Source organism: Tachysurus fulvidraco, chromosome 9, assembly GCF_022655615.1.
Source record: "Tachysurus fulvidraco isolate hzauxx_2018 chromosome 9, HZAU_PFXX_2.0, whole genome shotgun sequence".
NCBI lineage: Eukaryota > Metazoa > Chordata > Actinopteri > Siluriformes > Bagridae > Tachysurus > Tachysurus fulvidraco.
Window position 1 is genome coordinate 10,342,472 of NC_062526.1, and position 142,355 is coordinate 10,484,826.

Below are 142,355 nucleotides of genomic sequence, written 5' to 3' on the forward strand. Positions count from 1 at the left end.
GTCATCACAGCTTTTCTATCTCCTCTGTCAGTGATCACAGGCCTGCATTTTCAGTATAGTCTTTTCAAAGTATTTGTTTTTGTTTGTTTATATAAGGAAATCTACTTGTTAACTTAGAAATAATGCAATGATTTAGAGCTGATACAATTTTGAATCATTTGACAATTACATGATATTACACAGTCTTTTGTTGTTCTGTTGTATACTACATATTACATCCATAACCAAAGCATACTGGAGAAAGCTGTCCATATGTAAATCATATTTATGGCCCTCATTTCCCTAAAAGAAAAAAAACCCTCTCATAGCAGAGCGCTCAACAGATGGTAAAGAGAGGGTCTCTTTCAACACTTTTGGCAAGTGGAGCCCAGTGCAGAACTCCACATTTCATGAATTGGCTGTGTGCACATAAACACACCATTTTCTCAAGCTGCACTACATCAGGGGTTACATTACACTACACGTCTTTGAGCATCCATTTTCAGGGTTCAGTGTAAAATAGATTTCAATGAGAAAGAGAAGGTCAGGAGAGGAGGTGCAGAGGCAAGATGAGAGGTAGTGGAATAGGGAGCAGGGTGGGAAACCAACAGGAGGGGAAAGAAAGGAGGTGTACTTAGGGTAGAGGGATTTTCCATTTGAAAAAAAAAAAAAAAACTGGGGCCATTGGTTATTGAGTTGCATGAGAAGGATCCCCGTTTTCTTTTTTTGTTCTCCCCATTTGCCCCTCCTCCTCTACTCTCTCTAACCTTCTACCTCGCTCGTCTTCCTCTCTCATTACCATAGCAGCTGCAGAGCTGTGTATGTGTGAGCATGCATGCATGTGTGTGTGTGTGTGTGTGTGTGTGTGTGTGTGTGTGTGTGTGTGTGTGTGTGTGTGTGTGTGTGTGTGTGTGTGTGTGTGCGTATGTGTTCATGGGCGGGGGGCAGGGTAGGGCAGTGTGACTTGGGCAGGGGCTCCCGTCAATGGTGGGACGTCTGTAACTTGAATAGGGGAGCAGAGAGCCGAGCTGGCCGAACAAAAGCGAGAGAGAGGAGGAGAGTGAACAAGTGAATGGGGCGGCTTGTCACCAGGAGCTAGAGCACGCAAAATGGAGTGAAATAGTAAAAGAAAGGAAGCAAAAAAAGGGAGCAGAGGGCATGTGAGGATTGGCCTGGCCACCTGTCTCTCACTCCCTCTGTCTCTTGGCCCTTCTGTCAATGCAGGGACCAAAGGTTAGAGTTATGAGAGAGAGATTTGTGTAAAAGAAAATTTTTGAAATGTGCTGTATGTTGGTGGTGATATGAGGGATGCAGGTTGTAGACAAAAGCTCTTTGTTGGTACTTGAAAAAACACCTATAGTAAAAACACAGCAAAAGTATTCCAGAGTATCATCAGACCGATGTAATTTGCAGTCTGATCCCAGATAAAAGGTTTATTTGTGATTGATACATGGTAGATACTTGCGCAATATGGTTATCTGATCTCTCTTGCTAGATCCTTTCTGCACTTCTCAGACAAATGTGTGTTGAGGTATGCCAAAATCCCTCTCTACAATTCAGCTGTCATTATGTCTGAAAATATAACCTGGTGTGTGCTTGATAGTCAGCCATTTAAAACTACCTTTTACTTGCCTTGTGTACTTTATTTGTTTGCTCATTTATCTTCGAAAACTGCTTTATCTTGAGCAGGGATGTAGTGGGTACAGAGCAATCCTGGCAACACCGAAGGCAAGGTGGGAGAATTCACTCGGCATGGGACACTGGTTCAACGGAGGACACCATTCATGCACACATTCACATCTAGTGTAACCATTCCACCTACCTGCATGGTTTTTGGAAAGTAGCAAAAAAAAAGTTATTCCATATACCAGACTCTATAAACTAGGTGGCATCTAAATCATAAAATTGCATAATCCCAGCACGAAATTTGAATTTGTCTTGGATACATTAAAGTAATCATTTTCAGTAATCAGCAACTATTTTTTTATTCTCTCCATTTATGTCTAATTGTGCTTTTGACTAAACACACAAAACAGGACAATCATTTTACAGCTATATGATCCCTGAGCTCAGGTTACTATCTGTCTGGACTTGTTTCTCTCTTTGTCTGCTTAGGTTTCTTCTTTGGTTTCTATCTCAAAACATGCTGCTGGGTGAAGTGGCTACACTAATTTGTGCCTAGGTGTGAATGAGTGTTTGAATGTGTGCATACACTGGCATCACATCCAAGGTGTATTTCCACCTTGCACCCAGTGGTATCAGGACCACATGTACCCATGTGAGCCTTACAAGAAAAACACTTACTGAAGATGAATGAATGGCTTTTTACAGTCATATCAACCACACCAGGCTATGTTAAGAACAGTCAGTATAGAAGTTCAGATTATTATTGACTGTCATGGTCAGGGGCTTACATATTGAAATATCACAAAAGACATTTTGTAGGACATTAGAATACAGAATTGATCCTACGGTAGACTGGAGTCTATCACTATGCCCATGACACAGCACTCTTTTTTTTCCCCTTCTTTCAAGCTTCTGTATACTGTATATCAGACTTTGACATCCTCTCCTGAAATCCTTTTGCAAATAACTTGGTTACATTTTTTTTTATAAATATATGCATCTATAGGCTACAATTGGAGCCTTATATTACTCATTGTTTTTTTTTCTATTACCTCTTGACTTCCTGAACAAGATATTGTTTGTTACTTAGGTTTCAAATCTTTTTTTCTTGCCATTTAGATTAATTAATCTTGTCATTCAGGATATAGACCCTTGCATATCCCTTGGCTGCTTTGTATCATTGTGCGTTCAGCGTTTTACATATTTACTAATACCATGAGAATTAACAAGAGTATTAAGTATTAGTGTGATATATGACTAAATATAATTGAGATGCATGACTTCTTACTGTTATACACATTCATATCATAACCAGTTGCCTGGAGAGTGTTGTGTACAGGGAAACGAGTAAATGTCTATCATTAGACACACTAATGCTATGTGTTCCAGACTGTAGACTGTTCAGTACAGTATATACTGGTGAGCTAAAAGAGCTATCAAGTTAGTAACCTGAACATTCTAAGCTGAACAAATCAAGGTTAACTAAAACCATTAATACCCCATAACATATGTATATTTTATCTCATCCAGGCAAAAATCCTGACACACAATGACCAACATAACCCACTTTTAAAAAAGCAGAATTTAATATTTTAAAAAGGCTTTTGTACAAAGATACAAATACAACATGTAATATCTTTCAAAATATGTCCACTTACACCATTTAAAACATTAAGAACAAACCTTCTAAACAGATAGAAAACAACAAAAACATATCAACAATTCACAAAAGCATAACAAGAGATCAGTGGTTTGGTCTCTTTTTCTGAACTTCTCTTTGCAGAAAATAAGAATTCCAAAAAAGTTGGTCCAATAATATCACAGTCATTTGACATTTATCTCAACCAAGGATGGTATTTTTTACTCTCATGTCATAAATGTTATGGCATTATCAAGTAAAGACTTGTGCATTGTGTAACATTGCGCTACACTGATTTTACCATGTAACGCCCCCCTTAAAAAGAGGAGGACGGGACTTCTGTGAAGAAGTGCTCCAAGAATTACTGAACACTTTACCTGAATGTTCTTCCATGAAAAAAAAATCAACATCAAATTGAGTGTTGAAATTGCTCAGATATTTAAACAATGTCACGGTTCTGTGACATGTTTCATATTGTGCAAGAAGGAACACCAAGTAAAGTGCTTTACAAAGTTCTAAATTCAACATCTACAGACATTTAAATGTCTTTGCCAAAAGTGAGAGAAGACTAATCTATCGTGGAGCTTCCATACAATATGATTTTTTTTTTCCATTTAGAAAAATAGTATCTTTCAAAGTTGGTTGTGACACCAACTGTTCATAAAACAGCCATCAGTGCAATAGTTTAAAACATTCTCAAGTATAAATGATGCATATTTCTATTCTGGCTTTGAATGATACTTAATCAGTGTTTTCTCACAACCCTTTAAACAGTTTTCCAGCATTGGCAGTGAAATTGGGCAAAAGACAGGCCTTCAATATGCAGTGCATTGTATAGACATGCATAATACAACATGATTCTGTGAATCTGCTCAACTTCTTAAGGTTGAAGCTAATAAGTTACATTGAGTGAGCAGCCAAACATTTAAAATGAATACAGGTTAAAACAATAATGGTGACAGGCTTGGCCCAGAAAACATCTAGACGTTCCTCATTTCACAATTAGGTAGCTTAAGCCTAAATCTCCCATTGGTGTGAATTTAAATTTGATATAATTGTATTTATTTTGTATGAAATATAGGAGTGTCCAAAAATGTTAAATATATCAGAAACGTATATTGTTTTATAAGCTGAAGCTTCCATTGCCCTTTAAAAACATGGAACAAATGCATATTTCGCTGGAGATCCTGAACTTTTTACTGTGTGAACACCTTCACACCAATTTTGAGGTAAGAATCCTGACAAAGTCATAAACCTTTATGCATCAAATCAACTAATAACCATTCCTGCCATTAAAAAAAAAGGAAAGAACCTGTTTAAAATGTAGATCTCAATCCAGCTATGTCATTGTATCTCAGTGTCAGCAATCTGTGAGTAGAATATAATCAGAAGGTAATCTATAATCATGCACTGTTTAAATGTATAATATAAACTGTATTCATTGTTCACAAACCACATCTTTGACATTGTACCAACCCGACACCGTCTGCATTTTGGACTTGAATCCGTGCCACACCACATCACCAATAATCAGTCTTTGACTTTGGCACAAAAAGTTGTCAAATGCGATAGGCTTATGGCAGTTTCACAATCCTGGTCCTGGTGTTTTCAGGAACTGCACGTTTTGGTGTTTATCCACACCCGACTCAGCTCACCAGCTATTGAAAGCCTTAATGAAGTTAAAATGAGTGCAGCAGAGCAGAGAGAACACAAAAATATGCAGGGTAAGACTCCATGATAGTGAAAAAAACACACATATTGCTATATTTTGTGATCGCAATAGGTTTAACAAAAATAAAATAAATACACATTGTGGAATCACTGATCTGACATGGTTTATCTTCTGTGGGTGGCCACAAGATAGTTTAGTGACTTTCTAAAGTTTTCATTTGAATGCTGCATCCGGACTTACCAGATGCTGCTCAGATTAAAATAACCACCTGATGGATTCATCTGTTGTAATGGCGTTGACACATATATATATATATATATATATATAGTTACCAAATTATCATTGCTTGATATTCTGCATGCTTTCATAGTGGCTAGAGAGGATTCTAATTTTTTTTTTTTCTTTCTTTAGATCAGCGTATAAACGGTCAATCCGACCTGGGCAGACTGTTATGCAAGTATAGCAAATGCTAGGATCGCATATGAAGCCCTAATCTAGAGCGATAGATCACATGGCTCTAGATTAGGGCTTCACTCCAGGACCAGGTTTAAGTGAAACCTGCTCTAATGTCCTGCATGTTCTTCTTTCTCTCAGAGTGCTCCGGATGAGTACTTGGCCCTCGTGATGAGGTAGAGTGCGATGTCCTGGTGGCCTCCGAAAGCCGCCATGTGCAGCGCGCTCCAGCCATCCCGGTTTGCCAAGCGCACATCAGCGCCGAACTTCACCAACAACTTGACGAGCTCGAGATTTCCGTCAATGACGGACTGGTGCAGCGCAGTCTGACCCTCGGGCCCAAACGAGTTCACGTTGAACTCGCAGTTGGTCATGCCGCGCAGCAGAGAGTGCAGCTCCGCCGTGTTGCCTTTGCGCAAGGCTTCCTGGAAGACGCGCTGACGCGCCGAGCAGCTCACGTCCGCCTGGCTCATGCTCTCAGCAGGTAAACCTCACCGGAAACAGACCGGAAACGGACCGGAACCAGTTACCTTCCTTGCGTGCTCTCGCGTCTTGTTCTTCTTCTTCTTACTTTTTTTTTTGGATGAACGTATAATCCGCAATGTCCCTGCAATTTAGTCGGTAGGAAGACCCCAAAGTTATTTTTAACACGATATATGTGTTCAGAAAACAGATACAAATGGTTCAGAAATCTGTCCTTCGCCTACAATTCATCAGACTATCCAGCAAGCGTCGGCTCCTTCAGCAGCCCATAGCAGAGTCCAGCAGTCCGAACCGATCTGTTCCAAATAGATTTATTTACAGATCAATGATGTATTACACCACAGAACATTCAGGTTTTACATCACATCTAGCAAAAAAAAAAAAAAAAAAAGTGGTAGGATCTTACCATCAAATTGTTTTGATTACCCTCAGTGTTCAGAGGTTTTACCCCTGCGCCTGCGCCTGCTCCTGCTCCAGTGTGTGCAGTGTGGAGCTCCTCAGCTTGGGCTGATGTTCCTCTAACTCCCTCTGTTCAGCTCATTTCAATAACAATGGACACTCCTATAGTCGGCCTGTTAGAGGCGGGGCTTGGCCTCATTTCTCAGGCTGCGAGGGGGCCGCGGGAGGCCATTGGCTCACATCCCGAACCGCATACTTGCGTCCTAAAGGAGTATGCAACAGGGCACAAAGAACGTGAATGCATCCTCTCCACACTGCATACTACCATACTAAGCGGTAGCAAGTGCTTAATAGAACGACAATCGCATGTAAGGTGGATTAAACTGCTTTTGCATTTAGCATGTTTAGTCCACACTCTCAGAAAACCAGTTCAAAAAAGTATACTTTTTGTACTCCTGTTGTACTTCAGTGTGTATCCGTGACATGGTACTGGGTCTAATATTTAATAACAAATTAAAGTATATAATTTGACTTTAAGGACCAACATTGTAACTTCAGTTTTTTTTTTTGAGTGCAGCTCTGACATACAGTAGCATGAATGGCACCCATTGCCATTTAATCAACTTTAGAAATTAGGATATTTAGGATATTTAGTCAACTTTTATATTTAGTCAACTTCGTATTTCATATGACCATGACCTTTTGCCCAACTCATTCATTTATCTTCAGTAACGTCTGATCTTGATGTGGGTCATGATGGGTCTGGAACCTCTCTTGGGAATTCATGGGATGGGACACCAGTGGGAATGGATGGGGCACCAGTCTGTGGCTTTGCACCATGCACACTCAGGGACAATTTACCATAACCAGCTCACCTAGAAGCATGTTTATAAGAGGTTGGTGGAAACAAAAGAACCCAGAAGAAACAAGCACATGGGGAACATGCAAAACTCTACACAGGTAGTATACAAGCTCAGGATTAATACATGGACCCTGGAGATGTGAGGTGGAAATGATAAATACTGCACTACAGTGCTGCCCTGTATTAAATTATGTCATCATATTCACTTTTTATAACATGAAAATGTTTAGATGAAAAAACAGCTTGGAAGACTAACAGTTCTACACTTATCAAAACATGTTAGAACTAGAACTGGAATAGGAAAACCTTCTGTACGGTTAGACATTTACATTTACAAGAGAACATTTAAGAGTTCTCCCAGAATGACAAGCTGGTAAACCCTTAAGTGATTTTTCTAATACTATAAAATGATTTATTTTTCCAATTCTTTCATTTTCCATTTTATAGGGGTAATCTTAAAAATGAATGCTGTAATATCCTGTGACAAATAGGTAAACAATAATGCAATGAAGTTCAAATTTTCCCATGGTAGGCAGGTCTTTCTCAACACCCAGTGATTTACGTGTGAAAACGGTTGTAGGTATTGCTCCATCTCGTGTGAAGTTGAGACTGTACACATTTTATTTTGCTGCAATCCACACTTCCCCCTTTTACTTGTGTGGTTTCAAGAACAGAATAAATGGGGACAAAATAATGGTCTTTTAAAACAAATATCCACGATCTTTCAGTCATATTACATTTGTTGATCAACAGTCCATTTGTTTTAAATGTGGTGGCAAGTGGGAAAGCTACTTGCTCACCAGTTTTTTTTGGCAGCAGTTGGAGTGCTTATAAAGTGACACAGAATCCAACAGACCCATGGGAACTAGACTACTGCATGCTGGGCTTGTATCGGCTCGCAGCCATGATTTGGCACAAAAAACCTAGCTAGGGTACTGTAAGACCTAAAGAGGCCTGACAGGCAATTGCTTCATTAATGATCCCAAATTTATGTGCTGTTAAACAAGAGTACACATAATGGTTTAAAAAGGGTATGTATTTCTGTCTAAATTGTGTATTTATTTGTGTCCACAGATTTACTTTTTTTTGCGCTACAGTAAAACAAATATATGTATTCAGATTTATATTTGTATTTTATACACACACCTATGTCTACATATACATATGTGTGTATAGAAAGAGAGAGAGAGAGAGAGAGAGAGAGAGAGAGAGAGAGAAAGTAAGGGAGTCATATAGATAAAGAGATATATGTAAATAAAAGAGACTTCTTTATTTATAATCATTTTGTTATCACTCCTGTTGAACTATTTGTTATCGAGATTAAACGCCCTATCCAACATAAAATTATTTCTGAAAAATAAATAAATAATTTAAATAAATGAACGTAAGAATGAATGAATGAATGAATGAATGAATAAACAAAACACCACAATTTTAAACAAGTCTCAACAGTCCAACTTGACTAAACTTGTCTCTAGATACTTTGCTTTTTTTCAAATTTATCATGTTCTCTTCCCTCCCTTTTCAATAGGCTTCATTCAAATGGCTTAAAAAATCTCTGGCGGCGTGACAGGATCGCAGTGGTCGAATTGCAGTGACGTTTCAATAGCGAGGGTGGGTCAGCCGGGATCCAATTTTAAACCACGTGCTCTAGGACCGTGGGAAAGAGTCGAGCTTTTCTTCCCAGCATAGGCGTATGCACAATTCGAGAGCGAGAGAGAGGGAGAGAGAGAGGGAGAGAGAGAGGGAGAGAGAGAGGGAGAGAGGGAGAGAGGGTAGACTAGTTCAAAAACAGTTGCCTGTGGAAAGTTGGCATGTTTAAAGGATACCAGAGACTGTGTGGAGGTTTGATAACCTCGAGTCAGTTACAGGAATGTCAGCGACTCAAACGTCTTTAAGCTACTGAGGACAGATCAGTTTCCCAACTCATGTTGCTTGAGATTTCTCGTGCTCACATGTTAAGATGTAGGAATGGAGAAATTTGGCATTATGGCCATGTCTAAAGTGAAAGGTTTCAGGAGCCCACACTTCCTGCTCCTGACTGTGACCTATTGATTTTGCATGGGAACTGACCCCTGCTGTTAGCCCCTAACCAGCCAAAATGCCTCCTGACTGGTCAAGCTTAACAGATAACAAGCATGAAGCAAGACTCAATTACATGACACAATGGCTTGAGCTGAGAGTTCAATCACCAGTATCACTTGCCTTCTTGCAAAAGAATTCACTAAAAAAAGGTTATCTACATTAAACATAAAGTGGTTGTTGTAACAGAAAAGAATGATATGGTCTTAATTTGTGGCATGGTCATCACACATATAAGAAATGTCTGCCCGGACATTATTCAGCATAAAAGGATGATGTCAGGTGTTGTGAAAAGAGGACACTTTTAACACAGATGTTATTGGTGAAAACATTTGGTGCATAGAAGAGCAATAATTCTGTCAGCCTGCGGCGTCAGACAGTAGGAATGTCCTGTTTGTCTTGGTGTGTGTTTGTTCACTGTACTGCATGTTATGCTTACAAGGCTGGCATTTGTGTTAATGTTTTTGTGTGTGTGTGTGTGTGTGTGTGTGTGTGTGTGTGTATGTGTGTGTGTATGTGTGTGTGTGTGTGTGAGCCAGTGAGTCTGTACCGGCCGGGGTGTTTGATACCTTTGTGTGAGAATCAAGCTGCTTCCTGCCCCTTGGACCACAACAGCAAGAGCTCTTATTGCCCATAAGGTCAGCAAAGGGGGAGAAGCTAGAGAGGCACTCTGTGTGTGTGTGTGTGCGTGTGTGTGCGTGTGTGTGCGTGTGTGTGTGTGTGTGTGTGTGTGTGTGTGTGTGTGTGAGAGAGAGAGAGAGGAATAAAGAAAACAGTGCTCAATAATTCCTTTTTCATGGGATCACCAATTAGACATGATTTGAAACACAATAATCTCATTTAGTTTTGTTTATGAGACTCTGGAGACACTTACATGACATGACATGCATCACACATCCTATTGTACATACATTTTATTGAAACGGATAATTTCCAAGGCTGCGCTACTTTTTAGCAAAAAAGAAATCAATAATAAATGACATGAGTGAGCTGCAGCATGCTGGCCACTGCTGAAATGTCAGTATCCTAAGCAGGGCCCACCCTCCTCCGTGTGCATGCTTTCCTGTTCCCCTCCCATTCCCAGCCTCTCTGTTTGGTGCGGATATCCCCAGGAAAAGGCAACACAGTTTGTGATGTCAGCAGCTGCACTACAGTAGCCCTCCTCTGTGGGAATTTAAAGAAATAGGCTGTACAGCCGAGTTTCTATACAACACAACACAACACATTCAGGAGGTCCTGATATTAATCAAGGCTTGAGTTTGCGTCTATGGATTATACCCAAGGGAGTTCTCCATTCCTCGTCTGAGTTCAAGAAGTCCACTTCCACACCAGTCTATATTTATGTAAAGACCACACTGTGGGCATTGGTCATCAAATCTGCACTGAAGTCCATGTAACTCTTTAACATTTAAGAGGTCTATAAAGGTATCATGTCAGTTTATCTGATAAGGCTGCTTCTATGCATGTTCCTTAATGTTAAGCCAAAATATTTCTTCATTGTATTTACTTAAATGAAACAGCGTATCCTTGACAGACTCATATTAGTCTTTGTTTATGTACATTTTGGCAGCCATCTTCATAATGAACCACTTGTGAGACAGAATCCAACTCACTTCTTTTGGCAATTATGAATTAAAGGCCCAGGTTTTGCTTTCTGGACGTCCTGGGATTTAGCTGCCACTAGCACTAGACTTCTTAACTGCTTATCTTCCAATCTTCAGAAACAGACACAGGTACATTTTTGTTTCCTATGGAACAAAATGTTTAGTAGAGACTCCCCTAGAATTATGTTTAAGACAAATGGCCTTTCAAAACTAGCTCACTGTGCAATAAATCCAGACAGAGTCCAACATTTTGTTGCAAAACATATTGAATTATTTACAAGGAGACATCATGTAGTTTCCCCAAACGTCAAGGTCATATTACACACATCATTTTACATGTTAGTTCACTGCACTTTAATCATAAACACAGCCCATATACATGCATTTATCATTACACATTTACCGTTTTCTATTAAACCATGTTATGTTTGCATTTAATAAGTGTTATGTCCCATTCTAGTATTCTTATACTATCATTTCAGAATTTAAAGAAACACATTAACAAAACAGAGTGCGTGGCAAAGATGTGTGTAAAAGGTAGGAGTAGAAATAAGAGAGAGTGAAAGAAAGAGGCATAGTTTAACATTAGCTTTAAGGTTCACGTTTACAATTATGTTTAATACACCTTTCTACATCATTTTGGTATTATACATGGGAGAAAATGTTCATTATATTATACATGAGAAAATCTTAAAACATCAAGAAATAGTCTAATAAAGAGAAATATTAATTACATTTGCCTCTACATGTTTTAATTGATTATTTAGTATAATATCTTTGCAGTGTAAAGTACATAGACATCATTGTTAGAATCGTTCAAATGAAAAAGGTGTCATTTTGGATTAAAAGAACATAAGAGTTAATAAAACCATTCAGCTTAAGTATCTGTCTTGCAAACATTTGACATAAGTAATCTAATAAATGCTAAAACCCAACTAGTAGACAGAAAAATAAGCCTGTGGCTGCAAACTGGCCCAAGTCCACAGAAAAACAGGAGACTTGGCAACCCTGCTAAATGCAGCCTCGAAAATACACCATATGATATAGAACAAAAGGGCATGTTAATGTCATGATAATGTCTTATTCTCCCTAGAATCTCAGAACATCAAAGGTTTTAACAAAAGGACAAAATTAACTCTGTGACACAGATGGATCTGTCTAGAGCATTTTACTACACTGACCTCTGCTGAGAAGAAGAAACATCGCAGGCTATACATTAAATGCTGCAATATGTTTTTACTAGTTGTAACTGATGATAGCAAATAAGAAATTCCATAAGCATAACTTTACAGAATTAACAGTATATGACTGCTTCACTCTGTTATTACATGGTATTTACTGTACATAAGAGTCTTAAACATTATTAGAAAACGATAACAAGCACCAACAAAGTTGCACAGAATTTTTGTGGATAACATCTGGATGACAGTCCTACATCTTTACTACAATATCAGCTGGACTGATGAGCAAAGAAACGATGAACATTGATTCTTCTAATCCAGCAATTCTGTCATATTACTGCAGGTAGAAAGTTTTAGTCTCATTAAGCTTTAAAGTCACACATAAAATATTGTAAATCAGTTTAATGAGCCATATTATCCTTACCTTGGCTCTGGAAGGGGGCATGGGTCTATAACAGAATAAAATATTGGTCAGAATAGATTGCATAAGAGCGAGAAATAAATAAGCATAGTGGCATTAGAATTGTTTGATTTGTAAGAAATGTCTATTCTGTGCACCAGCCGTCTTATAGCATCCTATACATACACATATAGTCTCATATCTTCAGGACATAATACGTGCAACATAGGATGATCAAAAGGTACTAGAGTCTATCTCTATCATAATGTTTATTCTCTCTGTACAGCATTATATTTGCTATGTAAACATCACAAGGCCTGCAAACATACGCCCCAGACAAATCTCGGTCAAATGTCTTATTTACTTTTTGCTCTGCATCAAACTCACCCACAATGGCTGGTGTTATGATGGCCTCCTCAGAAAACCCAATAGACAAGGCAAATGATCTGAAATGTTCTACCACCTCCGGCCTGAGTTCTGGCTTTCGTCCTAAAGAATACATAGAGGGTTGACAAAAGTTGTTACTGGATCAAGAAGTTCAGGTTTAGCTTAAATTCTGCAGAAGCCTTATGTGCTCACCGTAGAGAGCCAGCTGAGTGTATTCTTTGTTCATATTCTTGTATTTCAGGACGACCCCGTAGTCAGTGTAGTTTGACTCCACCACTGTAATGTCCTTTTCAATCTTGTGCCCTTATAATGAATAATAAATAATAAGTAAAAATAAGTAAGATCACCATTTGTCTTTTTTCTGTCTTTTTTCTACGGTGTTAAATATTTTATGTAGAACATGTGAGATATCATAAAATAAGAACATGACTTACGTTGGCTGAAATAAGTGAAAGCACCAGGAACCTCTGTCTTCTCATACACATAAAAACTTATATCACATGTCTTTTGGCTAAGGGCAGAAAAAATATGGCTGAAAGATGACATTGAAAAAATGACATTATTTATGTTTTGACATTAAGAAAAACATAAATAATAAATCAAAAGAATTATTTAATCTTTAAGGGTTCATGAATAATGATAACTTATATTCTACCAAAGCTTAGATTCACTGTTGTAGCTTTCTAACATAGAACCCAGAAGGAAAACTCCAACATGCCTTAGAGCTCTGTATGAGTTAGTCAAAAGTTTAACTGAAAATTATAGTATGATTGGTATAGAATAGCTTGATACTCATGCTGAAAAAAGAAGGAACTGTACCTATTCATTGTCCACATGGTAAGGTTGGCGCCTCCGTTTTCATTAGCAATCAGATAGCCTCTTGAGATTAGCGTTTTGCTTTTGTATTTAATAACTAATGGGTGGTCATAAGCAAAGCCAACACGATACCATGCACCTGCAAACTAACAATAAGGTTAACAACTGTTAGAGCAAGTGTATGCAATATGCATAAGAAGATGATGATACTGAAGCCCATTAACTACATTTTTGCCAATCTAGTGTTTATCAAAAGATTTAGATTCCAAACAGGGGAAATGACGGTAATGTAAAGGAATTCAGCAGCACTTTGAAGCAGACACGGTCCGAGTTTGCAATGGTCTTTGTATTGAGAAGCATGTATATAATGCAGGCAGAAACAGAATCTGTCACCAGTTTGAAAAATTTTATGGTCTTAGATGTATTATGGGCTGATTTCTTTATTGAACTAATAAATAAGAACACATTCTTTTTACTGCTGATCTAAAAAATGCTGTTATAGTCTAATAGACACTGAGAGGAATTTGTACAGTAAGATTATAAAACTGTAAGTAAGATTAATGCTGAATGTCACCAGTGTAGTAATGAAATTGAAGAAAAAAGAGCAATAAAAAGACTGGAGAAGTCAGGAGATTTTGGCAGCAAGTAAAGCATCTGTATGAGGAGATAAAGGTTCTTTAAAGGCCATTTAAGACTGAGATTTCTGTTTCACTTATATTGTAAAGCTAGGTTGTGTGCCAGAAAAACACTGAATTACAAGAGGCCCGAGATATACAGATGATTGTGTGAGTGATATTTATGCTGGCTTTGGATATAGACTGTGAAAGGACAACTGGGTCCCACAGACGTGATTTATCCCAATAACCAGAAATTAAATAAATGAAAAAAAGTATCGATAGTTAATCCAAACGTTAACCACACATAAAGGAATAGTTAATCATATGGCCTGGGATTACAGCTCAGAAAGAGAATTAAATGCAAGGTATTAAAAAAGATAGCTGCGATCAGTGAGTTAATCTCATTATTGTAAATTACATACAGGCCTCTGCCAGAGTGACAAGGTTTACAGATGCAACTAAAGTCCAAGAGGGTTATTTGATTAAGTGCTGAATCTGTTGGTAAAATATTTGATTTAACATGACTCATTGAAGCTTACATTTTAAATCATTAAAATCAATAAAGTTTGCTTAAAATCCTTTCAGTATTTTCTTTCACCTTCCTTTCAGTGTCACGAGTTATTTTCACAAAGGACCTTTTAGTTCAGTGCTTGAGTAGAAAATACAGTACTACTTGATTTACTATAAATAACTTTCTCTGTATACATATGTTTATGTCAGGAAAAAGTTTCTTTTGATTTTGTGAATATTTCACTCACCTTTTCGAGGTCAAAATCTGCCTGGGGCTGTATATCAGTGGAGTTGAACGAGTGCGTCCATAGCACTACGCTGCACAGAACCGCCACAGCCAGCAACATGTTAAACTGTAATCCAGACTCCCTTTCTGTGTGTTACAAAGCAAACCTCAGGCTGCAAAACTGTGAATGCTCTTCCAGGAACCTGGGGGCTTTATGTAGACAGCCAACAGTGGGAAGTGTTCATGACTTATGGCAGGCCAAGCCCCCAAACCCAAGTGCAGGCACAACTTCAACCCAATAAAAACAGAAACCGAGTAACAGGGCATTCCCTGTAGTCTGAAGAAAAAAATAAATGTTCAGCAAATGCACAAGTTTACTATCAGATTTTCTAAATTGCTTTTAGAAATTATTCTGTGGATATAATTCAAATATATTTTCCTAAAATAGGAACAATTGTGTCATGATCATTTATGGGATAGGAAACCAGGCGGAAATGTCACATGGCTACCTATTTCTTATGAATCTAAAAGTAATAATTACTGAATAGTTATCATTTGAAATATTTTATAGTAATACTTTCTGTATTAACAAAATAGCTGACATTTTTATTACTTAGAAAAACAGTGATTTTTTCCCCCTCCAAAATGTATGATCAAACTGTGTGGCTGAACCTTTAAATTTATATGTAACAAAACAATTTCAAATTTCTCATTAAAGTCTCATGAAATTTATTAAATTTACCCATAGCAAAAAATATTTAATACGGCATACAGATACATAGCGTTTGGGTTAGTTTTATTAAATACAACAAAGTGAAAAAAAACCCCCAAACAAACAAAAAAACAACAACATTGTATTAAAGTATAGCTTTAGTTCATTGGTAGATGGAGGTGTTTTCAGGTACAATAGCTTATTGGATTATTAAACCTGTAATTCTGCCATGTTATTTGCTGTGAAGATGCGTCTGAACTGAAGGGATCGATTCAAGTACATTCATCTAATGTTTCATGGAACTGAACTTATTGAACTAGTGCTATTTGTTAGAGATCACTGAAGAAGATAAACTTCAGAAGATCTGAAATTACACTTTAATAGAGAAAGTGCCTTTATTACCAAAACAAATAAAAATAGAAAGGTAAGCCCAGGTACTGTTGTATCCCCTTCTTTAGAAAAACAATTTTGAAAAAAGTTCCCATTTGTTTCCAATACATTTATCTGTGGAGACAAGAAATCCAGTGGTGCACATAACATTTACTTTGGTGCTAGCAGTGAGAAAAGAGTCTTCACTTAGAGAGAATGAGTTCCTTTAAAATGTGACTGAATCTCTTCCAGCGTTTTGCCTTTAGTCTCCGGAACAAAGAGGACAGTGAAGATGACGTTGATAGCACAGAGACACGAGAACATCCAGAACGTCCCTGCACTGGTTATGAGATCCTGTAGGATTACAACAAACTGATAGTTAAATATATTCTTCAAAACCTTTCTTTCAACAGCCACAGTAATTGGGGTGTTTCCCAAATGAAGAACAACGAGGACACAGATTAAGCATTGTCTTTATCTTACAGACATTATTATCTACAACAACAGTAATGGCTACTGGTTAAATCAAAGCACTGTTGATCTCTGGGTCTGAGTGATCAGAAAGTGTTGATTAATTCCATAACAACTGCAGGCTATGATTTAAATCAAAGGTTTATATTAATTCACTCATTTTAATAGAATAATTATCAAAAGTTTTCAACCCCCTTAAAAGTCCTAAGAATTGTCTGTATTACAAGTGATCCATACAGACTGTTACAGCACATTATTATTGCAAACTAAGATATTCTTAAAGTGCTTTTGCAACGTCACAAATCACTGTTTTTCAGTAGAATAAATAAATAAATAAATAAATAAATAAAATGGCTGCTGCCAAGTACACAAAACCTACAAGTACTTGGTAGAAACATCTTTTGCTGCAATAACAGCTTTAAGTCCTTTAGAATAAGTTCTTAGCAGCTTTGCAAACTGTTTTGTAATCAATCTTGCCCATTCTTACTGACAGATCTGCCACAAGTTCTTCACATTGTTTGCTGACTGCAATTTTCAAACAGAGGTACAAATGCTCAATTGGCGTCAGACCTGGACTTTGACTTGGTCACTAAAGAACATCCACCTTTTTTGTTTCTACCCCCTCCTCTGCTGGATTGGCCTTGTGTTAGGCCCTGTTTGCTTTAGTCTGTTTAAATACTAAAGCAGATTTTCTTGTATGCTGTATTCCCCAGTATTTTGTTCCATTCATTCTCACACCAATTTTGAAAAGAAGCCCAGTTTCTGATGATGAAATGTTTCCCCACAGTATTGATGCTGCCATTTCACTTTAGGAATGTTAATTGAGCATTTTGTACCACACACAATGCATGGAAACTTGCCCAAACACAGTATCTGTACCTTGGTCTCATCATAACAAAACACATCTTTAATTTGTGCTTCAGGTCTTGAACTCATTCAACTATTGACTTCACTCTGGTTTCCTCTAAATAATCCCAGTCTTGTTGTGAAGTGGTTTTGAAGGAAAGTCTTGTCTATGTACTTAGTGCCTGGTGGTATAATGCAGCTTCCAGATCCTCACTACTGATCCAAAAGTGTTTATGGGTGATTTTACATGTGGTTTACATAATTTTACATCTGGTCACATCTCATATATATAAATATCACTTAATACCCTACAATTAACCCACTGCCAACCACTATTCCATTAATAGCCAGTTAACTACTTTAACATATGAAGACACTCTTTACCGTGATATTCAGAAACGTTTTGGTCACGATGAAGGCACAGGTCCAGTTAGTGAGTACGCACACAGCACTTCCGAGCCCTCGAACCTTGGTGGGATAAATCTCAGACATCACGAGCCATGGTATAGGTCCCCAACCCAGTGCAAAACCTGATAAAAACATAAATTATAAGCTAATAGACAATCTGAGTACATTAAAGACACGAATAAAAGACCTATTACAGTCTATGAGATATTTATACAAAACATTTTATAAACTAAAGATCCAGTGAAACTGGATGTTCTTCAGTATTTAATTTTCATCAATCTTCTTGTAGGAGCAATTAGAACATTTTATTCTCTGTGCATAAACATCATACGTTTTTTGTTAGTAAATAAACTTCTAATTACCTGTTATAAAAATGCCCATGCTAGTGAGCGCGAGCCAGGACAGATCAGTGTGTGCGGCTTCACTGACTGCATCCTGGGCTTCCATAATTGTGCTGAACAGTGTGGAGTTACCGTGCTTGGTCATAGACAACTTGAAATAAATACCAAACGTTGCTTCACTTATACACATGGCAACACCTGCACAGCAAAGTAGAGATAAGAAAATGAGTAGAGGTTTGTGAAAAAGACTTGAAAGTGTAAAAGTATCAGCATACGAATAAGGGGAAGTATAAACGGCAAATACTGACCTGACAGGATGAGCAAAACCTTTCTTCCTGCTCGATCCATGACTAGAGCCGCGATTGCAGTAAAGAATACCTGAGTGGCTCCTACAATCACTGATGCAACACTGCCATTCTGTGACACAAAGATCACAACTAAGACATAACTTAGTGTCAAAAGGACCATTTATTGAGAGGTCCCCCAAAGTGGGTCACTAATGAAAAGTCAAGTCAAGTTTATTTATAAAGCACTTTTTTTTTTAAAAAGAACAAGTTATATGTTTATCAAAGTGCTGTACATACAGAAAGTACACATGGTTTATTAATACAAACACACAAATAAAAGAAAAATACTTAAGACACAATAAAACAATAAAAGAAAGCAGCTCTCACAATGCTTCGTACGCCAGACTGTAAAAATAAGTTTTTAGGCCAGATTTAAAGACCTCAAGTGTTGAACCTGTCTAATATAGAGAGACAAACTGTTCCAGAGCTTTGGGGCCGCACCAGCAAAGGCTCGGTCCCCCCTGCTCTTCAGTTTCACTCTTGGAACAGCTAAAAGCAAAGGGTCAGCAGACCTTAGTGCTCTTGACGGAGCGTACAGATTAATCAGATCTGATAAGAAACTTGGCGCTGACCCTTTAAGAGATTTAAAAACAAGCACCAATATTTTAAAATGAATCCTATAATGGACAGGAAGCCAGTGAAGAGACGCGAGAATGGGAGTGATATGTTCCCGCTTTCGTGTGCCTGTCAATAGGCGTAATAGACCTTCATATTATTCAATATAAAACTCCTAGTACTCTTATTATTTAATTACTTTAATACACACACACAGTATATATATATATATATAGTACTGCAAAAGTTAGTGTGCAAAAGTTATAGGCAGGTGTGAAAAAAATGCTGTAAACAAAGAATGCTTTCAGACATATAAATAACGAGTGTTTATTTCTGTCAATTTACAAAATGCAAGTGAGAAACAAAAGTAAAATCTAAATCAAATCAATATTTGGTGTTACTAACTTTTGCCTTTAAACAAGCATGAAGTGATGGCATGGCCCCCACAGAGCCCTGATCTCAACATCATCGTGTGTGTCTGGGATTACATGAAGAGACAGAAGGATGTGAGAAAGCCTAATGTACATCCACAGAAAATCTGTGGTTAGTTCTCCAAGATGTTTGGAACAACCTACCAGCCGAGTCCCTTCAAAAACCGTGTGCAAGTGTACCTTGAAGAAAGGGTGGTCACTAATATTGATTTGATTTAGATTTCTCTTTTGTTCATTCACTGCATTTTGTTAATTTATGAAAATAAATGTGTAACACTTCCATTTTTGAAAGCATTCTTTGTTTACAGCATTTTTTTCACACCTGCCTAAAACTTTTGCACAGTTTTTACACAGTAAAATGTATATATGTATATATTGGCCAGAATGCTCTTGCAAAGTAAATTTTTTATCTCACTGTGCTTTTCCTCCTGGTCAAAGAAAGGTTGAATGAATAAAATACATAATTTGGTGCACAAGTGTGATGGTGGCCTGTGTGTATGTGTGTCAAAGCATGTTATAGTCAAGAAAACCCTAATCTTGGTCAAACCTTGTTTTTCGCCACAATTATGCCACAGAGACTGAATCTGTATTTGATAGGTCCTCCCCAATCCACCCCACAAACCACAGCATGGTGGTCAGCATGGATTGGGTCTACTTTTAAAAGCACTGAGTACATTATTCAACACCAATTTAACCATAGAGAACTTTTCTAGACCCACTTGTTCTTGTGAGGGTTAAATATGCTATATTTGTTTTAGTTCTATTAAAAGTATGACTCAAATACAAATGTAATCAAATCAGATGCATATTATGGAGAGCTTGATTAAAAATTCTTACCTGGAAGTGAGCTTGTTCAAATATAGTTTCTGCATAGAACATGATAGCGTTGATGCCAGTAAACTGCTGCAAGAGCATCATCATGATGCCCACTCCTAAAGGTTTATATATACCAGGGTCCTTCAAATCAGCCAGACTGAGACTTCCTTCCTGGATTTAAACAGAAATGTATTTGTAATATATCCACTACAGTGTGTAGCAAAAGGTATGTGGATACAAAACCATCACACCCCTATGTGATTTTTTAAAATCCCATTCCAGATGGAGTACAATTTTATCTGTTTTTACTGTTATTACTGGTATTAATGTTATAGTAACCTCCAATCTTTTGGAAAGGTGAGGCTCGTCTCACACAATATTGAATCCATTATAGGTTTTTCACTTTAAATCTGTTCATATTAATGCTTTAAAAATGCGACCACATGCTGAGACTATAAAGCTTCACCTCATTTTGTGAGGCTGCTTCTATCTTGGCACATTCCCACTCGACTGGTGTGTCCTGTCCTCTAAGAAAGCGCAGTGCATCTTCTGCTTCTCTCCTTTTCCCCCGAGACAGCAGGTAGCGTGGCGTCTCTGGCATAAAGCACATACACACCAGCATTAGTGTAGGGGGAATGGAGGAGGCGACGGCCAGCCATCCCCAGTCCAGGAACAAACCTGAAAACAACATGAGCAAATGTTTAGTGCTGTTTGGAGACACAATTCTCAAATTTACATCAAAATCTCAGTTGAAACAAGTAATGGAAAAGGCAATTTGGTTGGATTTCATGGTCATCCCTAAAACTACGATACTTTTGAAATTAAATGAGTTTGTGAGGTCCTCTGAATTGTTTTGAATACTGTTGCTGGTGCTATAACTCTAGTAATATTTAACCATAAAACAGTGTCAGATTCAATAAGCAGAGCTTCAGACTTTGGCTTTGTATTTACTTCTTAGATAATTAGTTGACAAATCCTGGAAGAGCAGGCACAATGACCAAGATTTTATTAAACAGACTAAATCTAATCAAAGAAATCCCTTCTATAGTCATGGTTTTAGTATGAAATGTCATTTTGAACACTCAGATAAGACAATGTTCCTAACAAAGCTTGCAGTCTGTTTTGTTAATGACATACGGATGGTGAAAGATGGAGGAGCATAATCTGGTATACTCTAACTCGATTATAAAAGGACAAGAAAAACCTTTCAGCAGAAGCTGGAACATCTACATGATAAATGAAAGGCATGAATTTTTGTTTCTGTGTGACGCCTTATTCTGTTCTAGCTGCACTAATGTTATTGAATGACCTCTTGATGCCAATACTACATAAAACTTTTGTTTTTATTACCTGAATAATAATCAAAATTAACTGTAATTCTAGATCTCTTGCATACCAAGTTCAGAAGTTTGACATTTGCATGAGAGGGTATACTGAATGTAAAGTAAAAAACCTAAAATAAAAATACTGATACCAGTAACATAAGCTCCCATGATTCCGATCACCACCATTAGCTGCACACAGGAGCCCAGTGTTCCTCTTACACGCTCATGAGATGTTTCTGAGATGTAAAGCTAGAAGAGAAAAAACATACACAAAATATCACAACTAGATTTATATACTAAAGCTAGAGATATTCGAACATGGTCATACTTTCAAAAACAAAACTTTAACTTCAAATACAAATAAAGTTACAAAGAGATAAAAAATAATCTAATTTCTTTATTTCAGTCATTCAGCTAGAGAGTGACTGTGTCATAAAGTGTACACAAATCACTTGTTATGTGCAGGCAGTGAAGCTGGTTTAAAGGTCTCTCTGGTGTGTCAATAGATTGCAGGAAATGCTCTAGGAGTCATCACAGACTCACAGTTCTACCTAAAAAAACTTCAAGCCCTGACACATGACACAAGTCATGACAGTTTACCGTGTTTTTTTTTTTTTTTTACTCTTTACTGAATTTGATTGTTTAAATGTAATTCCTGTATGTGTGGTGTTTAAATTTAGATTGACTTGCAAAGTGTGTTACTGTCTACAGCACAGGCTGTATATAGGCAGGTGACCTGCTTATGAGAATACAAAGCAATATTTAAAAAGATAGTACAGAAATGTTTATCACCATTGTAGATAGTTCTTGAGAGACTATTACAACACCCCCAACACACATACATATAAATTTGTATAGATACATGTATAGTTAAGTAAAAGTAAATGTTAAGCACATTGCACCATTTTTTTATTAGAAACAGGATGTTTCATTAATCAGCTGTGCATTATAGTGCTTTTCTAATGCTGTTGCAGGTAAAACCAACTGGTATTATTCTACTTATTTATAAGTCATGGGGTTATCATCTCAGGAATATTTGTGTGTGTGCTTGTGTGTGTACAGCATTAGTATTAGTATTAAAATACAGAAATAATATTAAACTGAGATAACTGAGGTATCTAATAGTTGAGACCTACAGCTCACAACTCTTTCCCTTTTCTTTAGGTAAGCTTGCAATTTACTTGGAATTATCCTTGATTAGGTTAAGTACCCACAAATATTTACAACATAGTCAGACTTACAGGCACAACAAGAGATGTAACTCCACTGGCTACACCAGTAAGCACTCGTCCCACATACAGCATCCAGTGGTTCTGAGCAGCAATGATGATGGTGAAACCAAAAATGAATGGCAAAGCACAGAACATGAGACTCAACTTCCGCCCAATCTTGTCCACCACCCAGCCACCGAGCAGTCCTCCAAAACCAGCTCCGATCGTCACCACAGACTGCAAAAGATAAAGTCGACTATAAAAGCTGCTACCTGATGTAGAAATGTTCTGTTTTGAAACATAACAGCAAATGTTACACACGACTGTAGAATTTTATATTCATATTACATGTTGCAGATAGCTATTAAACTTGAAAATCCCACTTCATCGTAAATAGGACATAATATATTGCCTAAATGTAAATGGACTCTTCAGATCCTAAATCTGTTCCATAGATGTTTGTCCAGAAAATATACAGACATTTCAGAACTCAAATAAAGAAAATGTATATTATTTTCCTAAAGAGTTCCAATTTTATTATCATCAGTGATTATTCTTGTAACTACATACACATTTGTATACGTATTTGTATACAATATATAATATGCTAATTATAAATAATATACTGAACAATTAGCTAATGTTTAATGGTTTACTAGAGAATTAGAAATTAAGTGCAGGAAAATTGTACTCCATGAACAGTCCAAAAATTTGTGTTCAAGATATGAAACAGGAAATGAGAACAGACTATGCCAACGACACTTTGCCTTAGCCTCATAGTTTTGGAAATTGGTTTTCACCCCAAACCAGGAGGCTTCTTCAGCAGTGAGTCTTAGCCTTGGGTCCTGGATACGCTGCAAATCCGGTATAGCAGGAGAGCTGTAACCAAGCACGAAGCCAAAGCTGAGGGGTCCAAGAACCGCTGCAAATGTAGCAATGTACAGCTTCCCATTTTTCACTTTGCTTAAAAATCAACAAAAACAACAACAAAAAAGAATGTTTCAGAGAACAGAAACATTGTGCTTGATATAACTGGCTATATTTACTGTGATATGAAAAGTAAAAGAGGGTAAAAGATGCATAGTATCACACTGAGTACAGTTCTTACATATCTAGCAAATAATAAACTCCTCGATGAACTGAACTAGAACAATGTAAACAACAACAACAACAACAACAACAACAACAACAACAGTTGACTGAATCGCAGAATAGTGGTTAGGGTAAAAAATAGTCATTCTAAATTATATCAAATACCAGTTTATTACCAACTGAAATAAGGTTAAAGAAACATGTTTTTGGGCAGTAAAATGTTTGACAGTCGAGAAGATTAATTGGTGAATTGTTTGCATGGAATCTTGATACAGACAAAAAAATAAACGTGAAATAAAGTGATTGCTTGTTCATGAAGCAAAAAAGCTGAACGTATGGAATGAATTAATTATTTTATGTTATTTCCAAAAATGTACAGTTTGTTTCAAAGCTCAAACCTAAATCCTTACTTCAGATAGGCATCAGTTTCGGATCCCTGCTCAGGAGCCTCCTCTGCCAAAAGTGGACTCGACTCCTCTAAATGATTCATTGCAGATTTAAAGTTTTTGTTATTTTTTTTTACTTTTGTATACTGCTCTTAAACATTTCTTCACAATGAATCTCCTTGCTCCCCAAACCCATTTGACTAAACATATCCGTGAGTGACAGAACAGAGCTTGTCTATGTATATATGTCAGGTGATGGACATGCTGACAACAAATTGACTTCCGCTTTTAATTTCAAAATAAAAGCACAGCAACCAAATAACAATTTATTTAAACTACTGCTCATAAGATTTCAAAACTCGCCTTTACAACTAAAATTGAGTTTATCAATGCGCCATATTTTTTTTTTAGCTAGCGTCCCTATGTGCAAAACAATTATTTCTAGTATTTGGTTTTTATTTGATTAAGCTTTTAGAAAAGGGGGGTCTTTTAAGCACTTCTTTTTCTAAGCAATTCTTTTTTTTTCTTTTTTAAGAATTTATCTATCTATCTATCTATCTATCTATCTATCTATCTATCTATCTATCTATCTATCTATCTATCTATCTATCTATCTATCTATCTATCTATCTATCTATTTATTTATTTAATGGCTAAACAAATCTTTTAGGCTAATGATTCAGTACCGATACATGTACCGAAAGGATTCAGTTGTTCGCTTTACTACTCATTCCTAGTTCCCATAGATACTATGTTGTGAAGAAGATGAACGGATTTTATTTGGTGTGAAAAAACTATAGCATAAAAATAGTTTAAATATAGTTTTAAAACTATATTTCCAGTTCCAGACACGCCATGGAAAAAGTGATCTATTTATGAAGATTTTCTGCACATAATAATCAATAATAAAAGGCGAATTATGAGTTCAGGAAACATGAGCTCGAAAAACCTGTCTGAGGTTTGTATAAACAAATATTTACAAACCTACATGGAATGAAATTAAATTTTATTTAATATTACCCAATGTGTACTTTAAGCAAATGGCAGAGGGCTGTTTGTTTGTTTGTTTTACTGTCTCCTGTATGAGATTAGTGCGAAAGGAGGATTTGTTTTATAAAATGTTTCCTAAAAATATTTCCCAGATGATTAAGGATCAAGATGTTAGATTTAGTAAGATCAATATTTAGTATCATTATTAGCTTGATATCATAAGAAATTTTTAAGGGTGAATTATTACAATTCTGTATGAATAAGATATCATGCTGTTACAATATACAAAAAAAAATTGATTTTGCCATTTCTACTATAAGTTTAATTGTATTTTATGTTTATTGTTAACTTATGTTAAATTGTCTAAGATGGATGACTCAAATAAATCAGAGGCAAAATGCCCATCTCAAGAATCTGCAATCGAGAAACTCTCTGCATCCAAAAGCATTTCCCAGACTTCAGAGTTCAAGCAGGACAGATGTCTGCATGGTGACCTTATTATAAAGGACAAAGCAAATACTCAGTAAGCTTTTTTGTTTTCAAAGTTATTTTACAGCAACTTATTTAATACAAGTAGATTGACTTGGCTTCTGTGGTTTTTCAGTTATCAAGCAGGCATGAAGGCTGTAGATCAGCTAGAGTTTGAAAGGGCTGTCACTTGCTTCACAAAAGCCATAACACTACAAACAGAACAGGTAGAAACAAGACTGTAATAAGAATTGATACAGTCATAGAATGAATATTTGGAATAATATAATTATTTCAAATTATTTTCCTGTGAAGTCTCAGCTTTATGCAGCGAGAGCAGAGGCTTATCTTCAGCTGTGTGACTTCAAGTCTGCAGTCCTGGATTATAAGCATGTTTGTTACCTGGAACCACAGAAAAAGGCTTATTTTCATCGCCTTGCCTTTGTTTATTACCTGCAGGTAACTATGATGGATTTATAATCTAATATAGTAAAGCATAATATAATCTCGAATCATGTAAGAGACATCATTGAATAATTTTTGATATTTTGTATTTATCCGAATAAAAAAATCTTATCTTGAGAGGAGGGAGATATGAAATTAGCTGTGATAGTTTAGGATAACCACTGTCTAGACATTCAAGTTATGATGTAAGCTTGGATGCATTCTTAATACCAACAGGGCCAGTGTTATTGTGACCAGGGAATGTTCCTTGAGGCCTTGGAATCTTTTGCTAAAGCAGTTGAACTGAAGCCTGACTTTATACCTTATCACATCAGAAGGTTTGTATACCAGTGAGCCACTTGTTCTGAAATCTTTGAGTGTTGAGTCTATAAGACTTTAAAAAGCTTAAAAAATATATAAATAATTTAGAGTGAGATTCTCAAGAAATCTGACTTTATTTGTTATGTTAGGCTCACCCGTCAGTAGGGGGAGCTGTAAGTCTATTAAAGATTCCTCCATTACAGTTGTTCCGAGCCTCCATTTAAGTCCTCTATCTCGATCCTAAAATGGGAGCAAAGTAAAATTCAGTGTGTATGTTGTACTTGGTGTATTCTTGTATCATAAATAAAACTCTCCATAAATCTCTCCGTAGCTTGGCATGTCTGACTGCACTGGGTCGTTACTCTGACGCTATCCGGCTGGTCACTAACTGTCTCAATAGTGAAACTCCATCAGCTGATCTCTTCACACTAAGAGCACGTTTACACCATCAACTCAATCAGGTCAAATCTCTCCCTTTATTACATGTAAAGGAAAGTTTAAAAATGAAGCAACAAAAAGGAAAAGCTTCTATGTTATTAAGTTCATCTAAAGGTGACTGCTTCTCCTCAGCTCACACTATGTTACTATGACCTGAAGGCAGCTCTGAGGCTTAATCCGAGCTGTCTGGAGGCGCGGGCCTTGCTGGAGATGATGGAGAAGGGAGCCGAGTGCTCTCGCCAGCAGGCAGTGGCTAAAGCTGTGGAGGGAGAGTTGTCTGATGCCCTGAGAAAGATTACCACAGCTCTAGAGCTGAACCCTGAAAATGCACAATATTACCTTTTTAGGTGAGGTGATACTAACACATAGTTTTAGTTGGGTTTGCCTAAGTTTATCGTCACCATCGAAGTAACATATCATAACATAAGATTACACAGGATTGTATAGTCTACAATCACAGAAAAGAAATGTTATCTTAATTTAATGTCTAAGTTTTCCATTAACCTTCTATTGTGATATTTATCTACAAGTCCATATCAGTATGCTTATTATCATTTATTTTTATATTATAAAGACTTTTAAATTCTTAATTCTGATTGGTCAGAAAGTATTTTATTGGTATAACAGCAAAAAAGACAGTACTAGCTCAAAACACAATTTTATATTAATGTATTCATTATAAAATATTATTGTTTAATAATTTCAGCTATAATATCCAAATAAAGTAAGATTAATAAATGGATACGTTGATTAAAAACGTTTCTAAGATTTGATATGGTTAAGGTTTCAGCAGGAGAAATCTATGTAACATTTAAGTATTAACACACCGATAAATCAAAATAACTGATTTTGATTTGACATTTTCAAATAGTAGCATACCCTGTCAGATCCCTACACATATTATCATCTCTTGCAAATATATATCTTCACAGAGGGATACTGTACCGCAGACTGAAAGATTTCACTGCTGCTGTAGAGGATCTGATGCTTGCTGTGGAGTTCAGTGGTGATGGAGCAAAACATCCCGAGGGGGAAATGCCGGAGGAGTCTAAGGATCTTGAACAAGATGCCCAAGTCCAACTAGTGCTCACTTACAATGATTTTGCGGTCCAGTGCTTCACCCAAGGCTTCTACAGTGAGGCCACCATGCTTCTCACAAAGGCCATCCATGACCAGGGAGATGAGAGTGGGCTCTTTATAAACCGAGGAGGTAGGCTATGAGTAATGTGGACACAGTGAGTTTAGACTTACAATGTATATTGGCTTTGTTAAAAGTCTTTCCCTAATTTCAGCCAATATGACATTTCTCAGTAGGAAATTTATATTTGATATATTTTATAATATACTGTATTTAAATGCATTGACTATTCACTATACATTACCGCATAATCCATTTTGATTACTTGAAATTAGTCACTTTTATTCTATTAAGATCAGGTTCACTGCCCAAAAGCACTGCTCAATTTGTATACTCATAACCATATTTCTCTTACTTCAGACTGTTTCTTTAGGCAGAAGGAGTGGCTTTTTGCCCTGGCTGACTACCAGCAGGCTGAGGAGTTGGACCCCCAAAATACAGTCATTTGGCTTCGCTTGGCTGTTATTCACAACACATTGGGCCTGCATAGTTATGAGAACCTGTAAGTTTACCTGGTCTATTGAAGTATTGGACAACATTGCCATCTCAAGCGTGGTAATGTTTAGCTTTGCTACCACTGTTGAATTCACCATTCAGAAGGTATTGATTACATTTTAGAAATAACAGCTCAGGGAGTATTGTGGCTGTAATTGAAATCAAGTTTCTATTAAAGCTATTCTATTATTTTAGCATTTATATTTATCAGGCTGGTGTCAGGTAAAAGTTTAGTGTTGTGGTCTAAGAGGAATTAAACACTTTACTTTTTGGAAAATTATCAACTTCATGGTACTGTAGCAACACATCCATGACACACCGTTGACAGAATACCCTGGAGATAATTTATTATGTAATGGGCATATTAGTATTGAGAACCTATTGAAATATTATACACTGCCTATTGTATATTCAATATAGCACTTATTATGGCACTTGCGGCTTATTCTTGTATAATGTATGTAGGAATTTTCAGGAGGCAGTAGACAAGTTTTCTCTGGCCATCAAGTACAACCCTGGCGTACCTCAGTACTATGGGAATCGTGTTAAGGCTCTTTTCAAGCTGCAGCACATGGAGGAGGCCACACAGGATGCTGTCTGTGCTCTCATCTTAGATCCTGCTAATAATGAGGTACGTAAGTTCATCTGCATTTGTTTATCCATGCAGAATGAAGAATAATATTGTAAATTTAAGAACACTATCTTGTCCAGTGGCCCAACTGCACGAGAAACAAAATTAATGTTGCTCTATTCCAAGGGTTTGTTTTTTCCCCATTTTTCCAAAGCAACTTAGAACTGACACAAGGCTTGAGAACCCAAAAGTCACATTTTGGTACTAATGGAATCTGAAACCTCAACCTTCTGATGAGTAGCCCAAATCCTTAGTCACTGAGCCCCCTCTGCCATAAAGGTATTGTTACACGGGAGGGCACATATTGGTGTTTGGTGGATCAAGATCTGATTTAATTTAATTTAATAACAGTAAAAATTATATCAGATCTTGATATAATATAAGATCAGATCTTGATCCACTTGAAACACCAATATAAACATTTTAAAAAATAAAGAAAAAACTTTAAGTTAACAGTAATCAGATTGCATTGGTGTGCCTTATACTGTGGGGCATGTGACTTTGCTCAGAATTAACCAGTCACTTCCATGGTAGATACATGTTTGGCACAAACAAGACAATCCTAATCCTATGGTGAAGCGTGGTGGTGGCAGTTTCATGCTATGTGTAGTCACCTATTTTGGCATGAAAACTGCAGACCTACTGGGGAATGACATGAAGAACATTGTATACAGGAGATTTCCATGCAGTTTGAAGTACCTGGAGCATAAACATAAACCAAATCAAGATGTGCTAAATTGGTAGACCCTTACCTTAACTGAGTGCTATATTACTAGCAAAGCATGCTTTAACAAAGTGTTATTTAAGGGCTATACACACTATTTTTTTTTACTTAAAACGTTCCTTTTTTTAACTTATTTGTTTGTTGCTATATTATTGTGAATGTGAGTAAAGTTTAATTTATCTTGGTTACATTTTTTTACATAGCATAAAACTGCAACTGTGTGGCCTTCATATTCACTGAATTGGCTGTATATAACGGTCTAGTATTACAAGGTACAGTAAGTGCATATTTATATTCATGTGTTTTTCATTTATTAGCTTGTTTAAGTTCTATAAAGACAGACTAATTAATAAACAAATATGCTCTTTGTGCATAAGACTAATGACATTGCACAAGGGCTAGTGAGATTTGACCTCACCACTAAGATATCCACATGTGAAATATGTGCACTGATAGAATCTTACCACTTTAATCCTCCCTTTTTAGTGGCCTGCTCTAAGTAAATTTCTCTTTGTGTCTGTTTAAGTCTTATCTTCCGAATTTCTGTCCATAGTTGTTACATCTTTTACTACTGAAGCACTTTGAGGAATTTGTTTAGATGTGAATATTTTTAAGATGCTCCTGTGTAAATCAGGATTCATCTTGTAATGGTCTCCTCATCATAAACAAACAAAAAAAAAAGCAATTCAGCTTCACAGGCAGTCAAACTGCTGATGTCACCATGCTTCACAAATAAGGTGGTATGCTTTGGATCATGATCAGGTTCTTTTTTCCCCTCCAGACTTTCCTCATTCCATCACTCGGGTACAGATAAATCTTTGTCTCATCTATCCATAATATCTTGTTCCAAAACCCAACAGGTTTTTATGTTTTTTTATTTTATTATTGTTCTTTTTTTTTCAAATGGCAGACTGGCCTTTTTATTCATAAGGCTTAATATTTTGGCTGTGTGGCCTTTAAGGCTTAATATTTTGGCTATGTATATAAGTGATTTATTGTGATTTTCCAGCCTTAAAAAGGTCTGCTTTACTTTAGTCCTTATGTTGAAAGACAACATAAATAGAATCCAGATTCAAACTCCACATCTAGAAGAAATGCTGGACCTTCATTTAGTTCTCTTGTGTGAGGATTATGAGGAGCCAAAAGCTCATTTACTCATGGTCCTTTGAAAGAAGAGGGTACAAAAGAACTACAGTATATGGAAAGTATGGTTCATCCAGTTGAAATGTTCTTAAATTAAGTTGCCATTTTGTATTTTGACCTCAAAGAAATTGCTGGATTTCAAAGTAGGTATAGAGCCAAATAAAGTGGTGTCACTGTCAACTGTAAATATAAAATAATATTTGTTTAAGGACTTTTTCTGAGTACTGGCATGACATGTAGTGTTATTTGAAAGTATATTATTAAACATTGAAAAGTAAGATTGAGCATTCTTGGTTAATATGTTGGAAAAAAGAGAAAATGAAAGCAAACCTTATGCAGATGAAATGTGTATCAAATGTGTTATGTGGTGTGTGTTATTCTGAATGTCTGTGGTCAGCTCGTCCCTCTGCTGCTCAGACTTTTCCCAGGCTGCTCTCTGTCAGATGTCATATCCAGTGGCATGGCTCAAACAGCCAAAGCTCGGCTGATGGAAAGGATCCAGTCCTGGAAACTAGCAAGCTTTCCTGTGTCAAGGTGGGAAAGGGATTTCTTTGGTTTACATGAGCATATTCACATAGAATTGTTGCTGTATTCTGTGCCACCATGGCATAATTCATTGTGGTTACCTGTAACTGCTGTCTCCGCATTTTCAGGCTCTCCAATAAGCTAGAGAGGATGGTCCTTAGACATGACACCGACAGCCAGCTGAAAACAGACTTAGAAAGTGCCTTAAGCAGAGCGGATGTGAAGGGGGGTTTTAAACCTGTTGAATACTTTCAAGAGTTAATCAGGAGCAAGGAAAAGGTATTCCAACTGAATGACCAGCCATTATTAATTATTAATTAATTCTAATTGTTAGAAATGGAAACTAAATAAACACTGCCTGTTTCTACTCAGTAGCACAGGTGCATTTTTAAATAACAAATTATTTCCATTCCTTCTTATTTTTGCATTTGCATTGCTAATTGAATACCCATTCAAAGATGAGAAAATATAACCATAATAATTTTTAAAATGAATTATATAATTGTATCATATTACATATGCACCTTCTTTTGTATACTGTGTATGTGGTAGAATGACAATAAATCTTGAGTTGATTTGAGATAAAATAGCAATTGGTTTAATAAGCAGATATTTATGTACCTTAATGGTAACCAAATTTTTTTTCCAGGTGAATGAAGTAGTGAAGAAGCTCCTGCATCAGAGGCAGTCTCTAAGTTACACTGGACCTCGCATTGCTCCGATTTGCATTACACACAATTCGGACCTGGCAGCTCGCACTTCGAAGCATCCGTAATCCTTGAGAAACTTTGGAGGCATGGGCTTTAATATGTAAAATATATAAAATGTTTGAGTCTTATGCATGAGTTTAAACTGAAACAGAGCTGGACATGGATGAATCCAGTTAGAGTCTTATAGTGTGTGTAGATGCTTATTTTTGTAAACTACCATGCTGGAAAAGACTTTGCTTCCCAATTCAGGTAAAACAGAGTGAACTACAAACACAAAGGACTACACCAAGCCTCATGGTCTCTATGTGTATGATTATAACTATGCTTATGATTCTTTGTTGTCTTTTGCCTGTGTAACCCTGTTTACATGTCCCAAATAATGAAAATAATCAATAAATGATCATATCCTGCAACTGTCACTATCTCTGCTGTCTGATGAGGTGTGGATGAACAACATGAGCTTTTATAGAAAAATCTGTCACACACCATATATATATATATATATATATATATATATATATATATATATATATATATATATATATATATATATATATAATTACATTTATAGTTACTAGTTTTTAATAGTGTGGAAGGTCTGTCAAATGAGTTAGTTCCTGTTATCACCACCATAAGAGCTGTAAAAAGTTGTTTCCTCATCTGCTTCATTTTTTTTCTCTTTTCAAATTAATATCGCTAAAATAAAACATTTTGCCATATTACTGAAAAAAACACAAAATGCAAAGCCTTCTGTCCTGATGGCAGTGGTGTTCCATGGTGGAAGATATGCTGAAAAGTTCTGAGTGTCAATAATTTTATGTTTATTAACCACGTTTTAATTATTTTATTATTAGGATTAGATTTGACAGGTTTGTGTGAATGAGCTGTTGCACTCAAAACAATTATGCTAAAATTAGGATATTATAGACAAAAACACAAAATAAAGCAATTCATTGCAGTAGAATTCTTCATCTCCTGTTACTCTCCTGGGCTTGAGAGATTTTATATACTGAACATTTTGTTGTGCAAACTGAGTTAAATAAATGAAAGTGCTCCTCAGAAAGCTGTGCGCCTATAACAAAGCCACACAGTGTGTGAGTCTCCTACGTGTTTGTTCAAGGGGAGGCATTTGTAGAAAAATAACCTAGGTTTTTGGAAGATCGTTCCTTAATTATGCTTGGTCTATGGGTAGCTCAGTGGGTAAGTACAGTTGTGAGAGGTCTTGTTTTGTTCAGAGCAGCTGTTCTTCAGCGGCTGGGAGAGCAGCTGAGAGAGAGGAGGGGGATGTAATGTCTAGAAACACCCCAACAGCTGATCCCAAGTCCCTGTCAGAGACTACCATACAACCTCAAACAAATGGTGCACCACATATTTTGAGTCTCTGGAGGAGATCCCTAGACTTTTTGGCACAATAACAATAGAGCATCACTTATCATACGGTGTCTGTAATTCAGATATTTTTATGCCCTTATCCAAGATGATAGCATTCTTCTCTGGAAAATGTAGACATCAGTTATAATCTGTAATTGACCATCCTGTGCAGTCCAGTCACTGACAAGGGGACTGAACAATAGTGCAGCTGTCAGAAAAATAAACCACAGAGTTCACGGGACTTAATGGGCCTGCTGTGTGCAGTCAGGAGTTGGGCTTGTTAAAATTCTCTTATAGACTTTGACGATAGCTGTAGTACAGAAGCAAAAATACTAGCAAAATCATTTTGGATGTTATCGTTATTGCCAGATTCCATCAAAAATAGTGTCAGTTAAAAAGACATAAAGGCTCTGCACTGTCTACAATATTTTAAACCAGGAGAGAGAAGTACATAAGCACATTCATCAAAGGCTAACATGGATAATCTTGTATGATAGTCAGTTAAGGCATGGATGAAAGCTCTGGCTTTCAAAGGTTGGGTTGCAAAGCTTAAGAACTGTTCCAGCTCAGTGCATCCTGTCTGCCAGCTCAAGTCTCCATCATGTGCTTTAAGCAGGTGTACCCATCAGATGGTATCAAATTTAAGTTGTCATCCAGTGTGTGTGCAGAAAATGTGTGGGGAAATGATTATAGGAAAGACTGTTTAAACATACAAAAAAAAAAAAAAAGAAAGAAACCAGATAGATGGGTTAATAGACAAATGATTGAACAATTAAAAAGGACTCGATTCATTAATTTGTCTTTGCATTTAAAACAGTATAAATGCATGTTGTTGTCTTGCAGTTTTTAAAGAAATAATCTGGTGGTTCATTGCAAGTTTCTTGGAGAACGGTTCTTCTGTGTCTGCCGCTAAAATCCCAGACTTCTGTAAAGATTTATTTTTAAATCAGAAATGTGATCTACTTTATTCAAATATTTAACAAACATTTATAGGTAATGCTAATTACTATATACTATAAGAATACTTTCTTTTCTACTAACTTGTCAATGCAGATTGGTATAAAATAGGAATATAAGACAAAATGTAACAAAATAAAATGTAGACTTTTACACAGTACTTTATGTGTGAGGGCTTAAACCACAAACAAAGTGGTTTTGAACAGACAGTAGCCATAAAAGAGCTCAAAAGTGCTTCATACTGGCGTAATAAAAGAGTCAGGTTACTCTTTTTGGCAGAATCGAGACTTGCAGCCAGGATAGACAGGAGCTGGCAGCTTTTCCCCAGACAAAAACACCTTTCTTTGGGCACATGAGCCAGTGGCCTGGCCCACAGTCAAAAAATGCTTTACGGACCTAAATTTCATTCACATTTGGCAGGAGACTGTTTTGTCTAAAACATGTCGCGTGCGTTTGTAATTTTTGGATAGTGTTAGGAGTAGGCTGATGGATCAAGCATAAATGGATGGAAATTTGACAGATGACGAAAAGTGAAGGGGATTACTACTCGGGTTTTTATTTGCCCGTACCTTTGAGGATTATGTAGATTAACTGTCTTGAGCATCTTGTAAATAAAACAAAATATAAGCTATGGAAAACATTTTAATTAAAAATAAACATTCACAATGCAACTGACCATTTTTAGTAAAAAAAAAAATATATAAATGTATATATATATATATAAATGTATCATGAAATTGCAGCCTTGAACTAGTAGTGGCATTACAAAAAATAAATATATTTACACAGTCCTTGACATACTACATAATACATTAAAAAAGGCTCTCAAAAATGCTCTCGGTAGACTGGAATAAACACACTACTTTCCACCTGCTGCAAGACACATCTGCATGATTGTTTGCTTCTTGTTCCTGGAACATTTCAGTTTATATCAGCTGTGTTCAAATGGCTGATGTACCAAATGACATGGCAATAAATATGAAGAATAAGATTTGGTTGTTTTTTTGGTTCTGCTATTTTTCAGCATTTTTAACTGCATTTAATGGCCATTTCTCTTAGAGAAATGTAGACAAGAAATCTCTCCTGAGGTACATCTTAAAAGACAATTTATTCATTCTGGAGAAATAAAATGTCTGCTATGTTTCGCGACTCGTAAACTTTCCAGCTGGACGTCAGCCGTCTTAGTAACCCTATGACTATCTGTTTTTATACGACCGCTTCATATGTCTACAAATTTGGAGGCAAAGCCTTTAGTAGCCTTTTGCTCTAAACTTTACAAGGGCATCATTTCAACATTAAAGTCTGTGTTGTGGTACGTGAGTATGTCGCCCCACACATTCTTGGCTTGCCTGAAGGTCATATAACTGTCCTCACTGTTGGATTGCTGGTAGCAGACATCTTTTCATGTTACATTGTGCGTGGCTGGGAGTGGTGAAATGGAAGGCCAGGTCTGCATACCCGCTTCCAGGGCTTTTGGGGTGTCGTCCAAATAGTACGAGCATTCGCTTTTACTGGTGATTGCGATGTCTATGATCAGACCAGTCAAAAAAAAAAAAAAAAAACAGTTTAGGATTCAACAGTTAATGCTCAGTAAATAAATATTTTGTGCACCACTATTTAAATAAAACTATGCTTTCTAGCACTACCGCTAAAAGAAATGAGTTTCAGCATAAATCATACACAGCAGCAGAGTGTGTAGCAGTTGAGTTTGGCTGCATTGCGTCCCGTCCCTGCATAGCGGTTCTTCTTCGGAAGCAGAAGTACGATGGAAACAGCCAGTGACAGGTGGTAAAAACTGTGCACATAAGCATAGTCCCACTCCTGAAACAAAATGAAGGTTATTAACACAGAATTACATTATACATGTGGGTGTTATTTTTAATTATTATTCAAGGCTGAACAATAATATCCTGGGTGTATATTGGAGCCATAGAGATTACTGGCTTAATAATCAGAAACAGTCAGAATTAGTATTTATTACCTCAAAATAGAAGCGAAGCATCAAAGCCAGGGCTCCAAAGCAGCATCCTGGTCCCACTTGCTGAGTATACACACTTTTGTCTGGGTACAGGCCCTTTTTTTCTTTCATTTTTTGTAACTGGAGCAAAAAGAGGACAAAGTTTGTAATCGTTGCAATTTCATGGTGGAGCATCTTTAAGAGCAATGGCTGGAAAAACTGACTGCTTGAATAAAGTGTCTGCAGCAGTTATAGCTGTCATAGTGTCTGTATTTTTTGATGTATCGTGTTATGAATTTTTAGTTATCGTGAGAATTATTTGCACATGAAATTTTCCTTCAAAATATACCTGGTTAGTTTTTAGCCATTTTATTCACTTTCATTGTGGTTGTTGAAAGCTGGGTGTCTGGAAATGTTTGAAATGTACTCAATGTATGGGATGTGGCAGCTCAGTGGTTAAGGTGTATGACCTGAACTGAAGGTTGTGAGTTTTAGGAAGGTTCCAGGACCACACTGTTTGCCACTGCTGAGCCCCTGAGCAAGGCCCTTAATCCTCAATTAATCAGTTGTATGAGATCATATTGGATAAAAGTTTCTGCCGATATCTACTGCCAGCAATTTAATTCTCATTCTGATCAACCTGAATGAAAAAAATGTACCGCATTTGCAGCTCCTATCACATATCACACATTCAGAGTTCATGAGCAGCATCTGCAATTGTTCTTTTCTTTCTCTTACCCATTTCACCGTGATCATGAGCACAGCTGTGCCAATGGGGCCAGAGTAGATCCCGTAGCCCCAGCGGTCCTGGTATATCCTCACAGCAGAGGTAAGCACTCCAAACATGGTGAGCGTTGAACGCTTAGGCTCTTCGAAATCTCCTAGAGCTGTATGTCCGTGGAAGAAAAGAAAATGAGTACACACTCTTCACACGACATGCTGGAATCCCAGACATAAACACATGTCATTTTGTTAGGATGACTCTCAAAAATTAATATTCACTGTCCACTGAAATTGGAACAGTTTGCCAGATTCTTGAAAACTATGACTTAAAATACTCATACAGGTGTTCAGGCTTATTCCAAACATAATATTTACCAGTTATTAGCTCATTTACGTATCAAGATCTATTGAATGAACCTATTCAACAGTTTAAATCTATTACAAAAAAGCATTTCATGTCCTGAGACATTTACACTTACCTAATAATGTAACCCAGATAGAGACTGATGTACCATAAACACTGAAGTACTCCAAAATCTCATATTTCATGAAGCACAGAACAGACAGGCCTGGTCCATCACAAGCATGATAAATCTAAAATACAGAAAACCTTCAGATATTTTGTAAAAGAACTAATGCCCTTTTCCTCAAATCTAAACAGATTTACTTACCATTCTTTGGAAGAAAATAAACTATATAGTGTTTATTAACTAGGTAACTATAAGTAGTAGTAGTAAAAATAAATAAAAGTGCTTGTAAAGCTCTATATTATCATATGCTAAAAGCTCAGTAATGGCGACTTAGTTAAATAAATGTGCTGTGTAATTACTCCTTTTAGGATATTAATGTAAAAATATCTTAATGGCCATGTATTTGAAATGTACACATACACATGCATTCAAAGACAAAATTGTCATGTTCTACAAAATTGTTTAAATGAGTTAATACATGAAAAATACAATTTATACTCTTTACTATAACAAGAATAAGTTGTCACTAATTGCTACAACATGTATTTTGAGTAGGTATTGTTAGAAAATGACTAAAATAGGATAGAAAGCCTATGGGTCTCTTACCGATGTGAAGAACATTGTAAAGAAGTAGACCATGGCCTCCATGTGGAAGCCTCTTTTTGCAGCAATGCTGGCTGCAGGAAGAAACACCAAACTGCTGATGGTAGGCAGCAACATCTTAGCAATAAAGCCTCCCATTTTTCCTGATATAAAGCACCCTGAGAATAACAAAGTTAAAGAACACTCATGAGAATTTCCACTTGTGAGTTTCCTAAGCCATTAAATTTGGAGATATGGCAGAGATTGGAGAGCTGTCCCTCTTCATGCACATACACTCACAGACCTACAGCTGACTCTCCAGAGGACCTTTAAAATTTAAATGGCTCAGAGAGCAGCAGAAGTGCCCTATCATACATGTGCCCTATCATCAGCTGAGCAGCTGTTGGTGTACAGCAGTTTTAGAGGCCACACAGTCCCTTGCTTTCACTCTGGCAAACATTTTTAAAATTGTAGAAAGTAAAAAGGAGTGACACCAAGCAAAGACATTTGTGGTAACACATTTTGAACTACAGCATCTTAACACAGTCAAAACATCATCCTTAATACATTCCAAGGCTTCTTCATGGTTAATGGTTAACTTCAAAATGAATACCTTCATTCTTTTCTACTTCATTGGTCAGTATAGGCGCTCTTAGTCCTGTTGATCCTCATGGGTGAATCAATCCTTAGCAGTGGTTATAGAAACAACTGTTTCTTTTGGGTTATTGATGTTGGCCATGCAACAGTAATCCACAGCACCTGTATGCGTCACTGCTGCCCTTTTGACGTGAGTGTGGTTCGAAGGGTTTAAAGAATGTGATTTGTTTAGGAAAGAAAGACTGTCGAGTCTTGTGAACTCAAGCAGATCTACACAGAAGAATCTTCAGATCTTCACATCTACAGAAGGCGTATTTTCAGCAAGCGCAGTCTACACTATTATTGATTATACCATTTATTCAACCTTGATTAGTGAACACTAAAATAAATATTTAATGATATAGCATCCCACAAAGGAAAACCCGTGGCTGAATAATAATTACTGCATTGTGGATAGGTTTACTATGCCAAATTATTATCCTGACACACCCTGTTGTCAAGTCTCTTTAATCTTCTTAATTTGGAAACTTTGCATTTTTCATAAGACTCAAATTCTTCTTCCACACAGGAATTCCCAACAGTATGAAGAGTTCTAATTTTGTCACTTCAAGAGAGAGAATACAGCCATGAGCTTCATGGTTCGTCACAGTTGCGCTCTGCTCCTCTGCAATCAGCTGTCACACCTGCCTTTGGGATACAAAGAATACAGTGTTGTGAGGGTGTATGGCCCACGCCTTACATTCCCTAAGCAGCTTTCTAAATCTATCTCTCATGAAAGTAGCTTGCTTTTTGAGGCCTATGGATAAGACGTTTTGCTCTTTCCCTTAACAAATTCTCTCGCATAGCAAGTGCTTTGTGGGGTCATAGGTTGCTGAAATTGGAGTATCATTACTTTCACTTTAAACTTCTTTGCTACTTATACTAAATGTATGCATGCTGTATTTAATTCTTAGCTCATTTTCAACTAACAGTATCTGAAACCCAACGGTTAGACTGATAACAGTATTTTGACAAACGGATCTAAACTAAGCTATGTGTAAAATTCTATCAGCTTTTAAGAGGTTATTATTTATGTATGGATTCAACATAGCATGTTTCAAATAAAAAGTATACCTTATTTCTGTGTTTTGGGTGAAATTATACCATAGAAGCAGGGCTTTCATAAGAGGAATAGTTATCATTGTCTTTGCTTGAGCCACTTTTGTTATGTCATTTTTTTTATTAAGGATGATATCACAAATTGTATGTGTTTATCTAAAATATTCATGTGATTAGAAAATATAGCAAAAGTACCAAAATTGCTAACAAGGAAACAATTTAATTCAATTTCATTTGTATAGTGTAGAATAGAATTTGTCGGAAAGTAGCATTACAGGAATACATAAATTCAGGATATAAATGATGAATTTTCTGTGTATTTCTAATGAGCAAGCCAATGGTGACCGAAACAAGGTCATCTGGGGGACACCAGATAGTGTGATTAAATATAAAAATCTCCCAATAACTGAACAGAACGGTCATAAATTACAATTGCATAACAGGACAATTCACAAGTCTGTTAACTTCACAACAAAATAAAATTAACTACTAACAGAGATATGCCTGTTTTTCATCTCTCATGACCTTTTACCATCAATGTTAAATAGAATTAGGTTTCAGCTGCTTTTTTGTTTTGCTGTAGCAAGGGATCAAAAATCATAAATCAATGTTTAGATCTATATATTAGACCAATTATAGTTAGTTATATAGACAAACTTGGTTACAGCAGACTGATGTCCATGAAAAAGGAATTATGGTTCTTAGGTATGCGATTTATATTGTAATTGTAATAGGCATGGTAAATGAAAAACTTGCATGATCTTTTCACAGTTGCGGATATTTGTCTAACAGAATAAACCCATATATATATATATATATATATATATATATGTTGATGAGAAGATTTTACTTATTCTTCCAACTACATTTGCTCCAATATACCAGCTCAACAGTGGAATTTGCTCCTCATAGCACTCTATTGTTAGAGGAATTTGATGGTTATCAGTGTATATAACATATATCTTATATAACTTATCATATAATATAAGTTAACTTATAGGTTGTGGTATGGCTTAAGAAGTAGTAGATTAATAAAAAATAACATTAATGAATAATGAAGAAACTCTTTTGTGTTTCCTGATATGTGTTACACGCATATGCACACACACACGCACACACGCACGCACACAAGCACACACGCACACACGCACGCACACACACACACACACACACACACACACACACACACACACACACACACACAGTCCTACACACTCCATGTGTTTGCCGCCTCATAATTTGGGGTTTTTTAAAAGAGCGACCATTTCTCCAGACTTGCAGACTGTGCAAATCTCCTGAACTATGTCTATCACCATACAGATCTGCGGTTTGAGAATGGTGCTTGATTGAGCTTTTAGTGTAGCAGAGCGTCCCTAATGCACAGAGCAGACACGGGGCAACCAAGAGAACATGTGGTCTTTATATATGCGTCACACACAGGCATGGTGGTCTCGGTTATCAGCCTCAACTGGCCAAGCCCTCTCTCCCTCCATCGCTCTCATGCTCCTTTTTTTGTGTTGTATATGTAATAAATTACTTTGTACATGTCTAAATATACAGTATACACTCATTATATAATACTATCTATATATAATTATATGCACATGGACCAATATCGATTTTTTAGCACTTTAGTTTGTATAAATTTACATTTAGCATATACTGTACCTATGAGATTTTGTTGTCACCTTTTGTTGTCACCCTAACCAACTTTTGTCTCTTCAGGCTATTCTGTCATCTTTGCTGGCTTGTAATGAATGGACTCGTTTTGTCTTCAGTCATGTGGCCAGGTGAAATGAATGGGTCTATCTGGAGGGGAGCAGCCATGGTTAGGGGTAGCATACAGATTAAATGTTAGCAGGAGGCTGGGAAGAGTCTGATATGAGACAGAGAGGCCAAGAAAAGGGGGTTAGGAATGGACTGCTGTGATGCAAAAGGGTGTTGAAGGGCCAGAGGAGGAGGGGAGGGGTGTTGATCTGTGGGAAACGACGACTTCCTCCCTGTCTGTCTGTGAGCCGAGCCCAGTCTGGCAGAAACTCATGGGGCTAGGGCTATGCTTCACAGCTCAGCAGTGGTAGCAGCCCTCAAGCTTGGCACTAACAGGATGAGTGCTTTTCATGTGGGCGTTTCCCTGCACTGCCACTCTCTGGCTTGAAGGGGAAAGTGAGGGTGGGCGGGTGTTATGGCAGAGGGGATGGAAGAGAAAGAGGGAGAGAGGAGAGAGACGGGAGGGGGTGAGAGGAGGGATGCAGATGTACACCTTACCTTCCTCACAAGACACATCCTCAGAGCACACTGTTACAGACGTATACTGCCACCACTACCACCACCACCACCACCAACACCACACACACACTGCCCAGCCACTTCTCAGCTCCACTACAGCCCAAGGACTACAGGTAGGAACATGGGGAAATATTTACTGACTGTGTTTGTGTTTGCCCATGTATATTAATAGAGGAACTTTTTGAGAAGTGACAATTAATCTAGAAAGAGTAGACACTTGGTACACAGTAAAGCAAATCCAAAAAATACAGGGTTGACATTTCTGTAGCATTGCTTTGCTGATGTAACACACTGTATTGGAGCAGGGGTTTCTGTAGGGTGAGCTACTTGTTATGTGTGCACAGGGCAATATAGCCATATAGTCATATATCACATTTAATATGAATATAAAATGCAGTGATGTTGTATCAGTTAATGTAAGTATGTCATTGTCTTAGTGATTAATAATTATTGCTGTCATTTTCAATTAGAAATTGAAGGTATGTGGCCTAAACTAAACTTAGATATAAGTTTTCAAATAAATGTGTTGCATTACTAATTTACTGAATTGTTGAAATGATTATTTTAAATATTTCAAGATACAAGATTATTTACTCCTCATCCCTTGTGGTGCTAAATGAGTGTGATTTGTATCTTAAGACAGTAATACATTTAATTTTCAATGTTTCATCAGCTTTTGTTTTTAGTAATAATTAGCAGAAAATTCAAAGATACAGATATAAATAAAAGTTAAATAATTCAATTGTTATATAGTTTGTTAATGATATAATTGTTAATGAAAATGCATTATGAATGAAATCCATAGGTAATGATTCTGTGGAATGTGTCAAGTAGTTTACTGTAAAATTTCATCCAATAATTCCGATAATGTCCTAAAACTTAAAACTTATTTCCCGGACCCAGCAGGCATTCTTCAGATTCTTTAATAGTTAAATAAGTTTAACACAGCATATGTACCAGTATACAAATGAGCAATTCAATAATTTTGGGGGATCAATTTTGTAGCCATGAGATGTTCATAAAATTTGGGAAACTTCTTCCCTGCCTCTTGGCCTGTATCACTCACTCACTAGCAATTGAAAAATGAATGCCCTGCTGATTTTACCTTTTGGGGCTACAGAATTGAAAACAAGGAAGAACTGCATTAAACCTGGTGAGAAAAAGTGCTTCCAGAAAAGGATGATTCTTCTTTCAGCCTCTAGGCCAGGACTTGCTCCCTTAGTTCCTCTCCCTTGAGGGAATGGTCCTGCTGTCTGTCTGCTGCCAGGAAAAAAACACCTCCCCTTCCCCTTAGCAGAGGCCCAGGAGAGGGATTGGGGGATCCTGTGTTTACACTCCTCTGTGGACTGAGAAGCCCAGAGGAGGAAGGTCTGTCTCAGCAGCCGTGGGCTTGTTGAATAGATCTGTGGGAGACTGGTGTTTTGGCGAGTTGGCTGAACTCCAGCTGTGTCTGGGCTGGGTAATGAACTCCAGGTGTTACTGTGGGTAGTTTAAGACACCTGTCACCAATGTTTAGTGCCAGAAAAAGCCAGACTGCAAACTGAGCTAGACGATCTTTATGCTTATTTTAAGAAACCAACCTAAATAGAAGCAAAGGTTTTTTCACCAAAAAAGGTTGTCAGTATGTCATCTGTTAGCTTGGTGCCTACAGCCACCAAAACAGGTAATTACTCACTATAGCAAGAATCAGACACTGAAGTGATAAAAATTCTCAAATAACTTCTGCAGGTTTCAGGTATGCCTATTAATTATGCTGCCCCAATGTCAATGCTAAGAGTTTTATGTACAAGACATTTTTCTGACAGTTAAGTGTAAACGTGTCTATAGTCAAGTAATAGAACTAATATTGCTGCTGTTTGGGAGTCATTTTCTTTTCCCACATTTTCCCACACACAGGATGAGGACCTGGTCAAGGGCCCAGTGTGCAGATTGCTCTGTGGTTCTCCTGGGTCTCATAACACTGGTCTTTTCTTTGGGGAACATCTCAAGTAGAGTACAGGTTGGTAATGACCTAAAATGTTCATTTTGTTCAATGTCCAATGTTTATTTGCATTTTAAAGTTCAACAAATGTCTTAAAATTAATATGATTGTAGCAGTATACAGGCTTTTAAAGGTTGTATTCAGCAAAGAATCTGGCTTCCAATTTTCACTTGCTTCCTGAACAGACTCTTTCTTTGTGGCAGGATGAGGGTGTAGCCTCTAACAGTCTGGAAGACGGACTAGAGGTGACTACTTATTGGTGGGGGGAATGGGCAAAGTGGACAGCATGTACACGCACTTGTGGAGGGGGGGTCATGTCTCAGGAGAGACACTGTCTTAAGCAAAGGTCATTGGATTCCATACAAACACTACATTAAATAAAATTTTCAAGCACTGCCTGACATTTTCTTTTTTTTTTTGTATGATTTTTATGCACTTTTATGAATACAAAGTGATGTTTAAATTTGTTCAGAGATGCTTAAAATGTAATTTAAATAATCTTATCACACCTATCTCTTTCATTTAAAGAAAGAGAACAACAACTGGTAAGGACAACATGACATGCACAGGGAGTGCAAAAAGGTACCATCTCTGTAATACAAAGGTTAGTTCTTGCTATCTGTCTTGCTTTTCCTTTGAAACACAATATGCATTTACACATCAAAAATACAAAACAGACACCCTAATAGGGCTGGTGATTACAGCTTGATTATATCAACGAATAAATGACCTACCCATCATGGACATCATGGAGTCTGGACTGTGATTTTCAGGATTGCCCCTCAACTGGAAGGAGTTTCCGAGAGGAGCAGTGCTGGTCATTTAACTCTCAGGTGTTTAATGGAAAGAACTACCACTGGAAACCCCTTTACCCAGGTACTTGCCATTAGAAAGAGTACACATTTTACAATGCTTAAGCTCAAAGACCAAACACTCAATTTGTATTTCTATAGATGACTACGTTCACATCTCCAGCAATCCCTGTGACCTTCATTGTACTACATCAGATGGTCAAAGGCAGCTGATGGTACCAGCCCGTGATGGAACATCCTGCAAGTATAGCAATTACAGAGGAGTCTGTGTAAATGGCAGGTGTGAGGTAAATATATAGACCTCAAGATGATGTTACTGAACAGCTCCAGGATAGATACTGATCCAGTAAGAAGGATCTAAACAATAATTATTAAGGAACACCCCTTCAAGGCTGTACCTATCAAGTCATGGGTATATCAAATAGCTTGCTTTTGAAACATGTTATGTTTCGGTGTTGTATACCTCTTTGCAGCCTATCGGATGTGACGGCATCCTCTTCTCTCCCAACACATTGGATAAGTGTGGAGTGTGTCAAGGAGATGGGAGCAGCTGTAGTAGGATAACTGGTAACTTTCGCCGTGGATCTTCCAGCCTTGGTAAGGATTCCCAGACATCTCATTTAGAATAAAAATTCACCTCAAAGACATGAAGCTATGAACACATTTTTTTTTCTTTTTTCCAGGATATTCCTTTATTACCCAGATCCCTGAGGGCTCATGGGACATCCAGATCATTGAGAGAAAGAAGTCTGCAGATATACTGGGTGTGCAGCTATAAAACTTTTTTTTTTATACAAATGATTATGAATAAAATCATTCTAAGATAGTTTGTAAGCAATGTGTGATGTGATTCTTCTTATCTTTAAAGCAAGGAAAATGGGACACAATTTACTTTATTTTCAAAATTTTACAACTACAGGTATCACTGCCACTGAACAAAGTTTGATTAACATAATTGTTTTACAGCTGTGACAGATCAAGCAGGAAACTTCTTCTTTAATGGCGCCTACAAGGTGGACAGCCCTCAGAACTTCCATGTGGCAGGCACGATCTTCAAGTACCGGAGGCCCACCGATGTGTATGAGACGGGGATTGAGTACATCGTGGCGAAAGGGCCCATCAATCAGCCCATCAATGTTCTGGTACTGTAGCTGCGGTCCTTCCTCCCGCCGCCAAGGGCCCCTGGGTAATCTCACTTGGCTAGCTGACCCTGCCTTTGTCTTAATGTGGGCCACAGATGCTACGGCTCATACTGAAAAAGTTGTAACAGTGTGATACATTGCCCCTGGAGCAATGGTCCCGAAAGTGAGTCTTGTACTGGCATACGAAATGACCTTAAGAAGACTTGAGTATTTGACTTGTACTGGTTAAAACTCCTGCGGCATTTTCATATTGTCTTCTGTATGGACAGCGGAGATCCTGTTAATGGTTCCTTATAATAACCGCAAAGGATTATACATGAGAAGCGTTTATACTGGAACATTTATTAAAAATATTTACACTTTTATGGAACTTTTGTTTCCCATTTTAATTCTGCTTCTTATCTCCTGTATTCCAAGGTTTGGAACCAGAACGGTCGCAACCCTTATATCACCTATGAGTACACAGTGATGCGTGACCCTCTTACTCCAATCTCCCAGCCACCCACTTACACTGGCTCAACTGGAGGTTCTAGCCAAAAAGTTTCCATGGAGATCAACAATGTGTCACCACTTAATGAGACTGTAAATGACAAGTCTGTACCAGAAACACAAAGGAAGCAGGTGAGGATGCAGAACATTGGGCCTGCAGCAGTAGATAAACCTGGTGAGGAGACCAATGAAGTATATGAGGACACAGCTACTGTAGACTGTGACCAGGATGCTCCAAAACCCCCACATTATCAAGGTAGGATTTAAGTATAACATTGGGATATTCATTAAAGCTAGATGACAATGATCTGTGATGTAAATGTGAATGTTAAAACTAACAAATAATTGGTTTCCATACCTTTGAACAACCATACATTGCACTGATGCACCATACCAAAAATTTCACAGTAGAGATGGGAGAGAGGCATATAGCTCAATTGAAGGCCCTTGAACTTCTTTAAAATGCATGAGCAAACACACAAACACAGACACACACACACATACACACACATATATATGGCTTTGACATACTGTCATAGTAGCATTAATTATGAAAAGAGCAGCTAAGTTCAGTTTCAGTGTTGAATGCCAAGTAGCCCAATAGCCAATTGTTATTGTCCTATAACTGTGGTAGTGTACCATTCTGCCCTCTTTGTTCCTCAACTAGTCATAATTCCAGCTACCACAACCTCATTGGAAAGAGGGCAGCCAGTAACTCTGAGGTGGTCCTCTCAATTGCCAGTGCCAGTTTACTCTGGAATGCCTTTTGATTCAGTCTCAAATACTGTGAAAGTCTGAATATTTATTTTTAGAAAGGATCTATTTAACATGGTTTGTAGTAATTTTTTAGCCATTCTCTATCTTTCTTCAGTTACTATTATATCTTCAAGCTCATATAATCAGTAATGCTCTATTCCTAACGCATGTCTTTCATAACTTTTTGTCTGCAAAGATGGAAACAGCAGCTGGTCAAGTGGAGTGGTTGCCCCTGGTAGTGTGCCTGCAGGCAGACCTGCAGAAGAGATGATGGATTCTGCAAATTTCATATGGAGGATGTTTCTTGCACGTTGCACACTGCAGGTTAACATTTCTACAAATCAGCTTCTTGGTGAGAGAGAAACCCTCATCTCTGAAGCAGAGCCAGCAGAGTTAGACTACATCAGCTCAGAGCAAGGAAACTTCAATGGTTCATTTCTTGAGCTCTCTCTAGGCCGCCGGCGAAACGAAACAGGAGATCTTTTTCAGAACAGGACACTAATTACCAGCTCGAGGAATGGCAGCCGTAGCAATCGCACTAGGTAAACGTAATCATGAATCATGTATCTCTCATCTTAATCTCAATTAATTTTGGGCAGGATTGTGTTGTATATTTTATCAAGATTCTTCAGTATCTAGAAACCTTTGGGTTGTAATATTTCATTAGTTTTTAGACCATTCATAATCCAGCAAGGTCACGTATGGCAGATGGACCTTGTAATTTATAGAACCTGCATTGTAGCCCTCTCTAACAGACATGAAGATATGCAGGATAACTATGCTCATATCTATGCTCATATGGGACAGTCCAGCTCATAGGGAATGGAATGTGCTCTAGAGTCTCCTCGGAGTCTCCTGCTTTTTTACACTCTTTGAGACATTCAAAGAGTGGTGAGTAGAGACAGCCAAGTGGAGGGCTGGTGGGATTGCATTCCATCATATTTATAATTCATGTTGGGTTTCTTGCAGTGTCCAAACACCGCTTCACCAGCCTCTCTGCCAAAGATCATAAAACACATCACATGACACACCCTTTCACACACTTAAAGGAAAAGAGATCCCAGGAGATGAATGAGAGAGTGGCTGATAGACTAAGAGTGAAGTCGATGGTCTTTCAGAGGGAAATAATTCATGGTATTTTGGTATTTATGGGAACAGCGCAGCATAGATCACACCATGACCATGCTAGTCAGCTAAATTTTCAGGAGTCATAAAGGTTATTTTTAGTTTTAATTTACAGGAATCACAAGGTTTTATTTTTGGCTCTAGTTTACAGGAATCACAAGGTTTTGGTACGTTTTATTCTTTATTTATCCATGTATTATTTTATTTTCCATGTATAATATTCAGGCAATGAGAATTAAAACTGTGGTTGGTTTCAAATTACAACTTGGTATGAAAACATAAATAAATAATAAATTCACGTTTGTATAATATATGATGAAACGGCTAATACTGATCAAGACTGAGATATAACCATTGATATCTTGATCCCAACCACACAGGAGTCAACAAAGGGTTACGGGGAAGAATAAACTGAGTTCTGCAGATATGTATCGTTGGAAACTGTCTTCTCAGGAACCATGCAGCATGACATGCTCAATAGGTACCAACTAAGCCATGCATCCACACCAGTATGTGACATGCTATTGGACATGTTAAATGGGTTTCATTTAAATGTTATTTGCTATTCTTTTTGGTAATAGGTGTGACAAAGTCCTTTGCTATGTGTGTACGATATGATGGTGTTGAAGTGGATGACTCTTACTGTGACACTTTGACTCGCCCTGAACCAGTGCATGATTTCTGCATTGGAAGGGAGTGCCAACCAAGGCATGTATGCCATTCTAATTAAAGCATGCACTTGAGCACAACGAGGGTACTCTTCATATAACTACAATATTATGGCAAATTTCATATAGAGTATATTTGTAAATAAATAAACAGAGGCTAACTATAAATGAAAGCTAATGGTGCTCAATCGCTCTGGCATCACATCACTTTTTCATGCCTGCAGGTGGGAGGCCAGCAGTTGGAGTGAGTGCTCACGGACCTGTGGCGAAGGTTTTCAGTTCCGGCTAGTGCGTTGTTGGAAGATGCTGGCCCCTGGTCTGGATAGCTCAGTCTACAGCGATCTGTGCACAGATGCTGAGCTAGAGCGCCCTCCAGAGCGAAGGCCATGCAAGAGCCCTACCTGTGGCCCACAGTGGGAGATGGCTGAGTGGTTAGAGGTGGTTCAAAAACAACTTGAATAATACTACAACTTTAGCATTTATTTATTTATTCTGTTTATTCACAGAATTATCTGTGATTGCATGCCTTAATACATAAAAAAATCCAGAAGGCTACTGTAGGCACAATTTTTCTTTTCTTAATCTTAGGCTCTTTACATGTGTGCTTGCATGAATAAGGTTGGAGGAAAGTCATCCTTTTTTGTTGCATTTATTATTTATAGTTAGCACATAGCACTAAGTTGCCATTTTTTTGTACAGTGCCCAGCAAAATGTGGTCATAGAGGTTTAGTTACTCGTGAGGTCAGGTGTTCAGATGAAATCAGGCCCTGTGAAGAGATAACTCGGCCACCATCATCCAAGAACTGCACTGGTCCACCCTGTGATCGCCAATGGACAGTCTCCATGTGGGGCCCGGTAAGCTTCATAGAAAAGCAGTCAAGCAGACAGACATAATTTGCCAGCATGGTTATATTTCAGAGTTACTACATCACAATATGATACTTTGAACTGCACTAAAATCTTTTTATAATGACCATAGTTTACAGATCTTGTACAAATATATAGAATTTAGTTGTCTACTGCTGTAAATGATTTCCAGTGCTCAGGTCCATGTGGGCAGGGGAAGATGGTACGGCATGTGTACTGCAAAACCCCAGAGGGTCGTGTGGTGCCTGAATCTCAGTGTTCACTAGAGAACAAACCATTGGCCACTCATCCCTGTGGAGATAAAGAGTGCCTACCACACTGGCTGGTTCAGGACTGGGAAAGGGTAAGCAACTGAACTGAACTAAAGTTCAAGTAAATTAAGCTTCTTAATGAGTCTTGGGGCTTTGTCCAAATGTCAATTTGGGTTTATATCTATAAATTGTGGGCTACCGCCTAGATTCTTTCTTTCCTTGTTTGTTAAGATGGAGAGCTCATTAGTGTAGATGGTGTTTTGTAGAGTTGGAACAAATACTTATAGACATTCTCATGAAATTCTGGGAAGCCAAAATTGCATAGAGAAATGGCAAATAACTCATTATGGGTTATACACAGAGATGTATGCGAGCCTTTTCTCAAAGTAAAATTCTCCCTTCAGTGCAACACAACATGTGGACGTGGTGTAAAGAGGAGGACTGTACTATGCGTCAGCATCACAGGTGGCAAGTTTCAAATCCATGAGGATGAGGAATGTGATGCTAGCAAGCAACCAGGAGATGAGGACACTTGCTTTGAAAGGCCTTGTTTCAAGTGGTATACAACACCGTGGTCTGAGGTAGTGACATTTTAATTGGGAATAATGATGTGTATGTATATTGAGTGTAAATTACAACTTTGGCTGTTACTTGAATTACAGTGCACCAAGACATGTGGTGTGGGAGTGAGAATGAGGGATGTAAAATGCTACCAAGGAAGAGAACTTGTTCGTGGATGTGACCCTCTGACTAAGCCTGTTAATAAACAGGCCTGTGCATTACAACCTTGCCCCACTGAACCACCAGGTAAACCTAAACATGAAATGAACTGTGCTCTTGCACTTTAACGAAACATAAATAATAATACTTTGCTTGCTGACTGTAGGCTAAGGGCTAGACTGGTTTTACCTAGAATAATTGTTGTTCTTTGAAAAGGTAATTGTCTAATAAGGTGTGTTGATGGCTGATTTCCAATACAGATGACAACTGCCAGGATCGTCCCAGCACCAACTGCTCTCTGGCAATTAAAGTCAACCTTTGCAGTCACTGGTATTACAGCAAGGCCTGTTGCCATTCATGCAGAAATCAACGTGCCACCTAGTTTTTCTCACGGGAAAAGGTCAATGCACTTAAATCAGGACCATTGGGTAATATGCAAAAACTAGATTTTCATGATGGAGACATTTATTGAATATCTATTATCCACATACAGTGGAAAACATCTGGAATCTTAGAATGTCTGATTTACCAATTAATTCTCTTTTTAAAAAAAAAAAAAACTAGGTATATTAAACTACCATTGATGTCGGTTATTTTAGTATCAATATCTGTGTTATGACAAAGTCCTACAACTGTGGGATACATTTAGGAAACTTTAAATTATTTTGATTATTGTTCCAGTCCTTAAACCATAATTATAAAGCTTGAGCATATTTATGACCAATTAAACTGGGAGTGATGATTGTCAGTACTGAAAATAATCTTGGCCTTAAGTTTTGTACATTCAAATACAAACTGGCACTTTATCCATTGCTAGTTACAATGCTCTGCTGGTTCCTTGGTATCTGATTTAACGGTTACTGGACCGTTGCTTTTCTATTGTTAATTTATTAGTCAGAGCAGGTGTTTGGTTAAACATCCCATGTTCTCCACTCATTCTGACTGTTTTTCTGCAGTCAGCAGCTGTTTTTGGCAGTAGGGAAAAACAAACACCATTTTTACTTGATTCTCCTGAGACGTATTATGTGTAATTGACTGTGACCAGGCACTTGAACATGTAATATTTTAAACTGTATGCAATTTATGTATTGCTTTTTTGTGACACAGTCCAGTTATTATAATATACATTGTTGTTACCTCAGTGTAAAGAAACAGTTTAAAAAAAAATACACATCGTAATTTTATTGTAGAAAAAAAAATGCACATTTTGTTACCTCTGAGCATGATAAATAAGATTCCATTTCTAATCCAACCATATGCAGTATTTTCCACATCCTGTAAAATCAGGCATATTACAGTTCTTACTTTTAAAAGCTTGAATAAAACACAATAACTTTTGACAGATATTGAAATAACTGTCTTGGCCGATTTAAAATAACCACTGCAGTTACTCAGTAAGTGTAACAACATTCAGACCATTCTACCCTCAATGTGACAGATTGTAATATGATGTCTACTGCCATTCCAACATTTTTCACTTTTGCCAAAGTGGTGAACAGTTATCTGAGTGAAATAACTTACGCCATCTGCTGGTCTACATGCAACATACACTGATGCTTGATTTGCTGATCAACGATGGAAAAATCTTCCAAATACTTGTTCATTAAAATTACCTGACAGGAATGTGTAATCTCTCATTCTGATCATTGTGGTTAATATATTTACCTGCGTCCATAAGGTGAAAAAAGGAAAACATTAAGAAAAGTGTAACAATATTAGTGAACTTATATATTTTTTAAATCAAAATGTTACAAATTATCCTTTTATTTTTTGACCACTACACTAGTGCATGTAATTCTATATTATAAAAAATAAAATTAATGAAAATAAATATTACCTGTGCTTTGACAAGCAGCCTGTGTCTCTATCCTTTCCGATTCCACATGTCTCCACTCATTTATATGCTTATAAGCCTTAGAGAATAAACTGACCATCTGATTTGTAATTGTTATTGGGGCACTGCTTTGCTTTAAATTTAACAGTGATTCATTTGTGGACTTTTTTGTCTGTCACTTTGGTATGCTTCGATATGGCATTTTACTATAGAGCAAAAATAAAACTATTACTACTGGCACAAATGCATCTGCTGTGAGAAAGAAAGCAATCAATCTTTCTAGCACATGGTACAATTTGATAGTAGTTATAATTATTACTATTACTATTATTTTACAAATTTCTAAATGCTTTTGGTCACTAATTGTAGCTAAAAACATTTCCTAAAATTATTATTGATAAACTTATAACTACTTTATATTATTTTATAGAATATACAATTCCATAAAAAACATTTTTCCCAATTCCATTTTTCCCCACATAAATGCATGTACAGATATCAATAGCATAGCTTATGTTCCTAATCATATTCTTCTTTGTTGTTGCCTATTAACACAAAGTCATTTTAAACTATCAATGGTTATATTGTTAATTATTCTCCAACACACTTCTATAGTTCAATACTCAATGTAAATCTTTATATCCTTTCCATGTCAAAAGCACTGTGACCCTGCTTTAGGAAATTAAGTCTCAACACAGGTCTTCATAAGAGTTACACTTCAGTACTGATGCTCTGGTGTGTGACCATCTTCCTCAGTGTTATAGAACGTATGAGGTTAAGCTGGTTAAAGCCTGATATGTCTGGAGGAAGGTCGACCTCTTGCTGCTCTAAGCTCCTGTAGCTGATCCTTCCTCCTCCATTCCTTACTTCCTGCTGTGGGGGTAGGTTGAAGGGCAGTAGTCCAGAGCATGAGGGGCAGAACATGTAGGAGCGTATTGGCGCAGGGGATAGAGCAGGGCTATAGCGTCTGCAGATTGCCGGCCCATTGGGCTTGTAAAGCTCTGCGGTTGTGAGAAGCTGCTCAGACAATGATTGTTCTGGAAGAGATATAATCCTCAGTGGGCTTGGTGAAGTCAGAACATGTGGAGGATTCGGAGGGCTTGGTGGTCGCAAAGAATGCGGAGGAATTAGAGAGTTTGACTGATGTGCTGAACTGGGCAGGGATTTGGCAAAGTCAGGCTCCTCCTCCTCTTCCTCCTCCTCCTCCTCCACCTTAGACCCATCACTCTTACAACAGTAATACTAGCAGAGTGATATGGTCAAGAGGTTTGGTTGTGTAAGTGGGTTTTAAAAAGGGAAGAGAGATTAAAAAAGATTCTGAATAATAAATATGTATAAATACAATATATATTTCTATCTGTTCCCAAATTTAAGTCAGCAGAAAGAAACCATAAATATTTTTTGCTGAAACAATGTTACATAGCCATAAAATATACATCCAAATACCAGGCTACTATATTAAATGGAAAAATACCTACACACAGTAGTGAATTGTAAACTTGGAATGACTGATGACAGATGCTATCACAATTGCTATCACAATTCAGATGTCTGTCAGTAAACATGGTGTCTGCAGCAGTAACAAGAAGTGTTTAAGTATTTTCTTCTATTTAATAGGTCTATATGAAGATATAATTTTATTTACATTTTGTAATAAGCTTTGTTACATTGTTAAGTTATTTGTTAGGTTTTACTTGTTAAGTTTATTATGCCAGCATTCCTGATAGTGTTATTGGGTAATTAACTAAAAAAAATAAAATTACTGGCTAAATGAAAATGCTAGTGATTGCAGTCGAACCTGACTTGTTCACAGCTTCTGGTAATTGTTTCCGCTCTAATGAGTAACATGTTCATGACACATTTTAAGTATGTATGATACCATTAATCAATTACAGGAAATACTATAAATAATTAGTCTCAGACAGTACTGAAGAGTATTAACAGTGGGAAATTGTTCATGAAAAAATGTTTACCTGCAGCCTACAGCAACACAGCACTGTAACAATAGTCAACAAGATGACAGCAGCTATGATTCCACCTGTGATGACCACTGTTCCGGCTGTCATTCGTAATCTTCTCCATCAACAACCTGCATATTTATGAAAGAAGATGTAAGAATTTCCACAAAAATGTCTTGGATTTTTTTGGAGTGTGCATGTGTGAACATTTGTTTCCCTGAATGCGTATATGAGGGCCTATTTCATACTGTCATTTCAAGAACAACTACTACTTAAAAAATACTATTTTGTCTGCTAGCTTTAACAAGATTATGAAATGTAGCTATGAAGATGTGGCCATTCAGCTACAAGAGCATTATTGAACTCAGGCACCAAATTGTCCCCCTACTGTTCAATTTGTTTGGGGTCTCAGCCACATTTTAATCACTTATTGACCTGCTGTATTGTTCGCTGATATATATATTTTTTTCGTTTGTTTGAGAATCAAAGTATGAAAACCAATAATGAATAAAAATAAACACCAATAAAAACAGCAACACTCTCTGTATCAACTGCCTGCCTCCAGTGTCCTTACTTCCCTCATACACAGGGTTTTACAAGCATATTTTTCTAACTCTGGCCCTCATTTAAAAAAGTACATTTAAAATAGTAGCCTATACCAGACATATGAAAAGACCATACTTTTCTATTGACATAAGTTTTAGTCAGATTGACATCTTAATGAAAACTTTGCTTCATTATTAGGTTGTAGATAAAACACCAGAAAGCATAAGTCCCCACTGATTTAAGCCACTAAACAAATTAAGAACCAGGTGATTAGGTCCATAGTTTCATTAAATACTTTAGTATGCAAATTAGTAATAAACTCTTATAAAATCTAATAAACTCCAGAACATAATCATAATTTCTAATATTTTTAGAAAAGACAACATATTGCAGGCACAATAAGAAATCTAACATATCTGTCACAAAATGTAATAAAAACAAATAAAGCATAAATTAAGCATAAGTGAGATATAGCATAAGCATTTCATATGTCTGTTTCATACACTTTACAGTCACATCCATGTTTAAAAAGGCATATCACAGCCCATTATAATTAGAACTCTCACAAAATTTTCCATCACAAAAAAGACCTTAAGTGGAATTAGTTTATTAACTCTAATCAGATGCATTACCTTTCAGGATTTTCTGGTTAATATCAAATATTATCAAGACCCAAGACCCTTCTTTTAGATGTAGCTGATTACAATGATCACATTAGCAAATCATACAAGCATAGCAATCAATTTTAAAATTAAGGGGTCTTTTTGTACCTTTAGTATGTGTAACCAATCCAAATAATATATGTATGTATGTATGTATGTATGTATGTATGTATGTATGTATGTATGTATGTATGTATGTATGTATGTATGTATTTTAACCTCCCCCATTAATAAATAAATAAATAAATAAATAAATAAATAAATGATGAATGATGTGCAGATAATTTGCTTTTATAATATTGGTCCTATGTCAAATTAAGGTCCAGTTAAGTACCCTAAATTATTTAGAATGGTTTTGAAACAATATATTCATATCCTACTGAGAATCATTTTTTAACCTACTCATTTATAGTAAGGACAGAGAGAATAAGAAAAGGTTATTACCGTTCAGAAACTCCTGAGTGATGATGTGTGATATCCAGTGTCACTGTGACTGTCCGCCCTTCTCATGTCTGAGTCTCACCAATTTCTATTTTCGACTCACCAAGTCATTATATTCAGTCCACTCTATAGAAAAAAAAACATTTCCATGTAATGGGACACCTGAAAAAACCTGAAATGTTACCTGTTCTTCCTAGTAAATTAGCTCTTTATTCTCCCCAGGAATTTTACTATATGAGGAACATTCTACTTCAGTACATCTACTATACCGCTTGCTTTGAAGAAAATGTTTCTTCTAAATGTGGTATTGTAGACGAGCAGCATGGCGACAGGCAGCTCGATGTCCTGAGGTAAATGCGGCTTTCTAACAATTAGCTTAGCATCTCCCTCACAGTCCACAGACGCTTTGGTGACTCCATAAGCGCGAGCGGCGGCACGCGCTCCTCCGACGCACACAGGCGCAGAAAAGAGTGTCTACATGGATCAGGCACCCACGTGCCCCAATCAATCTGGGTTGGAATGAATTGGTTTTAAATGTTATTCTGAATCAGAGTAAGTTGGCTTACAAGTCATTTCCGTGAGCCATTGTAAATGTAGGTACTGTATGATTCATAATGTCATTCACAAGTAGCCAATAATAAATGAAAAGGCAACACAATTGCGAACTTTAATATCTACATCGTACATATATGGTATTTGCAATAAAATGAAGCATTGCACCAAACCTCTCCTTTAATTGACGTGATAAAACTTGCATTAATATAGAGATACACTCTTCTTTCTTGTTTTTGCCCCTAGTAGCAGGTTGACCAGATTTTTATTACATGAATTATTAAACTTGCAAATATTAAAGGAAGCAGAGATTCCAGTGCATTGTACAGACAAGGCTGTGAAATATTCATGCAAGAAGTTGCTGGGTATGGAGTGGTCATCTTCCCCACTCTTTCCCATTTCACTTGCATCTTCTTTCAAGCACAGTTTTCTGAATCCCTGGAGGAGCCACTTAAGCTCAGAAGCAGCTGGTAAAACTGAGGCCAGAGACACCAAATGCTGTTATCGTGCATACATGGTATATCCTTGTTCAGTTTTCTTTCCTCCTAATATTATTAATTCACTTTGACTTACAGTACATGTTATAAACAATTGCCTTTAAGCAGTATATAAAGATATCAAATATATGTGCATAGATTTGTTGTTTCATATCAGAAGCAAACTGAACTATAAAACAACAATTTTAGTAAAACTTGTTTATTTCAGTGTTAACAGGCACATGAAAATTGTTAAAGATTGTATAATGTTGTGGAGGCCAAAACAATCTCCATTCTTTCATTGCTAATGGTTCCTGGGGAAATAACTCTTTCTGCAGCATTTTTTTAATTATTAAAAAAATTAACTAAAGGGGTTTCCTTTAGCTCAGTGTTGGGTCTTCTTTGCCTGTCATTAGAAGTTTGTCTAATTAAATTTACATAAATGAGCTGAGGGCAATACACATGCATGTGCAGCCAAGAAATTGGGGTCTGTGGAGAAGAATGTTTTGGAGAGAAAAAGACTCACTCTGCCTGTTTGACTGCTTTTTTGACTACAGTACTTTTATGTTTCTAAAAGCAATAAAGCATTTACTTTAAGAGTAAAACTGAAAGAAATTCAGGTTGCACAACAACATAAAATATAAAATTTTTATGAAACAAGCTCAGTGTGAATAATGATCTAGATGTGGATTGGACACTGGTTGACTCAGCATTATTATGATAACGTGTGAGACTTTAACATATTGTGAGAGTGTGCATGTGTGTGTGTGTGTGTGTGTGTGTGTGTGTGTGTGTGTGTGTGTGTGTGTGTGTGTGTGTGTGTGTGTGTGTGTGTGTGAGTGAGAGAGAGAGAGAGAGAGAGAGAGAGAGAGAGAGAGAGAGAGAGAGAGAGAGAGAGAGCGGTTATGGTAGCATGCGTATGAAACGATTTTTGATGTCATATGATTTAAATACTCATCAAAATTTACTTCATTACCTTCATTACTATGTGTCCTGGTGGCTTACGTAATGGTTTGATGATAATGTAAATGGTGAGAAGAGCCTTGGTCTTGCTTATATTGGTCTTAGCTACAACTCGAAAGTTTTGGCATAAGTTGATATGTTTCAGCAAACTGAATTATGTGCACTGTACTCTTACATGAATGTGGGGAGACAGGTATTCTCACAGCCTTGCCATGCAAAAGTGTTGAAGACTAAAGGCCATGCATATTTGATGAAGTACAAGGCAGTGTCCTCTCTATTCTGTATAAGGAACAGTGGTTTAAAAGAAAGTTTGCAGTTGGAATAAACACTTAATCCCAAATAAGTCAATCTCATTTCTTAGACCTGATAACCTGATCATTTATTTGTATGTGTCTATTTTGAAAGGGTCAACATTCATCATTTTAAAATGAATATTAACATAATATTAGCATATATTTTCATACTGTTTTGACACAGTAATTCATAGGATGGTATGATGCAATGTGTATTCATGGACAGCAAAATGTGATTAGAATCCTCTATGAATTACAAAAAACTTTTTTCCTGGTGATATTATTGTCATTCGACATTTATATTCAAGAATCAGATTTACGGGTTGGAAGATTCACCCTGTGTTAAATTAATTTATGCTAGATCTTCCTGTTAATAGATTTTGTATTGTAAGGCTATGTGTATAAATGTTGAAGAATATCAGAAAAAAGCTTTAGTTAAATTGCAATATCTACAATCATATTTCATATTCAATTTCATATGACACCCTTTTGTTGAATTCATTTGAAAGTGCTAGCCTGAATTAGGTGATGGTTAGTTGGTGCACTGGCCTACATCTCAGTGACATAAAGTTACTTCAAAATCGGAGGACAAAGGCAGCAGACAGATACTGAGTATACCTGTGCCATTATTCCACATGAAGGAAAATGTGCTACAGCATTTTATCTCAGCAAGAAGAGAGAACTGCAAAAGTGGAATAGCATATTTTATTTATTAAAATCAAAGTGTGGCAAGTCCAAAGTGGATAAAACACTCATGCATGTATTGCAGGGTAGAGATGACAACTTCTATGTTGCCCACCACCTGGCTTTTTTGTATAAATCTTGGCAGTTTATTCTGGATTTTCAGTACAGTGTGCCAGAACTTAGAAATGTCAAAGATTTGGATCTCCATTTCTATTTCTATTTTACTCACCCCACCAAGTCTATATCTAATATTTTTTGTGTGCATTTACTGCAGTACTTCATCTGTATATTTGGACAAGAGTGATTAAATTAAACTCTACTTTGACAGTCTAGCCATAATAATAATTGATTTAATTTTCTTTGAAACACAGCACCTACCACTTAAAGGACTTAAACATCAGAATCTAAATGTTGAACAATTTCATATCAGACACAAATTTTGTGGATTTATTTAACAGTATTTTGTATCTCTTAATGCCCCCTGCTGTTCTCGGACACAAAGAGACATATATTGCTTTCTTGAGAAAGAACAATGCATTTAGGATGTTTGCAGTTATGAGGTTACTTTTAGTGCAAAATATCTTTGCTACCACAAGTCTCCTCTAAAATTTACAAACCTTAAAATCTCCAGAATGTGAAGAAACTACAAGACTCTACAGCATCTCAATCATCTCAAGCAGTTCATTCTCATTTATATACCTCTTTTATTAAGGCTACAGTGTGTAAGATTTTTGTTCAAGATAAACAATTGTATTAACAGTGTTAATAGAGTATATAATATTTATGAAAACTCTATAATCTTTTTATTTATGTGAGCCACCATTCTCAGACAGGTGTGAAAGAAGCCAAAGCAAAATTTCCATTGAAAAATCAAAATGTACCAAAAAATAAACAAATAAAAAAAACTATTCAAAGTACAACTCAACACAACAAAACACAAAAGGAAATAACTAAATTGTTGGCTACTGTTCCAACAAACACCCCTCTCTCCCTCTGCAGCATTTCCTTTGTCCTTTAATGAACTTGCCAAACTGTATTGTCTTTATTTAACTTGAACTGTGTGTGCCACATCACAGTTTGTTTACCTTGTTTTCTTTAAGAAACACTGATCATCATTAATCGAAAATTAAATCGCCCTGTGACTTAACAATTAAAATAGAAGATTAACAGGAATGATCAGAAAACCAAACCCTAAATCTGATAATTGGTACTGAAATGAATTTCAAATCACAGGCATAATCTCACACCCTGGAAAAACTACAAAGAACCTAAAAAATATGTAATTACAGTAGTTCATACATTTTCAAGATAGATATATGTTCTGTAGCACAATGTCACAAATGACCTTGATCTTGTAAACTGTCCTGTAAACAATCTGCCCCATAAAATATAAGCCCTATAAAGACACTTGTTTTGTAATACATTAACAACCCAATATTTATCCTTATCTAATAAACATATACTTATCAATGTCATGTTGGCAGACACAGACATGAGTGTAGGCATACCAGGCATTATTAAACATGGCAACAAAAACAAAGACATGATCTAGAAACGAGGTTAAGGTGCAGGCAATGATTTCCAACAATCAACATGAACTATGCAAGTCTATTACTGGGTATTAGACCCCCTCCAACCAGAGTTTCCATTTATTTTAATTTATCATTGGTTCTGCTTGGTGGTGGTGGTGGTCAGTTTCCTCAAGAAGAAAAGAATGCTAAGAGAAACTCAAATAAGTTTAGTATCTGAATTGTTTTAAGATCACAACTGATTCTGAAGCATTTATCTCCGCATTGAAGATCTTTGATCGGGGTGATTTTTTTATAGGAGCTGACCTACATGCTTCCTTGAGCTTGAAGAAGACTTGTCCAGATTCTGGCATCCACTGCAACGCACTGAACCAGAATGATATGATGCTGAATCCTCTCATAAAGTATCAATTAAATTTGTTAAAACACTGACAGCTTTGCAGCACCTTCACAGTTGTAACTGGTCATTGTGTGACGGCCAAGACTTGGTATTGGTAGTATTTTATGGTAGTTGAGGAGATATTAGTGGAGTAAGTGTGGAGACATGACAGTGATTTGACCACCGCACTAATGAGACCTGAGTGTTGTGAATATGATGGAATCAGTGTTTGTAAAAGCAGCTTGAGTTTTTCTGTGAAGGTGCAGTTAATTAAGTTTCAAGCTGCACTGGAGTGTTGAAGCGAAGCATTGACGGTGCTTGTTCAGAGGTGAACTGTGTCTTGGCTCACAAAATAAAGTGAGCTATACAACATGAAACCCTTTCAAATGGCCAGTCTACCTGCATTAAAATAAAGTAAAATAAATACTGTAAATTGACAGCATGAGTTAAAGTGCTGCTAGTATGGCACTTACGTTGTGGAAGTAAAAGTAGCTCCTATTTCACTTTGTTAACCAAAATACCTGTTTAGATTTTCATGTATAGATATATACAGTATGTTGCCATATTAATCAACACAACATATACTGCATCTTGAAATGAAACATTTTAGTGTTGATATAATAGTTTATATTTGTTTGGCTTCTCACTCGCCGGCATGCTGAGATCAGAGAAATGATAACTTGATAGTTCAACAGGAGATTTGAAATTTATGACTTAGGAGTCCATAAAAGAGTTACAGTACATAAGACTGAACCTCTGGGATGATCTGAACACAGGGGACAGACCGTGAAGGTATGTGCACTTCTTGCATGTAGAATTAAATATGTATTATTGAAATGTAATGGCATTAGTCATCAAGAATCTTATACTAGATTTTTAATTGTAGACATCAGAACAATTGCCATCTAAAATATCCCTGAAAGCAATACATATAAAATACAATAATTTATTTGACAGTTGTAGTATCCAATGTAATGTATAAGTAATGAAAGCAAGTACAAGAACAATGCAAATAAAGAATACTATTCAGAAGAAATGCTTGTGAAAAGATTGATTTAAACCCTGATTACAAAACTGTCAGTTAACAAATGATACCTAGTAATTCACACCAATAACAGATTATGGTAAGTTAATACAAAGCAATGATGAATAAAATACTGCATGCTGTTAAGCTTGGAAAACCACTAATCATAAATTCTTTATAGATGAAGCTGTTTGCTGTCATCACCCTTTTTCAGCTGGTGGCTTTCTGTGCATATGCTACAGAACCGGTCATCAACCTAAAAGAGATAGTAGAGAAAAGTATACATACTAAAAAAGGTAAAATGTGCTTTCATTTATATTAATGTGTTCAAATTACTGTACATGTTTATATTGCTCATATATTTTACATTTACCATTATAGATATATTTAGTTTTTGTTTTGTTGAGTTTCCAAATTCTTCACTGTAAATTGTTTTGATATTTTGATAAGTATTCTGCTAATCTGTGAAGAAAACATCACTGAGATTGTAGATATAGGATTTATTATATGCCATCAATATTACTAATCTCTCTCTCTCTCTTTCTCTTTCTCTCTCTCTCTCTCTCTCTCTCTCTCTCTCTCTCTCTCTCTCTCTCTCTTTCTCTCTCTCTCTCTTTTCTTTACAGCACCTCTTTTGAACCCACTCCTAGAGGGTAAAATCCCACCTCTTATAAACATTGATCCAGTTGCTGGCCCACTTACACCTCCAGAGCTTGTGGAACCAAGAAGAAGAAGAAGAAGAAGCAGAAGTAGAGAACCATTGAGCAATTCAAATCTATTTGGTGATAATGTCAATCTAAACTGGATCAAGTGGGATGGTTCTCTTCCCCAAGGTGCAGTTGGCATCTATAATGGGTATTCAAAGCGTTCTAATTACGTCTGTAAATACAAATGTGAAGCAGGTTTTTACACTCCAGCAAAGGTCCATACTGCAACTACCCCTATGGTGATAAAGAATATCATGCCCGTACGTTTGAAGTTTTAGTCAATGTAGACAATTTTGAGATTGTGGAGTGGAAGGAAGGTTCATTTGGATCTGTGCCAGAGAATGCCATTAGGACCTGTGGAGGTGTTGGCACTTTTGTTGGTAAGAACAAGTATGGGCTTGGTAAGGTTGTACCTAAGTTTGCAGCCTTCTTCCTGCCATGGGAAGGTGATGAGTACTGGTACAAGTACTATGAAGTCTTGGCCATCAACCGTGATGTCTATAGCCAACACATCTCCCATGTTAAGTATGATATTAATGAAGTTGAGCTCTTCCACTACCCACCAGAGACCATGAGGATCTCCAGTGTTACCAATAATGACTGCCAGACAATAACCAAGACTGTAACCTTCTCCAAGACCACGGAGGTGGAGAACACCTGGAACATTGGCCGTACCACTATGCTTGGTGTTACAGCAGGCATCACTGCCGAGGTCCCTATGATTGGCAGTAGTGGAGTGGAATTCACTGCAGAGAAGTCCTTGCAGCTTAACCATGGCACTACCCTAGTAGAAGCTTTAAGTCATGAATTGTCAGTTGAACTAACAGTGCCACCCAATCACTCTTGCACTGCACGCATGGAGGGACGAAAGATGACTGCTGACATCCCGTTTAAAGCAAGGCTCAGCCGAACATATGCCAATGGAGAGACCCAATGGACCTCCATCAGTGGTATTTATGACGGCATTCAGATAGGAGAGGTCAGAGCAATGGTGGACCGCTGTGAACCTATTGTAGATTCTAAGCCATGTCCATCAGCTTTATAGGGCTATTAAAGTTCAAAGAAGCCAGTAACCAATTACTATCTTGTAACATGCCAGTATAATTGTTATGTAAGTGCAAATTGCTAATGGCCTAAAAGATAGGTTGAGTTATATTTCTTGTAGACAATAAATCATACATATGTGAACTAACACCCTAAGAACTCCTTTTACTGTTAATTGCTTAAAAAATAAGGAGATAAAACAACCAAACTGTTTATTTTTAATCAAGGTTTTATGTTCTGCAAAGAAACAAAGACATTGTAACTGAACTTTGGTTATATTCTGTGATTAGTAACAGTAAACCAAAGGTGCATTTTAATACATATTACAAAATAAGTATTATGTAAATTAAGGCATCAGAATAACATTTTGTATTTTGAAAAATTAAAAAATAAAATTTGTAATGGGCCAGCATTGCCACTTGCCAGCAAAGAATAATGTTGAATGTTTTCATTTACCTTTATGAATATGGTAGAAATGTATTCCATATCATATGGGTAACATTTTGACCCCTATTTGTTATAACCACCATTCATTGCCATTTTCAAATAAGTCCTGTAGACAGAGGCAGGCATGGGCGTATTTTATGCAGATACATTTTTAAATTTAGTTATCCAGAAATTACAACCAAATATTAACCTGCTCTTATATTTTAGTCCTATCTATATTCCTCTTGACCTGCTACACAACATCATGCAATCCTGTATGACCAATAATACATGATTAAAAGAAATCACTTAAATGTGTTTTACACATCTACTTTCTACACCCATGGATTTTGAAAATAACTAACTTAACACACAACTATAGTTTCCCTGCTGAGTTTATTAGTTTCACAGCTGTGTCTGCATTCAATAACTGATAGACATAAAAAGTTCTGCATAAAAAGTTTAATTTTTTTAATTTATCCATCTCCGTGACTCGAGAATAGTTCGGATAAGCGGTAGAAAATGAATGAATTAATGAATAATTTATCCAGGGGGCTCTTTTAACAAAACACAACAACAACAATAACAACAACAAAAAAAACTGTATAATATTACTGATATTCTGATTCCAGTATATCAGACCATTCTAAGGAACAGTCTGTTAACAACATTTTTTATCTTTATTTGTCAGTGAAGCCCATCAGATCACAGTTATAAAATCATTAATGATTACCTACTCTGTGATGTCCTTAACCTATATACAGCTACTCCTTTTATCAGACATCTATCAGACATTTATTCCAGATAATCAATCATGGAAAAAGAGGTTGTACAGTAATACTTCGAGATACGGGTTTAATTCGTTCCCTGACCTTGCTCGTATCTCAAATTGCTCGTACCTCAAAGCAATTGTCCCCATCTAAATTAATTGAAATCCCATTAATCCGTTCCAGCTTGCAAAATTCCACTCCAGTTGTTTTGTTTATGTGTTTTGAATATGAAAAATGTACAGTACCGGTATTTATAAATGACAAATATTGTATAAAAACATACAGTTATAAAAGAGAATGTTAAAAAAACACTGGTTTTACTTACCAGAAGATGCGCACTGAGTTTGAGGGAGGAGTAAACAGGCGAAGGAGTTAGGAGGAATTACACTTTCACTTTCGTTCACTTACTCGCTACTGTACACTCTTAATGCTACTTTACACTTAAATGGAACTTAACTACACTTCACTAAAATTAACGAAATTAACTGAAATTCTCTTAAATTAACTAAACTTAATTGCTACAGTTTCTGTTTTCTTTACATTAATTTTGCTTCATTTTTCTCTTCACTTCCTCACTAACATCATCCGGTCGTTTTAATAAAACCTGTCCGGTCAGCATATCAGATGCGGTGTAGTCGCACAAGTTCAAATTTTTGGATGGTCGGCACCTCACGTAGTCCCTTTGCGACTCTCCATAGGAAATGAATGACTTCTGGTTTATCGGCCGTCGTTTGTCGTGTGCAGTGGAAAGCCGGCTTTTACCGAGTGAGACGCGGGAAGCTGAAGCTGAGGAAAACAGAGCACATGTGGTTGTTGGGGATCTTTGTTTCGGCGGCTGTGGTTCGGATGCTCGTATCTCAAAAATTTGTTCGTATATCAAGGCAAAAATTTGGTCGAATCACAGCTCGTATCTCCAAAAATTCATATGTCAAAGCACTCGTATCTCGAGGCCTCACTGTAATTCCAATATCTTTTTGGGTAAAAGTTTTCTTTGACCTGAGATTGTTGTTATCTTTACCATGCAAATATGATGGCAGTTGCTGTTTTTTTCTGTTCTATATATGCCCATACAATGTAAATAGATGTTAAGATGTTTCTGAAAAACAGCAAATATATTAGAATTTATTTACTGCCCTCTAATAGGTTTATTTTACTGAACATTGGAGCACAACGATGTGATCTTTGATTAATTTGTTCTTAGAACTATGGAAAAAAAACACATGTATTTGAAGTTAATTAGCTTGTGACTTAAAAATGCTATACAAAGACAAGCATTTAAAAGTTCTTAATTAAAAATTCCCTCATTTTAAACTGCAGTACAGCTTTATATGGACAGAGAATCACAAGGATAGGATCAAGTTATCAGTGTTGGTTTATTGTGCAACTATACAGTAATATATATATATATATATATATATATATATATATATATATATATATATATATATATATATATATATATGTGTGTGTGTGTGTGTGTGTGTGTGTGTTTATCTAATTGCACAGTTTTTATTCACTAATAATGTTCTAAGAGGTAGTCTATACAATTTCAAGTCAGATTTCTTTTAATGATGCAACTTTCTGCTGGATATTCGTGTGGCTATGAATTCTTATTATATCAATATTATATCTTATTATATTATATCTGCGTTCGAATACACATAGATAGACTGTAAAAATACTCCGTCCAGGGTGTATCCTGCCTTGATGCCCGATGACGCCTGAGATAGGCCCAGGCTTCCCGTGACCCGAGGTAGTTCGGATAAGCGGTAGAAAATGAGTGAGTGAGTGAGTGAGTGAGTGAGAAACTGTAATAATACAACCAGTGGTGTGGTCTACGTGATACGCAGGTATACGCCGTATGCCCACTAGGAAAGGCCAAGGATTTCCGTATACCTACTTAAAAAGCGTGAGGATACATAACAATATCGTTTTCTGACAGAACTGTCATTCATAAATTTACCCCGTCTGTGTTGCGAACACAGACTGTGGTTGCGATTGCGAATCACTAACGTTTTTGGACCATTGGGGCTTCCGTGGCCTGTGACCTGATCTGACGTCAACTACCAAGGAGGAAAATCAGTTGCTTGACGGTCTTTTTTGGCGCAAATTTGAAATTAAGTAACTAATGTAAAAGAAGATATGAAACGAAAGCAGACTCAAACTACACTCTGAGTGTTTTCGGAAGCCTGTGCCTAAAGCTACAGCAGCTTCGGGTGACATTTCACCCACAGCCCGAGTACAAATGTATTTGGAAAGCATGTAAACTAACAGTTCATAATTTCTGCAATGAAAGAGTGTTGGTGATAAAACTTTATTGTTCACTCTTAAATGTACATTGAAAATTGACAGCTGATAGGTCAGGTCCCATATTCATATAATATTTAAGGCTAAATGTAGCTCTTAAAGGTAAAGTTCACCCAAAAATGAAAATTATCAATTATCAAAATATCATCTTTTGTGTTAAACAGAAGAAAGAAACTACACAATTTTCATTTTTGGGTGAACTATACCTTTAAGAGCTACATTATATATATTATATATAATGCAATTATATATTATATATATTTTATGCATTAGTGAGTGTGGTGGTGCCTATGGGATGTCCATCTAGGATCGGTGCGTATGAGGCTGGCTGGGGGAAATGAATCACAGTATACTCTCACTCATTTTCCACGGCTTATCCGAACTTCTCGGGTCATCAACCCATGCCAACCCATCGCAGGACACACGACAATTTTCCAGAGATGCCAATCAACCTACCATGCATGTCTTTGGATCGGGGAGGAAACCGGAGTACCCGGAGGAGCACGGGGAGAACAGGCAAACTCCACACACACAAGGCGGAGGCGGGAATCGAACCCCCAACCCTGGAGGTGTGAGGCGAACGTGCTAACCACTAAGCCACCGTGCCCCCAATCACAATATACTCACTACAAAAAACTAGACTACACCACTGAATACAACCGAATACAACACAAACCATGGGTCACAGGAGTGGTGTGATGTTTATCAGTAGGCTACTGGCTGCTTGGGATGAGCGTCATCACACGTCTCAACCAATGAAAGCATTTGTTGTGTGCCTAAGTGAGCTACAGCGCGAGACAGAAAATATCTGGTGCGGACAGAAAAATGGAAAAAGAAAATCTTAAATGGACATTTTTATTTTAAACCTCTTCCACACGGTGGAGTTGATAGAACTAAAGCTATTTGTAACCACTGCAAAGCTGAATTGTCCTATCATCGGAGTACTTCGAGTCTGAAGTATCACTTAAATGCAATGCACACCGCTGATGCCAGCAAATCACCCACCCAAACAAACAGTGGAGGAAGGCTTCGGCAGACTACATTGGATGCAGCATGTGGGAGAACTATAGATAAACAAAAGAAAGACAAGCTAACAAATGCCATTGCGAAGGGGGTAGCTACAAACTGCAGGCCGATTAGTATTGTGGAAGATGTCGGTCTGAAGAATGTTATCAAAATTGCAACGTCTGACTGCACGTGTGAGCATCCGCCAAGACGCATTTTTTTTAGACTGAGATTCTCAGTCTCTTAAAGGAGATTGATGTTGCTCGGAAGGGGTCAGTTATAATGTTATGATCAAGGTTCTGGACATATTATTATTACTATTTTTTTTTTTTACAAACTAAACAAAACGTTAATGTTTTATTTAATAAAACATGAATGTTTTAATGTTTTATTTATACGTTAATGTTACGTTAATTTGATTACATTAATGTTTGAGTTAAAAAAAAAAGTGACGTGACATACGACTAAGTATGGTGAACCATACTCAGAATTTGTTCTCTGCATTTGACCCATCCAAAGTGCACACACACAGCAGTGAACACACACACACACACCGTGAACACACACCCGGAGCAGTGGTCAGCCATTTATGCTGCGGCGCCCGGGGAGCAGTTGGGGGGTTTACAAGATTTACAGTTAAGATTTACAAGAAGTGTTAACTGCTACTAACTTTTAACTGCTGTAAAAAAGCACTTTATTTGTTTAAAGTTTTGACAAACCAAATGTTATTGCACTTTTGTTCATACAGCAGTACTTTGAAAGAATAAAATTATGCAATACACAATTTTTGATTTCATTATTGAATTTTGCGCATGCTGCGACTAATCGCGAATAATCATAGAAAAGTCATGCGATTAATCGCGATTAAAATATTTAATCGTTGCCCGGATTTATTTATTTATTTATTTATTTATTTTTCATGCATATGGCACAATTTTTATTTCTCACCAGATGAGGGCAGCACTTCCTTTAGTGTTAGTTGTATTGCAGTTCTGTGCAACACCATTGCACTCAATCTCTGCTCCAGATCTTGCTGCAGAAAACAGTAAGTTCTTTCCATGTACACATGGGTTTCCTCCCCAAATTGAGTATGTTTAGGTCTGTGTGATGCACTAGCATCCTATCCTGGTTTTATTCATCCTTTGTGGCCATGGTTGCAAGTATATTCTCAAGATCTACCACCATCATGACAAATTAAAGAGGACATTGAAGATGATGATCAAGATTTTAATGTACTGACTAATGCTATGTTTTACTGAGATGTGATAATAGATTGTTCAACATTTGCAAATTGATTATAAACAAATCTTACCTGTGGAAACATACAGAAAGCTACAAATACTGAAAGACTAATATTGGCCATATCATGCACACTGACAATACTTAAATTATTTCCAAATTTTTCCTCCTTAACTTTTCTCTTTTTTTCCTTATATTTATTTTGATGATTTTAACTCAGAGATCCATCTAAACCCTGACTTGGGGGATGTGGTACCACCTCTTGATACCTAGACTACAGTAGAAAATACTGAAACTCCCCAAGAGTTGTTGTCCATGGATAAGGGGAGCTCAGCATTCATGTTTCAGGAAAATGTCAACTTAAAGTGGGTTAGCTGGGAAGGCTCCCTTCCAAATGGGGCAGTAAGCATCTACAATGGTTATGCAGGACGCACTGACTATGTGTGCAAATTTAACTGTGAGGCTGGATTCTACACTCCAAGTAAAGGCCCATACTGCAAATACCCTTATGCAGATGCTGAGTACACTACCCCTAAGTTTGAGGTGTTGGTCAATGAAGACCACTTTGAGTTCCTGGAATGGAAAGAAGGCTCCTCTGGGTCTGTGCCAAAACAATTAGTGAATACTTGTCCTGGAATTGCCATCTTTGTGGGCAAAAACAAATATGGGTTGGGTGAAATTGTTTATTCTGGATTTTCAGTACAGTGTGCCAGAACTTAGAAATGGCAACGATTTGGATCTCCATTTCTATTTCTATTTTACTCACCCCACCAAGTCTATATCTAATCTTTTTTTTTTTTTGTGCATTTACTGCAGTACTTCATCTGTATATTTGGACAAGAGTGATTAAAGTAAACTCTACTTTGACAGTCTAGCCATAATAATAATTGATTTAATTTTCTTTGAAACACAGCACCTACCACTTAAAGGACATAAACATCAGAATCTAAATGTTGAACAATTTCATATCAGATGTCAGGCTGTGTTTGGCAAAGTGATTCTCTGACTGAAGGGTAGACACAAATTTTGTGGATTTATTTAACAGTATTTTGTATCTCTTAATGCCCCCTGCTGTTCTCGGACACAAAGAGACATATATTGCTTTCTTGAGAAAGAACAACGCATTTAGGATGTTTGCAGTTATGAGGTTACTTTTAGTGAAAAATATCTTTGCTACCACAAGTCTCCTCTAAAATTTACAAACCTTAAAATCTCCAGAATGTGAAGAAACTACAAGACTCTACAGCATAGGTAATGTTGTCTGCAAATGCTGTAGAAATTAATGAATGATTGACTGTCTTTGCCTATAGAACACTTGAATTCCTGCCTAAATATATTTATTATTTGCTTATTTTTGTTCTTCCTTAATGGTTTGTTTATCTTGTTTTCTTTAAGAAACACAGATCATCATTAATCGAAAATTAAATCGCCCTGTGACTTAACAATTAAAATAGAGGATTAACAGGAATGATCAGAAAACCAAACCCTAAATCTGATAATTGGTACTGAAATGAATTTCAAGTCACAGGCATAATCTCACACCCTGGAAAAACTACAAAGAACCTAAAAAATATGTAATTACAGTAGTTCATACATTTTCAAGATAGATATATGTTCTGTAGCACAATGTCACAAATGACCTTGATCTTGTAAACTGTCCTGTAAATAATCTGCCCCATAAAATATAAGCCCTATAAAGACACTTGTTTTGTAATACATTAACAACCCAATATTTATCCTTATCTAATAAACATATACTTATCAATGTCATGTTGGCAGACACAGACATGAGTGTAGGCATACCAGGTATTATTGAACATGGCAACAAAAAAAAAAAAGACATGATCAAGGTGCAGGCAATGATTTCCAACAACTATGCAAGACTACGGGCAGAAAACCAGCAACAGGATCAAAAGAAGAATGCCAATCTAAATACAATTTCTTGGTAATGAATGGATCAAAGTGGACAAAAAGCATATACGACACAAAATGAAGGATCAGTGACATTTACAGGATTTAGCAGACAACCTTATCCAGAGTGACTTTAATAAAATACAACTGAGCAATTTAGGGTTAAGGGCCTTGCTGGGATTTGAACTCCTGACAGGACTACCAATCAGTAGTCCAACACCTTAACCTATAAGCTATCACATCTCACCCAGTGAGGGTGTGTGTATACTGTATGATTGCATCCAGGTAAAGGGTAATCATTAAGTGGGTAAATGTGAGATTGTCTGTGATTGCTATAAGTTGTAGTCCATGTTTATAGGCCCATGTAATCAATTTGTCTCAGCACAATTTTTCCCCCACTGGACACTGTCTGGAGTTCTCACCTCTGGGCCAATGACAATCTCTCTGTGAGGCTTCAAGTTAGGGCCCCCAGAAAAGTAGCATTCAGGCAGAATACACTCCTTAGTGAGTTCACAAGGTGGAGCTGGGTATAGTTAGGTCAGGGAATTGCCTTTGGCACTTCATGGAGCTGAGGCCTTAAGACTGAATGAAATCAAAGTACATGAAGAATAGAACACTGTGTGCTTAAAGAGTTCAGACTTTGGTCTTGATGAATGTTCTGGTGATGGGTACTGATGGAGAATAGGTTTTAGCCACCCTCCAACCAGAGTTTCCATTTATTTAAGCAATCATTGGTTCTGCTTGGTGGTGGTGGTCAGTTTTCTCAAGAAGAAAAGAATGCTAAGAGAAACTAAGAGATTAGTTTAGTTTCTGAATTGCTGTAAGATCACAACAACTGATACTGAAGCATTTATCTCCGCATTGAAGATCTTTGATCCGGGTGATTTTTTTTGTAGGAGCTGACCTACATGCTTCCTTGAGCTTGAAGAAGACTTGTCCAGATTCTGGCATCCACTGTATAAGTTTGTTACCCCCATTTCTGCAAGGCACTGAACTGGGATGATATGATGCTAAATCCTTTCAGTTAAAGCATCAGTTAAATTTGTTAAAACCCTGACAGCATTGTGACTGGTCATTGTGTGACTGCCAAGACATGGTAATGGTCCATTAGCACACTCTCACACACTGGGCCCAATGATAGAGCCCAGAAATGGCACTTTGTACAAATGGAATTTATACTTCTTAGCCTTGACATAAAGATGGTTTTCAAGCAGCTGTGACAACATATTATGCAGTCTTCAAAGTGGCCAGAAGTGGTGCTGATTGTTTTCCATTTATCATCCTCCAAGATACAAACTGGGTTGTATGCAGTGCATTGATTGAGCTCTGGAAAGGCCTCCCATAGCTGTTAAAGAGTGCTGATACTAAAGGCAGAGGATAGTCCTACTACTCTGTGACTTGATTAAGGAATTAGCCGTTGATGCCTGGAATTTCCAACTGGAATTATGAATCTGGCCTTTCTATGGTAGTTGAGGAGATATTAGTGGAGTAAGTGTGGAGACATGACAGTGATTTGACGACCGCACTAATGAGACCTGAGTGTTGTGAATATGATGTAATCAGTGTTTGTAAAAGCAGCTTGAGTTTTTCTGTGAAGGTGCAGTTAATTAAGTTTCCAGCTGCACTGGAGTCAATCAGCATTGAAACACAACTAGTTTGGCAGCACAAAATACAGGTGAGAGAACACAGGAACAACAAACATGTTGAAGCGAAGCATTGACGGTGCTTGTTCAGAGGTGAACTGTCTCTTGGCTCACAAAATAAAGTGAGCTATACAACATGAAACCCTTTCAAATGGCCAGTCTACCTACATTAAAATAAAGCAAAATAAATACTGTAAATTGACAGCATGAGTTAAAGTGCTGCTAGTATGGCACTTACGTTGTGGAAGTAAAAGTAGCTCCTATTTCACTTTGTTAACCAAAATACCTCCTTAGATTTCCATGTATAGATATATACAGTATGTTGCCATAAGTATTCAACACAACATATACTGCATCTTGAAATGAAACCTTTTAGTGTTGATATAATAGTTTATATTTGTTTGGCTTCTCACTCGCCGGCATGCTGAGATCAGAGAAATGATAACTTGAGAGTTCAACAGGAGATTTGAAATTTATGACTTAGGAGTCCATAAAAGAGTTACAGTATATAAGACTGAACCTCTGGGATGATCTGAACACAGGGGACAGACCGTGAAGGTATGTGCACTTCTTGCATGTAGAATTAAATATGTATTATTGAAATGTAATGGCATTAGTCATCAAGAATCTTATACTAGATTTTTAATTGTAGACATCAGAACAATTGCCATCTAAAATATCCCTGAAAGCAATACATATAAAATACAATAATTTATTTGACAGTTGTAGTATCCAATGTAATGTATAAGTAATGAAAGCAAGTACAAGAACAATGCAAATAAAGAATACTATTCAGAAGAAATGCTTGTGAAAAGAGTGATTTAAACCCTGATTACAAAACTGTCAGTTAACAAATGATACCTAGTAATTCACACCAATAACAGATTATGGTAAGTTAATACAAAGCAATGATGAATAAAATACTGCATGCTGTTAAGCTTGGAAAACCACTAATCATAAATTCTTTATAGATGAAGCTGTTTGCTGTCATCACCCTTTTTCAGCTGGTGGCTTTCTGTGCATATGCTACAGAACCGGTCATCAACCTAAAAGAGATAGTAGAGAAAAGTATACATACTAAGAAAGGTAAAATGTGCTTTCATTTATATTAATGTGTTCAAATTACTGTACATGTTTACACTGCTCATATATTTTACATTTACCATTATAGATATATTTAGTTTTTGTTGACTTAGTTTCCAAATTTCTCACTGTAAATTGTTTTGATATTTTGATAATTATTGTGCTAATCTGTGAAGACAACATCACTGAGATTGTAGATATAGGATTTATCAAGGGGGCACGGTGGCTTAGTGGGTAGCACGTTCGCCTCACACCTCCAGGGTCGGGGTTCGATTCCCGCCTCCGGAGTTTGCATGTTCTCCCCGTGCCTCAGGGGTTTCCTCCGGGTACTCCGGTTTCCTCCCCCAGTCCAAAGACATGCATGGTAGGTTAATTGGCATCTCTGGAAAATTGTCTGTAGTATGAGAGTGTGTGTGTGCCCTGCGATGGGTTGACACTCCATCCAGGGTGTATCCTGCCTTTATGCCCGATGATGCCTGAGATAGGCACAGGCTCCCCGTGACCCGAGAAGTTCGGATAAAGCGGTAGAAAATGAATGAATGAATGAATATATGCCATCAATATTACTAATCTCTCTCTCTCTCTCTCTCTCTCTCTCTCTTTTCTTTCTTTACAGCACCTCTTTTGAACCCACTCCTAGAGGGTAAAATCCCACCTCTTACAAACATTGATCCAGTTGCTGGCCCACTTACACCTCCAGAGCTTGAGGAACCATTGAGCAATTCAAATCTATTTGGCGATAATGTCAATCTTAACTGGACCAAGTGGGATGGTTCTCTTCCCCAAGGTGCAGTTGGCATCTATAATGGGTATTCAAAGCGTTCTGATTACATCTGTAAATACAACTGTGAAGCAGGTTTTTACACTCCCAGCAAAGGTCCATATTGCAACTACCCCTATGCTGATAGAGAATATCATGCCCCTGAGTTTGAAGTTTTAGTCAATGTAGACAATTTTGAGATTGTGGAGTGGAAGGAAGGTTCATATGGATCTGTGCCAAAGAATGCCATTAGGACCTGTGGAGGTGTTGGCATTTTTGTTGGTAAGAACAAGTATGGGCTTGGTAAGGTTGTACCTCAGTTTGAAGCCTTCTTCCTGCCATGGGAAGGTGATGAGTACTGGTACAAGTCCTATGAAGTCTTGGCCATCAACCGTGATGTCTATAGCCAACACATCTCCCATGTTGAGTATGGTATTAATGAAGTTGAGCTCTTCCACTACCCACCAGAGACCATGAGGATCTCCAGTGTTACCAACAATGACTGCCAGACAATAACCAAGACTGTAACCATCTCCAAGACCACGGAGGTGGAGAGCACCTGGAACATTGGCCGTACCACTATGCTTGGTGTTACAGCAGGCATCACTGCTAAGATCCCTATGATTGGCAGTGGTGGAGTGGAATTCACTGCAGAGAAGTCCTTGCAGTTTAACCGTGGCACTACCCTAGTAGAAGCTTTAAGTCATGAAGTGTCAGTTAAACTAACAGTGCCACCCAATCACTCTTGCACTGCACGCATGGAGGGACGAAAGATGACTGCTGACATCCCGTTTAAAGCAAGGCTCAGCCGAACATATGCCAATGGAGAGACCCAATGGACCTCCATCATTGGTGTTTATGATGGCATTCAGATAGGAGAGGTCAGAGCAGTGGTGGACCGCTGTGAACCTATTGTAGATTCTAAGCCATGTCCATCAGCTTTATAGGGCTATTAAAGTTCAAAGAAGCCAGTAACCAATTACTATCTTGTAACATGCAAGTATAATTGTTATATAAGTTCAAATTGTTAACAGCCTAAAAGATAGGTTGAGTTGTATTTCTTGTAGACAATAAATCATACATATGTGAACTAACACCCTAAGAACTCCTTTTACTGTAAATTGCTTGAAAAATAAAGAGATAAAACAACCAAACTGTTTATTTTTTTTATCAAGGTTTTATGTTCTGCAAAGAAACAAAGACATTGTAACTGAACTTTGGTTATATTCTGTGATTAGTAACAGTAAACCAAAGGTGCATTTTAATACATATTACAAAATAAGAATTATGTAAATTAAGGCATCAGAATAACATTTTGTATTTTGAAAAATTCAAATATAAAATTTGTAATGGGCCAGCATTGCCACTTGCCAGCAAAGAATAATGTTGAATGTTTTCATTTACCTTTATGAATATGGTATAAATGTATTCCATATCATATGGGTAACATTTTGACCCCTATTTGTTATAACCACCATTCATTGCCATTTTCAAATAAATCCTGTAGACAGAGGCAGGCATGGGCGTATTTTATGCAGATACATTTTTAAATTTAGTTATCCAGAAATTACAACCAAATATTAACCTGCTCTTATATTTTAGTCCTATCTATATTCCTCTTGACCTGCTACACAACATCATGCAATCCTGAATGACAAATAATACATGATTAAAAGAAATCACTTAAATGTGTTTTACACATCTACTTTCTACAGTCATGGATTTTGCAAATAACTAACTTAACACACAACTATAGTTTCCCTGCTGAGTTTATTAGTTTCACTGCTGTGTCTGCATTCAATAACTGATAGACATAAAAAAGTTCTGCAAATAAAGTTTAATTTTTTTAGTTTATCCATCTCTGTGACCCAAGAATAGTTCGGATAAGTGGTAGAAAATGAATGAATGAATGAATGAATGAATAATTTATCCATGGGGCTCTTTCAAAAAACACAACAACAACAACAACAACAACAACAACAACAACAACAATAACAATAACAAAACAACAACATCAACAACAACAACAAATATATGTTTCCTGAATGTAAATGACATGTAATTGGGGATTTAAGATGTATAATATTACTGATACTCTGATTCCAGTATATCAGACCATTCCACGGAACAGTCCATTAACAACATTTTTAATCTTTATTTGCCAGTGAAGCCCATCAGATCACAGTTATAAAATCATTAATGATTACATACTCTGTGATGTCCTTAACCTATAAACAGCTACTGCTTTTATCAGACATCTATCAGACATTTATTCCAGATAATCAATCATGGATAAAGAGGTTGTAATTCCAATATCTTTTTGGGTAAAAGTTTTCTTTGACCTGAGATTGTTGTTATCTTTACCATGCAAATATGATGGCAGTTGCTGTTTTTTCTGTTCTATATATGCCCCATACAATGTAAATAGATGTTAAGATGTTTCTGAAAAACAGCAAATATATTAGAATTTATTTACTGCCCTCTAATAGGTTTATTTTACTGAACATTGGAGCACAACGATGTGATCTTTGATTAATTTGTTTTTAGAACTATGGAAAAAACACATGTATTTGAAGTTAATTAGCTTGTGACTTAAAAAAGATATACAAAGACAAACATTTAAAAATTCTTAATTAAAAATTCCCTCATTTTAAACTGCAGTTCAGCTTTATATGGACAGAGAATCACAAGGATAGGATCAAGTTATCAGTGTTGGTTTATTGCGGCAATTAAAAGTGCTTAAAAACCCTTTGGCAGTAGCATGCATCAAGCACTTGAAAAGGAATCAGAGAAGGTAAGACGCTCATTTTAATCTCACAAATGAACAAATATATAATTATATATATATATATATATATATATATATATATATATATATATATATATATATATATATATATATTCCAATTGCACAGTTTTTATTCACTGATAATGTTCTAAGAGGTAGTGTATACAATTTCAAGTCAGATTTCTTTTAATGATGCAACTTTCTGATGAATATTTGTGTGGCTATGAATTCTTATTATATCAAGAAAATATCTATATATATAATTTTTGTTCGTGCATATGGCACAATTTTTATTTCTCACCAGATGAGGGCAGCACTTCCTTTAGTGTTAGCTGTATTGCAGTTCTGTGCAACACCATTGCACTCAATCTCTGCTCCAAATCTTACTGCAGAAAACAGTAAGTTCTTTCCATGTACACATGGGTTTCCTCCCCAAATTGAGTATGTTTAGGTCTGTGTGATGCACTAGCATCCTATCCTTGTTTTATTCATCCTTTGTGGCCATGGTTGCAAGTATATTCTCAAGATCTACCACCATCATGACAAATTAAAGAGGACATTGAAGATGATGATAAAGATTTTAATGTACTGACTAATGCTATGTTTTACTGAGATGTGATAATAGATTGTTTAACATTTGCAAATTGATTATAAACAAATCTTACCTGTGGAAACATACAGAAAGCTACAATACTGAAAGACAAATATTGGCCATATCATGCACACTGACAATACTTAAATTATTTAAAAAATTTTCCTCCTTAACTTTTCTCTCTTTTTTTCTATTATATTTATTTTAATGATTTTAACTCAGAGATCCATCTAAACCCTGACTTGGGGGATGTGGTACCACCTCTTGATTCCTGGACTACAGTAGAAAATACTGAAACTCCCCAAGAGTTGTTGTCCATGGATACGGGAAGCTCAGCATTCATGTTTCAGGAAAATGTCAACTTAAAGTGGGTTAGCTGGGAAGGTTCCCTTCCAAATGGGGCAGTAAGCATCTACAATGGTTATGCAGGACGCACTGACTATGTGTGCAAATTCAATTGTGAGGCTGGATTCTACACTCCAAGTAAAGGCCCATACTGCAAATACCCTTATGCAGATGCTGAGTACACTACCCCTAAGTTTGAGGTGTTGGTCAATGAAGACCACTTTGAGTTCCTGGAATGGAAAGAAGGCTCCTCTGGATCTGTGCCAATAAATTCAGTGAAAACTTGTCCTGGAATTGACATCTTTGTGGGCAAAAACAAATATGGGCTAGGTAAAATTGTTACCAAACATCAAGCCTTCTTCCTGCCTTGGGAAGGCAAAGAATACTGGTACAAGTCTTATGATACCCTAGCCATTAACAGGGACACCTATAGCCAGCAAATCTCCCATGTAATGTATGCTATTGATGAGGTCAAGCTGTTCCATCATCCACCAGAGACCATCCAAATGGCCAGGGCCACCAACTATGAGTGCGCCAGCATTGAAAAGACAGTCCTTTTGCAGAAGACTAGCACTGTAGAGAAGTTCTGGGACATTGGCAGAGAAACCCATAATGGATCCACCTCAACCATGAATGGGAAAATCCCAATCATTAACCCAGACAATGTGGACTTCACTAAAGAACAGACAGTAAGTTTTTCTGAGGGGACAAGAATGATTGAGACTATCAGCCACTCCATGTCTGTACAGGTCTTGGTGCAACCAAACCATTCATGCTTAGTGAGAATGGAGGCAAGAAGGATGACTGCTGATATCCCGTTCACAGCCCGGCTGAGTCGGACATACACCAATGGAAACACTCACTGGACAACTGTTACTGGGACATATGATGGTGTGAAGATTGGAGAAATTAATGCTATAGTAGAACGCTGTATTCCTATTCCTGATGCCCCTCCATGCTTTTATGAAAGTGAATAAAGGCAACATTTTTCCCCTACACTTTTACATTTGCATCAGACAGAAAAAAATCCACTACTGAATGGCATGAAAACATAATGAATTAACTGCTTTAATAGCATGTATCGATGTTAATAATGTAATAAATGTGTTGCAGCATGATTACATTTTTCTGTATTACAGTTCTGATTACATTTTGACATACATTTGGTGACGATACTGATTTGCAAAAACAAAAGTTTATGCAATTTTGACTGTAATCTACTTTAGATCTGTATACTGGAGCTTATTGTCTTCAACAAATTAGCTAAGAAACTTTTAGTTTTGGAAAATGGTATTTAGAAAACATACATAGCATACATAGTGATAAATAACTAAGGAGACCGTGTATAATGCTAGATGCAAACGTAGTATAGAAAAAAAAATTAAAAATAAATAAAAACTTATTATTATAATAATTGTTATATATAAAACTACATACATAAGATCTACCCATAACTATTTTTCCGCAGTCAGCATGTTTAAACAAGTCCAGTTTCCGTCTTGTCATACGTTACGGTCTAAACAGTGACAGAGGCAGGTGCTGGGCTTGGTGAGATAGTCTCCTTCCCCTGGCCCCGTATTTATACTATGAGCAAAAGAGTGCACAGTAAGCCTATCTAAACAGTCGATCAGTTTGACATCATTTCAACGCTGTATGCAAACCCATTCAAACTAATACCAGACTTTAACTGTCCATATGCTCTTCGAGAGCAAACATCAATATAAATAGGAAGACATGTTGTCAGCATGCAATAAACAGTGTTATTATTGTTGGGACTCAGTTAGAGAGTGTGGATATTATTCATGTAAACACAGGAATATTTGAGATTCAGTCACTTATGGTGTTCACACAAGGATTTGTTTGGGCAGTGCTGAGAGGTCAATATTGACTTTAGCGTATTGACGGTCTGTGTTTGTGGTGGTCACCACATTTACCTGTAACTGTGGGAGATAACAGGAAAAAAAGCTCAGGACAATAGACAGTACATGTAAACAGCTGTTAGTGCATTTAGTCTTGAGAGATTAGAGAAATACATACCCATAGATTTAAGAAGAGAGAGAGAGAGAGAGAGAGAGAGAGAGAGAGAGAGAGAGAGAGAGAGAGAGAGGGAGGGAGGGAGAGAGAGAGAAAGAGAGAGAGGGAGCTCTACTTAAGCCAGATTTTCTTCCCATAGCATAAACTAATTGGTGAGAGAATGTTTCCCATTACAAAATCTCTACAGAATTCTCTTTTTCTTGCTCTATCCTAGTCAGCAAGCGAATTGATTCATTGATATAAGTATCAGCCTAATGAGAATAAGGAGTATCTTAATATAGAATCCCAATTCCACAGTTAATCCTTCATTACAGCTGAAGCCTCATTCACAGCTACTACCTCCTTCATGAAGGCACACTCCCTCCGTCACATGCCATTGTTCTGCCTACGAAATATCTCTCAGTCTTTGTCCCATGTCACATATAGCTGATCTGTTCTCATTAGGCTTTGATGTTCATTTGGGTTTCGACTGAAATATGCTTCTTTTGTGTGCAGTATGGTATTAGAAATATAAGACATATGTTTAATGAGCCTAGGTCAAGTGGGAAAGACTCATGTGAGATCTCAGGAAAGAGGATATTTTGTGGTATAGGAGACAGCTGTACATGAACCATACATAAATACTTGAGGCATATTCTTTAACAATATTCTAATTTTGCTTAATATTTTTATGGGGTTTAAAAATGGTGATGAAATGTTCTTTTATTGCAGATAGAGAACTACATTAAAATGATATTCTTTTATTTTCACTACCAACAGCTTTTGTTATGAAATTGCTTCTAGCTGTAAATGACTCCAGGTCAAAGTCCAGTACATTTCCATATTTCTAATAGCATACTCTCTTATGCCTTGATGTAGCCATCATATCTTAACAGTATATATATATATACACACACACACACACACACACACACACACACACGCATGCACGCAAGCACACACACACACACACACGCACACACACACGCACACACACACCTTTCAGTACTTCAGTAAGACTTAAAAAGAAGATACAGAAGAAAAATACCTTTTTCCTCAGGGTTTTAATGAAATGATGAAGAGTGAAGTGAGATCAATCTAACTAGGCCTGCGTAGATGAAGAGATTTAGGCCACAGTCTTGACCTAAAGGGAACCCATAGCACCAAATCCTCCTGCACACCTCAGAATGCTCCTCAGACATAATTAATATTAGGTAGGGGTGAATTTCTTTTTTTTTTTTTTTGTTTCTCTCAAAAGCAAATGATGAAATTGGTGTTTATCTGACTGTATTCTAACCTGAGGGCAAAATATCAGAATCTCAAGGGCAGATCTTTGAAAATCCAGTGAGCCAGGTGTCCTTGGTATTACAAATTACAAATTAAACTTTAGTGTTAATAAATTTAATCATCCTATGCTAATTTTCTATTAACAGACATCAGTTTTGTGTGCAAATGGAGTTCACAGTTTTCTCCCTAGGGTGAAATGTGAGTGTGAAAATTTGTCAAAAAATATTATGAATCATAATCACTGACAGCGGATCAGAGACATGTATAAACAGCACACTGCCTGATCAAGTTCAAGCATGCTAATATGTCAATAGAGAGACCAACACACTCCATCTAAACACTGTCCTATTTCTAGTCAATGCAACCATCACATAACAAAGGCATCACATTTAGTTTTTTTACTTTTACATGACCACTGCCATTAGATCATTTCCATAACACTTTAAACTGAAAAAAATATGCAAATAACACCCCAACACAGTAGATAATATCATTTACAGTTACCCAACGATAAAGATGTAAACTGGGAATCCAGCTTTGCAAAGGTTAATACATTCAACCAGGTGTGTCAGGCTGGGGGAAAGTACCCTTTACTCTGATTGTGCTTCTATTGGTTGTCCCGCTTCCCCCACAATCTTCCACCAAACGCGGCAGTCCTCATTGCAAATGTTTGTCTTGAGCAAAGAGAGGAGCAGGTGTGGATCTGGCTCTTTTTTGTGTCGAATAGGGGGGGGGAGCTTAACTGCAATCACACACCACCACATCTCTGGCACACCCCTGGCACACGTTTCAACCTGTGTCTGCATGTTCCTCATGAGGCGTAGCTAAGATAGCTTTTTGCTACGGTATAGAAAGGGCTACAGTGTAATAGCTAGTCACTACATTTGTTTCTTTTTTATTGCCATTATAAAAACTTGCCATTGTACTGAAGGATGAGGAGACATTACTCATTTACAACACAGTAAAATCCAGATTGTTATGCGAGAACAAGGCAAATTAGTGATAAATAAATTTCCTTCTAAATTATTTTTCACATTATTACAGACATAATTATCCAGTTAATTAATCATTAAACACTACTATGCATTCTGTACCCTCTGTTATTCTTTGCTGACCTTTAATGGTTTGCTTGTTTTCAACTTAATGGAGTGACTAGAGCTGGAGGTCAAAGGGCTTCATGCCCTCTAATTAAGAAAGAGGGCTTTTGCTTCCTGTATTGACATGACTTTTGACCCAAGCATATCTTTATGCCAAAGCTGGTCTTTAGTTCCAATTTTCATACCAATTTAAACAGAAAGTAATATAACTTAAAAAAGATTATGTTAATATCTTACTATGTGAAATTATTTGGCTTTACTGTAATTGTTGTTTAGCCTTTAAGGAAACTCTTCTGCAAAACCACATATTAGAATAGATCGTTAGAATTAAGTAAGGAATAAAACGTGATGTGGTCTGCTGTTATACGCAAAGAATTCAGGACACGATTGGATGATGGGCTGACACAAACAGAATTATTGTTACAGCCCCTCTGCTTCATCGAGCAATTGTCTTGTTACCAAGGTACCATAAATTGCAATATCCTCTGTCCTGAAGACTTTATCGCAGAAAAGTTAAAGATCATAATAGTACACTGACATCCAAGACTCCTCTCACTTACAATATGTAAAAAAAAAAAAAAAAAAAAGGGCAGAAATCGCTTCTTGCCGAAATCTTCATCGTATCAGTGAAAATATGTTAAAACGCTAATTCCATATATATTTTTCCATGTATATTTTTCTTGGAATTATTTTATCCTTCAAAGCCAAAATGTCTGTCACTCATCAAAAGAAACATTTTACACATAATATAAGAAATTGCCTTTTTATTGATTTAATGACTGTAGTTGACCTGTTAAGTAACCTTAATCAGGAATTATTCCCCGTGAAACTACATCTCTCAGGCACTTTAATAAACAGTGCCTTACAAATGAGCTCATTATAGGAAGCAGTGGACTGTAGCACAATCTTTCAACAGAAAACTGGTTAATTAATAAAACCGTTTTAATCAGAAGGCATAGGTCTCAGAACTGCCTGTTAGGTTGATTTAACCTTTTTTGAAAAGAATGAGTAAAGTGAGCAAAAAGATTAGCTCTCAGAACAAGGGTAAGAGGTCCGGCATTATTTGAGTGTCTCTGAGACATATGTACAAGTATAGCAGTTTCTCCATAAGGAAAATTGTTGCAATAATATATCCACTGTCATTTTTTCATTTCCACAAGGCTTCTTTCTGCCCAAAAGACTTTTTATTTCCTTATGTGTACTAGTTGGGTGCATTAAGGAAACCCAATATTATGGTTGATCTGAAAGGAGGTAGGATCTTGCGAGACATCATTGTCTCAGACATTCTAGAATGAGCTATCCAAAGCAATTTTTTTTAACCTGACTTTTGTCTCTGGTAGTATTGATGTCTTGTTTAGTGAGCACAGAGTGATAAGATGAGAGACTTCCCCTTGTAGTGTTTTTTCCCTACTGAGTTCAGAGAATAGGAGGTTGTCGCCCATCCAGTGGGCTTAAAAGTCTTAGATCTATTGAACACTACATTAAACCATCAGGTCTGCAAAAGCCCTATACATATATAGCAAAGCATAGCATGTTTTTTCTTTCAAACACTTTAGGTCATCTATTGTGTGCAGCACAAAAGTATACTATTGAGAGATGTAAATGTCTGGGGAATAACATGAGCAAGGGAAACCGAATGCCATTGAAAGGAAGCAAAACCAAAACTGCTTTAGAGGTGCTCATTGGAAAATTGCACACGTAGAAATAAGATGTTTTGGTCTAATTTTTTTTTACTTTGAATTCACAAGAAAGATTATGAATGCATAATGATCAATGAGGTGCTACAATGGTTGCTCATTAAAATGAACTATCTCTCCCAAAGTGTTAATGAGTAACTTATTTCATTAACTCACTGACTCCACATGCAATCTCCACTAAAATGAATGACGTCCTGGCTTTCCAATCCACCTGGTATTAGCCATATAACAAAGCTTTATTTAAACATTTCCAACGACCATGTAAGTAAATTTACTGGGCCACTGTTAAATGTTTGTCTGGAATCTAACTAACTAGACTAAAAAATAATCTAACATAATGTAACATATGGTCAAGCTAGATATCTAGTGTAATACAAACAATAGAAATTTAAATATAGCTTCATTATTCTCAGCTAAGTTTCAACAAAGAAGGAAGTTGTTGGACAGCATAAATAATGAGCTATACTGTTCTGTCGTCACATCACATCACTCATTGGTATGTTCCAGATTTAGAAAAGATCATCTGTCTTCTGCGTAGATTAATTCAATAATTAGTTTTGCCGGCAAACAAACTGCACAACAGCCAGTGAGTGTAGTGTACTGTAGCTGGCTGTGAGATTTGCTAGCATGTGCTACAGATACACCATCATTTTTTAATTGAAAGTTTAAACATTCAGTACAACAATCATTTGCAATAATCAATAAGAAAAAATTAAGTTTCTTGGACAGTTTTTGTGACTCCCTTGGTCTGGACTCTTCTTGCACAGGGGTCTGACCACGTCTGATGGCTGTTGACAGCCAGTCACAGAGCTTCAAAGGAACAATGCAGGCTGTAGATGTGTGACTGCTCAGGCCCTAATCCTTTTAAAGTAGAATCCTATCCGGATCTTTTTCTTCTGCCGTCACAGACACACGGCTTTTTCCAAGGACTCTGTAATACAGCGCATTAGGAGATAAAGACCTTTGCTCACTGTGGCATGCTACTTGGAAGTCACTCTCATATTTATCTGTCATTCTTTATCTCTCTTTTTATCACCCTTTTATCACAAATAAACAAACAAACAAACAAACAAACAAACAAACAAATAAAAATTATTATTATTATTATTATTATTATTATTATTATTATTATTATTATTGTTGTTGTTGTTGTTGTTGTTGTTGATGATGTCATTAATAATAATAATAATAATAATAATAATAATAATAATAATAATAATAATAATAATAATAATAATAATAATAATAATAATAATAAAAAGACATCTGGAAATTCCAGTAGTTAGAACCAAATTATCATATGTTCCCAGAGGACATATAAGAGTTCAGGAGGTTTTCCCACAGCATCATTAGTTTGTTATCCAATGGAAACATTTAATATTTTCATCCAAAGCTTTACTTGAATTCACTGTAAATAAGCTATGTTTATAAATGAATCCCATAATTGTGTTGTCTCATACTGTATATGCTGTATACCAATTTCTTTTAAAAACTTAGCCCTGTTGGTCAATATAGATGTTATTTCTGAATTTATAAATATACTACTGCATACTGTAGGTAATAAATTAGCGTATTTTCCTTCATGGCTTCACAGACTTCCATTTTGGCAGCCCAGACCACACATCTGCCATTGCTGCTCCACAGAGACCTCTGGGGCATGGGAACTCACTTCCTCCCTAACGCCTGGGACCCTGTGCTTTACCCCTGCTCACACTCTCTACTCTCTCTCGACACACTCCCATCATTTCTTATATCACTCTCCTAATCATTTGTTTTCCATCACTCTCTCTGATCTCACCGCTTATGCTTACTAACCACAGTATCTCTTTGTTTAATTTTTTTCTTCTGCTCTTGTCTTCTCCCTAATGCTCTCTCTCATATCTTTTTTCCACCCTCTGCCTCAAGACATTTCTTATGTAATCATCTAAATGAGGATGGGATATGAAAAACAGACATGGGAAAAGCAAGATTTTTTTCCATAAAGCATTTCAGCTGCAAAACCCCTCCTGTCTGCTGAACCGTGGTTTGTGGGTTGTTCACTGATACATTGAAGTTACACACCCAGGGATTCAGGCAATATTTGGAAAGTGGTGGGACGCTTACAGCAATTGGAGGAGGAGGCCATAGTTTCTATTACATCTCATGCCAGTGATCTGTCAGTTGACCTGTACAAACATTAGCATAGTACATAGTTTAGATTTTGTCTCAGTAATTTTTCTCTCTACACACAAGCTAACAATAAGCAAACTGACTGGAACATATTAATTGGGTTAACATGGAAGGTAAATTAACCACTGCAATAGAACCCTTCTTGTGTTCATATGGCAGAATTAAATTCATTAAGATTCCCAGAGTTTTTCACACATCTAAGAGTGAATGAGTGTTCATAAGATCAGATAACATGTTGGATTAACAAGATAGAAAAACTAATCACCAAGCCAGCAAGCTAGCATTTACATGAAATCTGATCAACCAATTTAGACAAGATTTAAGGTAAGATTATCACATGCATAATTACAGGTTAGATTCGATGAACATGGGCAGCTAACTCACAGTATGGACATGGTCTGAAGTTGGAGTTTTTTATTAATGCTTATCTTTTTTAAGCATTAATTTTAACCAGATTATTCTGGTATTATTATTGACTAGCTCTGAAATTATATAAATTTAACCAGATTATTCATTTTAAGTCCTGGTGAAACTTAGCAGAAACAGGTCTAATAATAATAATAATAATAATAATAATAATAATAATAATAATAATAATAATAATAATAATAATAATAATGCATTTTATTTCATGGCACCTTTCAGAACACCCAAAGTCACCTTACAAGCAATATACAGGTCACTGCATAAGACAAAACACATAAACAAACAGCATATACATATATAGTGCAATTAAGTCTCAATAAAACATGTTATAAGAAAGCCTGTTTAAAAAGATAAGTCTTAAGACGCGTTTTAAAAGTCAACAAGCAATCGCTATTGCGAACATCGAGGGGAAGAGAATTCCATAGGCGGGGGGGAAACATAACTAAAAGATCTGGCACCCATAGTCTGGACCATCTATGCAATTATCTCTTTGCGAGAGAAATATATATATATATATATATATATATATATATATATATATATATATATATATATATATATATATATATATATTTCTCAGTGATGTGCACTTACTTTCAGTGATGTTTAAGTGACTAAATGAGCAAGTTAGATAAAGTTGTACATGTAAATTAAAAATGAATGTATACAGCTAGCTACAGCTACAAACATTCAGTGACCTGTCTCTGGAGTATATACAGGTCAAAGTTACAGGCAACAGTTATATACTGATGCCACTGGCACTGTTTCTTTCAAAAGCTTTTTTACAAGCTAATAATTTCCATGATGATTGTTTCTACCAAATTATCTTAAGTTAAAAGTTATATTGTTATGAATTTTGCTAGTTATGCTTAAACTTATAGCTAAAGTTATACGTTTTCTATAGTATTAGCTATATTTAAGCTAATATAAAGTGATTAATATACAGTAAATGTAAATTTGATTTCTATGTCTTTTCATTTTGGGTTAGATTTTGATAGTTGAAATGAAAAGGCCCGGGGAGGCTTATTGAGATGATATACATGTTAGCAGGGCTCTCAAGTTTTGAAGACAGGCAAAGTCTTAAGTCTGTGACCCGGAGAGTGTCCAGAAAACAACAACTGAAAAAAAATATGTTGACTGCATATGATCTTTTATGATTAAAAGTGAAATAAGAAAGGAAGGCTGCACTATTTTAAAGACCAATGGTACGTGTGGTTTTGTTAGAACATTTATTTGTTTTACTCCAGCTGTCTGGAAGCACGGGGGTGTTTTCCATGATCACTTACTGAGTCATCAGACAAACACATTGCAAGCTTATACTGATATCTTGTTGCAATCAGAATGTTCCAACCAAACTTTCTATAGTCAAGTAACTTATCAGAATGCGCATGTTCACAACAGCAGACATGAAAACACACTCAGAGAATCAAAAGACATGCATAAAATAATCAGAACTTCAGTTCTTATAGAAATAATGGCATATAAATAGTGAGGTTTTTGTGGTTACATTTGCATACACTGTACAAATTCAACACAACAGCAGAGGGTAGTCATTATATAAAAGCAATATATAACCAGGCATAGAATATCCAAAATACTTATTTAATACTTAACTAAGATGAATCTAGCAGTTTGACTAGAAGTGTATCTATTAGATCTATACACTACAATAATTTAAATGTAATGTACGTATACACATAAACATTATCAATTATTGTAGATATAGTGAACATATATAAAAAAACAGTATTTTTTTTCTCAATAAAAACCCATTTTCTGTTTGTGCATATATACAGTCTACTGACTCCATTTGTGTCTGAGTCTATTGTGCATCTGCTATACTTCACTATATATCACTCGGCTAAAGTGCTGAAATATATCTGTATCACTGGACATTTAATGAACAAATGTGCTTGCTCACCTGTTCCTCCCCAGTTTGGGGGAACAGCTGGATGTCCATCAACAACCCCTGCGCCCCTCAGTCACTGCCTTTCCTTTAGGATCTTTGAATGACTGCACACATGGGCAAGCAATTAAAGCAGTGTTTGTCTGACCCCAATGAAAGAGACTTTCCTATGTAAACATTGTTGCTCAGTCTGTTTTTATTTTTAATTTTTTTTATGAAGTAATAAACTCAAGCTGAGATTCTGTGGCCTTTTCTTAAAAAGTGGTTTAAAAATAATTACGGCATATTTTTGGTTTATTTACGATTTTTAGGATATACTAAGGAACAATATTCTTATTCTCTTTCCCAGGCCTTGGGGAATTTAACCCCCTCCCAATTCTCATAATTCTACTGATGGTTTTGCATGTGTTTGCATAGCACAGGATTCCCAGCGAGTGGAGCTCATTTATACAACAAATAAGAGCTTTACCCTAAGTCTGTTAAAAGTCTGTTAAGTTACAAAAATAACAACAACCATTAACCAATAACCACAACAGCCATTTATATGAAGAACATCTCAGAGTTCCTGTCTGTTTACTGTAAACAGACATGTGCAGTGAGTTATCATTTTCTACCCATGCATCTCCGTTCCCAGGCGCTGTTGGAATGCAGCTGCTGAAGCAGTCAAAAAGAGCTGGGAACAAAGAGATCAGGTTGGACAATAAGCACGCTTCAGTGCTTCAGGCTCACACACTTTGTTTCAAGGAGAACTGTTGTGGTAGGATATGATGCCAGGTGATATGTGAGAGAAATATGAGATATGCACATATGCAAAGGTTGTAAATTCAGCAGTTTAATTCTGCAGATTTGGTGGAAAAGACAGATGGAAAAATAGGGGCCACTCACACACTGCTCTCATATGACTGTAAAACCTACGTGTCCAACTGTGTTTTACATAATTACTTTGTTTGTGTGTTTAGACTGAGAGTATGCAAAGAATCGCCTGAGAGTGAAGGGACATGCTGACATTCTCTAAGCTGCACTGCTGTGAATGTTTGTCTGCTTCCTGTAGTTTAAGTAGGGTAAAACATTGCTTGTTTGGCCAAGAGATCTTTGAGATCTTCTTATTGACTAGCTCTGAAAGTCTTAGAAGGTTCTCAAGAACACATAAACTCTAGTTTTTGAAAGCTATGCTTTATAAGCTTCATAATATTCACATAACTAGTCCTGAAAATAGGTGGTAGGTTCTCAGGAACATGTAGGCTCTGTTTAGAAATACTCACCTAAACTAGATTAAGGAAAATAAATGAGCCCTTTGTCTCTCTCCCTTCTCACCATTTCATTCCCACCCTCCTCCCATACTGTCAATTTGTCCTTTGTGATTTCCTTTCCATTTGCAATTTCTAGCCAGACTTCACACATTTCAGCAGAACATGAAAAGACCTGAAGTGAGTCGACACCCAAAATTATCATTGTTTGACCAGTGTCGCTGCTGACATTTGAAGACCCTGTGAACCTCATGGATATGCGGATCTCTGTTAAAGCTTGTGACAATGTGAGAAGGTTTCTCTGTAGTCTCTTGTTGTAAATGTATGGATGATATACAAGTGAGGTACGATAAATAGTTAAATAAAGTACATTGGAAACGAATATTATTACAAATGTGTTGTGTATGTTTGCTTTGTCCATACAATGAACCAGGAAGGACATGGCCACTTTTGATCTCCTTGGGACAATCTGAGTGTGGCTGTCAATAGGCTTTGGGGCAGACTGGAAATGTGGTCATGGAAATAAAAGCGCTGGCTTCCGCTAGATATAGGACCTGCTTTTTGACACTAAAAGCTTGTGCAGACTGTAATACTGCACAGGCCCTGGAACATTTTCCTGCATCCGTCATGAATATATTACAGTGCTATAACTTCATTATTAAAAAGTAAAGGTTTATGCCTATTACCTGCAACCTTGATTATATGTACATTCACTGGCTATTTTAATAAGAATACCTGGTCATTCATGTAATTATCTTGACAATGTCTGTGACTTACTATTGATAGTATTGGAATCTGCTTTTATAGCCTATCTGACTCAGTGTTTACATGCTGTTCTTTCTGAGATATTTTTGCTCACCATGACTGTAAAGATTTTTTTTTTAAGAAAAGAGTTACCACAGATTTCCTGTCATTCTCCTATGACCTTACTCTTCCAAAAGGTATCTCTGCCAGTGTCAGCATCATTCTATGTAAACTTTCACTGTGTGTGAAAATCCCCACTCAAACTCAAAGTAAATCTGGCATCCCATTAGTCCCAGAGGTCAATTTATTCCCCATTCTAATGTTTTATATAAAGTTCTTAAACTGTATCTGCATGATTTAAACATAAAAAGGTTTACAGGCTCTTATTAAAGTGACCAGTAAGTGTATAGTAATAATGTTATGATTCGGTGCTATATACACACTCATAGAGACACATACTAAAAAGTTTCTATAGTAGAAACTAACAGCACTAAGCATAAACCAGGTCAACTCAAGTCTCTCCAGCATGGAAACTTTGTTTGGAAGGTCATTAGCAAAGTCTCAGAAGTCCATTTTCTTCTTTCCCATGAGTGACCGCCAGATATTTACCCAGAATATTGAGGCATGATCCATGATCCTTAGCCGCCCACACACAAAATCAAAGACAAGTGGGCACTCTAACTAAGTGTTTATTTTAGAAAGACAGACTGACATTACTTTAATTTTAAATCCCAGTCTGTATAGGACTTAACAAAGTAGTAAATAAATGACTAATTAACTGACCAAATGGGAGGAAGCACTTTTAATAATCATTGGCTCCACCCTGATTTTTATGTCTGCTTAATTCAACTGAACTTCAAACAGACAGACAGGAAAAACAACTCATCAGTCCACCACAGCTAGAATCTAGAAGAAGTTTAAACAAGAAGACAAGACATAGATAAACTATAAAGAGAGTTGAGTGGTGCTGCCATGTCTCAAGAGAGTCACTGATGGAAAAAGGCCACATGGTTCCCAAACAGTTCAGCCATGACTGGGTTTTTCCTCAACTTCACCTTCTGCCTAGATATCAGTGATTTCTCATCGCCTGATATGTACTCTATCTGTCACAGCCGAGGTCCTTGAGAAAGTTCAAGAGTTGCTGAAAGAAACTATAAATTAGCCTAGTCTATGAATAGACCAAGCTCTATTTATTTTGTCTCTTAACACTTTGTTGATGTTGCATTTTGTTCCCCTATTAATCTGGCTACAGTCAATGAAACACAAATGATGATGTGAGTTTTATATGAAGAAGATCATCAAGTGAGCATTTGTTTAACATAATATTGTAATTAATAGACTAGAGAGGTTTTGCTATTTTAACCATTTGAACCAAGTATGCTGTACAATAAAAATACATTCTCCAAAGCATTTGTGTAATATATTATTGAACATGTAGTGCAAAGTGGAAAAAAGTTACAGTGCTTGCATTATCAAAATAAAAGATTTTTGACTTTTCCCTGCTTTATATGCGACATAAGGTTTTATATATGAAAAGATTTCACCAATTTTTGATGTTATTCAAAATCCAGAAAATGTTTTCAGCCATCTTATATGAAGCAACAACTGCTATTAAGAACTTTCAGCACTGTTAAGCCAAATTAGCCAGTTTATTTTCACAAACTGGATGGTGGAAACCTATCTAGGGGGCTCATGACTGGCATCAGAAAGGTCACAAGAACAACAATGAGGTCATGCAGCCCCAGTGGGTGTGCCAAGAGAAGGGCCAGCATTAAGAGATGCTGGGCGACAGAGGGTCTACGCCGTGAACCTTCACACAACCTCCACAAAAACAAAAGGGGGAAGTGTCTCTGTGTGACTGGCCCCAAGTGACTTCCTGTTTGTAACTCTGTGGCCAAAAAAAGAGCCAGATACCATGTCGTTCTGCAGATTGGACAACGGTGGAGCACATTGGACTTGCCGGGTGTCTCTCCACACGTCGTCTCTTGATGTCTGTAGGTGGAGCGTCACAATGCTGGGAAGCAGCTGGGCTCGTTATGAAAGAGACAAGTGTGTGTTTTTGTATGCAATCAGTAGCGGACCATAAACAAATGTTTTGTTGTGATATGTGATTATGTGACTTGTCAATCATTGGTATGATATGACATTAGATCAGGTGCCTGTTTTTAAATTGCTCATTCATTCATAGAGCCATTGTCTTAAACTTTAGACAAACCACAAGCTATTGTATGATGAATGTGTTGGGTTGTGGGAGGTGGTGGAGAGACAGGATGTATTAAATCAATTGTTGATTCACTGAGGAAGCTATAACACTACAATAGAGCCACAATGGGACATTGTACCAATTTCAGGTGGTCACGAAAGGTCTTGAATTTGTAATCATAGGCATCAACAAATGAATGGTGCAAGAATTTTTTCTGCCTACCCTCACTTAAGCAAGAAAAGTGATGAGACACTAGAAAATGTGTATTAACTCATAACTGCTTGTTAGTTGAAACTAAGGATGTAACATTGTAGTATTTTGCTCAGAGATTTTGAATGATTTCTTTTATCAAATGTATTATGCAGTCCAAATGTAAGTGTTTTTTTAGTTTAATAAATTATATCAATTGTCTTTCTGCATTGGTATAATATAGCTGTATATGTGTATATATGGTATAAAGTATAACAGTGCAAATATGAATAGTATAAACAATATGAACATGTTAGCATGAGCAATAAATAGAAGTAATAGTAAGTATGTATGGGAAAGAATATTTTATTTCTTTTTGTAAATCTTTTTCAATAAATCTTTTTTAAATTCATTAATGTAAATCCATTAAACAAAATAAACCTTTGGGGCATTTAACTAATTTGTCACTAAATTCTTTCTGGGCTGAGAAACTTCCAAATGTTGTTTATTGGCTTTAAACTTGCAGATGTTGAAGTGGAAACACCTAAAGCTAATGAAATTGATTAGGGAAGGTGATTTTAGGGCCCTTTCAGGAACCATATACCCATTGAAGTACAGTTAACACACAGCAAAATGCCCAGTGTTGAATTAGCACAAAGTGTTAAGTCAAGCAGGGTACAAACTACATTTAAGAGTATGTCTTTTGTAAAGACTATGATAACAAACCATGTGTCAAGTCATTTGTATGATTTGTCCCATCTGAAATTACCTGCCAGTTTTGGAATAGAAGTGGTTGTAACTTCAAACAGTGCAAAGATTTGGTTTTGTACAAATTCAAATCCTTAGTACATATGAAAGATCTTCTCACCTCTGACCCCAAGTTAGTGGTTGGTGGTGAAGTGGTGTGAACACTACAACTTTTTCCTACTACAAAATGGCACCACATTCAGAATTCATTTCAGTGTTGAACAGGATTCAGTTAAACGCAACGCAAAACAACACTTAAATGCGACTGAGGAACATGCCTGTGTCAAACGGAATACAAAATTTTTATGTCATATTTTATATAACTTGAGTAAGCAGTTTATATATTTCCCATGATAACTGCACTCTTTGTTTATTGTACTAAGGGATTTAGAACTTATTGAATACCTCTTTACTCCACATCCTTCCTTTCTGTAATAATGAAGTTACTTTTTCTCTTTGCTTTGTACTTTCCCAACATGGTGCAGCGTCTCTCGTGCAAAACATTCTCAACAGCCGATAAATAAGAAGATAAACTTGAATGTACTTTTGTGCTCTATAATCCCATAGTTTTATCACTGTGTATGCTTTATAGAGCCTTCTGGATTTAACCTGCAAACTGGGGTCATGTTATTATCTCTTTTATTGCTCTAGTGCTCTGGTCAGTGCTATCCTGCATTACTAAGGAGTCCTATCTTTTTTATTTTTAACATGTGAATGTAACTGAATAACTAAAGCATGATTCATCAATACAATAATACAATCATCAACTTCTATCAAGTGGAGCTTTACTGATGGAAATGTGTCACTCTGCATCTGTAGAAGACCACCAAGTTAACCATGGATCCAAAACGATATGCATGATAATAATAAAACCGTCCCGCTAATGGAGAGGGACTCTCTAAGGACTTGCCCCAACATGTCTTAGGTCAACATGTACTGCAGTCTCTTACAACTCCTCACACTGTATTGATAGTAATAAAGGAAAAACTAAAAAAAAAAACTTTTCTGTACAATGCATTGTATTAAAAACAGCACAATAGCTTGCAGATATAAGTTTAGCCCTTCTAAGCCATCCTTTCAATAAATAGACAGACTATGTTCATCAATTAGACAGTACATAACAGACAATAACAAGTGGCATGTTGCTGGCTAAATTGAATATTCAATCAAGACAGAATGTCTGTTTTATGTTCTGGACTCCTGTCTTGTCGCAGAAATAACCCAATGTTTTTTTATAGCTGGGAGATCAATTTTTCCAAATATTTTCAAATTTCTGCCCTTAACTGTATATTTTCTAAGAATCCCTTAGGATGGTTATTTAACTGTATCTATTAAGCAATAAAAAGTAAAATAATCCTAGATCAGCACTACATGTTTGGCATATATTGCCCACGAGATGACAGACGAATGCCAATCAGAAATAATCTCTTCGTTGTGGGTTTTATTTGATCTCACCACAGATATAAAACTGAAAAAGTACAGACAAGCCTGAAAGAAAATCTTCTCTGCTGCATGAACATATGACTCCTAAGACTGTTGCCTGTCAAGTCTTTTTTTTAGTTTTTCTGTCTGGACTGGATTAGAACGGAGTATGGAATTTTAGAGACATTGTTTGATAATGCTTTTGTTTGAGTCTTTAAAACTGTTTAAATATAAATGTTTAAAAGTATAACTGTTTGGTCTTGCTTTTAAAGGATTTGTTTATTTCACCGAAGAAAAATCAAGTTCACAGAAGAATTTCTGTGTTGTTTCACTGCGACTGGATATCTGCTAATATGTTAAATGTAAATCTTATATGGTTTTTAATCCCTATCACTATCTTTGAAAATTGCTAACGGGAGTCAGGGGCAGCAAGATACATAAAAAAGGCTCAAGTGACAGTATAATATCAATGTAGAAAATTTTTTTTTACTTTTGTCTGAATTGTTTCAAAATAAAGTCAGTGATATGGATTGGAACCTGTGGTCTAATGTTTTTTTTTGTTTTTGTTTTTTTTATACTGTAGTCTCACATTGGCATATTTCCAGCAAGTTAAAAAAAAACTTCTTGCACTGAAATTTAGGAAGATTAAGACTAGGGTTCAGGTCATGGTTAGCCTTAATAATTCTATTGTGAGTTCAAATGAAATGAATTGAATTCTATTACTGATTTGGCTTTATACCTTTTTAAATTAAATATGAGATCAGACTAGTAGACAGTCCTTCCTCAAAAATGATTTGTATTCCAGACGGATATGGATTTGACTGGATGTTTTAAATATAATGTATAAGTGAGCTTACAGTGCATATGAATGCAACTAATATATTTTGGTGCTTGGGCAGAAAAAAAAGAGTTATGAGGTAAAGTACACAAAATACCCCTGAATTCTAATTACAGACATTATAGGAAAACCCTAACTTTAGAAGTCTAACGGAGAGTCATGTGGATTTTACAGTAAAACAGAGTGGATGGATTTAAACTAATTATTTCACTGAAGGATTGTGGCCTTTGATGTTTGCTTTAAGACAGGCCATGTCTTATATCTTTTTAAGACATTGATACCCATTGCCTCAGACGCCAGTATACAGCCAAGTTGAATACATCAGTTTTCAATATATTCACTTTTAAATACAACTTTGCCTTTGAGACAAAACACAGCAATTTGAGACTATGCTTCCAGATAGGATGACAGTTCTCACACGTCTGATCCCAGCATGCAGTGTAAGCTGTTTCTGCATGTCTGTACACAGTTCTAATTATCTCCCTATCATTGGTGCCGCCTCCACAATGAACCTCTTTTCCCAAGCCTTCTGGTCACACTGCCTACAGAGATGTTTCCCACACTGTCTGCATTTACCTGCAGCTTTTTGGCACCTACTCACATACATAAACACACACCCTGAGGGAATGGTGCCAATTTGGAGTACTAAATGAATCAAGAAGGAAAATCCTGTGCCTTGGGGTGTTGAAACTACTTGTCATACCTTGTACTTACACATAATGGAGAAAAAGCAATTCACCTTATTCATTATAGCAAGAACAAGGGATTAAGTCATGTTTTATTTACCGTCACAGAAGACAGCTTTATAGGTTATATAGGCTATTACATTTTAAACAGCATCAGTTTACATTAAATATTGGGGGCTTTATGGCTAAAATATGCCAAGAAATTAGGAATCAGCATTTTTGTGAACCCCACTTTTATACTCTAATGCAAGTAGTCTGTCATTTCTATAAAAAAAAAAACAACAACAACAACACTTCCAGCAAAAATGACATAATTATGCCTCCTTGTGTGATTTAGTACATGCAAGTCAGAACGATTTATCGATGGTGCAACTCGGTGAGTTGAGTGTAGGCTTACTGAATATGCAGAACTGCTTTCTTCAGTTGATTAGTCATCCTCACTGAAGCTTTTACCTACGGTACCTGCCTTGAAGATTAAGTAAATGAAGGTGGGGCTCTTTGTGTTTGCTGATAAACTCCTGAAACTCTTCCTGTGCTATTCAGCATTTTCCATCACATAAATAGAGGTTTATTTGTTCTGTTCTTTCATTTAATTTAGTAAATAATTACAACTTTAAATAAAAATTGTTGTCCTGTAAAATGAATTAGAGATCACACATCTGAATCCAGAAACTATTCAAGGTTTATTGTTTGCTTGTTTTTTGGGCTTTGAGCTAGTAAGGGGTTTTGGAAGGTAATACAGAATATGTAGACTATTAATACTTGAAATGTGCTTCTGATTTTAATTTTGAAGGCTTTTATTTATATTTTTCAAAAATATCAGACATGCCAGAAACAAATAAGAAAAAATATCAAATATTAGATTAGTCTTGACATAAGACATGAATATTGTAGCATGTGCAGTATGATGCAGTTTTTGTGACCGAGCACACCCCTGCTAATCAGGGGTCAAAGAAGCAAAGCAAGAAGGTCCAGGATTTTTTTTTTAATTATTTCAATTTACTTTTACTTAAAAAAGTGGTGCAAAAACTATGAGAACTCCTTCAAGAGGCACTCATCACCTTTATTGCTGTAATGTTTCACTTAAAGGTTTTATTGCATATTGTACACAGTACGTTACCTGTGCAGGTGACTATAAAACTTCTTGTATGCGGTTTAGAAACCGCAAATTTCCCGCTTGTCTGTGCGTTTTCAACCGCTCGACACTCGTGAAAGGGGAGTGGTTTTCCCACTGCCTCCGTGTGTGTGTGTGTGTGTGTGTGTGTGTGTGTGTGTGTGTGTGTGTGTGTGTGTGTGTGTGTGTGTGTGTGTGTGTGTGTGTGTGTGTGTGTAGTAAAGGAGAGCAGATGAATAGCTGTTGTAAAACGCACTGAGGCGGAGGGAGCTTTGAATCCCATTCACTGACACTGCTAAGGCGAGGTCACACACACGCGCGGAGTTTGCGGGGGGAAGAAACAGGAAGAAAGGCGCCATATCTGGATATTATTCTGTATTCTCTGTTTGTTTTTTCCTTCGAAAGAAACAAATGTTGGATCTATGTTAACACGCGGAATCGTACAGCTCTATAAGAAGGAATGCATCTTTTCTTCGTGAAACTGATTTGTGTGATTTCTCTGATTGCTTTGACACATGGTAAGAGTCCACACTGTAACATGCCTATTCTTGTTATAGACACGTTTTCCACATCAGTCTAACAACACGGAAAATTAAATTGATTGAGATTTGTAACCACGATTATGAACTTTGCATATATGAAAAAGAAAAGAAATAAATGAAGTATCAGTGGAAACCCACTTGTTGCGCACGGGATTAAAGTTATTCAGCTCATGGGTCTGACTTTAAAAAACGCTTTACAATGGACGAGAATAAAGATGCAATGACTTTAGAATTGAACCTGTTAACTCTATAAAACGCAAAGCGATTCATACAGATACTTTAAGCATCAGGTGAGTGGGTGGAAATCACATAACGGTTCCTGTGCGCGCTCCTTCACCACAACTCTGAGGTGTAGCTTAGAGACACACCGTGAAATAGACACATAACTATTATGTAGCCCTTTGTTTGTTAATATCTTATTAAGAACTAATAACTCAGTTGTTATTAAGCTTTTTACTATTTTGAAAAATCGAAAAAAAACTGGAAAATAGTTCTAAAATAGAGGGCTAAAGTGTGGCTTCGTGAACGCGCAATGACTTTTAGCCGTAAACAAGATTTAAACTAAATCAACTAGCAGTCTAGTAACTAGCAACTAGTACACAGCTAAACTAGATTTCCTGAATATAATAAAGTTCTATCTATCTATCTATCTATCTATCTATCTATCTATCTATCTATCTATCTATCTATCTATCTATCTATCTATCTATCCGAACAACTTTTGTTACTTTAATGTGTCCTTAACTTCGAAATGAAGATTTAGTATAACTTTGGAAATATTTACAGTAATAATCATTTAGAATTTTTTTAATGGTACTATATAAATACTGGCAAAGGATACATCCTGAATAAGAGTACAAACTACCATCTTTCATATAGATAGATATTGAGTCAGTAAAGTTGCTTTAGCATAGTTATGTAAAGTTTCACAGAAATGGTTTAGCATGTCTGTGTTAACAACTAAAAATAGCCTCATTCTGGAGAATGCAGTACTAAAATTCTTCTGACAAAGAAACTCTCTCACTGTCAGGGATTTGTTGCCAAAAATAGGCCTTATCAAGAATCAACACGATTATTTTACCTTCGCAGAAACATCCACTCACTTTCAAAGGTCCCTAACCTTATGTCTTGAGTTTGTTTTTTAGAAACATGTTTACACACTCATCATTGTCAGTCTTGATTTGTTTACATGGACACAAGTGGAGTAACTGAAGCGCATCATGCATTGGTTATATTTTATTATAATTATTATTAACCGTATACACACAGTTTGTTTCTTTAAAATATACTATAAAAGCAGTTGAAAAAGGACTAGACCAGTGCTGGGTTTAAGCTCCTGCCACCACACATCTCTTTAAAGTGTTAGGAGTCACACTTCTGCTCCATCCCTTTTTCTCTCCCTGGGCTTCTAGCCATGGTATTTTGGTTTCTCCCCAACAAGCTTAAGGCATTCATTTACTTATAAATGAAAATTCTTTGAAAAATGTTTACTTTTCTGTACTTTCTCATAGTCAAGCTTGGGCATGTATACGTTTGGCATGTATCTGAAATTTGGTATTTCTACCAATTAGGGCAGGGAGTCTTCTTTTAGTGACATTTTTGTACTCGCAGGTCTGAAATGTTCTGAGACATGCCAAAATGGGGGAACATGCATGGCTAATGCAGATGGACAAGGAGAATGCAAGTAAGTATGAATTTCAAATATTGTTTAATAATGAGCAGTTTTTAAACATGAGCATTTTACATTTAGCAGATACCCTTATCCAGAGTGAATTACATTTTTATTTCAATTTATACAACTGAGCGTTAAGGGCCTTGCTCAGGGGCCCAGCAGTGGCAACTTAGTGTATATGGGATTCAAACTCGTGACCTTCTGATCAGTAGTCCAACATCTTAACCAGTAGGCTACCACTCATTCTAAATGAGTAGACTTGCCAAAGTTTGTTATTTGTTTGACAGTGAATTAATAATATACATTCTTAGAAAAAACAGCATTAAAATTGTTCTTTTCCTTTTCACTGGAGTAGTATCATCTTTTGCATTTTGGTAATATACATCTTTAATGTGTACCTTAAAAGTACATAAATCTACTGTTATTATGATGATCAGTTTATAGGGTAAAACATACACTAAAGGAACACTACATAATTTGTAGGTCAAAGATGCTAAATACATGATACATACTAAAAGTACAAAAAGTGTACACCATTCCAGAATTTTACCCCTTTATTTTCTGAGAGTGTGCCCTAGCAATCAGAAAGAAACATCTGACGGTATGTCTGTATACTGTACTGCTATTTAAAACAATGCCTGACAACAAAAACACCATGTTCTTATAATGCTTACGCACATTCTTGAGGAGAAAACTTGGTTTACACTAGCCAATGAATGGGATGATGTTGATGATGTTGATGAAGGGAGGGAAATTTGGCTTTCTCTTGTCTTGCTGTTTATGCCTCTTCTCTAACAGAAGTCTCAATGATGCTTTAAGCCCCAAATCTTGTTTCTCTTTTCTTTTATGAAACGACAGCTGGGGTTTGCCAGAAACTCAGCATCCATTGTTCTCCCATCTAGATTAATTCTGTGTGACTAATCTGTGTCAGGCTTCCCAGAATGCCTATATCCCCCACTCATGTGCCCCTGTCCTCGCTTGGGTGTTTTGTCCCATTTTGAATGGCTATTTCTTGATTTATATTAGAGGGACAGATGGCAGCAGAGTGTAATTGGACTGGATGTTTTCATAATTGGCAACAATTGTGCAGGCGAATATAAAAAGCAAACCATGCTAGGGCACATACCTTCACTCTCCTGATTATAATGAGGGGGAAAAAATCCTATGAAATTGCTGTTGGCTGTGAGTTGATTACTTACAGGAGCTAACTTTTGATTGTTTTTTTCTATCTGTGCGCAATTGAGATACAAATTTGGGCTTGAATTTCAGGGAGTTTGGCCGAGTGCAGTGTCTTCTTTCTCGTTATCAGCAAGTTATCAGCATGACTGGTTTGAAATAGGGACTGCAGCAATGTTTGTGGCCTCCTTTAGAGGGAAGATCTCTCACGGGGCCATGCTGGCGTGGGGCCACGTCTTAATTCTGTCTGGCAGCCTCCCTGCCGCAGTTGAGCCACAAAGCAACCATTGTGGCCCGATACCCTCAGACTCCTCTAATTAAGCATGGAGATAGGACAAGGGCCGCTCCTCCTGCCCTGAGATGCTTGGTTACCATGTCCGCTGCCTTTTGTGTATTATTTGATTGCAGAGAGTGGACAGACCTCTGGGCATGCAGCATGTGTGTCCAGGCCTCGTAAGCAGCAGGTCAGTTTTGACCACCCCTTACTGCTATCAAATGACTCTATTGTGCATGCCCTGAAAATGCTTGGGGGGCAGTCATTACACTCATTGGGTTTGATTTAGCTTTGGTGTGTGGAAGAGCGTACCTTTGATGGAATTTGACATAGAAAGTTTGTCTTTGCTGTATTGGTGGATCACATTCAGGAATAATGAACTGAAAGCAGAAGTTGTTAGTATAACACACATGTGAGGCACACATTTACTTTTGACGGTTTTCTGGCACGCTTGTTTTATAAAACTAAGCACATTTAAGTGCATGGTAAGTTCTTACTATATCCAAACATGTGATTTTGTTTATTTCTCCCCTGAGAGCCAGTATTACGAGTGTGACAAATTGTTTTGACACTTTCTTAAAGGGGTCATTATAGTTATTTGCACATTCATGAATAGACTTGAGAAGAGCACATGCCGATGGCTGTTTTGAGCAACTTTTTGCTGTTTTTTTTTTTCTGGACAAAAACGTCACTGTGAAACTTAGAACTGAACAGTTCAGCTTATTTTCTCTGACAATCCCAACATTTTTGTCAGTGCTGTAATATGAGGTGTCTTTCAGCCAAGCTTATACATCAATGTAGAGACGTAAAGGTCATACTTTGCAGACTGTGCCAGGAATGCCAAGGCCATGAATCTGGTGCACAGTATGTGGTGCTTTCAGAAGCCTGGACAAAGTCAAACGTGTGCCTTGCTGAGAGTAATGGAAAGCAGCTACAAAAGTCGGATTCTACAGAAGTGGACAAGAGAGAAATGCCTGGACCAAAAAAGCTTAGTATCTGATAAGGAGATGAAAGATGTGAAGCTTCAAGGGGATGTAGGTGAATTGATGAACCTCAACTTGGGGAGCAGCTGGCACCTCAGAAAGCTAACCAGGCTTCTGCTCTACACAACTATGAGCTTTGCTTAGCAAGGATGAAGTGTATCTCCAGCTGCAAAGACTAGATGAGGTTTAATGTTTTTAGAAAGCTGGTGGATCCACTGCACAACATATGTAACTTCACATTATAAGAGTCTTTATTGATAAAGCCATATTTATGTTTGAGAATAAATAATGAATAAATAATGTTCTAGTGATGAACTGATGCTGATGCTTATAATCATGCCATATTTATTTTTTCTCCATAAAATGTCTGATTCAAGATTTTATAATCACTTAGTTTTCTAAACAGTAATTGTTATTATAATGTCATTATTGATGCTACATAGCTTAACGAGGGCAGTCAAAAATGCCTTTGCTTTGAATTGACCAATAGACAGAAAACAAGCCACAGAGAAAACATAAATTTTCATAGGATCTGAATATACTGTATGCAAACATTTTTCAGTCTACTAAAAGTTTTTCATGAATGACAAAATATCATATAATTATTTAAAGGCAAATATCATTATTACATGATAAATTGATAAATAGCTCAGCTGACAGGCTTAATTGATCATGATATTATTAGTCAATATGATTTATTAAATGTATTACATGTAAATTACTTTCTGACACAATTACAATCAATCTGTCATTATAGTTTGATATATATAAGTACACTTAATCAATTAAGATCAATCTGTCATTATAGTTTGATATATACTGTATAAATACACTTCTGATTCACTTTAAAAAATCAATAATAACAGCTCTGTACCATATTCTGCAGACATACAATTTTTTAATTCATACCAATATATTTTTCATTTTTCTCCCTTGCCAAATCCTACCCACGGGTGAACTCCTGTTTCCTCCCAGGGCAGCATAAAACACTCAGAGGAAATCACTGCTCTCTTTCAAATACATAAGCTCACAGATACAGTACCCGAGATTGGCTAGATTGGCTAGAGAGAGCATTCCATGTCTGTGACATTGTTGTAACAATAAGGTACCCGAAAATAGGTACATCAGCAACACAGTGGTACCACATGCAGTTTTAATACCATAATCCTGAATCTCTTAATTCTGGTGTCTTTGACTTTAAGATATTCTTTTATATATCTTAATATTAGTTACCTTTTTGTCTATTTTAAATACTGTGCATAGAATAACTTGCTGTTATTCTGACTTCAGAGCAGAGCAACAAATCATCTTTCTTTGATGCATTTTATCTCACCAAACAGATCGAGACATGGATGTATTTACACTACACAAGTATCTCTGCTACTCTTGACATATACATACATATTTAAACGGACAAAACACTAAAGCCAGCAATTGCAGCTACAGACAAATTGTAATGAGCTGTAATGACATAACCTGTACAGTACATGTAGCATTACATATGGATGGCCATGCCCTCTTTTTTACCCCTCAATACTGCAGGAAAGAGTTTCTATGGTTAAGGGGCGCAATTTCACAAGCAGAGTTTTGTCTGGGTTCTCCTGTTTTCTACCACCTCTTCTACCACAGAACAGGCTTCTTCTCCATCGCAACGCCGCCGAGGATAAACCCGATTTGAACAGTTATTTTTTTATGTCGAGTCATGTTATAGTGTTTGACATTTCATAAGCAGCTACAGGGAAGACTGTATAGGACCTGTCAACAAAAACAAACAAAACCTCTGACACCAGAATACTATTATTTGGATCTGTTCACAGTATTTAAAGGACAAGCATGCAAACAGCTGTGAAAACATATCTGAGTGTTTTTCACTTGGAAATATGTTTGTTTTATATAGCTGAACAAAGGTGACTTTCAAATATTGGCATGTGTGGGTAAGCAATCAAAGTAGTCACTATTTTGGTCCATGGCCATCTATGATAAGTATTGTATGAAAGCAACCTCTTGTCTTTGCTCAGATGCTTCAATGCGAGCTTTGTTTACAGGGTCAAGGATGAGTTCCTCTGTGCTCCCCTCTGCATTCAAATACAGGAAATGCACTTCTAGAGCCAGGGAGGACTAGAAGAGAGAAGGCTAATGTCTTAACCGAGGCACCAGTGTCAGAGTCACATAGCGTATGCACAAAACATAAAGATTTGTGTGATGATGTATAAATGTAATTCAAATGGTCACGCTTACATTGTGTTCTGTGGCTCACACTTTCTCAAAGAGCCAAGTGTGGTGGCTCAAGTTCTGTATGCACAGCTGGGAAAAAAAAAAAAGTTGTTCAGTTGTTTTTATTTGAGTCTTTTGACCTGAGCCATCTGTCTGTGGAGCACTGCATTACAAGTGATTATTATCAAGTTATTCATGCTGATAGGTACCACACAATACATATCTACTGTCTGTGGTTTAAGCCTCTGAGCTGTAGCAGTGTCAGCTGCCTCAAGAAATATCACACACTGTTTCCAAATGCTATGATTCTATGTGAAAAAAAAATGCTTCATTTTGGACATAAGCACTCTTGCTAAATGAGTAATGCAGTTATATGTCCAAGATGTTTGTAAAGTTCCCAGAATCGCAAAACCACTAGGAGCAACACTCATTAGATCAGTATACAGTTTCTAATGCCTGCTACTTGCTTGATCCCTGGAGTTGCTGGCCTTTCCCATGGGGTCCTACAGTAAAAGGGATAAACTTACATGTCTCTAATGAACACCAGCAGATGTGGTCTTGGAAGATCAGGAATCCCGTAGTGATTACAGAGCGAGGCTGGGGAGCCCAAGGCCATCGTTACCTAAAGATCAGACAAGGTGTTTAGACACCCAGCTGCAGGAAATGAGGGCTTGAAGAGAGCTAAACGTGTTGTTCTAGTCTTGCTTTAAGTCATGGAAATTCCAGGTCATTGGTAATGGCACCACCATATCCAACAGAACATATCAACTTTATCATTGTATATCAGCACTGATAAAAAAAAAGACTGAACTTTGAGCAGTTTCATTAGGCGTAACACACATTTCCTCCCTAGTCGAAAGGAGGAGTTCAGCCGTGAAAGGAAATCCAAGTTAGAGTTTAACTCTGTGTGAGACAGAGCCTCTTCCACTGTACGGCTTCATGATGGCAGATGGCAGATTGGCCCGTGGGGGGAGGAAACCCCCCTGTATCTCATCTGGTTAAGAGGTCAGGTGTCAGCCAAACATCTGCTCTTGCCTGACCGCACATTGCAGCACTGGCAAAGACCTGTTGTCATGGGCTACGGGTGGCCACATAGAAAAGGAATCCCATCACAGCGCAAGAGAACAAAGATTTCTATTTAGTGCATAGATTGAATATCATTAGTAGGGTCACTGTCTGGCCAGATAGCGCCAAATAAATCATAGCTGTTTACAACATGTCTGATTTGATCAGTTTATTTTCTTATTATGAAAAACATGTGCATGATTTGTGTGCAACCACAGCTATTTTGTGTTATGGTGCATGTCATAGGTTAGATTGAGTAGTTTGAATGCCTTTAGTCTCTAACTCGTACCATATTCTCTCTTTGTGTGCTTCACTGCCTCTTAAAGACAGATTTTGTGCTGACAACTTATTTGTCAAACTTTTGCCAAGTTAAAGACCAAACCACCAACATTTCCTGCTCAACTTCTCTGTGTGCTTCCATGTATGTGTGCTTTATGAAGGAGAAAGGATGAGGGGATGACTGTATGTTAAATGGATTTTGACTTGTGTCGTTCCCTTGAGGTGTGGAACTGTTTGCCATGCTGGCCAAGCACCAGTGGAGTTTTCAAAGATGGTGTGATTTTTCACTGGGCTCTGTGAAGTGCGGCTGCCAGCAGTCTCCACTGAGAAGTGCTGTCAGAGATGGGGATGCAGGATGGGGTGAATTTTTAATGTAAACAGTTACATTCCTCACTCCAGTCTCCTCCCCACAAACTGTCTGCAAAAACCCTTAAACCAACTGTCATGTCTTTTTAGAAATGCTTGGACTGTTTGTGGAAGATAGAGTCCTGTCTACTTTCTTTTAAAGTTAACTATAAGCAAAAGACCAACCTGAGGATATTGGAAATGTAATTCCTACCAAGACTTTAGTGGGATGTCCAAAGAAGAGGCATTATCTCTTAATCTCTAAACATCTGAAACAGGTCTAATTTTTATGTTAACTTGTTATCCAACTTGACTTGGTTGGTCAAATTGTTTAGCATCGAGTTAAATCTGTGAAAGTTTACATCTCTGACTTTGGCTAGTAGTTAGTCATTCTTCTCATTTGTCTCTCCAATTTTTCCACCATAAAATGGCAGATGAGTTTTTGGCCGAAGAAAGTAACCCCATTGTGAAATAAAAGTGGTATCAAGAACATTAGACAAGGATGTTAGTGATGGCACAAGTAGCAAAAATGGAAGAGCCCTAACTATAGTGAAATCTCACCAAGAATTGTGACCACAAATTGGCGGGAAGGAGTTTAAAATGTCAAACTCGGGATCTAAAAATGAGTGAAAGGGAGAGAGAAGGGAGGCAAAGGAGGGAAAATAGAAGCTTGATAGCTGTACGCTCACTCAGAGGGGATGCAGGCGACCGAACTGCGTTCTGTCTGACTCTTGAATGGCGGCAGAAACAATGGCCCTTCTCATGGAGCTTTCCAGCAGGGACACTATTCAAGGACTTTCAGCCTCAGCCGCCATATTCCAGGAGGGAAGTGGAGAGTAAGGGAGTGTATTAGGACCAGCAGCTGTCGTGGTCTCATTAACATGTGCACCTGCTCCCGAAGGCAGCTTCAGAAGGCCTGAGCATACTCTACCATGCAGGCTCCTGAGCACAAACTACCACTGTCTCGTCTATGATTGACAGATTACGAGACTTGATTAAGGACTTGGTTGATAATGAGATTTGAACTCCTAAACTTCCATTCAGTTGCACAAAGCCCTAAGCAATTAGACACCTTGGCTATTTACATTAGTAAGTACGTATGATACCAAAAAGATCCTAAGAAATGTAGCACGACTGTGATTTTCCTTTGCTTTACAGTGGGTAGTTTTCTAAAAGTAGCCTTCATAAAGGTGCGGATGGTTTGGGGTGCAGGATTATGGGGGTTGGATTGACAGTGGGACAATAACAGAAATTATAGCAGAAGCAGACAGAATACAGCTCTCACCATGCTCTTAATTTGTCTGCCATTCTTGGTTTTCTATCTCCTGTGTTTTTTTTTCCTTGTTAATGTTATTGGTCATCCTAATCCTTTTCAAGAAACAGTAAAAACACTACCTCTCCCTTCAGGTTAGAGGCCCTGTTGTGATCAGAGACAAAACCACTGGGAATTTGTACAGCCTGCCCCAGGCTCTAAAGATAATGCATAGCTTTTCACCAGTGGTGTGGTTTTAATGTTAGAGAAAGGTTGTTTCAACATTGTTATAGTAGGGAAAAGCATGCTCTTTGTGTCATCCGGGCAAATCAGACAAATATCTATGCCCAAGCCAGCCCCTGTTGCCAAGTCTATTTGACTTTTTTTTTTTAACGGTATTTGCTGTTTGTTCCTTTTATGCTCATAGTTCTTGATTGATGCTGGGATGAGCTTCTACTGTAGAAGAATACACACTATTGAGGAGGTGGAAGAGCGCTTTGAAGTCCTGATAATGTTAGCTCAGGGTTCAAAGACTCTGGTATAGGCTCTGCCTTGTCCTTTGAGTGAATGGATGGTAGAAAAAAGCTGAAGCATGCAGAAATTTCCTACTAAGAGTTGATGATTGGTGCTTTTCATGCAACAGTTTCAAACAGGATTAGAAGTACAAGCCAGAATTTTCAATGAGCTGTGTAGAATCCCATTCTTTTATAAAAAAGATTTATTCTGTGATGAAGAAAATTGTGATTTTCTTTTCCTTTTCTACTTGACATTTTATAAATTGAGTCTACAGCACAAGTGAGATTTATATTTCATGCTTCATTGTTTTTTTCTTTACTATATATCAAGGCTTTGTTGTTGTAATATGATGTGTGTGTGTGTGAGAGAGAGAATTTGGGAAAATGCAACCTCAGTGCCCATCTACCATTTTGGTTTTAACCAATAACCAAGTAATAACTTTCTTTTCCTTTTTTGTGGTTCTTTGGGGCTGCCTTCATAGCCACTGTTAAAACTGTACATCTAACACCTTACAGATTTATTAGATATCATAATTGTTTTTTTTCTTCTATCACATTAAATGTTACAGAAGTTGGATTAATAGTCATTTATGATTAGCCACCAAGTTTTTTATGATTTGATTTACAAATCAAGCTAAAAATCACAGATCCTAAGGAAAAAACAAAAAGCATACACAGTGTTGTTCATGTAATCTGTTAACTATGTTTAGATCATATAGAATTGATCAACTGGCCTTTATTGTTATTGTTTACCTGACATGTGGTCTTTTTTAAGGTGTCCTGACAAATATTTGGGTCTGGCTTGTCAGTTTTCCAATCCTTGCCTGCCGAATCCTTGCTGGAATGGAGGCATTTGCCAGGCAAGCATCCGTGACAAGAAAGTGGACTATGTCTGCCGTTGTCCATTGGGTTACATGGACCCACGATGTTTGACTCCCACTGACAACCCATGCCGAAGTTCCCCGTGTGGAAATGGTGGGACATGTGAGCTGACCAGTGTCCACACATTCAAGTGCAAATGTCCTCCAGGCTGGACTGGTAAGAGTGTTATGTTCTAAATGATTTTCTCACAGTAGACTTCTCAGCTAAATATCAGGCAACCAAGCGAGTATATCTACTGATTATGTACTATTCTATTTTTACAGGTAAAAGCTGCCAGCAGGCTGACCCTTGTGCCTCAAACCCTTGTGCCAACGGAGGCCAGTGCAGCCCATTTGATTCTAATTACATCTGCACATGCACACCCTCCTTTTCAGGGGAGACTTGTAAACAAGATGTTAATGAGTGTGCTCAGATCCCATCTCCCTGCAAGAATGGCGGTGTGTGCGTGAACGAAGTGGGCACCTATCGCTGCAACTGCCCAGCTGAGTACACAGGGAAACACTGTGAGACTCTTTACCAACCCTGTAACCCATCACCATGCCATCATGGCGGGACCTGCATCCAGATCGGAGACACAAACTACGAGTGTTCCTGTCTGCCAGGTAGGATGGCATAATCTTATTTGAATGTTGGTGGTTTATTAACTAGCCAAATAAGCTAACTTTTTATTGGCAGTGTTTTTTTGTTTGTTTGTTGTTTTTGTAGTAATTGTGGGCAAACCAAATGATAGCAGCCTGCCACTGTCACTGTCAAACACTGATACTAGAAATTTATAAGAGCAAACTGGCTTTTGTAATCACTTTGTAGTGTCAGTGTTTCCCACCAGTGTGGGACTTTGGCTAGGCTAGCTCTCTCTCTCAGTGTCCTCTCATGAGCATGATGTAAGTGAACCCTGTGTGTGTGAACTGGTCAGGAGGAAGGCATTAGCGCTTATCATGAGGAAGTGTCTGAAGGTCAATATCCTCACAGTGTTGTCTCTGGATTAAGAGAACATGAATACACATAATTGCCTTACATAATTAGAAATTCGCACAATTTCTAGATGACTAAACTGCACAGTATTGTAGCTCCCAATGGATAGAACAGTCAGAGTGATTATTTTATATACAGACTCACTCACTCACTCACTCACTCATTTTCTACCGCTTATCCGAACTTCTCGGGTTACGGGGAGCCTGTGCCTATCTCAGGCGTCATCGGGCATTGAGGCAGGATACACCCTGGACAGAGTTATATACAGACTTAATATTGTTATTATTTTTAAACAAACAAATTGTTTAAGAAGTGGAAATGCATAGCATGAATGAAAATGTGATTGGGGAACCAATGGTTCTGCATTTCTACTGTCTACTTCTTGTGAAAGGTGAATATTTGCATGTCTTTTATCCTTTTCCTCTCGCTGTGTCATTGGCTGTAGTCCTTGGAAGTTGTCCATCTATACTGTTAACCATTTCTCAGGAAACCTAAGATTAATAATGAAATCGGGAAAGAACAGCTGTGTATATCATTCAGAATGGTCTTAGTATAAAGCCATAAAGAACTCGATTTTCATGGTAGTGAAAGTAGGCTTTTATCCATCGATTCCCAAAAATATGTACCAAATTCTGTGCTTAGGATTAAAAATATATTTTCTTATATGTCACTGGTACTGTATGAGATATAATAGGAATGTTTCATGCTGCTGTTGTAATCAGAGGAAACTGTGGTTGTTGTCAGTTGACTCTGTTGCTGCTGGCGTCTCTGACTTGAGACCTGGCACTAGTATTTTTCCCAGAAAAAGAAAACGGTTCGACCACAAGACCTTTAACCACGCTTTTAGAATGTAACAGTGGGTTTCACAAACACTGTATCCCTATGTTAAGACTAACATTTATTTGAAAGAGACCAAAAATATTTAACTTCAAACATATATTCATTACAAAAAAAGATGTTAGAAACTTCATTGTTTGAATTTTATGTTTCATTCCACTAGCTTGACAAACAATAAATAACATCTATCACAGGTTTCAGTGGTCAAAACTGTGAGGAGAACATTGATGACTGTCCAGACCATCGTTGCCAAAATGGAGGAAATTGTGTAGATGGGGTGAACACTTACAACTGCCAGTGCAAACCAGAATGGACAGGTATGAATTCTACACATTTATTATACTGCATTTTATTCTGTGACAGTATAGAAAAAGTGTTATATAATGAGCCATGGTTTTAGCTTACAAACAACTGGTTGAATATATTTAGCATATGTGTCATGTTTATTTTCTGGTTCTGTGTTCACTGATAGGTCAGTTCTGTATGGAGGATGTCAATGAATGTGACCTGATGCCCAACTCCTGTCAGAATGGTGGCACTTGCCTAAACACTCAGGGTGGATACAACTGCGTGTGTGTGAATGGCTGGTCAGGTGATGACTGCAGCAAGAACATTGATGATTGTGTCGATGCTGCTTGCCATCAAGGATCAACTTGTCACGATCGTGTAGCATCCTTTTATTGTGAATGCCCACCTGGACGCACAGGTCTGTTTTTTAACCTTTGATTTATTTTCATTTTGCAATCATTTGTAGAATATGGTTGAACTATAAGTAACTGGCCATTTATTTTACATTATTTTATTTATCATTATTATTTGGCAGGGCTGAAATACACTTTTTAAATAAAATAGGGCTGTGGAAAAGATTTAAGTGTATGCGACGTATTAACCATGTCATTTTTGTCTAATCCAGGTTTGCTGTGTCACTTGGATGATGCTTGTATTAGTAACCCCTGTCAGAAAGGCTCGAACTGTGACACCAACCCAGTGAACGGCAAGGCTATCTGTACCTGTCCTTCAGGCTACATTGGCTTAGCCTGTGACCAGGATGTTGATGAATGTTCTTTGGGTAACATCTTTAACCTACATTTAGAGAGAAATTCTCTACATTCAAAAACTAAGCATGGGTGGCTAGTGTAATTGTATGTCTTTTACAGATACGTACATATGTATGTATATACAGTATATATAATAAATAATAGTTTTGTTATCAAGCTGTTGATCAATATTAGATTTGATCCTTCCCGACTAATATCAAGACCAGCAGTCATTGCTTCTGTGAACTTCATGTTAGAAGATGTATTCTCATGTATAGCATTTTTGTTCTTTTGTCAATAGGTTCAAACCCTTGTGAGCATGCTGGGAAGTGTCTGAACACCAAAGGCTCTTTCCAGTGTATGTGTCCTCAGGGCTACGTGGGGGCTCGCTGTGAACTCGACGTCAATGAATGCATGTCCAACCCATGCCAGAATGATGCTACCTGCCTGGACCAGATCGGAGGCTTTCAATGCATCTGTATGGCAGGTAAAGGAACATATTCTCATTCTATACATGGTATGGTGAACAGCAACAGTGAAGTAAACATATATGTTCAGGATACTATAAGTTATTTTGTGTGCTTAAAGATGAAAGTACATTTGTGTATTCTCTGTTTGGTCCACAATAAAATATTCTTATCACCTCACTAAGCCATGTTGAATTCTTTGACTAAAATTGAAGCCTACCTTTCTCTGCTAATTGACAGGATACGAGGGAGTCTACTGTCAGATCAATATAGACGAGTGTGCTACCGTTCCCTGTCTCAACAATGGGAAGTGCATTGACAAGATCAACAACTACCAGTGCGAGTGCCCCAAAGGTAAGCATAACCCCTGGACAGCACAGAGAGAAGAAACTTAATCCTGCCCTCAGGCTGGTTTAACTAGTTTCAGCCAAATTGCTAAAAAAAAATCCATATAGAAGGATTCTGAAAATTTATCTATTTCTGCTATTGTTAGTATGTAACATTATCAAAAGTATCTGGTATAACAAAGTGAGTAAATTTTTTTTAAGTAATCGTGTAACATTTTGGGAAAGAATTTCATTTAGATCAAGTAGGGTATATCGTACATTCCTGTTTTGTTTGTTTGCTGTTCTGAACTTTGAAATTTTATTTTGTTCATTCATTTAAAAAAAGTGGAAGTAATGCTGGTGATAAAGTAGGAGAAATGTCATAAAAAGCAGATTACAAAATTGTTGTACAGAAAGGCAATAGGGTGTATGTTGTATAGGGTGGAATGCATGTGAAATTCATGCATAAATACTGGTGTAATCAAGGTACGCTAATAGGATTTTGTGGCGAGAGGTGGCGAGTCCTCTGGGGACCCTGAGCAAAGTGATTGGGAGTTGTGAAGAACGGTAAGCCAGCGAATCAGAGTCTAGTCCACTCTACTCTGTTTTCAAATGCAAATTAGTACACCGTTCAGAATGCAGGGCAGGGTAGCTTTTCAATGGCATACATAGCGAGACCATGGTAACCACAATAGAGCTTTTTGAAATGTGCCATTTTAGAAGCCTGGAGGAAATCCCTGTTGGATTATTAGATAGCTCTGGAACATTACCACAAAGGAATTTCCACTGAGATGAGCAATGGTGTTATTTAATCTACATGAGATGGCTAATAGTAATTTTAGTCATTTGAATATTCAGGTACCTTAAATATAACTTATGGGGTTTTTAACTAGAACCTGTGCATAAAGTTTACTTTGGAGATAGCTCTAACTATAACTGGTCTGCTCGTTTGTGCTGAATTATGAGCTAAGTAAATAGTGAAAGGTTATAGGTAGCAGAGATTTTTTAGGCAGTGCAGAGAGGGGGCCAAGGCAGGATGAGAGAATGCACATTGTGATGGAAAAGTTCTTCAGGACAAAGGGAGCAACCACTGCAGCTTTGCATTTCACTGAATAGACTGTTCCCTTTTGTCTGATACTCTTGGTCAGGAGGCCGTGGAAGGTTTTTTTTTAACCCCTTTCTCCTCTCTATGACGATTTATTGAACACAGAGTTTGGAAAAGGGGGGACAAAGAGAGAGAGAGAGAGAGAGAGAGAGAGAGAGAGAGAGAGAGAGAGTGAGTGAGAGAGAGAGTAAAAACATTGAGCTATGTGGGGACATGTTAATGAAGCATAGCTGGGGATTGTGTAGATGAGTGTGGTGGAATGAAGCAAGTGTGGTCTGGAGAGATCATCCCAAAGGCCCTCTTTATTATCCCCCTCTTTCTCTTCACCCCCACTTCTCACTCCTCCCTCACTCTGCCTCTCTTCTCAGGATATTCTGGGAACCAGTGCCAGGTTGACATCGATGAGTGTGCCAGTACGCCCTGCAACAATGGCGCCAAGTGTATTGACGGGCCTAATATGTACACCTGCCAGTGCACTGAGGGTAAAACAAATATTTAAGCACTTTTATTTGTTATAATTACAGATCTAACCTTTTAAGACACTTTTCAGAAGCAGGTTATTAATAAACTATACAATGTCTGTACCGTTACAAGGAAATTGCCCCTGAATCAGCTTATATTGTATACACATATTGCATGGCCAAAAGTATGTGGGCACCTGACAAACACACCCTAAGTGCTTGGTGAACATCCCATTCCAAAGCCATGGATGATAATACAGAGTTGTTTCCCTTTGCTACTGTAATAACCTCCAATCTGCTGGAAAGACTTTCCACTAGATATTGAAATGAGGCTGTGAGCATTAGTAAGATGTGGCACTAATGATTGAACCTTGACAAACCATTTCTTTATAGACCTTGCTTTGTTTACAGAAGCATTGTCTAACCTTACAAGTAATCTGATTGGTTTTCTCTTACCATATCAAAGATAAGCTCTGATTGAATCTCTCTATATATATATTACCTGTACAAACTGCAAGTTAAACTTTACTAAATTTTTACCATATTAATAGAAATATTTTAAATGTGGATGCCAAAACATTGTACTGTGGAATCGGGGATTGATGAACTTGAAGGCTTATATGAGAAACACAGTAATATAAAGCAGTGGTCCCCAACCCCCGGGCCGCGGACCGGTACCGGTCCGTGGACCAAATGGTACCGGGCCGCCCAAGGAACATTAAATTATTTCCATTTTATTTACTGTGGTGTATTTCTCTCGGGTTTGTGCGACTTTCCATGGATGAGAGGTTAACCGGGAGCTGAGAGACGTCACCTAAACCCGCACCAATACCGCACATGCGCAAAATTTTGTGATCTCGGGCCGAGTTTAGGTGACGTCTGGAGCTAAGCGGCTCCAAGCGGTAGTGGTGTTGTAGCTTTGGTGGAGAGAAGGTGTGTATCGCTCTTCTCTCTCTTCACCGGTACTTTCTCATGTTTAACAGTGCTTGGTGTACGTGTATATTGTGTTTGCTCAAATTTAACCCACAAATTAGCAAAAATGAGTACGAAACAGACGTCGTTAGAAAGTTAGAAACTCTGACGGTGATCTGGATTAAAGTCATGGCGGAGATTGCCACCACAGCACTTAAATCCCTATTGCCATTTCTGACATGCTATCTGTGTGAAGCGGGGTTTTCTGCAGTGACGGCAACCAAAACAAAACAACGGAATAAACTGGACATAAGCAACACACTTCGGGGGTCATTGTCTCTTATTACCCCAGATGGAACCGTCTAGTTGCAAAGAAGCTCAGGGTTCTCATTTAGTTAGCATTGTAGTGAGTTAAGAATCCATGTTTAAATACAATTAAATTGAAATTATTAATTTCAATTTAATTGTATAGCCGCCACCCCCCACCCCCAGCGGGACGCAGTAAAATTATTAAACATTGACCGGTCCGCAGCGAAAAAAAGGTTGTGGACCACTGATATAAGGTATTTTTTTATTATGTTCCAGGTTATACAGGACAGCACTGTGAGTCTGATATAGATGAGTGTCTGTCCAATCCGTGTCACTATGGAATCTGTAAGGACGGCCTGGCCAGCTTTACCTGCCAGTGCCACCTGGGCTACTCTGGTCGACTGTGTGAAGCCAACATCAACGAGTGTCTGAGCCAGCCATGCCATAACGGAGGCACCTGTCAAGACCGGGCAAATTTTTACCTGTGTGTTTGTCCTAGTGGAACCTCTGGTGAGGAAGTAAACTAGAATTCTGCTACAGCCTGCTGTTGTTTAGATGCTAAATTTTATACACACACACACACTCACTCACACACACACACAGGGAATAATTTTTGCTGTAGAGATTCACTGGACATTTTTTATTCGCAGGTGTTAACTGTGAGGTCAATCTGGACGACTGTAAGAGTAACCCATGTGACTATGGCAAGTGCATTGACAAGATCAATGGATACGAGTGTGCCTGCGAGCCAGGATACACAGGTCAGTTGCTTATAGATATACACAAATATCACCTCTTTGCTGATAGATAGTGTTAATATACCCTGTTTATTGACTGATATTATTTGGGTAATATTCATGAGTTGCACCGTGTGGATCAGATGGCAAGAGAATGGCACTCTAAAGACAGGGGGAATGGGTGCTGACAATAGCCTCCCCAGGTGAGTTTGCCACAAACAAGGGTGTGGAGGGACAGCTGGCCAGCGAGTACAAACTCTGACTGCGGTGTTGCCTTACACTTCCTCCCAATCCCCCGCCTGGCGCTCCGACACGCAACCTCTGTTGCTCCCCCATTCAATGGAAAGAGCTGCCAGGCATCTGGGGGGGAACTTTAAAGGACAAAAGATTTGCAAAAGATTTGTGTAAGCTGATCTTTTAAAAGGGGAAAGTTGGCAGGCGCTTTAAAGAAGAGCGACAAACGAAACCTCCCTTTTCATGCTGTGCCTCGCGTCGGCTGAATGGTGGCGCTGCTTCAAGTGGCGGCAAAAAGCTGGTGGATAACAGCAATCTGTGAAAGAGGCAATTCAGTTTGTTGGAAAAGAAAAATGTTATCATATATATATATATATATATATATATATATATATATATATATATATATATATATATGTATGTATTGTATCTGAGTTTTTAATCCTGCTTTTAAATGCTCATTAAACTTATAAACTTTTTCCATCACAGGAAAAATGTGCAACTTCAATATCGATGAGTGTGCCATCAATCCCTGTCACAATGGAGGAACCTGTATCGATGGAGTCAACGGTTTTACCTGTCAGTGCCCTGATGGCTATCATGACTCTACCTGCCAGTCTCAACTCAACGAGTGCCTCAGTAACCCTTGCATTCATGGACACTGTGAAGACAAAGTCAATGGGTATGATGTTCTTATTTCCCTTATTAAAGTCAAAGTCTAGTATTCTATTAGCTTACTATCCATCCACCTCATCTCTTACATATGGGTGATCAACATGGGCAATAATTTCAATGTTTTCCTAAATTAGTTTTTGTGCTAATGGTCACGAGGTCTGATAGTAACTTCGTATTTTTTTCTTGTATAAACTGATGTGCTCCATTTAAAATGGAAATATATATAAAACAATATCTCATTCACCTCTTTTTCTGTAGTTATAACTGCATTTGTGATTCGGGTTGGAGTGGCATCAACTGCGACATAAACAATAACGAGTGTGAGTCAAACCCCTGCATGAATGGTGGCACCTGTAAGGACATGACCAGTGGATATGTGTGCACCTGCCGAGCTGGCTTCAGTGGTAAGTGCTGCTCATTTTGCTTATGTACACCTGCAGGATGGCTTAAGTCATATAGCTTATAGCCTCATTCAAACCGATCCGGGTTCCATGATTTTGTTTTTAGGTCCTAACTGCCAGACGAACATTAACGAGTGTGCTTCAAACCCGTGCTTAAACCAGGGGACTTGCATTGACGATGTGGCCGGCTACAAGTGCAACTGTGTGCTGCCTTACACTGGTACAAGCTTGATTGTTTACTAACATTCCAAATCTTAAAGCTGACATTTTTGCACAAAGTAAAATACAGAGATATGATAAATGTGCTCCCAAGGTCATGTTCTGTGCTCGGTTCAGCAACAGCGCTTCCTTTTTCCTCTCCACAAGCTGATTGCCTGTTTGGTCATCCTGGCCTGCTGTGTATACGCAAGTGCCGCTGATAACATTATGGGAATGTGTTTGCAGAAGAGTCTGCATTCTTTCCTTTCTCTGTATTTTTTTTTACAAAACAGACAGGATCATTTGCAGCCTACTGGACTGAAATCCTGTTAATTTTTTTTTGGCGGAAAAATCCACACCGAGTTGGAGCTGGAATAACAAGCGGGTCCTGGTGCAGGCTGGGTGGGAACAGTAGCCTGACACATTTCCTGTTTGCCTTGCTTCCTCTCTCACAGAAAAGCAAATGGAAAGACAATGAACGGAAAGGCCTGTCAGCTTCCTGTAGGGGCCTGGTGTCGTGGAAACAGATAGGAAGACGGGCTGTGAGGCCACCCACCTCTTCTTACCAGTGATGAAATGCTAATGTCTCTGAGAAGAGGCAAATCTTTAAAGGGCTTTTTCCAAATCCAGTGCCATTAACTAAATATAGTTCAGTTAAGAGTGAAAGAGTCTTGGAGGAAACGGCAACTCGTACTAACAAAGTACATGAATAAATGCTATCAATCATTTGGAAAAGCTGCATTGTTTTAAAATAAGGTTTATTTTGTGATTCACAGGCGAGAAATGTGAAACTCTGTTAGACCCTTGCAGTCCCAAACCCTGTAAGAATGGTGGGGTTTGTAAGGAGTCAGAAGATTATGAGAGATTTTCGTGCATATGCCCTGAAGGCTGGCAAGGTTAGTAAGCACAGTGCAGCAAAGCAAAATAAATAAGTAATAGCGTGCAATTTGCTCATTATAATCAAATACTCCACTGCTTTTAAAGGAAGTCAAAGAACATTTGTTGCATGTTTGTTGCATCTGATTTCCTTTCCTGTTATTACAGGTCAGACCTGTGAGATTGATATCAATGAGTGTGTGAAAAACCCATGTCTCAATGGCGCCATCTGCCAGAACTCCATCGGCAGCTACCAGTGCAACTGCAAATCAGGCTACAGTGGACGCAACTGTGAGACAGACATTGACAACTGCAAGCCCAGTAAGTCCATTTCCTACTGTTCTTCTATATGCTGGCCCTTTTCTTGATCTCTTACTCTTTCCATGATGCATATAACCCTATTTGTGTTTTACCCAGACCCATGCAGTAATGGTGGGTTCTGCAGGGACGGTATAGACACATTCACTTGCACTTGCCTCCTGGGATTCCGTGGTCCCAAATGTGAGGAGGACATCAACGAGTGTGAGAGCAATCCCTGTAAGAATGGAGCCAACTGCACAGACTGTGTGAACAGCTACACCTGCACGTGTCTCTCTGGTTTCAGTGGCATTCATTGTGAGACCAACACACAAGACTGCACTGAGAGGTAAAACCCACCCTCCATTTGCTTTTCTATTTAAGCTGACTCTGATTTGCACATCATTCTGATGTGTAAATCACAACCTTTACACGCACACTGCCTTTACTGTTTTGCTTACAACGGTCAACTGTTTTGGCCATTTGCAGTTGATTTTAAGATCTTTCTTACGGATAGTACAAAAAAAATAATCTGACTCAGGACCAACCCTCTTTAAACTTTCATAAAAGAACTGGCAGAAGATTAGGTAAGATATACGACTATGTTGTGTTGGAAACTGAGTTGCTATTATACGTGTGCTTGGACTGCCCCTTGGCACTCCCTTTGGTGGACAAACCTCCATGTAAGTACATGATCGGCTTCTTTCCCAGGACATGGGACATGACTAAAAAAATAAAACTTATAAAGGGTGTGTATGGAAACCAAAGGCAGTGCATCCTCAAAGCAGATTTATTAGGGGAACCTAAGGGTCATGCTAAAGTCTTTGGCTGGAATAAAAACAAGCAAAACAGTCAAAAAATCGTAACAATCCTGTTTTATTTCCATTGTACAATAGCTATTTGCCATATTAAAACATATGTGGAACATATATGAAACTGCTGCACATTAGAATAAGTGCATTAATATAAACGTGTGACTTGAATTGCTGTATTGTCAGAGCTGCTGTTATAGAAAATGAAACTTTTTTGACAAGTCTGATTCTGATTCAGCAACCAATATAATGGATCTGTGGGATAAAAACTATTATTTCATAATTTCATAAACTATAGGCCAAACTAGGTAGGATTAACAAGCAACACATGTGATGAATTAAATGTCATGGCAACAGGAACAAGTGCTGGAAACATAGACCAAATAAGAAAAGTGGTCAGATTGCTCAGGATTACAGAAAGCCATATGAATTTTCCTTTCTTTGTTTTGCAGTTCTTGCTTTAATGGTGGCACCTGCGTGGATGGCATCAACACGTTCAGCTGCCTTTGCCTAGCTGGCTTCACTGGCAACTACTGCCAGCATGACATCAACGAATGTGATTCAAAGCCATGCATGAATGGCGGCACATGCCAGGACAGCTATGGCACATATAAGTGCACCTGCCCTCATGGCTACCATGGGTTCAACTGCCAGGTACAACCCTCTGTCTGCAGTATATAATCTGATGGCACCAAAAGGTTGACTATTTGTCATTAATAACGCAAGAAAAAATTATTTACTTTTCTAACTAATGGTGAGGTCAGACATGGGGCTTAGAGCAGGGAATTTCCTAAATAGTATTGCAAACTGTATACAATCCAACACATTTATGTTCTTACACCATTGGAATACATGAATGAATAAGGAACATTTGAAATTGTGTCTTCTGTGCCATTCAGGATCTGGTAAACTGGTGTAAGCCGTCTCCTTGTAAGAACGGGGGTACCTGCAGACAGAGTGGCACTACATACACCTGCCAGTGCCAGACAGGCTGGACTGGTCTCTACTGTGATGTGCCCAGTGTCTCTTGCGAGGTTGCAGCCAAACAGCGAGGTAGGGACTTAGTATGGGTTTGTAAATGCAGTCCTTCTACAAGTGGATTCTCTGCTTATATTCTCTGCAGCATTTGGACATATTTAATTTATCACATTTTTCTCTGTCTGCTCTGAAGGTGTGGATGTTGCCAGATTGTGCCGTAACTCTGGCCACTGTCTGGATGCTGGAAACACACACTACTGCCAGTGCCAGGCAGGATACACTGGCAGCTACTGTGAGGAGCAGGTGGACGAGTGCATACCCAACCCTTGCCAGAATGGAGCTACATGCACTGATTACTTAGGAGGATATTCTTGTGAGGTGAGGTGAAACCCACTGAAATGGTACACAGTAATACATCATGTTTCTTTACTCACAGATTGCTGATTTAGGATTAGGTTCCCATTACAATGTCTTAATAGGATGATGATCAGGAAAGTTGGTATCCTTAGTGTGTTGTCACATTGATGCTTTTAGATGTGCACCCAAGGCAGGACTGGGGTTTTTAATATTTAATTTATATTTTGACATTCAATATACACTATTTTCCCTATCTCTCTTGCAGTGTTTGCCAGGCTATCATGGAGTAAACTGCTCCAATGAGATCAATGAGTGCCTTTCTCAGCCCTGCCAGAACAGGGGCATCTGCATCAACCTCGTCAATGCCTACAAATGCTCCTGTCCCAGAGGAACCCAAGGTCAGCTACCTCGTCTGTCAATCTGTTCATCCTGCACTTCACTAATTAGCAGACAGTAGTCAGCTTAGTGAGACTTTTCCTCTGTGATTGATTTTTCCTTGTTGAGTGAAATCCAGGAGTTTTAAGATGTAATTTGAACAAATATAGGCAAAAAAGTTCTATACATGCATCAATCCTATTTTTCATTGTTTATAATGATAGACATCTCATGCCTGCTCAAGCCTAATTCACACGTCTAACCGTCTCTGCTTTATTTTCCAGGTGTTCACTGTGAAATCAACATTGATGACTGCACACCTTTTACTGACCCTGTGACCCAGGAGCCAAAGTGTTTTAATAAGGGACGCTGTGTGGACCGTGTTGGTGGATACCACTGCGAGTGCCCACCTGGCTATGTGGGAGAGCGTTGTGAAGGAGATGTCAACGAGTGCTTGTCTAACCCCTGTGACCCACGTGGTACACGCAGCTGCATCCAGCTCACCAACAATTACCGCTGCGAGTGCCGCACTGGATACACAGGTACAATTATCTTTATTTTCTTTTCTCTGTCCATAGATATTACTTCCATCATAGAGCTATGGCAGGAACAATGTTCATTTTTCACTGATAATGTGGGGTTAAAGAATGAGCAGCGGATGTACATGATTGCATTTATGTTTTTTGGTAGGTCAGCACTGTGACACTGTGCTTGATGGCTGTAAGGGGAAACCGTGCCGAAATGGAGGGACCTGTGCTGTAGCCAGTAACACTCCCCATGGCTTCATTTGTAAATGTCCTCCAGTAAGTGACATATTTTTCTCCTCTATCTATTTCTTCATGGAAATGGATGATTTTTATTTATTTAATGGGTACAATTTCAGTGTGTCACGTGTGTGTCTAGAATTTTACCATGTTTATTTTTCCAGAGTTTGTATTCTATAAGTCAACAAAATCACAATTTTTTGAAAATTATTATTATTATTATTATTTCATTCCTTTCATTTGCTGAGGTACAGTACAAACCCCTCTCTCTTTTTCAGGGCTTCACTGGTTCATCCTGCGATTATGATGCTTATTCATGTGGCAGCCTTCACTGTTATAACGGTGGCACCTGCATCTCAGGACAGAAATCCCCACTGTGTCTGTGCACACCAGGCTTTAGTGGCCCAGAATGTCAGCACGCATCTGATGGGCATTGCGTTTCCAAGCCCTGCTACAACGGAGGAACTTGTAAAACCATCCCAGAGCCACCGTACTTCCACTGTGTGTGCCCGGATACATTCAATGGCCTGCTGTGCCATATTCTGGACTACGGTTTCTCCGGCGGTATAGGCCATGACATCACTCCACCACCTTCAGTGGTGGCTAGCTGTCCAGTGGCTGACTGTGCCTCTAAAAAGGGCAACAAGTTTTGCGACAGCGCCTGCAACAGCTATGAGTGCGAGTGGGATGGCGGTGACTGCTCACTCAATTTCCATGATCCGTGGAAGAACTGCTCAGCTGCACTACAGTGCTGGCGCTACTTCAACAATGGTGTCTGTGATAAACAGTGTCACAATGCTGGCTGCCTCTATGATGGTTTTGACTGCCAGAAAAGCAGTGGCGAGTGCAAGTGAGTTACAGATATCATAGAGTAGATACACATATGGTGGGATGTCTTAGCTGAAGTGAATTGTTTTCATTGAATTGAATTGAATAGAATTGAATTGAATTGAATGGATTGGTATGCTGTCTATAGAGAAAAAAGATATTTCAAATTAATTTAAATTTTGTTAGCATGAAACACAACATGAATGCTACAGATTAATTTTATGCTTTATTCCATTCTATTATGCATATCACTATGCAGCCGAGGTTCCATCTATCCAGCAGTTAAAATTATTCTCTTGCTTTATCTTTCAGCCCTCTCTATGATCAATATTGTAAAGACCATTATGCTGATGGTCACTGTGATCAGGGCTGCAACAATGCAGAGTGTGACTGGGACGGACTGGACTGTGCTGAGGACGTGCCAGAGAAGCGTGCAGAAGGCCATCTGGTACTGGTGGTACAGTTGCCGCCTGAGCAGCTACGCAACAACTCGTCAACTTTCTTACGTGAACTGAGCCGAGTGCTACACACAAACGTGGTGTTCAGGCTGGATGTGCAGGGCGAGCTCATGATTTACCCATATTACGGAAGTACACACGAGCTCAAGAAGCACAACATCAAGCGCTCTCTGGACTCATGGTCCAACGTCTTCGGCTCAGGCCACCATGAGCAAGACCACACGCAGGTCAGAGGGTAAGTGAGCGAGCTCCTTTGCAGTTGGTCTGTAAACAGTTAATGGAGGTTTTGGTATTATAGCACATTGTGTCTTCTCCCTAGCTCGGTGGTGTATCTAGAGATCGATAATCGACAGTGCTACCAGCAGTCGACCGAGTGCTTCCAGAGTGCTACTGATGTTGCTGCCTTCTTGGGAGCCCTCGCCTCTAGTGGCAACCTGAACATGCCATACATTAAAGCCGTCGGTAGTGAGTATTGATCACAAGGTTCTCATACTAAGTGTGAAAAGTTATTTTCATAACCATCTGTGTATTGTTTTTATGACAGTGTTGTTTTTACAACAGAATTTTCAGATTTGAGAGCAGTTATGGGTGGAATTCAAATCTCAGGCTTTTTATTAATGCACTCGTTCTTATACGTTAACATTTCTACAGTAACAACAAATTTTATGCATGACTTATACAGTGGATGTTCCAGATAATCTAAGCCAAACAAGAAACATGTTGAAAAAACATGCTGTTTTTTATTTAACTTTTATTGAATTCAGTGTCTTAGCTTTCTTTCAGTCAGCATGTTTTCCAAAATCTGGGCAAAATTAATATGAATCAATAAGAACAACAACAAAAAATGAACTCTGAGGCTCAGCAATTTTTTTGGTTATCTAATCAAACACAGGAAGCTATACAAAGACACAGACATATGTATATACACACACACGCACTGTAGCCTGCACGGGAGCATCTTCTTCCTGATATTCATAAATTGCCAGTTAATAGACACTTACTTGCTCTAATGATCTCAGAATATAATATACCAGTAGCAATCGCTCTAGGCTCGACCTTTAACAGTCATCCCATTTCACTCACACGCACATAGTGAACACTGCAGGGATTATGTGGATGACTTTGAACTTTTTGGTTTTTTTTGTACTCAAACACTAGAGAGCAAATGGAATCACACGTCAGATGAACTAAACAATCAATGTTGCAGTCAGAGCGCAAATCTACCTGCTCCAGGCACCAAGATGTTTAATTGCTATAAATCAAGCTCAATACAACAGATCTGTTTCTCAAATATCACACACGCACACACACACACACACACACACACACACACACACACACACACACACACACACACACACACACACACACACACACACCTTAGTGTGGCCTAAGCATGGAAAGAAGCAGGCTGCTGCAACCTTCACCTCTCTGAATGTAACACCAAGCCTTAGCGCATCTCTAAGGGTTTAGGTTAGGAGAGTTTATCATTTCAAAATCTTTAGCAGAGACAGGGAGAGGGGCAGGATAAAAAAAAAAAGAGAAGCGGAGGAAAATTGATCGGGAGTGTGCTAGAAGTTGGGAGTCTTTGTTATCTTGAAAATCCTAATAAATCCTTCGTCTTTACAGCTTAAAGCGTGCGCAGTAATTTGAAGTTCATTAATCCCTCCCTTTTTTCCCCCTTAAAGAAGAAGTGGTAAAGTTGTCTCCTGGTACCCTGGGCTGAGGAGATGTGAGAGGAGGTGTTCTTTCTCTCTTTTTTTTAACTTCCTCGTCTTCCTATTTGCCAGAACCTCTTTTTTCATGAAAAAATGGTTAGCGATTCTGATTATTCCTGAATGGCATACTCACACTTAGCAAGTGCACGCCACAAACCTGGCTCCTCTCACTGCGTCGCTTAGCCAAGCATCTTTTGCGTGTACAAGGATTGTTCTTCTACAAGGACATGTGTGTGACCTCTTCACACACTGTCCTGCACTCGTCCGTTAGGTCTGACATGTCTTTCCTTCTTTCAGCTGAGAGTGAACCTCAGCCACCCACAGAACCATACCTGCTATACGTGGTTCTGGTCGGTCTGGCATTGCTGGCCTTCGTGGTTGTGGGCATGGTTGCTTCCCGTAAGCGGAGAAGAGAGCATGGCCAGCTCTGGTTCCCTGAGGGCTTCAAAACCAGCGAGCCTAGCAAGAAGAAACGACGAGAGCCTGTAGGCGAGGACTCCGTTGGTTTGAAGTGAGTACAGTGAGTTTTCTTGGATGTAGGTGTGAACACAGAAAAAGAGGGCATAAAGCTTATGGCATGCTTAAGGTGCATTATAATAGAGAGTAGAATTTATTAGCAGTAATAAAAGGATGGGTTGTTAAATTAGAAGCAGGTTTTTGTTGGTGATGCAGATGCAAGAGTGTGGATACTGTAGGTTTGGTGATGGAGGGCACAGCAGCACTTCTGATGGGATTTTTTTCTCCTTATAGGCCACTGAAGAACTCCGATATTTCACTAATGGATGACAATCAGAATGAATGGGGAGAGGACGAGCCAGGAGATGCCAAGCGCTTTAGGGTACGACACAGTAATATCCTGAAACTTATTTGATGCAGTTCTGTCTTCTTTTGTATAGATTTAGAGGTATCAGAATCTTTATATAATATTGTTGTTCGTTCGGCTGCTCCCTGTTCGGGGTCTGCATATTTGATTTGGCAGAGGTTTTTCCACCGGATGCGCTTCCTGACTTTATTTAATATTCAATATCATTAACTCTTTATGATATTCCATAGCCTATTTGTACTAACATTTAGATTGCAATTTCAACTCAATTGCATTTCAGTTCCTCTGTTCCTCTGAATAAGAGTGCTAAATGTTATAAATGTAAACACCGGCTAATTTTTACAAACTTTATATTTCTAGCGTCTTAGAACATGTTTAATTAACTACCAGATATGGATTGAGGTCATTTTCATAGCTTGTTTGTAATTGTGTGTGTGTTCATTAGTTTGAGGAGCCAGCGATACTGAATCTGGATGACCAGCAGGACCATCGGCAGTGGACCCAGCAGCACCTGGATGCAGCCGACTTGCGGATCCCCTCCATAGCACCCACACCTCCTCAGGGAGAGAACGAGAATGACTGCATGGACGTCAATGTCCGAGGACCAGGTACTACAACTAAAATATACAAAAGAATTGTATTCTATTTGTATCTATCAATACGTCATAATATTAATAAAAAACAGATCAATTCAACTAATTTAACTTATTTAATTTAAATTTTATTTTAAAAAAAAACTATTTGGGATATACACATCCAGTATAAATCCACAATCCAAAATTTACTCTAGAAACTCTAATCCATATAACCAACAGTGTGCAAGAATGCAAGTTCACTGAATTTTGTAAAAAAAAAAATTGTATTTGCCTCCTGCCTGATTTGCTGTTTTCTAGCATATTTCTCACACTGGATTTTTTAGGCTAATACAAAAATCATATAATACTCACTGATATAAGTAATACCAGACCAAGAAAGATTTTTTTTCCCCAATATTTGAATGATATATTAAGGTATCAAATTCTTATATTAATAATTATGAACTTTTGCAGCAGTAACAGCAACCAAAAACTTCCTTTTGAAATCATTCTTTACACCGCAGTGGAGCAGTGGTACTTATTGGTTCGTTTCATATTTATATTCGTCAGTACTCAATAAGTATAAAGATTTTTTTCAGAACCTTTTGTGACTTTGGAGTTAAGTCATCACTGCACACTCTCTGGAACATTTCTCTGTTTCAAGTTTTATCCATATAAGAGATATAAGAGTTCAGTGAAATCCAACCTTTTCATCTTTGTTCTCTTTGTACTCTACAATTACTTCTATCTTCTGGTATAATTCAGTATTATTATTATTATTATTATTATTATTATTATTATTATTATTATTATTATTATTATTATTATTATTATTACACAACAACAACAACAACAACAATAATAATAATAATAATAATAATAATAATAATAATAATATTTCAGCATGGATGGCTAAAAGTTTGGCCTAAATTATTCGGGGTCATTTGGATAATTGAGTAGCACCCGGGGCAATTATGTGTTATATCAGTGCTGAGTAATTTTTATGTTTTAAATTTTAATTTCTAATTTTTAAACATCATGAGTTTATTCAGAATCACTTTGTTTATATTTTGTCTGAAATTATTCAGTGTGACTTGTAATGTAATGTGAATAAGATTTTTTTTCACATGTGTCAGTATAGTATCAAGGTAACTGAACTGACTAGAAGTTTGTTGTCCTGCTAACTATAACAAACTATCCCAGCTATAACAAACCCTGCAGAACCTTCAGACCTTTTTTCAAAGCCTCTAAGCACATGCACACACTCCATCACTGAGAAGCATCATGCTGTGGAAAGTGTTGCTGGGGAGCAGGTTTTATTTCACAAGCAGCTACCCGATAAAAGCTAAATATGAAAGGAATATAACACAACAGAGCATTCTGTTATAGGAAAATAATCAATGACGGGATGGTGCGATGTGATTAGCACCCTGAAGATTATTCATGTCCATTTCCAACAGCAATGTACTGAAAATGTATTATTTTGGTCAAATGAAATATTACATAATTAAATATTATTTATTAAATAGGCATTATTCTTTTTTAATTTATCTTATGGCTACATTTAATATTGTGGAATGTCTGTGAAACAAGGTAGTTGTGTCACAAGTGTCACTTTGTTCTTTCTCTTAACTTTTAATAGGGAAAAAAAATGCAGCTTGTAACAAAGAAATTCGACTTTACTGTGGTGGAAATTTAAAAGGAACCACTTTGCCATTAACTTTTACACAATGCTAAATAAAAAAAATTATACAATAACTTTTTTCTTTAAAAAAATATTCCAATTATTATTAGTGTTAAATTATGTGGAGAATACACCATAAAAGTCGAATTTCGAGTATAACAGTTGAGTCTTTTTTTAATTTACAGAATCTTGCAGCTTAACACTACTGTCTGTGTCGTGCTGTTTTAGAGTCATGAATCCCATTGGGGCAGTTATTTAATTATCATGTGAGCAAATGCTCAGAAAGATGAATCTACAATTACACATTTGCAATCAACATTCAATTAAAAAGAACTCACAACTAAACACTGGTTGACAATCAAGAGCTCTAAAAAACTAAGTCTAGTTATATGTGTATAGAAAAAAATGTATACTTGAGGATAACTAGCTACACCAAGACTTGCTGAGCAAATTCAATTACCTGGCAAGCAGCAGCAATTTTAAAGACCATTAAATCTCAGGTCTATCCAGCAATCACCCTCTTGTATGCTCGAGTTTTTTGAACGCTTTATTTTCTTAAGCTGTTTTGTAGTGAAAGCCCACCCACATTTGTTGGCATTCTCGTTATCTCCTGGTCTTTCAAGTGAGCTCTTTGTTTCCTGACAGGAGGGAGGACTGCCTCCTTGTAAAATAAGTAGCCTGATTGGATAATGTAGCTGGTTGTGTAGAAATTTGCAGTTGCTGATCACAGGGAAGTTTTTTTTCCCTCTCAAAGTAGCAATTTTAGTGATGGCTATCAGGATATAAAAAGACCGAAACATTCTTAAAAAATCGATCACAGCAGCTTAATATACAGAGCCCAATGGGAAGAGAGATCAACTTCAAAGACTCACTGGAAGCTCTAAGCCTTGGGGAGTGTGCCCAAGAGAACTCCTCACTCCCTCCATGATACCTGCTATCTCTTTACACGTGCCAATTAAACAGAAACTATATCAGACTCGTGATTTTATTTCAATAACTGTCTAAAACCCTGAAAGAATGACAAAAAAATTGAAGACAGTGTGCTTTTTGCAAGCATATTTTTTTTCTACTTTACTCTTTGAATCAATGTGCTGGAATTGACCAAATCAGGATAGATCTGGGAATAGCTGTTCTTTTGAAGAAAAGAAGGCCCTGTTAAAGACGGCATGTCAAGCCTCTTCTTAGAGATGATAATGCTCGCTTATACCAGCCATGAAGTTTTCAAAAGCCTAGCCCACTCCCTTAAGCTCAGCAGGAAAAAAACCTAGCGCTTGATTAGAATCCGTTATCGAAGAGATCTGGGGATGATTGGCAGAGGCAAACACGTCAAATCCGCTTTCGATTTGTTTGTTACTTTGCTGTAATCTTTCCGTCACTTTGAAGAATGATGGGAGTAGACTATGCCCTCAGACTGCCTCTTAGAGGTTCTTATGTCTCACTCTCAGCTCAACATGAGTGAGGGTGTTTGGTTACATTTCTCTTCGGCTTCAATTGAGTTTGGTTTTTGTGTTGCCATCCTTTTACTAAACCTAGATTAGTAAAACCTATATTCTCTTTGACTAAACCTATACATTGTCATTGCCCTTGTGTCACTGAATTAAACCAGAGAATGTTACCTGAATGTTAAGTTACTTTCAGCTGGTTAGGCTGGGACTTTCCATAAATAATATTACCTGTTTAAAAACATTTTATTTTTAGGTTTGGATTAGAGTTTTTTGAATTTTGAATTCATATTTTAGACATACCATACCATTACTGTATATAACAATGTTCCTCCAATACCCAGCACACTTGTGTCGACTTATGTACTAATCCTAAAACAGAAAATGATTTGATGACCTGAGTTTGGTTTATACTGATGCATTGTTCCTGCCTTATTCTATTTTGTTTCAGATGGATTCACTCCTCTAATGATTGCCTCGTGTAGTGGAGGAGGCTTGGAAACCGGCAACAGCGAGGAAGAGGAAGACGCCTCTGCAAATGTCATAAATGACTTTATCTACCAGGGCGCTAACTTGCACAATCAGACAGACCGCACAGGTGAGACCGCCTTGCACCTTGCTGCCCGCTATGCTCGTTCTGATGCCGCTAAGAGACTGCTGGAGGCCAGTGCGGATGCCAACATCCAGGACAACATGGGCCGAACTCCACTGCATGCTGCTGTGGCTTCAGATGCGCAAGGGGTCTTTCAGGTGTGTTATCATTTGTGTGTTGGTACTTAGCAGATGTCAGGAAGCTGTCAGTCTTCAAAAGAGCCCCTGAACTACATCTATGATCTATCTCTGTTTTGTACAATAGTTTTCAGGTGCTCATTCCTGTACATTGTCAATCATATTTTGTCACCAAACATGCTGATCATGTGCAAAAATGTTTGTCATCTGAACACAAATGCACACAATTCCCATTGTTTGGTGTTGAAGTGCTACCTATTGCAACATTTCCAAACAGCTTGTTGTTATGGCATTGGAGGTTAACAGGTGCCTTTGAAACTGATAGGTAATAAATTAAAGGAAAAACAGTTGCTCTGTTATGATGTAGGGACATTTTTTCTGACATGGTTTACATTCAAAATTCTTCCAACTGATCATCTTTGTCCCATTTGATTCCATTTTAATTTCATTTCTAACAATAAATCCTTGTTACAGATTTTGATACGTAACCGTGCAACAGATCTCGATGCCCGCATGCACGACGGCACTACTCCTCTGATCCTGGCTGCCAGACTGGCCGTGGAAGGCATGGTGGAGGAACTCATCAACTGCCACGCTGACGTCAATGCCATTGATGACTTTGGTAATGCTTGTTCACAGTTGTGTAAAGAGGCCTGCTCTGATCAGACTTCAGTATTCTGCTTGCTTAGTGAGAAGACTGCAATATAAGTGGAAGAGTTTATGATTTGTTTGTGTCTTCATGCACCAGGAAAATCTGCACTGCACTGGGCTGCTGCTGTGAACAATGTGGATGCAGCTGTGGTACTGCTTAAGAATGGAGCAAATAAAGACATGCAGAACAACAAGGTACAAAAAATATATACTGGAGTTAATAGTAAGCCTTGTCTTTTTTAACTGTATCAAAGCTGCAAATCCATAATTACACACCAAGTACAAATTGCTACTATGAAGATGCTACTTCTACTAAGAGTGTATTACATCTAATCACTTGGTGTAATTTTACAATATTTAATAACTAGAGCTCATTATACATTATTTGTTAACGGTGATGTTGTCTTAACTTGAATGCCTCTCACACTACAGGAAGAAACACCCCTGTTTCTGGCTGCCAGGGAAGGCAGCTATGAGACAGCCAAAGTGCTGCTGGACCACTTCGCCAACCGTGAGATCACCGACCACATGGACCGGCTGCCTCGTGACATTGCTCAGGAACGCATGCACCATGACATTGTGCGCCTTATGGATGAGTACAACCTGGTGCGCAGCCCGCCTATGCCCAGCGCTCCTATGAGTTCCACACTCTCACCTCCTCTGTGCTCACCAAATGCCTACCTGAGTGGCATGAAGCCCTCCATTCAGAGCAAGAAGGTCAGAAAGCCTGGTGCCAAGGGCATTGGTTGCAAGGATGCGAAAGATATGAAGGCCAAGAAAAAGAAGCCGCAAGATGGTAAAGGGAGTTTGTTAGACAGCTCAGCTGTGCTATCACCTGTTGATTCCCTGGAGTCGCCTCACGGCTACATTTCAGATGTTGCTTCACCACCTCTGATGCCCTCACCTTTCCAGCAGTCACCCTCAGTGCCACTAAACCACTTGCAGGCTGTTTCTGACGGTCATGTTGGTGTTAGCCACTTGAGCATGGCTGGTAAGCAGGAGCTGGCACGCTTGCAGTTTGATCCCTTGCCTCCACGTCTCACACACCTCCCTGTGGGTGGATCAAATGGATCAGCAGCTATGAATGGTCAATGCGATTGGTTGAACAGGTTGCATGCTGGCCTGGGTCAGCAGGGTCAGTTTGGAGCCATGAGGAGCATCCCCAGCCAGGGTGGCATGTGCCAAACTAACCAGCACACCTTGATGGCATCACTTCACAACGGTGTTCCGGCCAGCGCGCTACCACAAATGATGAACTATCAGGGCTTGACAAATCCCCACCTAGCTGCACAGTCACACATCCTACAGCCTCAGCAAATGCAACCCAGCCTTCAGCAACAGCAGCAACCTAGCATCCAGCTGCAGCACCAGAACTCGAACCCAAATCAGAACCTGAACAGCAGCCAAAACTTCATCAGCAACGAGCAGCAGCAAACCACAGGGAGCAGTGTCCCCATCCACACAATTCTCCCTCAAGAGACACAGCTCCTTAACCCTCAGACGTTGGCTCCCGGCATAGCCAGCACGCAGTTCCTCACACCCCCATCACAGCACAGCTATTCAGGTGGCATGGACACCAACACACCCAGCCACCAGCTTCAGGTGCCTGATCATCCTTTCCTCACACCATCGCCAGGCTCGCCAGACCAGTGGTCCAGCTCTTCACCCCACTCCAACATGTCCGACTGGTCTGAGGGCATCTCTAGTCCACCCACAAGCATGCACTCCCAAATTACACACATTCCAGAGCATTTTAAGTGAATCAGTTACATCTAGAGATGAAGTATTGTTGTTGTTTTTTTTACCCTTTGTAAGTACTCTTTGTAAATAGAAACCTAGTTTAAATGAAAAATCTTTTCTATGTCTTTTGTACTAACGACATTTTCCCCCCTTTTTTAATTTATTGATGTATTGTTATTTATACATTTTTACACCTGTCTGATCAGTTAAAGGTCATAAATTAGACAAAATAGACATCTGTTGAGTAAGAGAAGTACCTTTTTTTAATTATTTTTTTGTTTGTTTTTCGTAATATTTTGTGTTTTCACTAAATTACACTGGGTATTTATTTGCCTTTTTTTTTTGTAGTCAAATTGCCTTCACTTCTATTTTGTCCTTTTTTCTACATTATTGATTTTTGTTAATCACGTATGTAAGGGCATTGCTATTTTTTCTTTAATGAAGTTCTCAGTATTACAGCAGAAGAGTACATTTTATTTTCATTTTAACAATAAAAAAAAAAGAGCTGCTTATATATCGTCACCAGAACAAGAAAACGAACAGTGAGGTCTTTCATGCCTGCATATTTTTTTCCTTTACAGCCAATAGGGATTGACCACTCGCATCTTTAGTGTATAACAGGTCTGAATCAGTTTCTGAAATCAGAGTTGCTCTTGGTCATGTTGTCATTGTAGTTACTGGTGCTTACTACTTTAGCACATCTGTACAGTTGATTTCTTTATTTTCCTTAGAATAAATTACCTGCGAAATGCAGAGTTGTAAAATTTCCACTATAACGGTGGGTGTTAAAGTGAGGATTTGGACTCCTTTATTAGGTGTTGATGTGATGTAATACAGTTTGCCGTTTAAAGTACTCTGTATTTTTCCCTCCTTATCAATTTTACTGAACTGGTCAAGTGGCCAAAAATGTGTGGGGTCGTGTGGATAGGCTTGTGAGCCTGTCTTTACTTCCTCTCTGGTATGTAATGTTGGAGCCTATGGCTACTGTAAATAGACCTAATGGACATGGTTCGTGTGAACAGGATTTTGTTTCAAAAATCTTAAGTCTTATACATGTCACTGAAATTTGAAACCTTGGAAAATAGCCCTTTTTTCTCTTATAGAAAGAGACCATATATTTTACTCAGTATCACTGAGTTAGAGGTGATATGAGATGTATACAAATTATTAGATTCTATTTTATGTTCCACAGAGATACAAAATGAACAATTAGAAACCTAAAAAAAGATATTTACTGACAATTAGTTACAAAATTGGTTTAGTTACATTTGGTTTTGTTGGAAAAGGGGTAAGCTGGTATGTTGCTGTGAAGTTATATATACATTTTGAGCCTTCAGTTAAGATAAGGTCAACAACATTCAATGTCATATTTGTAAAAAAAACAAAAAAAAAACAAAAAAAACAAAAACAAATAATAATTATAAAATGCCTAACTCATAGTTTACATAAAGTATATTTTCTGTTCATTCTGTCAATCTGTAAATGTTCTTCTTACAGTAATAAAAGATACACGATTGTATCAGATTTCATCGTGTCTGCTGTTCATTGGAAGCCATATTGCTTTGCGCTGCGTTCTTTCTTTCCCATGACCATCTGAGTCAAGACTCATTACTTCATATTCACTGAAGTGTCACAGATAATACTCACTGTTATGAAGTATTTTATCCCATTTATATTCCTTCTTCAACTCGAGGGGTTTTCTGTCTGCAGTTTCAAATTAAAACGTCAATGATAAATCTTCACTGAACATCTGTTAGGATGTTTGAAGACTTTTTAATTGTAGGACTTGGTGTAATCTGATTGAAGGACTCTGGTTTCAAATGTTCCCCTACGTACAGTATAAGCATTACATCTTCACAGTATCAGCGCTTTTGGTGATATATAGTATTGTAACATTTGTAAAATAATTTTTCACCTATAAAATTTAAAATTAGTTGTAACATTCAAATCACTGACAGATGAAGTGCATCTTGTTAAAATCGGGCCTGCTAAAGGGGGGTAGGATGTTTTAGGATTACCACACTGCTGAAACAATGGGCATGTAACAGCAGAAGTGGAACACAGAGCAATGGAAGAAAGTGGACTTGTCAGATAAATCACATTTTCTTTTACTTGTGGATGGCCAGGTGCATGTACATCACTTATCTGGGGAAGAGATGTCACCAGGATTCACATAGGGAAGAAGGCAAGCCAGAAGAGCCAGTGCAATACTATGCTGACAAACAATAGGTGCTGGGATTCATGTGGATGCTACTTTGACAAGTACAACCTATATAAACATTCTGAACTGGACTATTGGGAAATGGAAGAAGAGTTGTTTGTATGTGTCATTGATGTGACCTGAAGTATATTACCCCAAATGCAAATCTAGGGGTATTTCAATTAGTTTCAATTCCAGATTTCTACCAGAACTTTCTACAGGGGTGCTGTTCTGTGAAAGTGAAACAGCAAATTTTCTTTCTTTCTTTCTTTCTTTCTTTCTTTCTTTCTTTCTTTCTTTCTTTCTTTCTTTCTTTCTTTCTTTCTTTCTTTCTTTCTTTCGCTATTCTTTTTTTAATATTTGAAAGCGACATGGTTTTAGGCCTGCTAGCACATTTATACCAGCTACCTCTGCTAGTTCATTTCACAGTCCAATTAAAAATCCGGATAAAACGACCACAGGGCAGAATATCATTCATCGAGCGCCATCTGCTGGTATAAAATATATATATGCAACCGTAAAACCTTGCACATTTTGAGGTTTTCAACCAAACTATACAACACAACATGGTTTAATGTGTTTAAAATATTCAATAGTCTGTCTATTTTTTTTATTGAAAAACAAAACAGCGTATCAATAAACCTAAATATTTTAGTTTTATAAAAAAATTCTATTTTAAGGATGATTAGTGAAACATGAAATGATCCAAATAAAGCTTTTTGACATATATTTTTAACATTATTGTCGGTTTGTTTTGTTTTAAAATGCCATTTTGTTTTAATAAATCGTCTTTTTATTAATATTTTATATTACCACTGTTAATATCTGAAACTTTAACGCACGTTTCAAGCCACACCCACTTTGGATTTTACGTGGTGTATTACGCTATTGGTCTACAAACTGATTTTAGTCTTGAGAGTAATTAACTAAAATATGTTTACTCTTAAGACTAAAAATAAAATAACTGCTCAGTTAAAAAATATTTTTTTTTTCTTCTGAGGAAAAAAAAAAACGTTGTTGCTGTTCGTCGGTTACATTTCGAACTTGAATGGGCGTCGCGCGCGCGGTTGCTAGGCTCGGCCACATACGGGTCGCTTAGCTACCGCGGAGTTGTTGTTAGGAGGAGACAGTCCATTACTCGGCCAGCGGCTCCTCGTGAGTTCCGCTGCTCTGCCCACTCTCATGTTATCCACCCGCGGATTTCTTTAGTCTGTTGAGAGCATATATTATCAAGGTATGGAACGTGAATATTACGTTTAACACGGACAATGAGGCTATTTTGTCTTTCTGTGGTGTGTTCAGAGCAATTAAAGCTAGTTAGCTACCGTTATCACAGCCGCGTATCGGCAGTGTGTATGTGCATTTACACTGTGCAGCTATGGCTAATGATATATTACATTTATGGTCAGTTCAGGGAGCTCGGTTATAGCAGGCAAGTGCACAACAGATTTATTATTAACGCAAACAATGCAAGCTAGCTAATAAACCGGTCTCAGTGAGAGCCTTTGATAAAATATATAGCATACCTGGCTATAGTTAGCCTGCGCGTCATAATTAGCCGCAGCTAGCTTGTAACTAGCTTGTAGCTAACAATATAGTAGCTCGCTAGCTTGGCACAATTTTCTCTGTGCTAAAATGGACTCTGTATCTAACTGTATTATAAGCCCGATAGAAGTGTGCAATGGATGTTATGTAGGTTTTGGTTATATTTAAACAAGATCAGCGGGCCATTTAGCTTGCTAATGTATTTGCCTACTGCTATGATAGCGTTACAGAGCTAGACTTTTCCCGGCCTGAGGCTGCCTAGCTGTCTCCGTTATCGTTGCTTTTGATCTAAGGTAAAGTGCAGATTATAAGGCAGTACAGGACACTGAGGTAGAGCCACAGCTGATGGTTTGTTTTGTTGTAGGACGCGTCCTCAGCATGGACCTGGACTTGGGGGCTGCAGGTGACAGCAGCACACGACGAATGATGGACGCGACTAGCGAAGCTGTGGAGATCACACCGTTGGAACTGTATGATTCAGCGAGGGCCAAGATAGCAGCTAACCTGCGTTGGCTGTTTGCTAAAGCCTACGGAATCGGTAATGCTTGTTTATCTTTACACAAATCATGCAGGGTAACTGGTGAGTGGCCGTGTTTCCAGGTTCTTTCAGCTCAACTCCGTCAGAGCAAAATGCTTTCGTTATGTCTTCAACACACAAGTGGCACATGAGTATAATACTGAAATGTATTAAGATAAGCTGCGTGATAGTGCTTGTTATTGTGTATTATTAGCCAATACCCGAACATACCCCAGACTGCTGTTTTTCTTTCTAGCCCTGTTCTGACTGGATTAGTTGTACATGTGGTGTGGGTCCATATATTTGTTGAAGGTGAATCCTTTGGATTTTATACTTGTCTAAATATGTCAAGTCAGAAGTTGTTCCAGATTGTGTGATTACTTGGTATTAAATCTATGAAATGTATGTAGAAATAGCTTCAGCTAATTGACTTGAATCTTGTTTAAGAGGAATTTTGTCATTTCACCATTTAGTCTTTAGTGACTCTCTTTAGTCAAAACCAAATCAAGCTTTAGCTGAGATTAAAAAGCATAACTATAAAATAGATATTTATACATTGTTGTAAGAGATGCTCAGTAAGCAGTTGTAATAAAAAACAAAAAGCCATCAATTTGTAATAACAAGTGCGTAGTGTATTGTGTACAGAACATTTATGTGAATGACCAGTTATGGATACGCCATGAACGTTATCGACACACCAACCTCTCTGACTTATTCAGAGATAGCTTATCTCATGTGAACTGATAAGGAGTACCTAAAGGTGTCCTCCAGCAGTGTTACTTAACAGATGTTTGTCTGTAAATACTATCCCAAATGAACAGTGCTCTAGAAGTAAGGCACATTCATTTTCACATTCCTCTTACAGACTACTTTCTTTCTGTTATATGGCACACACAGTAAATTTATGTCAGTGGTGGAAATAAATCTGGGTCATAACATGCATCGTTCTGGATGTGAAGTGCAGGAGTATCCACAGTCAAGCAGAGTAACCTTTAGTCTGTCTGCATTGCTAGCAAGATGTGAAAATAGTGTGGATAAACCAGAAGCATGGTCTCGTTGTCAGCAAGACAGTTAGACACTTACTATTTACTTTCAGACGTGAATAGTTTTTTTCCCTCAGGGGTTGTATAAGGAACTTACAGTAAAGTAAACATGGCTTTTTAAAAATAGAACTTAGAATATTAGTTTATTCTTTGACTTAAAAAAAACCTCAATTGTTTAATGTCAAGGCCAAATTAAAATCTCAATCAGTAGTAATCATCCATCTCCCAAAACATTTTCATGTAGTTGTTGTAAACAAACGATTGTACCCAAAAATTTATTTGTTTTGGCACATCTCTATGAACTTTGACACTTCTGTATTGGCATTAGTGTTAATATGACCTGTGTGCACAATTGATTGACGTGCACTGTGTTTAGGGAACTGATTTATGGTTTTGCCATTTGCAAGTGGTGTGAATGTGTTCACAAGCAGAGAAGGAGGAAGGTGTATAACCTCATTCTTCCTCTTTCCGTGTAATAGACCAACAGTGTGGTTGTTGCCCCTCATTATAACTGGTGCTTTATTTTAGCTAGCATTATCTGCTTAAGACAGATTTCTGCTGAGGCTTCATTTGTTTTTCTTCTTGCAATAATTAAGTATAGTTCCACTACACTAACTTTCCTACAGGATTGAAAAGTTAACCAGAAGCACTGTTCTACAGAGTATATTTTTAGTAGTTTTCTTGGCACTGGCTAGCACAGGTCTGTTTTACGCTGGCAGTGTAATGCTTGGGCAGATGTCCCTACAGGTAGTAGATTGAATTTTTTGTTATTTTCCTGATTAGTGGAATTTCTGGTAAGTTCATCCTGTTTGTCCTTAAGGTGAAAGTTCCTCATATTTCGAATACTCAGTATTGTTTTATGGCCTTCGTAGCTTTGCGTTCATTCCAACTCCAGCACAATGGTCAGGTTTTGAGTTCAAAATCTTTGTTTCTCTCAGGTTACATTTAATAAAATGAAAAAAAAAACCCAAAAAACTGAAATATTACATATGCATATACATAAGTATTCAGACCATTTACTCAGTACTTAGTTGAAGCACCTTACCTTTGGCAGCAATTATAGCCTCAAGTCTTTTTTGTGTATGATGCCACAAGCTTTTTGCAGAACTGGATGTGGGATTTTCTGTGATTCCTTGCAAATCCTCTCAAGCTCAGTCAGGTTTGATGGGCACCATGGGTGTACAGCCATTTTCAGGTCTCTTCAGAGATGTTCAATAGGGTTCAAGTCCGGGATCTGTCTGGGCCACTTTAGGACATTTACAGTGTTGTCCCTAAGCCAGTCCTGTGTTGTTTTGGCTGTGTGTTTACTGTTGGGATGGTGTTTTTTCCCCGATTGCGCGGTTTGATTTGGGACCAGCTCTTGGAAGAGTCCTGGTTGTGCCAAACATATTACATTTGAGAATAATGGAGGTCAATGTGATCTTGGGAATCTTCAATGTAGCAGTAATGTTTTTATAGCCTTCCCCATATCCGTGCCATGCAACAATCTTGTTTCTTTGACCTCATGGCTTGTTTTTTGCTCAGTGCAAAATTCAAGTATTGTTGCTGAGGGTCTGAATACTTGCCTTCATGGGATCTTTCAGTTTTTTCTTTTTCATACATTTGCAAACATTTCTAGAATTTTGTATTCACATTGTCATTGTATGGTACTGAGTGTAGATTAATGAGAAAAATTTGACAGATTGTAGTATAAGGCTGCAACATAACAAAACTAAAAAAAGTGAAGGGGGTCTGAATGCACTGTATGTGCAGCCCTGTATTTCCCAAGATGTTCCACATTTCACACCTCAAGCTGAGTTGTTTTTTTTTTCCCTCCTTTTGACTTCTTTGACAGTGTGTCTTGCCTTTTGTTTTATAGCAACACATTTTATTTTTCCACCAATTATGTATTAAGTATTCATAACACATTATCATTATCCAGAACTGCCGGAAATGCAGGACCAACCCTGTCAAGGCGTTTGACAATTGTAATTGCCTTTCGTACACATGATGGAGTTGACTTTGACTATCTTCTGTGCCTTCAAACTAATTCTAGCAAAGTACACAGTCTGATCTAACCACAGGGGCATCGCCGAAACAAACACATGCTATTGGATTTATTTTACTCAACTTTTTTATGTCAATTTTAAAAATCATGTAAACTTCTGTTTAGGTAAAATACTACAGGTGTTTAGAGCAGTGTGTTGTATAGTTATGGTCTCTTTTCTATTAAATGTTCATGACCAGTTATTTTGGTAGATGTTAAATGAAGCTGTATTGAAATTCAAACAAATGCAGCCCCTCCCTTCAGTGTTCCCTCCAAAAACAGTTCATCAGTGCCAACATGGGATCTCTTGAAGTGTAAAACATCATCACAGATTTTTTAAACCCTCATTATGAAAAAGTAACTCTTACAGATCCAAACTTCCCTTCCAAGTAGTTAGACAAGGCCAGGCTTAGTCATAAAGATTCATTGAATCCAGTTTACTTTACACATTGGCTTTTCATCAGGCATCAGCTGGGGATTTATTTGTGCATCCCTCATTCTACTATTGTAAAATGTCTACTAAATGAACTTTAGAGCCTAGAACATTGGTTCTTAAACTGTCTGTACCCAAATATTTGGAGACCTGACCATTATACCTACATACAGCCATTCTAAAACATGGGTATTAATGTAACCTCCACTCTTCTTGGAAGCTTTTTCACTAGACTTTGGAAAGTGGCTCTTGGGATTTGTGTTCGTTCCACCACAAGAGCATTATTAAGATCTGGCAATGATGTCTGGAAAGCCTGTTGTGCAGTAGGAGCTGGTCCCAGCATGTCCGTAAGGTGTCTATGGGGCTGAGTTCAGTGCTCTAGTCACTCCATTCCTTCCACACCAGCCTTGATAAACATTGTCTTTATGAAACTCATGTTGTGCTTGTCATGCTGGAACAGGTTTGGGTTTTTTAGTTCCACTAAAGGGAAATTGTAATAATTGTGTGCTTCCAACTTTGACAACAGTTGGGGAATAGCTATGTATGGGTGTGATGGTCAGTTGCCCCCTAAACTTTTGGTCGAATGGTGTACAGCTATTTATATGAGTCATGTAGCATTTTATTTGGTAATGTTGTCTTCTCTTGTACATCCTGGTTGTGTTTCACTTGGGACACTTGGTCCTAATTATTATCCTACTTAAACCAGCTTGTTGGGTGTTAAAGAACTTCTTTTATTCATTATT

The 142,355-nt window shown here is 37.6% G+C and overlaps 11 protein-coding genes, 2 long non-coding RNA genes and 1 pseudogene across 22 annotated transcripts in view; 7 read left to right on the forward strand and 7 right to left on the reverse strand.

The window, feature by feature from the left end:
• Positions 1–3,168: 3,168 nt before the first annotated feature.
• Positions 3,169–6,418, reverse strand: nrarpb (NOTCH regulated ankyrin repeat protein b). 3 transcript variants are annotated; one of them, XR_003439431.2, is made up of 3 exons: positions 6,259–6,418; positions 5,249–6,148; positions 3,169–4,913 (listed from the first exon to the last, which is right to left on the reverse strand). XR_003439431.2 is itself a non-coding variant. In XM_027138591.2 (3 exons), the coding sequence occupies exon 3, from the start codon at positions 5,840–5,842 to the stop codon at positions 5,507–5,509; it is 336 nt and encodes a 111-aa protein (XP_026994392.1). In that variant the 5' UTR covers positions 5,843–5,976; positions 6,077–6,148; positions 6,259–6,418; the 3' UTR covers positions 3,169–5,506. The 3 variants fall into 3 exon arrangements, 2 of the variants coding, with proteins under 2 accessions (XP_026994392.1, XP_047674922.1); XM_027138591.2 differs by having other exon boundaries at positions 3,169–5,976; positions 6,077–6,148; XM_047818966.1 differs by having other exon boundaries at positions 3,169–6,148.
• Positions 6,419–11,138: 4,720 nt separating this feature from the next.
• On the reverse strand, positions 11,139–15,133 carry lcn15 (lipocalin 15). The gene is made up of 7 exons (XM_027138245.2): positions 14,959–15,133; positions 13,587–13,729; positions 13,202–13,278; positions 12,960–13,070; positions 12,768–12,869; positions 12,405–12,429; positions 11,139–12,317 (listed from the first exon to the last, which is right to left on the reverse strand). Exons 1-7 carry the CDS (start codon positions 15,055–15,057, stop codon positions 12,293–12,295), a joined length of 582 nt encoding a protein of 193 aa, XP_026994046.1. The 5' UTR covers positions 15,058–15,133; the 3' UTR covers positions 11,139–12,292.
• A 515-nt stretch (positions 15,134–15,648) lies between these two features.
• Positions 15,649–24,521, reverse strand: slc2a8 (solute carrier family 2 member 8). Its single transcript, XM_027138592.2, has 10 exons — positions 24,271–24,521; positions 23,569–23,731; positions 22,799–23,005; positions 21,707–21,806; positions 20,699–20,910; positions 20,254–20,403; positions 18,392–18,500; positions 18,105–18,281; positions 17,719–17,864; positions 15,649–16,371 (listed from the first exon to the last, which is right to left on the reverse strand). Exons 1-10 carry the CDS (start codon positions 24,348–24,350, stop codon positions 16,225–16,227), a joined length of 1,491 nt encoding a protein of 496 aa, XP_026994393.2. The 5' UTR covers positions 24,351–24,521; the 3' UTR covers positions 15,649–16,224.
• A 409-nt stretch (positions 24,522–24,930) lies between these two features.
• On the forward strand, positions 24,931–32,686 carry LOC113637574 (tetratricopeptide repeat protein 16). Of its 2 annotated transcripts, XM_027138277.2 has the most exons (13): positions 24,935–25,204; positions 25,605–25,759; positions 25,841–25,931; positions 26,020–26,163; positions 26,386–26,486; positions 26,801–26,930; positions 27,040–27,254; positions 27,840–28,117; positions 28,406–28,547; positions 29,006–29,171; positions 31,436–31,572; positions 31,692–31,842; positions 32,213–32,686. In XM_027138277.2, the coding sequence occupies exons 1-13, from the start codon at positions 25,166–25,168 to the stop codon at positions 32,336–32,338; spliced, it is 1,875 nt and encodes a 624-aa protein (XP_026994078.2). In that variant the 5' UTR covers positions 24,935–25,165; the 3' UTR covers positions 32,339–32,686. The 2 variants fall into 2 exon arrangements, with proteins under 2 accessions (XP_047673937.1, XP_026994078.2); XM_047817981.1 differs by lacking the exons at positions 31,692–31,842; positions 32,213–32,686 and adding an exon at positions 30,099–30,167 and having other exon boundaries at positions 24,931–25,204.
• Positions 32,687–34,910: 2,224 nt separating this feature from the next.
• Positions 34,911–38,719, reverse strand: mymk (myomaker, myoblast fusion factor). 3 transcript variants are annotated; one of them, XM_047818847.1, is made up of 7 exons: positions 38,628–38,700; positions 38,358–38,512; positions 37,761–37,875; positions 37,297–37,445; positions 36,583–36,699; positions 36,282–36,422; positions 34,916–36,128 (listed from the first exon to the last, which is right to left on the reverse strand). In XM_047818847.1, the coding sequence occupies exons 2-7, from the start codon at positions 38,490–38,492 to the stop codon at positions 36,009–36,011; spliced, it is 777 nt and encodes a 258-aa protein (XP_047674803.1). In that variant the 5' UTR covers positions 38,493–38,512; positions 38,628–38,700; the 3' UTR covers positions 34,916–36,008. The 3 variants fall into 3 exon arrangements, with proteins under 3 accessions (XP_026994082.2, XP_047674803.1, XP_047674802.1); XM_047818846.1 differs by having other exon boundaries at positions 34,917–36,128; positions 38,358–38,715; XM_027138281.2 differs by having other exon boundaries at positions 34,911–36,422; positions 38,358–38,719.
• A 3,557-nt stretch (positions 38,720–42,276) lies between these two features.
• On the forward strand, positions 42,277–52,396 carry adamtsl2 (ADAMTS-like 2). Its single transcript, XM_027138298.2, has 19 exons — positions 42,277–42,427; positions 44,211–44,313; positions 44,499–44,641; positions 44,824–44,899; positions 45,069–45,171; positions 45,249–45,394; positions 45,581–45,704; positions 45,791–45,871; positions 46,074–46,249; positions 46,667–46,994; positions 47,691–48,036; positions 49,000–49,100; positions 49,201–49,327; positions 49,512–49,725; positions 49,987–50,142; positions 50,327–50,497; positions 50,810–50,986; positions 51,068–51,212; positions 51,386–52,396. Exons 2-19 carry the CDS (start codon positions 44,212–44,214, stop codon positions 51,505–51,507), a joined length of 2,838 nt encoding a protein of 945 aa, XP_026994099.1. The 5' UTR covers positions 42,277–42,427; position 44,211; the 3' UTR covers positions 51,508–52,396.
• Positions 52,397–52,551: 155 nt separating this feature from the next.
• On the reverse strand, positions 52,552–57,044 carry LOC113637583 (protein FAM163B). Of its 2 annotated transcripts, XM_047817983.1 has the most exons (5): positions 56,836–57,044; positions 56,570–56,692; positions 54,933–55,048; positions 54,438–54,529; positions 52,552–54,201 (listed from the first exon to the last, which is right to left on the reverse strand). In XM_047817983.1, exons 4-5 carry the CDS (start codon positions 54,522–54,524, stop codon positions 53,671–53,673), a joined length of 618 nt encoding a protein of 205 aa, XP_047673939.1. In that variant the 5' UTR covers positions 54,525–54,529; positions 54,933–55,048; positions 56,570–56,692; positions 56,836–57,044; the 3' UTR covers positions 52,552–53,670. The 2 variants fall into 2 exon arrangements, with proteins under 2 accessions (XP_047673939.1, XP_026994098.2); XM_027138297.2 differs by lacking the exon at positions 54,438–54,529 and having other exon boundaries at positions 56,836–57,043.
• Positions 57,045–62,113: 5,069 nt separating this feature from the next.
• Positions 62,114–64,650, forward strand: LOC113637608 (annotated as a pseudogene).
• Positions 64,651–74,037: 9,387 nt separating this feature from the next.
• Positions 74,038–76,515, forward strand: LOC113637595 (natterin-3-like). The gene is made up of 3 exons (XM_027138314.2): positions 74,038–74,076; positions 74,490–74,604; positions 75,218–76,515. The coding sequence occupies exons 2-3, from the start codon at positions 74,490–74,492 to the stop codon at positions 76,306–76,308; spliced, it is 1,206 nt and encodes a 401-aa protein (XP_026994115.1). The 5' UTR covers positions 74,038–74,076; the 3' UTR covers positions 76,309–76,515.
• A 1,584-nt stretch (positions 76,516–78,099) lies between these two features.
• LOC113637596 (natterin-3-like) lies at positions 78,100–80,204 on the forward strand. The gene is made up of 3 exons (XM_027138315.2): positions 78,100–78,155; positions 78,454–78,547; positions 78,964–80,204. Exons 1-3 carry the CDS (start codon positions 78,123–78,125, stop codon positions 80,061–80,063), a joined length of 1,227 nt encoding a protein of 408 aa, XP_026994116.2. The 5' UTR covers positions 78,100–78,122; the 3' UTR covers positions 80,064–80,204.
• A 5,066-nt stretch (positions 80,205–85,270) lies between these two features.
• On the reverse strand, positions 85,271–89,783 carry LOC125145573. Its single transcript, XR_007143970.1, has 3 exons — positions 89,697–89,783; positions 87,284–87,345; positions 85,271–86,111 (listed from the first exon to the last, which is right to left on the reverse strand). It is a non-coding gene; the product is annotated as an uncharacterized LOC125145573 (long non-coding RNA).
• A 9,301-nt stretch (positions 89,784–99,084) lies between these two features.
• notch1b (notch receptor 1b) lies at positions 99,085–135,372 on the forward strand. Its single transcript, XM_027138370.2, has 34 exons — positions 99,085–99,389; positions 101,025–101,097; positions 109,964–110,226; positions 110,334–110,672; positions 112,074–112,196; positions 112,352–112,585; positions 112,793–112,948; positions 113,218–113,403; positions 113,624–113,737; positions 115,183–115,296; positions 116,773–117,006; positions 117,147–117,257; positions 117,957–118,149; positions 118,401–118,546; positions 118,650–118,763; positions 119,518–119,637; positions 119,786–119,938; positions 120,035–120,263; positions 121,179–121,380; positions 121,626–121,779; positions 121,898–122,082; positions 122,327–122,459; positions 122,721–122,978; positions 123,127–123,239; positions 123,479–124,050; positions 124,341–124,721; positions 124,806–124,951; positions 126,502–126,715; positions 126,955–127,042; positions 127,473–127,635; positions 131,180–131,478; positions 131,932–132,079; positions 132,206–132,303; positions 132,541–135,372. The coding sequence occupies exons 1-34, from the start codon at positions 99,332–99,334 to the stop codon at positions 133,867–133,869; spliced, it is 7,443 nt and encodes a 2,480-aa protein (XP_026994171.2). The 5' UTR covers positions 99,085–99,331; the 3' UTR covers positions 133,870–135,372.
• LOC113637632 lies at positions 102,594–106,599 on the reverse strand. Its single transcript, XR_003439411.2, has 3 exons — positions 106,260–106,599; positions 105,757–105,822; positions 102,594–105,636 (listed from the first exon to the last, which is right to left on the reverse strand). It is a non-coding gene; the product is annotated as an uncharacterized LOC113637632 (long non-coding RNA).
• A 1,568-nt stretch (positions 135,373–136,940) lies between the features above and the next one.
• camsap1b (calmodulin regulated spectrin-associated protein 1b) overlaps positions 136,941–142,355 on the forward strand; it is a 22,512-nt gene continuing 17,097 nt past the window's right edge. For 2 of the 4 annotated variants that reach the window (XM_047818458.1, XM_047818460.1), the window contains exons 1-2: positions 136,941–137,282; positions 137,958–138,131. In XM_047818458.1, coding sequence (XP_047674414.1) covers positions 137,972–138,131 — 160 coding nt within the window. In that variant the 5' untranslated portion in view covers positions 136,941–137,282; positions 137,958–137,971. Of the gene's footprint in view, positions 137,283–137,864; positions 137,887–137,957; positions 138,132–142,355 lie in introns of those variants that run through there. The other 2 variants (XM_047818461.1, XM_047818459.1) reach the window with 2 other exon arrangements.

Coding starts and splice junctions, on each gene's coding strand:
- LOC113637583 (XM_027138297.2), bottom strand. CDS start 55,025: ATGACAGCCGGAACAGTGGTCATCACAGGTGGAATCATAGCTGCTGTC. Junction 54,202..54,932: donor TGTGTTGCTGTAGGCTGCAG/GTAAACATTTTT, acceptor TCACTCTGCTAG/TATTACTGTTGTAAGAGTGA.
- nrarpb (XM_027138591.2), bottom strand. CDS start 5,842: ATGAGCCAGGCGGACGTGAGCTGCTCGGCGCGTCAGCGCGTCTTCCAG.
- notch1b (XM_027138370.2), top strand. CDS start 99,332: ATGCATCTTTTCTTCGTGAAACTGATTTGTGTGATTTCTCTGATTGCT. Junction 101,098..109,963: donor GATGGACAAGGAGAATGCAA/GTAAGTATGAAT, acceptor GTCTTTTTTAAG/GTGTCCTGACAAATATTTGG. Junction 124,051..124,340: donor AAAAGCAGTGGCGAGTGCAA/GTGAGTTACAGA, acceptor TTTATCTTTCAG/CCCTCTCTATGATCAATATT.
- LOC113637596 (XM_027138315.2), top strand. CDS start 78,123: ATGCATCAAGCACTTGAAAAGGAATCAGAGAAG. Junction 78,156..78,453: donor TTGAAAAGGAATCAGAGAAG/GTAAGACGCTCA, acceptor ATTTCTCACCAG/ATGAGGGCAGCACTTCCTTT. Junction 78,548..78,963: donor AAATCTTACTGCAGAAAACA/GTAAGTTCTTTC, acceptor ATTTTAACTCAG/AGATCCATCTAAACCCTGAC.
- mymk (XM_047818847.1), bottom strand. CDS start 38,492: ATGGGAGGCTTTATTGCTAAGATGTTGCTGCCTACCATCAGCAGTTTG. Junction 36,423..36,582: donor TGCTTCGCTTCTATTTTGAG/GTAATAAATACT, acceptor ATTTTGTTTCAG/GAGTGGGACTATGCTTATGT. Junction 36,129..36,281: donor GCTACACACTCTGCTGCTGT/GTATGATTTATG, acceptor GTCTGATCATAG/ACATCGCAATCACCAGTAAA.
- LOC113637595 (XM_027138314.2), top strand. CDS start 74,490: ATGAAGCTGTTTGCTGTCATCACCCTTTTTCAGCTGGTGGCTTTCTGT. Junction 74,605..75,217: donor AAGTATACATACTAAGAAAG/GTAAAATGTGCT, acceptor CTTTCTTTACAG/CACCTCTTTTGAACCCACTC.
- adamtsl2 (XM_027138298.2), top strand. CDS start 44,212: ATGAGGACCTGGTCAAGGGCCCAGTGTGCAGATTGCTCTGTGGTTCTC. Junction 45,705..45,790: donor CCGTGGATCTTCCAGCCTTG/GTAAGGATTCCC, acceptor TCTTTTTTCCAG/GATATTCCTTTATTACCCAG. Junction 50,143..50,326: donor CAGTCTCCATGTGGGGCCCG/GTAAGCTTCATA, acceptor AATGATTTCCAG/TGCTCAGGTCCATGTGGGCA.
- lcn15 (XM_027138245.2), bottom strand. CDS start 15,057: ATGTTGCTGGCTGTGGCGGTTCTGTGCAGCGTAGTGCTATGGACGCAC. Junction 13,730..14,958: donor CAGATTTTGACCTCGAAAAG/GTGAGTGAAATA, acceptor CCTTATTGTTAG/TTTGCAGGTGCATGGTATCG. Junction 13,279..13,586: donor ACCATGTGGACAATGAATAG/GTACAGTTCCTT, acceptor TTCTGCCCTTAG/CCAAAAGACATGTGATATAA.
- slc2a8 (XM_027138592.2), bottom strand. CDS start 24,350: ATGAATCATTTAGAGGAGTCGAGTCCACTTTTGGCAGAGGAGGCTCCT. Junction 18,282..18,391: donor GGTTTTGCTCATCCTGTCAG/GTCAGTATTTGC, acceptor TTTGCTGTGCAG/GTGTTGCCATGTGTATAAGT. Junction 17,865..18,104: donor CATGGGCATTTTTATAACAG/GTAATTAGAAGT, acceptor TGTTTTTATCAG/GTTTTGCACTGGGTTGGGGA.
- LOC113637574 (XM_027138277.2), top strand. CDS start 25,166: ATGAGTTCAGGAAACATGAGCTCGAAAAACCTGTCTGAG. Junction 26,164..26,385: donor CCTTTGTTTATTACCTGCAG/GTAACTATGATG, acceptor TAATACCAACAG/GGCCAGTGTTATTGTGACCA. Junction 31,573..31,691: donor GCAAGCTTTCCTGTGTCAAG/GTGGGAAAGGGA, acceptor CCGCATTTTCAG/GCTCTCCAATAAGCTAGAGA.